This window comes from Mytilus galloprovincialis, chromosome 11 (genome assembly GCF_965363235.1).
Source record: "Mytilus galloprovincialis chromosome 11, xbMytGall1.hap1.1, whole genome shotgun sequence".
Classification (NCBI taxonomy): Eukaryota; Metazoa; Mollusca; class Bivalvia; order Mytilida; family Mytilidae; genus Mytilus; species Mytilus galloprovincialis.
The window spans coordinates 69,786,011-69,930,189 of record NC_134848.1 but is presented as its reverse complement, the minus strand read 5'-3'; the positions used below and the strand labels follow the sequence as shown (position 1 = coordinate 69,930,189).

The 144,179-nt window shown below is 32.8% G+C and overlaps 3 protein-coding genes across 13 annotated transcripts; 1 reads left to right on the top strand and 2 right to left on the bottom strand.

Moving 5' to 3' along the window:
• Positions 1–24,464: 24,464 nt before the first annotated feature.
• LOC143052716 (cathepsin K-like) lies at positions 24,465–34,290 on the bottom strand. 2 transcript variants are annotated; one of them, XM_076225814.1, is made up of 9 exons: positions 34,167–34,290; positions 32,306–32,439; positions 29,792–29,897; positions 28,901–29,053; positions 28,395–28,518; positions 27,657–27,757; positions 26,342–26,613; positions 24,685–24,766; positions 24,465–24,638 (listed from the first exon to the last, which is right to left on the bottom strand). In XM_076225814.1, the coding sequence occupies exons 2-9, from the start codon at positions 32,437–32,439 to the stop codon at positions 24,621–24,623; spliced, it is 990 nt and encodes a 329-aa protein (XP_076081929.1). In that variant the 5' UTR covers positions 34,167–34,290; the 3' UTR covers positions 24,465–24,620. The 2 variants fall into 2 exon arrangements, with proteins under 2 accessions (XP_076081929.1, XP_076081928.1); XM_076225813.1 differs by having other exon boundaries at positions 24,465–24,766.
• A 7,008-nt stretch (positions 34,291–41,298) lies between these two features.
• Positions 41,299–55,125, top strand: LOC143052714 (uncharacterized). Its single transcript, XM_076225811.1, has 4 exons — positions 41,299–41,634; positions 44,908–45,280; positions 49,428–51,116; positions 52,041–55,125. The coding sequence occupies exons 1-4, from the start codon at positions 41,431–41,433 to the stop codon at positions 53,144–53,146; spliced, it is 3,372 nt and encodes a 1,123-aa protein (XP_076081926.1). The 5' UTR covers positions 41,299–41,430; the 3' UTR covers positions 53,147–55,125.
• A 6,928-nt stretch (positions 55,126–62,053) lies between these two features.
• Positions 62,054–127,012, bottom strand: LOC143052712 (hydroxysteroid 11-beta-dehydrogenase 1-like protein). Of its 10 annotated transcripts, XM_076225801.1 has the most exons (12): positions 126,998–127,012; positions 122,621–122,707; positions 121,868–122,030; positions 103,221–103,296; positions 102,188–102,256; positions 97,984–98,077; positions 71,718–71,797; positions 69,563–69,693; positions 68,913–69,011; positions 65,811–66,024; positions 63,265–63,402; positions 62,054–62,656 (listed from the first exon to the last, which is right to left on the bottom strand). In XM_076225801.1, exons 6-12 carry the CDS (start codon positions 98,007–98,009, stop codon positions 62,427–62,429), a joined length of 918 nt encoding a protein of 305 aa, XP_076081916.1. In that variant the 5' UTR covers positions 98,010–98,077; positions 102,188–102,256; positions 103,221–103,296; positions 121,868–122,030; positions 122,621–122,707; positions 126,998–127,012; the 3' UTR covers positions 62,054–62,426. The 10 variants fall into 10 exon arrangements, with proteins under 10 accessions (XP_076081916.1, XP_076081917.1, XP_076081918.1 ...); XM_076225802.1 differs by lacking the exons at positions 121,868–122,030; positions 122,621–122,707; positions 126,998–127,012 and adding an exon at positions 110,810–110,828; XM_076225803.1 differs by lacking the exons at positions 121,868–122,030; positions 122,621–122,707; positions 126,998–127,012 and adding an exon at positions 108,161–108,180.
• Between the last annotated feature and the right edge of the window lie 17,167 nt (positions 127,013–144,179).

The following is a 144,179-nucleotide window of genomic DNA, read 5'->3' as shown; positions in this document are numbered from 1 at the left end:
ATAAACCTTATACCTCATTCGAAAGCTGATTACAAGAGGAACAACATGTATATAGTCAATATGTTCCGTAACGAAAATTAGAAGAGCTAAATGCCAAAATACGCGTGAAAATTAAGAAATCGCCAATTTTGAATAATGAAATGGATATTTTGAACAATGGAATGGACTGTGGCGACCCTTTAGCCCCTAATTATAGATAAACCTTATACCTCATTCAAAAGCTGATTACAAGAGGAACAACATGCTTATAATCAATATGTTCCGCAACGAATATTAGAAGACATAATTGCAAACTACGCGTGAAAACTAAGAAATAGCCAATTTTGAATAATGAAATGGATATTTTGAATAATGAAATGGATATTTTGAATAATGGAATGGACTGCAGCGACCCTTTAGCCCCTAATTTTAGATAAACCTTATACCTCATTCGAAAGCTGATTACAAGACGAACAAAATGTGTATAGTCAATATGTTCCGCAACGAATATCAGAAGACCTAATTGCCAAAATACGCGTGCAAATTAAGAAAAAGTCAATTTTGAATAATGAAATGGATATTTTGAATAATGGAATAGAGTGCGGCGACCCTTTAGCCCTTATTATAGATAAATCTTATACCTCATGCGAAAGGTGATTACAAGAGGAACAAAATGTATATAGTCAATATGTTCCGCAACGAATATTAGAAGGCCTAATTGCCAAAATACGCGTGAAAATTAAGAAAAAGTCAATTTTGAATAATGAAATGGACTGCGGCGACCCTTTAGCCCCTAATTATAGAGAAATCTTATACCTCATTAAAAAGCCGATTACAAGAAGAACAAAATGTATATTGTCAATATGTTCCGCAACGAATATTAGAAGACCTAATTGACAAAATACGGGTGAAAATTAAGATTAAGTCAATTTTGAATAATGAAATGGATATTTTGAATAATGGAATGGACTGCAGCGACCCTTTAGCCCCTATTATAGATAAATATTATACCTCATTCGAAAGCTGATTACAAGAGAAACAAAATGTATATAGTCAATATGTTCTGCAACGAATATTAGAAGACTTGATTGCTAAAATGCGCGTGAAAATTATGAAAAAGTCTATTTTGAATAATGAAATGGATATTTTGAATAATGGAATGGACTGCGAAGACCCTTAAGCCCCTATAATGGATAAACTTTATACTTCATTCGAAAGCTGATTACAAGAGGAACAACATGTATATAGTCAATATGTTCCGCAACAAATATTAGAAGATATAAATGTCAAAATACGCGTGAAAATTAAAAAATAGCCAATTTTGAATAATGAAATGGATATTTTGAATAATGGAATGGAGTGCAGCGACCCTTTAGCCCCTAATTATAGATAAATCTTATACCTCATGCGAAAGGTGATTACAAGAGGAACAAAATGTATATAATCAATATGTTCCGCAACGAATATTAGAAGGCCTAATTGCCAAAATACGCGTGAAAATTAAGAAAAAGTCAATTTTGAATAATGAAATGGACTGCGACGACTCTTTAGCCCCTAATTATAGAGAAATCTTATACCTCATTAGAAAGCCGATTACAAGAAGAACAAAATGTATATTGTCAATATGTTCCGCAACGAATATTAGAAGACCTAATTGACAAAATACGGGTGAAAATTAAGATTAAGTCAATTTTGAATAATGAAATGGATATTTTGAATAATGGAATGGACTGCAGCGACCCTTTAGCCCCTATTATAGATAAATATTATACCTCATTCGAAAGCTGATTACAAGAGAAACAAAATGTATATAGTCAATATGTTCTGCAACGAATATTAGAAGACCTGATTGCCAAAATACACGTGAAAATTAAGAAATAGCCAATTTTGAATAATGAAATGAATATTTTGAATAATGGAATGGACTGCTGCGACCCTTTAGCCCCTTATTATAGATAAACCTTATACCTCATTCGAAAGCTGATTACTAGAGGAACAAAATGTATATAGTCAATATGTTCCGCAACGAATATAAGAAGATCTAAATGCCAAAATACACGTGAAAATTAAGGAATAGCCAATTTTGAATAATGAAATGGATATTTTGGATAATGGAATGGAGTGCGGCGACCGTTTAGCCCCTAATTATAGATAAACCTTATACCTCATTCGAAAGCTGATTACAAGAGGAACAAAATATATATAGTCAATATGTTCCGCAACGAATATTAGAAGACCTATTAGCCAAAAAACGCGTAAAAATGAAGAAAAAGACAATTTTGAATAATGAAATGGATATTTTGAATAATGGAATGGAGTGCGGTGACCCTTTAGCCCCTAATTATAGATAAACCTTATATCTCATTCTAAAGCTGATTACAAGAGGAACAAAATGTATAAAGTCAATATGTTCACGAAAATTAGAAGAGCTAACTGCCAAAATACGCGTGAAAATTAAGAAAAAGCCAATTTTGAATAATGAAATTGATATTTTGAATAATGGAATGGACTGCGGCGACCCTTTAGTCCCTAATTATAGATAAACCTTATACCTCATTCGAAAGCTGATTACAAGAGGAACAACATGCTTATAGTCAATATGTTCTGCAACGAATATTAGAAGAGCTAAATACCAAAATACGCGTGAAAATTAAGAAATAGCCAATTTTGAATAATGAAATGGATATTTTGAAATATATATTTTGAATATTGGAATGGACTTCAGCCCCTAATTACAGATATATATATTATACCTCAATCGAAAGCTTATCAACAGAGGAACAAAAGGTATATAGTCAATATGTCCCGCAACGCATATTAGAGAAGTAACGAAGGACTTAAAGATTGAATTACGCATGAACATTAAGAAATAGGCAATTTTGAATAATGAAATAGATATTTTGAATAATGGAATGGACTAGCAGGACCCTTCAGGCCCTAATTACAGATATATAGTATACCTCAATCAAAAGCTTCTTCAGAAAGGAACAAAAGGTATATAGTCAATATGTTCCGCAACGCATATTAGAGGAGTAACGAAGGACTTAAATATCGAAATACACCTGAACATTAAGAAATAGCCAATTTTGAATAATGAAATGGGTATTTTGAATAATGGAATGGACTGGCAGGACCCTTCAACCCGTAATAACAGATATATATTATACCTCAATCGAAACCTTATTAAAAGAGGAACAAAAGGTATATAGTCAATTTGTTCCGCAACGCATATTAGAGGAGTAACGAAGGACTTAAAGATCAAATTACGCGTGAACATTGAGAAATAGCCAATTTTGAATAATGAAATGGATATTTTGAATAATGGAATGGACTGCTGCAACCCGTCGCCTCTTATTCAGGATTTTTTTTACACCAAATCAAAGCTTATTAATAGAAGAATAAACTGAGAATAAACATTATGTGCCGCAATGACCATTACAGGGATTACAGAGGACCTAAATGCCAAATTACGCTTGAAAATTAAGAAATAGCTAATTTTGAATAATGATTGGGTAGTTTGAATAATGGAATGGAATGCTGCGACCATTTATTCCCTAATTATAGATATACTTTATACCTCATTCGAAAGCTTATTACGAGAGGAACAAAAGGTATATAGTCAATATGTTTGGCAACGCATATTAGAGGAGTAACGACGGACTTAAATGTCGAAATAATACGTGAATAAATTGAGAAAAAAAACAATATGTACCGCAATGATCATTTTAGGGGTTACGGGGGACTAAAATGCCAAAATACGCGTGAAAATTAAGAAATAGCCAATTTGCATAATGAAATGGATATTTTGAATAATGGAATGGAATACTGTGACCCTTCAGCCCTTTATTACAGATCTACCTTATACCTCATTCGGAAGCTTATAAAAAGAGGAACACATGGTATATAGTCAATTTATTCCGCGGAGTAACGAAGGACTTAAATATCGAAATATGCGTGAACATTTTGAGGGGAGTTCTGCTGGGACCGGACTGAAAAATTCGAAAATCTTGCACGCTCGTTGACGAGGTTAAGAGGAGAAAAAGTGGGGGCTGGGGTCGTGGGAAAATGTATCTTTGTGGAAGAAAGAAAACACACCAAGAAAAATCCTTAGATAATAAACACAATGGATTGTGAGATTACAAATATGTCTGATCAGAGAGAGAATATGGCGCAAGAGGTCAAAATTTTGGAAAATACTGCTGAGGAAACCCTCAAATGGCGAGAAGTTAGTCAGTACTCACCCTGGATTGTCAAAGACATTAAAGATGTTGACACGAAGTTGACACGAAATGTGGGTTCGCAAAAATCATAACCTTGTGCTGGAAAGGGAAAAATATCCGGGGATGTGAAAGACTAAATAATCAGCTGACCACCGTCGGGGCAAAGAGAGAGACCGATGGAGCAGTGCAAATCGTGAGCTATGGGATGGGAAAAAAAACCAGGCGCACCGGCTATGATTACCACGGCTTTTATATTTTTGATAAGGACGGTATAATTGGAAGTGTTAGGATATGTTGTTAAAGCCTGAAAATCGGGTATAAAACCATTGAATTGAGTTTTTGAGGCAGGTGACGACTTTCCCAAACTCGGCATCATAGATCAGTTCATCATTAGCTAAATCAGATCTGATACATTGCTCAACCAAGGACTCTTTTGACTGGGGCAATCGCAAGGTATCGTGGTGTTTTTTTGGTTTTGTTTTTGTTACATGCCTAGAAATTAGTGTGAGATCCATTACGGTGGTAGCATTCAAGCAAGCTAGAAACCTCAGAGGAAGGGTGGCTATAAGACCTGTACCGGTCAAAGCTGAACCCAGGGTAATGCTGGTTAACATCAAACTAACCACAGAACAAGCACCCAGTGCTACAGATACAGCTTTGTCCAGACGTTTATAGGCATTCAAGGTAGTTTGATACCTTCAAATTTCTGCATCGAGTTGATTCGACACACATTGTCGGTACCAAGAATCTAAATCGTTCATTTATTTTATAGGAGCATACCGAGGAGGGCAATGTTTTTGAAGGGACTGTAAGCATCTAAATATAAGATCAGAACGGCTCCGTCATGGAATTGCTGACCACGCTCCAAGTAGAGTCCATACCCATAGGTAATCCGGGCGTTTGGGGATTTGAGGTAGAGACCGTTGCCACTGGGATTCACTGTGTAAACGCAAGAAGATGAAAACGGATAGTGAGATGTTCACCTCTGAGATCGATGAGCCTACCGTCTTGATCGTTGATATATGTTTGCATGCGATTGCTGGTTCGCAAGATCACTAGCAAGTATACTACCAAAAGGTGCTTGGGGGTTTGAATGATTTTCATACCAGGACCGTCTGCGGGAAAAAAAGCTGTAGATTGAAGACTGTTGTGTACCATTTACATAACTTCATGGTTGATATCACCATTCACCAGAATGCTGTTGATTCTGAGGATATTTACAATGTGCTCCCCTTCTGTATAACCGTTTGTGATCATACCGAACGTGTAAATCTGCCACTTGGATCCCAAGACGGTGTTGATGTTATTGACAACTTTGAAGTCTACTTGATAGAGTTTGGCGAGGGTCAGCGTTGCTTTAGGGTCGCTTGGTTGGCATCGATGATGATCTTCGTTTTGTGTTTGTTGAGCCGTAGCTGTCGCTGGATTTCATTGTTGATGTCTTCGATGTCATAGGAACCTGTGCTCAGTGCGATGGAAAACCAGTGGGCACCATCATCATGAGAGTAGCAGATTGAATGGTTTCCTGCATACATATGAATGTTAGGGGTGGAATTATTGGTTTTCAGATTTACCAATGCCATCTCGTAGGTCTTTGATTCCTTGAGTTGCAGTGGAGGTTGAACCGGGAAAGAATTTGGCTATCGTTTCCAGAAACGATGAAGGAAAACCCATGCTTGGGGTTGGTGATTTTAGCAATTGCTGAAACCATGTGTTATCCATTTATTTATGGTACACCATTATCACATATTTTTACTTCCACTCTTCGATACCGTCATACTTCTCAGTTGTTGATCACAACGATCGCATAGACTTCGGCAGGGCGGCTGGCAAAGAGGAGTTACTTGTAGGTGAATTTTATCCATTTTTGTACTTTTTGTACACGACGTTCATCTTCTGACTATCGGATTCAAATGGACTGGTGACTCACATCAATGACAAACAGTAGATACAGATCGTTGAAATCGGAGGGGTTAATGTTGCAGTTGCTGATAAAACGGTCAATGTTGAAGTAGTTAGAACTCTGCGACATTCTTGTACTCTCTGGCGATCTTGGTTTGTGTGAAACTGGCATTGAAGTCTAACGCCAGGTAGCGTTCTGCCTTGAGGGTGACGTAGATAGTTCGCAACCGGCAGTGGTCGAACACGGCTTCATTTTAAGTCCGATCGTACTTTTACCGGTCTGAAAGGCTACGATGATGTATCTCAGTTTCTCCCGACCGCTCTTGGCAGACAAATGCCAGTGGAAGTGTAAGGTTTCGGTAGCACTTGTAGAATCACACTGTCGTATTCGGAACCAAAATCGATCTTACTCTTGCTTTGGATGGTCTTTTACAACCGCAGTTTTTTTTTATCGAAAGGAAGGAAGGACGTGAGGAACAAACCAAGAGATCTTACTCAGGATGATTTTCGCCACGTCGTTGACGGCAGCAGCAGGATGGCATTGTCGTCCGAGTCGCGCACGAGTGACAATTCGTGCTTGAATCCATACACAATCTTGTTGTAATCGTCTGCAAAGCCGAAAATATGTCTCAGGGGTGTGGTGAATGAAAACGATCCTTTTATTGGCGGGCTTGGTGATAATATACCCATGACGTGCTGCAAAGCCTGTGTTTTCGGCCTCGGCTTCGGTAGATGAATCTTTGTACCACAGCTAGTTAAGGCCTTGGGATTTGGAGAAATTGTTGGGATAAATCAACATTCCCAGCATAGTGATATCAACGACTGGGTCGTTGATATGTTCGATCAGCTGGCATGAGAGCTTGCATTAATTGTAACTGATAGTCTTGAAGAGAAACATGATTCCATTGTGAATGAGAGACACTAGATCTGCATTAGCATATGAACTACCGTGGTTCTTTTACAGTCGCCCCTTTACCAAGAGATAACTTTCAGCGGGATGGAGGAACAAGTCTTGGGTTTCGATGTTGATTCGGATCTCACCTGAATTATTCAGGTTGGCACCAGCTTGAGGTTCGTATTCGTGAACCTTATATTTATGGAGACTTACGTCGTAGATCAACCCTTCGGTGATTATAAGGATGTTGGACATTATGTATTTATTTATAGCGCTGCACAAAGTCGTGGCTGGTAGCAATGCCAGAACCGGAGATCAGGTTGTTCAACTGGATTTGCTGCGGTTTGCTGGTTGACCATTGGACTGTTGAGTGGACATTCTGCATTTTCGGGGGCGGGTCACTTTATCAACCACATGGTCGACGGCTTTGGGGCCCCTTTTTCAACACCTCTCAAGGCTTCATTGGTGTTTGCACTATGGTTTTGGTGGCAGAGGAAGTAAACATGCGTCCAGCCAAACTGTTAATTGTGCCAAACAGTCCTCTACCACTGTATGCCTACTTTCAGGCGTAACCTTTCTTGATTTGCAACATTTGTTATAGGATACTATGATGAAGCGCCATATATTCTTCGATGCTGATATATCTACCCTTTTTCATAGCATGGACAATCGACACAATTTCGTTGCGCACACCATTATTTCCTGCTCGGTATGCTGCAGCACACAGTTCCAAGCGATCTAGAAGCTGCTTGAAGTTGGAAAAAAACACGGTTTGCAGCTCACTGCCAAACTTATATTTCTGGTAGATGTGGGACACGATTCCCATCCACTTGTAATTCTTACTCGCTTTCGGGGTTCTTGAAAAGATGGAATTGCCTTTATACTAGGGATGTCAAAAGATCTGAAATTTAATACTCGGATACTCGGTCAAGATACTCGAGTACTCGGATGAATCTTAAACGTCTATTGAAAAGTTGAGATTTAAGGTGGGATGCAGTGTTTTGTTACATATAAAACTAACGTACTATAAACATTGCTCCTCTGTTTTTGCAGGGGCGTAGCTACCCGGAGGCACGACAGCACGTGCATCCACGTCGTTTTCACAAAAACAAAACAAAAAAACTAACAGAAGAGATGAGTTGGTCAATCGGAATCGGTCAGCGTGATGCATTTAACAGTATAATAAATTTATCTTAGACTATTATGATATTTGTTTAACGTTCTTCGACACAAACTTCGTGTAGATAAGATTGAAACAACAGCAGGGTCCAGTTTATTTGACAACCTAGTTACAAGTGAATGTTAAAGGAACACCTATGTTGTCACTTTGTTGATTGATGAAATATCATTGAATAAGGACATTTGGTTTCAAAATAAAAACATATTGGAGATTATGACAAAATCGTTAGGTAACTTGTATCTTTTACAAGAATTGAATTTGTAATGCTCAGTCTAAGATATGTAGTTTTGGAGCACATTTTACAGTGTACAGTTCATCAGTTTGGAATGAGATGTACCAATCGGCATTAGAATTATCAGATCCCTTCGATATCGTTGAAAATATGCCTAGGCGATGTGGTCGACAGACTACCGGAGCCAATCACCCTGCAACCACGCCAACACAGTATTTGAAAGTCTCATTATTTTTTGCGTTCATAGACCATATGATAAGGGTACTGGAGAATGGAGTCGCGTCCAGCATATTACCAGAAAATCGCTTCTTTTCGCTGTATCTGCTTCATCGTGTTGTAGGAAATATCACAAACGAACAAATCTCAATATTGTCTGAGAGTCACACATACGAAACTGACCTGGCATGTAATTTTGACGAATTCAATTGGGAGGTCGCTCGATGCCGAACACGTACGCTGGTTTTTAACATCTCGCGAGTGCTACCATGCCATGATGGAGATCTTTCAGTCACGGTACTACGTATGTAATTGAAAACAAATGTACGATCAACAATGAAAATCGACAGTTACATCGCATTACTGCATATTCATCGGGATTTCAGTGTGAATTTTGACAAAGTAATAGAGAAGTTTGTTTCTGTCCAGACCCGAAGAGCAGATTTTTGACAATTTTGAGTAAATTCTGTATCAAAAATATGTGTTGCATCAATTTTTATCTGCATATAACTCCTATTTTAACCGTTCTATGACATGTATGATTGAAAACCGAAAAAAAAACATTTTTCTGCAAAATAGGGTCCAAAACATTTTTCGCCTCGCTCCGCTCGGCGGTAGTTGCTTCCACATCGTTTCATTCTACCTACGCCCCTGTTTTGTGTCAATTAAGCAATGAATTACCGACTGCCGTTTTCTACAAATAACCTATCATAATAGCAGTTTGTGTACGTGTTCATGAACCAAATTACAATAAAAAAAAAAAAAAATATTTGCATATAAAGTCCGACAAAGTGGCCAATATATGTATCATCTATTCATGAGGAGTTGGTATCTTTTATGATAGGACTTGTCCATTAATTTGGCAACAATAATATTGGACTTCAAATAACTGTTTTGTGTTGCTTAGTCTTCCCTTTTTGCACCATCGTTTATCTGATTTTCTTTTTTTTTTAAAGCCATGACGTTGTCAGTTTATTTTCGACTTTTGTTTTTTTTTAATATTAAACAATTATAGTTAAGTTTAAAATACAGAGTGATTAAATTAATTTAATTGTACATCTCATACCAATAACGTTTACATAGAAGTCTTGATTAACAAACAAAGGTGAGTTTTATGGCTTGTGACGAGTTAATTATTAATCCATGAATGTGTTGATCCGTATACAAACACCGTTAAAAATGTCCCTAATCTGTTGCGTAGGGTTCACTGCCGGTCACTTTGATTTTGTTCTTATTTAGAAATATGATCTGGTCAACAATTTCAGACGAAAGACTGTTTGACTTTCTATTTTTTGTTACAAGTAGTGCACATGAAAACATTCCCTCGGAAGGAAAGGACGTTGCTGATACTACTTTAACAAATAGTAGCCTCAGGATAATCATATCTATAATCTTAATTGATTTTATTTAATATTACGAAGGGGATATTTCAACGAAACTAAAGTGAGTGGAAATGTGAAGAGAAAATATCTCAAAATGTATAACAGGCAAACGAGTATCCGAGTACTAAAACTGTACTCGAGTACTCGGCCTTCCGAGCGAGTACCCGAGTACTCGAGTACTCGTTGCCATCCCTACTTTATACATATCACCAGAACTTTTCAGGATCTCTGCATAGTCGTCAAGGTCGTCGTGCTCGAACGATTCTGGTTTCTTTTTCACCATAACTTCCCAGAGGCCAAGGGTACCTTTGTACTTTACACTATCCATGAACAAATTATCGCCGTCAAAAGTAACTGGTCAGCTTCTGATGAAGATACCATCGTTTTCAGATCGCAATCAAAAGGTGTGGTCGGCGGATGTAGTCATACTGAGCTGCAAATGCTGCTGTGCTCGAGCTCCAAGGACTGTTTCTGTAGGTGGTGCAATTAGTAGTGGGTCGGCAAACTTGGGCGGTGGAGGAGGGAGTACTGGCACTGTTGCAGGAAGGTCTGCAATCTTTTTGGTGGTCTGTGAAGCTGCCTCTCGCTAAGCCTCAATTCATCATCATTTTAAAATCGTTAAGGCTATTGATCTATTTGGTACATATTCTATTATATTATTCAAACTTAGGTTCTACCGGGATGAAAAACATCAGTTGAGAAGTTGACAAGAAATAACATTACCTGTTACCTGTTAAACTTGTTTATACTGTTAAAGGACGTTGCTGATACTACTTTAACAAATAGTAGCCTCAGGATAATCATATCTATAATCTTAATTGATTTTATTTAATATTACGAAGGGGATATTTCAACGGAACTAAAGTGAGTGGAAATGTGAAGAGAAAATATCTCAAAATGTATAACAGGCAAACGAGTATCCGAGTACTAAAACTGTACTCGAGTACTCGGCCTTCCGAGCGAGTACCCGAGTACTCGAGTACTCGTTGCCATCCCTACTTTATACATATCACCAGAACTTTTCAGGATCTCTGCATAGTCGTCAAGGTCGTCGTGCTCGAACGATTCTGGTTTCTTTTTCACCATAACTTCCCAGAGGCCAAGGGTACCTTTGTACTTTACACTATCCATGAACAAATTATCGCCGTCAAAAGTAACTGGTCAGCTTCTGATGAAGATACCATCGTTTTCAGATCGCAATCAAAAGGTGTGGTCGGCGGATGTAGTCATACTGAGCTGCAAATGCTGCTGTGCTCGAGCTCCAAGGACTGTTTCTGTAGGTGGTGCAATTAGTAGTGGGTCGGCAAACTTGGGCGGTGGAGGAGGGAGTACTGGCACTGTTGCAGGAAGGTCTGCAATCTTTTTGGTGGTCTGTGAAGCTGCCTCTCGCTAAGCCTCAACCACAGGCTTGAACACCTTGTAAAGGTCCCGGCTAAGTTCAATCTTGTAGAAGCGATGTTGCATATTACTGGCTTGAATCTTCCGTTTGGTGTCTTGCAACTCCCTGGCAAGTGCCTGACGCTGCTTAGGGTCGATAATCTTGATAAATGTCATTTATCTAATAGGATCGAATGCTGTTGAACGCCCCTAAGCGTTGGTGTGAACGCCCCTAATCAATGAGTTGCGCATGAAGGTATTACACAGCTGATACGGATCCCTTTTCTTCTAGGTGTTTATTACAGAAAGGAGGCTTTAACCTCAGATCATGGAACTCTAATTCTAACAGACTACGAGAACTTGATGAAACAGAAAACGTACTAGATTCCAGTAACGAGGTCAACATAATTGGAATGCGCTGGAATGTTGCGGACGACAAACTTTTATTTGCCGAAGTAGACATAGATTCAACCATGGTAGATGTAACCAAAAGAGAAATATTACGACAGTCGTCTAAAATCTTTGATCCGCTTGGAATACTTAGTCCCGTGACAGTGAAAGCTAAGATACTAATGCAGTCACTATGGAAACGTAATTTTGGATGGGACGAACGCTTACCTGAAGATGTAACTACGCAATGGACTACTTTATCTACAGATCTTAAAAATACAAAATCAGTTGAATTTACCAGACTACTTAACAACGATGGATTATCGCCACAAACAGCAAGATTACACATTTTTACCGATGCTAGCAAACAAGCTTATGGAGCATGCGCCTACATTGTACAAGGAAAACATTCGCAATTAGTTATGGCTAAAAACAGAGTTGCACCGCTTAAAGTAATTACTTTGCCGCGATTGGAGTTGATGGGCGCCGTAGTTGGAGCGAAATTAGCTAAACATGTGTCAAATATTTTAGGAATTACAGAAATTACATTTTGGTGTGATAGCCAAATCGTTTTGAGTTGGTTGTATTCGTCAAAAATACAAAAAACATTTATAGCTAATAGAATTACACCCCCCACTGGACCGAGGAAGTATTCACCATTTCCCTAGTTTTGTCAGAGGTCAACCGGGCAATCTTTTCTACGATCTTTTCATCTATCTTCTCAAGGGTTTCAACCAAGTCCTTGGCCGCGGTGAAAATCTAGTTTCCAGAGTGAAAGTATCTCTCGTTCTCATCATCCGCCTTACCTGTTGGATTAATCTTTTCAAAGGTACAGTGCATGATCACATTGGTTTGCCCCTTACAATGCCCATATTCTATAAGTTCCCCACGTGACACCCGAGAGACCTCAAGGGGGCTCTGCACATCCATGCCATGATGGGGTCATATTCCAGGTAGTAAATACATCTTTAAATGCTTTCTACGGCAAATGTACCTCAATGTTATCCCCAGTGGCCTTCCTATCTTCCCAAATCTTTTCCTGCACCTTCTTTAGCAGTCGATCTATCGACAGCCTGCTAACCCCTTTCAACCCAAGTTGTTTTGTCTGGGTGATAATCTCCTTCCTCGTGTGGGGTTTGGGACGACGATGAAATTTAAGATTTGTCTTCGTTTCTATCACCTCTCAACCAACTGATCTTTCCTTAACCGGGAATACCCTCGAAGGTGGTTCATTTTGACTATACCTCTCAGGGCTTTCACGTTTTCAACTACTAACTCCATGTTCACTATTGGATTCTTTATCCTAACAATAAAAAAATCAATTTAGGTCACCCCAAAAACACCATCCCCAGTTCACTGTTTTTCAGACCCAGTTTTGGGACCTACAAAACCTATCCTAACACTCTCGATCCTACATCCTTATGAAAAATCAGAAAGTCGTGAAACGTACCCGGTGTGTCTGGATTTTTTAATCCCATAGCTCAAAAATTGCACAGCTCCATCGGTCTCTCTCTTTGCCAAGACGGTAGAAAGCTGCTTGTTTAATCTCTCACATTCCCATGTGCGAATAGTTTCCCCTTTCGAGCACAAGGTTACAATTTTGCAGACTTTTACTTCGTGTCAACATCTTTAATGTCTTTGACAATCCATGTTGAGTCCGGCCTTAATCCTTGCCATTTGAGAATTTCCTCGTCATTGCAGCGCTGTTCTCGATTGGCCTTAACAGCGTCCACTTTTTTTTCAGAATTTATACCTCTTTCGCCGTATTCTATCTCTGATCAGACATATTTTTAATCGTAAAATCCATTGTGTTTATTCTATTTTGAATTTTTATTGTCGAACCTGCATCTTTTGTTGCAGAAAGCTCGACATAGGGATAGTGATCCGGCGGCGGCGGCGGCGGCGGTGTTAGATTACTTTTTAAAAACTTTATATTTTAGAAGGTAGAAGATCTGGATGCTTCAAACTTTATATATAGATGCCTCATGTTACGAACTTTCCGTCAGCCACATGTCCAATGTCATTGACCTCATTTTCATGGTTCAGTGACTACTTGAAAAAAAGTTAAGATTTTTTGTAATGTTAAATTCTCTCTTATTATTAGTAATAAGATAACTATATTTGGTATGTGCATACCTTGCAAGGTCCTCATGTCCGTCAGACAGTTTTCACTTGACCTCGACCTTATTTCATGGATTGGTGAACAAGGTTTAAGTTTTGGTGTTCAAGTCTATATCTCAGATACTATAAGCAATAGGTCTAGTATATTTCGTGTATGGAAGGACTGTAAGGTGTACATGTCCAACTGGCAGGTGTCATCTGACCTTGACCTCATTTTCATGGTTCAGTGGTTATAGTTAAGTTTTTTGTGTTTTGGTCTGTTTTTCTTATACTATATACAAAAGGTCTACTATATTTGGTGAATGGAATAATTGTAAGGTGTACATATCTAGCTGACAGGTGTCATCTGACCTTGACCTCATTTTCATGGTTCAGTGGTCAAAGTTAAGTTTTTGAATTTTGGTCTATTTTTCTCATACTATATGCAATATGTTTACTATATTTGGTGTATGGATTGATTATTAGGTGTACATGTCTAGCTGACAGGTGTCATCTGACCCTGACCTCATTTTCATGGTTCAGTGGTCAAAGTTAAGTTTTTGAGTTTTGGTCTATTTTCTAATACTATATGCATTTAGTCAACTATATTTGGTGTATGGAAATTATTTACATACTTATCTATAATAAAATTATGTCAGTCGCGCAGGTTTTATTTGATTGACCTCATATTCACGGTTCATTGCTAAGTGCTATGTGTTTGTGTTTTGGTCGGTTTTTCTTAATTTATAAGCAATAGGTCAACTATATTTGTTGTATTGAAGAATTGTTAGATGTACATGTCTACCTGGCATAGTTCATTGACCTTGACCTTATTTTCATGGTTAATTGATCAATGTTTCATTTTCTTGGTTTATGTTGAGTTTATGTGACAGTTGTAATAAAGCTTTATATTTAAGACTATCAAAATAATATCAATGATTAGTAAAGAAGGCGAGACATTTCAGCGTGTGCACTCTTGTTTTTTTTTTGTGTGTGTGTGTGTTTCTTTCTTCCACAAAGAATGTCTTGATTAGGGATCGAATGGTTGCAGCAGTCCACTCCATTATTCAAAATAAGCTATTTCTTAATGTTCAAGCGTATTTTAATATTTAGGTCCTTCGTTACTCCTCTAATATGTGTTGCTGAACATGTTGACTATATACATTTTGTTCCTCTCGTAATAAGCTTTCTAATGAGGTGTAAGGTTTATCTATTATTAAGGGCTAAAGGGTCACAGCATTCCATTACATTATTCAAAATATCTATTTCATTATTCAAAATTGGCTATTTCTTAATTTTCACGCGTATTTTGGCATCTGATCCTCCGTAAACCCTCTAATGGTCATTGCGGCACATATCGTTTATACTCAGTTTATTCCTCTATCAATAAGCTTTAATTTAGTGTATAAATTTTGCCTTGATTAGGGACTGAAGGGTTGCAGCAGTCCATTACATTATTCAAAATAAGTTATTTTTCAATGTTCACGCGTATTTCGAAATTTAAGTCCTTTGTTACTCCTGTAAAATTCGTTGCGGAACATATTGACTATATACCTTTTGTTCCTCTCTTGATAAGCTTTCGATTGAGGTATAATATATATCTGTAATTAGGGGCTAAAGGGTCATAGCAGTCCATTCCATTATTCAAAATAACCATTTCATTATTCAAAATATCCATTTCATTATTCAAAATTGGCTATTTCTCGATGTTCACGCGTAGTTCGATATTTAAGTCCTTCGTTACTCCTCTAATATGCGTTGCAGAACATATTGACTATATACATTGTGTTCCTCTATTAATAAGCTTTCGATCTAGTTATAATATATATCTGTAATTAGGGGTTGAAGGGTCCTGTCAGTCCATTCCATTATTCAAAATTTCCATTTCATTATTCAAATTTTGCTATTTCTCAATGCTCACGAGTATTTCGATATTTAAGTCCTTCATTTCTCCTCTAATATGCGTTACGGAACATATTGACTATATACCGTTTGTTCCTTTCTTGATAAGCTTTCGATTGAGGTATAATATATATCTATAATTAGGGGCTGAAGGGTCCTGCCAGTCCATTCCATTATTCAAAATTTCCATATCATTATTCAAAATTGGCTGTTTCTCAATGTTGACGCGTATTTCGATATTTAAGTCATTCGTTTCTCCTCTAATAGGGCGGAACATATTGACTATATACATTTTGTTCCTCTATTAATAAGCTTTCGATCGAGGTATAATATATATTTGTAATTAAGAGCTGAAGGGTCCTGCCAGTCCATTCCATTATTCAAAATTTCCATTTCATTATTCCAAATTGCCGATTTCTCAATGTTCACGCGTATTTCGATATTTAAGTCCTTCGTTACTCCTCTAATATGCGTTGCGGAACATATTGACTTGATACATTTTGTTCCTCTTTTGATAAGCTTTCGATTGAGGTATATTATATATCTGTAATTAGGGGCTGAAGGGTCCTGCCAGTCCCTTCCATTATTCAAAATTGGCTATTTCTCGATGTTCACGCGTAGTTCGATATTTAAGTCCTTCGTTACTTCTCTAATATGCGTTGCAGAACATATTGACTATATACATTCTGTTCCTCTATTAATAAGCTTTCGATCGAGTTATAATATATATCTGTAATTAGGGGCTGAAGGGTCCTGCCAGTCCATTCCATTATTCAAAATTTCCATTTCATTATTCAAATTTGGCTATTTCTCAATGCTCACGCGTATTTCGATATTTAAGTCCTTCATTTCTCCTCTAATATGCGTTACGGAACATATTGACTATATACCGTTGTTCCTTTCTTGATAAGCTTTCGATTGAGGTATAATATATATCTATAATTAGGGGCTGAAGGGTCCTGCCAGTCCATTCCATTATTCAAAATTTCTATTTCATTATTCAAAATTGACTATTTCTTAATTTTCACGCGTAATCAGGCATTTAGGTCTTCTAATATTCGTTGCGGAACATATTGACTATATACATTTTGTTCGTCTTGTAATCAGCTTTCGAATGAGGTATAAGGTTTATCTATAATTAGGGTCTAAAGGGTCGCCGCACTCCATTCCATTATTCAAAATATCTATTTCATTATTCAAAATTGACTATTTCTTAATTTTCACGCGTAATTAGGCATTTGGGTCTTCTAATATTCGTTGCGGAACATATTGACTATATACATTTTGTTCGTTTTGTAATCACCTTTCGAATGAGGTATAAGGTTTATCTATAATTAGGGTCTAAAGGGTCGCCGCACTCCATTCCATTATTCAAAATATCTATTTCATTATTCAAAATTGACTATTTCTTAATTTTCACGCGTAATTAGGCATTTGGGTCTTCTAATATTCGTTGCGGAACATATTGACTATAAAAATTTTGTTCGTCTTGTAATCAGCTTTCGAATGAGGTATAAGGTTTATCTATAATTAGGGTCTAAAGGGTCGCCGCACTCCATTCCATTATTCAAAATATCCATTTCATTATTCAAAATTGGCTATTTCTTAATTTTCACGCGTATTTTGGCATTAAGGTCTTCTAATATTCGTTGCGGAACATATTCACAATATATTCATTTTGTTCGTCTTGTAATCACCTTTCGAATGAGGTATAAGGTTTATCTATAATTAGGGTCTAAAGGGTCGCCGCACTCCATTCCATTATTCAAAATATCCATTTCATTATTCAAAATTGGCTATTTCTTAATTTTCACGCGTATTTCGGCATTTAGGTCTTCAAATATTCGTTGCGGAGCATGTTGACTAGATACATTTTGTTCGTTTTGTAATCACCTTTCGAATGAGGTATAAGGTTTATCTATAATTAGGGTCTAAAGGGTCGCCGCACTCCATTCCATTATTCAAAATATCTATTTCATTATTCAAAATTGACTATTTCTTAATTTTCACGCGTAATTAGGCATTTAGGTCTTCTAATATTCGTTGCGGAACATATTGACTATATACATTTTGTTCGTCTTGTAATCAGCTTTCGAATGAGGTATAAGGTTTATCTATAATTAGGGTCTAAAGGGTCGCCGCACTCCATTCCATTATTCAAAATATCCATTTCATTATTCAAAATTGGCTATTTCTTAATTTTCACGCGTATTTTGGCATTAAGGTCTTCTAGTATTCATTGCGGAACATATTGACTATAAACATTTTGTTCGCCTTGTAATCACCTTTCGAATGAGGTATAAGGTTTATCTATAATTAGGGTCTAAAGGGTCGCCGCACTCCATTCCATTATTCAAAATATCCATTTCATTATTCAAAATTGGCTATTTCTTAATTTTCACGCGTATTTAGGTCTTCAAATATTCGTTGCGGAGCATGTTGACTATATACATTTTGTTCGTCTTGTAATCAGCTTTCGAATGAGATAGACGATTTATCTATAATTAGGGGCTAAAGGGTCGCCGCAGTCCATTCCATTATTCGAAATATCCATTTCATTATTCAAAATTGGCTGTTTCTTAATCTTCACGCGTATTTTGGCATTTAGGTCTTCTAATATTCGTTGCGGAACATATTGACTATATACATTTTGTTCGTCTTGTAATCACCTTTCGAATGAGGTATAAGGTTTATCTATAATTAGGGGCGAAAGGGTCGCCACAGTCCATTCCATTATTCAAAATATCCATTTCATTATTCAAAATTGACTATTTCTTAATTTTGACGCGTAATTAGGCATTTAGGTCTTCTAATATTCGTTGCGGAACATATTGACTATATACATTTTGTTCGTCTTGTAATCAGCTTTCGAATGAGGTATAAGGTTTATCTATAATTGGGGGCTAAAGGGTCGCCACAGTCCATTCCATTATTCAAAATATCCATTATTCAAAATTGGCTGTTTCTTAATCTTCACGCGTATTTTGGCATTTAGGTCTTCTAATATTCGTTGCGGAACATATTGACTATATACATTTTGTTCGTCTTGTAATCAGCTTTCGAATGAGTTATAAGGTTTATCTATAATTAGGGTCTAAAGTGTCGCTGCACTCCATTCCATTATTCAAAATATCCATTTCATTATTCAAAATTGGCTATTTCTTAATTTTCACGCGTATTTTGGCATTTAGGTCTTCTAATATTCGTTGCGGAACATATTGACTATATACATTTTGTTCGTCTTGTAATCAGCTTTCGATGAGGTATAAGATTTATCTATAATTAGGGGCTAAAGGGTCGCCGCAGTCCATTCCATTATTCGAAATATCCATTTCATTATTCAAAATTGACTATTTCTTAATTTTCACGCGTAATCAGGCATTTAGGTCTTCTAATATTCGTTGCGGAACATATTGACTATATACATTTTGTTCGCCTTGTAATCAGCTTTCGAATGAGGTATAAGGTTTATCTATAATTAGGGGCTAAAGGGTCGCCACAGTCCATTCCATTATTCAAAATATCCATTTCATTATTCAAAATTGACTATTTCTTAATTTTGACGCGTAATTAGGCATTTAGATCTTCTAATATTCGTTGCGGAACATATTGACTATATACATTTTGTTCGTCTTGTAATCAGCTTTCGAAAGAGGTATAAGGTTTATCTATAATTGGGGTCTAAAGGGTCGCCGCACTCCATTCCATTATTCAAAATATCCATTTCATTATTCAAAATTGACTATTTCTTAATTTTCACGCGTAATTAGGCATTTAGGTCTTCTAATATTCGTTGCGGAACACATTGACTATATACATTTTGTTCGTCTTGTAATCAGCTTTCGAATGAGGTATAAGGTTTATCTATAATAGGGGCTAAAGGGTCGCCACAGTCCATTCCATTATTCAAAATATCCATTTCATTATTCAAAATTGGCTGTTTCTTAATCTTCACGCGTATTTTGGCATTTAGGTCTTCTAATATTCGTTGCGGAACATATTGACTATATACATTTTGTTTGTCTTGTAATCAGCTTTCGAATGAGTTATAAGGTTTATCTATAATTAGGGTCTAAAGTGTCGCTGCACTCCATTCCATTATTCAAAATATCCATTTCATTATTCAAAATTGGCTATTTCTTAATTTTCACGCGTATTTTGGCATTTAGGTCTTCAAATATTCGTTGCGGAACATGTTGACTATATACATTTTGTTCGTCTTGTAATCAGCTTTCGAATGAGGTATAAGATTTATCTATAATTAGGGGCTAAAGGGTCGCCGCAGTCCATTCCATTATTCGAAATATCCATTTCATTATTCAAAATTGATTATTTCTTAATTTTCACGCGTAATCAGGCATTTAGGTCTTCTAATATTCGTTGCGGAACATATTGACTATATACATTTTGTTCGCTTTGTAACCACTTTTCGAATGAGGTATAAGGTTTATCTATAATTAGGGTCTAAAGGGTCGCCGCACTCCATTCCATTATTCAAAATATCCATTTCATTATTCAAAATTGGCTATTTCTTAATTTTCACGCGTATTTAGGTCTTCAAATATTCGTTGCGGAGCATGTTGACTATATACATTTTGTTCGTCTTGTAATCAGCTTTCGAATGAGATATAAGATTTATCTATAATTAGGGGCTAAAGGGTCGCCGCAGTCCATTCCATTATTCGAAATATCCATTTCATTATTCAAAATTGGCCATTTCTTAATTTTCATGCGTATTTCGGCATTTAGGTCTTCAAATATTCGTTGCGGAACATATTGACTATATACATTTTGTTCGTCTTGTAATCAGCTTTCGAATGAGGTATAAGGTTTATCTATTATAGGGGCTAAAGGGTCGCCACAGTCCATTCCATTATTCAAAATATCCATTTCATTATTCAAAATTGGCTGTTTCTTAATCTTCACGCGTATTTTGGCATTTAGGTCTTCTAATATTCGTTGCGGAACATATTGACTATATACATTTTGTTCGTCTTGTAATCACCTTTCGAATGAGGTATAAGGTTTATCTGTAATTAGGTGCTAAAGGGTCGCCACAGTCCATTCCATTATTCAAAATATCCATTTCATTATTCAAAATTGACTATTTCTTAATTTTGACGCGTAATTAGGCATTTAGGTCTTCTAATATTCGTTGCGGAACATATTGACTATATACATTTTGTTCGTCTTGTAATCAGCTTTCGAATGAGGTATAAGGTTTATCTATAATTGGGGTCTAAAGGGTCGCCGCACTCCATTCCATTATTCAAAATATCCATTTCATTATTCAAAATTGACTATTTCTTAATTTTCACGCGTAATTAGGCATTTAGGTCTTCTAATATTCGTTGCGGAACATATTGACTATATACATTTTGTTCGTCTTGTAATCAGCTTTCGAATGAGGTATAAGGTTTATCAATAATAGGGGCTAAAGGGTCGCCACAGTCCATTCCATTATTCAAAATATCCATTTCATTATTCAAAATTGGCTGTTTCTTAATCTTCACGCGTATTTTGGCATTTAGGTCTTCTAATATTCGTTGCGGAACATATTGACTATATACATTTTGTTCGTCTTGTAATCAGCTTTCGAATGAGTTATAAGGTTTATCTATAATTAGGGTCTAAAGTGTCGCTGCACTCCATTCCATTATTCAAAATATCCATTTCATTATTCAAAATTGGCTATTTCTTAATTTTCACGCGTATTTTGGCATTTAGGTCTTCAAATATTCGTTGCGGAACATGTTGACTATATACATTTTGTTCGTCTTGTAATCAGCTTTCGAATGAGGTATAAGATTTATCTATAATTAGGGGCTAAAGGGTCGCCGCAGTCCATTCCATTATTCGAAATATCCATTTCATTATTCAAAATTGATTATTTCTTAATTTTCACGCGTAATCAGGCATTTAGGTCTTCTAATATTCGTTGCGGAACATATTGACTATATACATTTTGTTCGCTTTGTAACCACTTTTCGAATGAGGTATAAGGTTTATCTATAATTAGGGTCTAAAGGGTCGCCGCACTCCATTCCATTATTCAAAATATCCATTTCATTATTCAAAATTGGCTATTTCTTAATTTTCACGCGTATTTAGGTCTTCAAATATTCGTTGCGGAGCATGTTGACTATATACATTTTGTTCGTCTTGTAATCAGCTTTCGAATGAGATATAAGATTTATCTATAATTAGGGGCTAAAGGGTCGCCGCAGTCCATTCTATTATTCGAAATATCCATTTCATTATTCAAAATTGGCCATTTCTTAATTTTCATGCGTATTTCGGCATTTAGGTCTTCAAATATTCGTTGCGGAACATATTGACTATATACATTTTGTTCGTCTTGTAATCAGCTTTCGAATGAGGTATAAGGTTTATCTATTATAGGGGCTAAAGGGTCGCCACAGTCCATTCCATTATTCAAAATATCCATTTCATTATTCAAAATTGGCTGTTTCTTAATCTTCACGCGTATTTTGGCATTTAGGTCTTCTAATATTCGTTGCGGAACATATTGACTATATACATTTTGTTCGTCTTGTAATCAGCTTTCGAATGAGGTATAAGGTTTATCTATAATTGGGGTCTAAAGGGTCGCCGCACTCCATTCCATTATTCAAAAGATCCATTTCATTATTCAAAATTGACTATTTCTTAATTTTCACGCGTAATTAGGCATTTAGGTCTTCTAATATTCGTTGCGGAACATATTGACTATATACATTTTGTTCGTCTTGTAATCAGCTTTCGAATGAGGTATAAGGTTTATCAATAATAGGGGCTAAAGGGTCGCCACAGTCCATTCCATTATTCAAAATATCCATTTCATTATTCAAAATTGGCTGTTTCTTAATCTTCACGCGTATTTTGGCATTTAGGTCTTCTAATATTCGTTGCGGAACATATTGACTATATACATTTTGTTCGTCTTGTAATCAGCTTTCGAATGAGTTATAAGGTTTATCTATAATTAGGGTCTAAAGTGTCGCTGCACTCCATTCCTTTATTCAAAATATCCATTTCATTATTCAAAATTGGCTATTTCTTAATTTTCACGCGTATTTTGGCATTTAGGTCTTCAAATATTCGTTGCGGAACATGTTGACTATATACATTTTGTTCGTCTTGTAATCAGCTTTCGAATGAGGTATAAGATTTATCTATAATTAGGGGCTAAAGGGTCGCCGCAGTCCATTCCATTTTTCGAAATATCCATTTCATTATTCAAAATTGGCTATTTCTTAATTTTCATGCGTATTTCGGCATTTAGGTCTTCAAATATTCGTTGCGGAACATATTGACTATATACATTTTGTTCGTCTTGTAATCAGCTTTCGAATGAGGTATAAGGTTTATCTATAATTGGGGGCTAAAGGGTGGCCGCACTACATTCCATTATTCAAAATATCCATTTCATTATTCAAAATTGGCTATTTCTTGATTTTCACGCGTATTTCGGCATTTAGGACTTCTAATATTCGTTGCGGAACCTTTAATAACTGACTATGCGGTATGGGCTTTGCTCACTGTTGAAGGCTGTACGGTGAGCTATAGTTGTTAATGTCTGTGTCATTGTGGTCTTTCTGGATATTTGTCTCATTGGCAATCATACCACATCTTCTTTTTTAAATTTCCTCATTTTTATGCATTTTGTGGCATTTAGGTCCTCCGTAAACCCTCTTACGGTCATTTCGAATCAAAATATAGCTATTGTGTCACAGTCAATTTTTTTCTATATTTTTTTCACTATTCACCGCTTCAATTTGAATAATGAAACATAAACCATTTCATTATTCATTATTCATTTTTCAATAGTGAATAGTGAATAGTGAACTATTTCATTATTCATTATTGAATAATGAATATTGAACTATGAATAATGGACGTACTTCAGCGCGGTAAATGTTTTGTTCTTCCCTCACCGGGATTCAAACCCATGCTACTGAGATATCGTGACTCCGAATCGACTGCACTGTATCCGGAGCGCTAGACCATACGACCACTTTGGCTTCACTATATATATACAGAATGTATCATAGGGAACATGTGTATATACTAAGTTTTCAATTGATCAGATTTTAATTTCATCAAAAACTACCTTGACCAAACAAATGAACCAGAAACGGGATAGACGGCCGAACAGTCACACGGACCGAAAAACATGTCTCTAGGTTGGACATCAAAATTCAAGATGTCGCATTACTATTTGATTCCACTTTCATTTTGTTTCAATTCGGAAAATCAAATGACTCAAGATCTGAAAGGGTTATAACTATGGATATTTCAGAAGATTTCCATGACTATCAACCCACTTATCTAATTAAAACAATGATCTTGTCAATCACGATTTTCCTCTAAAACTGCGTACTAGTATATCATAGTTGATTCAAATTCAAATATGAAAAACATATAGCGTAGGTAGAAGATGTGGTATGAGTGCCAATAAAACATCTCTCCATCCAAGTCACAATTTATAAAAGTAAACCATTATAGGTCAAGGTACTGCCCACACGGAACAGCAAGCTATAAAAATTCACAAAAATGACTAGTGTGAAACCATCCAAAACAGGAAATCAGGGGCATTATCTATAAGTAAAAAAAAAAACGAAAAAAAAAAAAAAAAAAAAAAAATACTTATGAACCACATCAACAAACGACAACCACTGAACACCAGTTTTCTTTTTGGTAATATAAGTTTATTATGTTGTAGTTTGTTTTTATTCAGTTCTAGTTTGTTTGTTTGTCAGTTCTGATCTACAAGTGTTGAGAATCTTTTGAAAGTCACTAAACCATGGGATAACTAGCTAAGCTTGCTATACCACGCTGATCATTAAACCATTGGATAACTAGCTAAGCTTGCTATACCACGCTGATCATTAAACCATTGGATAACTGGCCAGGTTTGCTATACCACACTGATTTTTCTTATTTCTTGACATCATAATATAACCATTCATTCCCCAGGAGGTGCCCCAACTGAAAAACAAAAATAGAAATGTTGTAATAACATTTGGTATTTGCTGTGTCTCTTTTTTTTCATTTTTTCTTAATAAGTCTACTTCCATTAATTCAAAAATAATCGCGAGTTATAAAACACATTTCGAATGAGTTACCTGGGACTATATTATACTAGTATAATATTCCCAGGTGTTACAAGACTTGATGTCAGAAGTTACAGTCCTCTTTATATCCTCTATTACTTTTATTAAATTCTGTCTGAAACATAGGCAAAGCAAGGGGGCTCGCTGGTCTAAAGTATTGTTTTTTTTTATTTAATATAGGATTTTTCTATGTTTTTCTTTAAATGAACTTTATCGTATACTAAATAGAAAAATGAAATAAAAAAAATGGGGTCACCGTTCATTTACGCTCACAATTTGCCTTCGAAAGAAGCATACATTTTTGTTAATGTCCTTTTATTCTGTTGAACTAATAGGAGAAATAGCGGTAATATCGAAATAAAAAAGAACTAAATTACAGAAGTCGCTTAAATTTTACAATTATTTAGTTCATGTACAGCTTATTCGAAAACAACAATAAAAAATATAGGTCACAGATGAGTTGAAAAAGATATTTCAATTTTAATGCCAAAAACGGCATTTTTGCACCAAAGGGAGATAATTTGGAGCTTTTTCAATGACATCTACATTTCAAAAATCCCCTGGGACCAACACGAATTAATTTTTTGGAATGATTTTTGTACCATTTGATAAAGTAACAACTACATTGTACTAAAGGTAATAAATAAATTTTGTAATGAAAACTTAATGTTTAATTTTTTTCTGAAAATCTTATACCCGCGAGCCTCCTTAACAAAGACGGTGGTAAAGGGTTATTTTCGTCTAACGTGTTTTGCCATTTTTATTTCATGTGCAGCCGTGAAAAAGGTTCGTTATACACCGTATTTCGTGAAATTAGTAACAAGATCAACGTGCAAGAACATTTTAATTTTTCGTTCATCGAAAAATGGCAATTTAATGTTGCGTTTTTTCGTGCTGATACCCCCCCCCCCCCTTTTACGACCCTCAACAAACTACAACCCTACCTGTTTTTGGCTAACCAATATAACAAACCACAACCCTACCTGGTTTTAGCTAATATAACAGACTACAACTCTACCTGTTTTAGCTAACCAATTTAACAGACTACATCCCTATACCTATGTTTAGCTAACCAATATAACAGACTACAACCCTACCTGGTTTTAGCTAACCAATATAACAGACTACTACCCTACTTGTTTTAGCTAACCAATTTAAGAGACTACATCCCTATACCTATGTTTAGCTAACCAATATAACAGACTACAACCCTACCTGTGTTTAGCTAACCAATATAACAGACTACAACCCTACCTGTTTTTTAGCTAACCAATATAACAGACTAAAACCCTACTTGTTTTTAGCTAACCAATATTACAGACTACAACCCTACCTGTTTTTAGCTAACCAATATAACAGACTACAAGCCTACCTGTGTTTAGCTAACTAATATAACAGACTCCAACCCTACCCGTGTTTAGCTAACCAATATTACAGACTACAACCCTACCTGTTTTTAGCTAACCAATATTGTTTCCCTTTGTATGTTCCGTAACCAGTGACCAGTAAAGTATGAGAAAGTATTGTTGACGAACATTGAGGTTCATCATACACTCCACTCTTATACATCCCAAATGAGGCTTGGTTACCATCTATAGCGACAGCCACTGGACCAATTGACCCAACAGCAACGTATAGGTCATCTTCGTTACCCTTTTTAATGTCGGTATAACCCCGGCAAGTTGCTCCAATCGTGGCATTATTAAAACGACATTTTTCGTTCTGAGAAAAAAATAAAATAGTATTATATTCACTCACAGATTGGCTTAACTAGAACTATATATAAGGATTGAAAAAAGTATTATATATTTATCAAATTCTTATATCCCTGGCAAGTTGCTAAAACCGTGTCGTTATTAAAACGACATTTTTCGTTCTGAGAAACAAAATAGAATAATATTATATTCACTCATGGATTGGCATACCTGGAACTGTAAGAATCGAAAGAAAAAATGACATAAGTTGCTCCTTCAGTTTCGTTATTAAAAAACGGCATGTTTTGTTCTGAGAAAAAAATTAACTAAATTGTTATAACGATATTTTTCAGTGTAAATGTATGCACAATCTAGAGGACTATGTACTCGATAATATCTATCAGAATTTCGTGTGTATTTTAGATTAGTAAATTATCGCAATCTTATTTAATTGCGAAATGACCACTGGAGACTGTAGTTTTGTCACGGATTAGAAGTTCCTTCATAATATAAGTTCCAAAAGGAAAACATATTCTGGAATATTACTTCCACAGGAATAAATATTACAGTATATGTTCCTAACGAAATAAATGGTATAAGATATTTGTTCCAACAGTAATAGACAGTGTTAGCTGTTTATGTCAGACTTATTGTAATTTGTAATTTTAGTATGTATTAAGGTGGTACCTAACACTACAGGGAGATAACTCTGTAAAGTCAGCTAAACGTTTTAATTACGTTGTGTTGTATAGGGAATATTAAGCTTCCTAATGATCGAAATTGGTGTTTGTCAAACTGCTATATAACCAGTGTATTTTTCTGACAAAACGGTTGGTTCAAAATTTTGGAAATTTTTATATTTTTGTTAAAGGATCAAAGTACATACTTTGTCAAAATTGAATTAAAATTAAACGAGCCAAATTAATTTTAGTGAAAGTGTAGGTACCACCTTAAATATGAGAATTTGAGTCAAATTAGTGAACATAAATTTGACATTTAGTTGTCCTTTATAAATATGAATGACTCTTAAAACCTTTAATTAATTTGTGTTTTGATCAAAGAGAGATATACCTTGCCAACATATGGATAGGATTTCCACGTATCAATTCCATGATGTTTACGTATAAATTCGTAGCTTTTATCTATTAATCCACCTTCACAGCCTTGATTACCTAAAACAAAAACCATAATTTATTTCCGATGTTTTCTTTCTTCATTTCTCGTGTCAAAAATTCAAAATACATTTAGGTTTTTAAAAACTATTTATTTTCGTGAATACCAATTTTTGTGGTTTAAGGAAAACTTGCATATTCGTGGGTATTTAATTTTGTGGTTTTTGAAAAGTCGGTACACATTCCATTACTATGAGACACCTGTCCATCATAATTCAAATATGTGGATAAAAGCGTACGGTCTTCCTCGATGATAAAAAGAATTACAGTATTCACATTTAAAATGCAAAATGTTTGAAGTTTAATCATCATTCAACTTTAAAAATTATCCCATTAGCCGTACCAAAGATATTTTGAATCGTGGCGACTTGTTGAAAGTTTTACGGAAGCCATCATTTCATTAATTATAAATGAATCCACAGTATCAAGGATGTTGTGTAACCGCCAATGAGACAACTCTTCACAAGAGACAAAATAACACAGAAATTAACAATCATTGGTCACCGTACGCCCATCAACATAAGCAACGCTTGTACCGCACAGTCATATATAAAAGCCCCCCCCCCCCTAAAAAAAATAATAATAAAACAAATTGTATGCCTAATCAAATAAAATTATTTAAAACACTGTGACCTACCGACAGATGTTGAGCAGTCCATTAAATCCTGTACAGACAATGGGACTAATTTCTGGTGAGCTCTAAACCACTGGCCTTCTAATGCTCCTATCACAGAGAAGGCCCAGCACGATCCACATGGACCCTTAAAAATTTATAAAGTGATGATTAATATAAAACGGTGTATAAAAAGAAAATCAGAAGAAAAAAATCCAGAATTTCTGACATTTTTCGTTTAGTTAATTCACCACTGTAGACCTGAGACAATTCAAACCTTAGTCTACATTTTACAGTTTGAAATAGAAATACAATCCTTTTATGTGACACAGTTCATTTTTAACACGCAGTTTTCTATGCATTGGAATCTTTAGATACATGTATTTGCACATATTTCGAATGACTTTAAACGATATTAAATTAAATACCAAAAAATTCGATCATCTTTTCGATTTTGACGCTGTGAGTGAGAAACATGTTCACAATGACCGGCCATCTTTCCTTTGTTTTAGTTTTGGACATGTAAATACCTGGTTTCCAACTTCTGTAACATATCCTAATGCTGTCCAATTCATTGTGTCAGGTAGTCGTCCAGCCTCCACTGTTGGTACAAACGGTTTCCCCGGTGTTGGGTTGGCCGATATTTTTAAACCCGTCATTGTTTTCACAAATTCCTCATGTTTCTGTAAAGTGATAAACCTACTTTAAAATCCTATAAACTATAATTTGTGATTATAAGCAACGAATAATTTGAATATTGAAAAAAAGAACGTACTTTATATACTCTCAAAATTTATCCACTTACGTGCATGCATACACATTATTATCGTTTCGTCAGACTTCATCAATTTGAATCTTAGGCAGCTACCATTTGATTTTTAGGGGGGGGAGGGTAGGATGAAGTTTGAAAAATATAGGCAAGATAGGAGTTTTGAGTAAAAAAAAGGCAGGATGAGTAACTTGGTAAAAAAAAGGCAGGATGACAATTTGTGTAAAAAAAGCCAGGATAAACTACAATGTAGTAAAAAAAAAGGCAAGACCGAATAGAGTAAAAAATAAAAAGGCAGGACAGAGATTACAACTAAAAAAAAAGCAGGACAAAATTTTTCATCCTAGCCCCCCCATAAAAATCAAATGGTAGCTCCCTTATTTGTATATTCATATATCAGTTCTTTCGGGCAAACAAGTATTTGTGTTAGGGATGAATGATATGTTATTTGTATTAAACGAAAACAGTTCTTATAGAGAATATAGTTCTTCAAACGTTTAAACATCACAGAAATAAAAAGAGGTTGGAAATTCAATCTGTTCAAATACTACCATCTGTATTAAAATATAAAAAAGAAATAAGACAACAAACGCAGAAATTCGTTTTCATAAAGTTCATATAGTTACTTTGTTTTCCAAAAATATGTCCTTACCATATCACTGTAGCTATTTAATCCCATGGTATAGGTATGGAGACCTGCTGCAGCCTCAGCATTGTGTTTTTCTGCGTATATTTTATTTTCTTTCCAAATGATGCGTCTGAAATTTATCGAATTTGCAGTTAACCATTCTACAGTACGCTATATTGTATTCACTTGTGCTGTAAAACTGGGGCCTGTTTATTGAAACTTTCCCAAATTCGGTCCTAAGAATTTCTTAGGACAGAAGTTATGATAAAGTTAAGACCGACTTACGGCTAAGACGTCTAACCGCTGTCCTAAATATTGGCGGAAAAGAAAATGGCAAATTAAAAATTAAACAATAATAATATATTTTATCAAATTTAACCAATTACTATAATTTGAAAAAAGATTAATAATTATAGAATGATGAAATTTAACAAAGGCTGGACAGGAGTCTGGAATAAAACAGTATGGACAACTTTGCAAAAACTAAAGGCAGATAACAATTTATGTAAAAAAAAAGTCAAAATATACTAATACATGAAAAAAAGGTTATCAAGGTAAAATGAAGGACAGAGATGAGGGTGGTAAAGGGGGGGGGGGGGGTGCTTGCACGAAAAGAACGTGAAATAAGACATAATTTCACGTTGAACGTGAAATAATTTCTGTAATGAACGTTGCACGGAAAATAAATATTTTTATTTGAACCTTTTGTGACTGAGTCACTGTCTTCTTGTATATATTAACTCTTTGTTGTACTTGATATTCCCGATTTAGTATACATATTTATGATATAATTGGTTTACAGCTTTTAAAGAAGTATTTCTTGATGATACCTGCCAAGTGTTTAAATTTTATTTGAAAAATACCGAGCACGCAATATAAGACTTTAAAAAACACGATGCACGTAAAATTAAATAAGCAGAACACGTTGAACGAAGCACCCGTCTTGCACGACTGAATGTCAAATAAAAAAAGTAAAAACACGTTGAACGTGAAATAAAAAACGGCGATCACGTTGCACCAAAATAACCCTTTACCACCCTCAGAGATTACCAATCTCCGGCGCAGAGTTCATATCCGTTCCATACATGCTCCGCAATACTGCACTCAATATTGAGTGTAGTGTTACAAAGTATTGAACGGAACGAATATGTGATCTCTGCGCCGGAGATTGAGAGATTACAACCAAAAGAAAGCAGAGCATTATTTTTCATCCTAGATCCCCCTCCCCCTTTCAACCCGCCATAAAAATAAAATAAAACCTATACAAATCATATTTGTTTATAAAATAACCATCCTAAATATATCCTAAAGTTAAGACCATCCTAAGACCATCTTAAGACACCTAAATGGGCATTATAAAATTACTAGGATTTTCCTAAGTTGCGACATGTTTGACAACCCCCCTTAGGACTAAAATATGTCCTAAATTGGTCTTAGGACACCTCCTAGTCATAAGAGAGCTTCGATAAACAGGCCCCTGGTCCGCCATTCTATCTTAATTTCCGCACCGAAGTAATCAAAAAGTAATATAATATCCCGTCAAAATTATTTGGAACACATCTAGATCTGAAAACAGATGCATGAGATTCAAACATTTACCAGTATCAAGAACAAAACAACAGTACGATTTTACCAATACAGTATATTGTTTATTCTAAACACTAAAAGACTTGGCTTGATACACTTAAAAATAGTATGGTATTGTTAGGATTCAATTTGTCCCAAATAACAATGAATAAGTATTATTTTCAAGAGTTATAGTTTAGCCCTCTTGCACGTAAAAGACACCCTCGTTGATTTCCAAAAATAGAAGACTATTACCACAACAAGGCAGCACACGCACCCACAAAGTGGAAATGGAGTAATATAAGTTGCAATACCTTGTTTCCCAATCCCGTATAATTGATATGTGTAAACTAAACTAGTCCTATTTCAGTCCTTTCGGAACCTATGAAGTAGGATTTGTTTTAAGCGTATCCAGTCATTTAATTCACAGCTTGTTGTCCTGAATATGCATGAGTGAATATTTGCCACTGGACGTTAAGCAACCAACAATCAATCAATCAATTCACAGCTTGTCTGGACTATCTCGGGGTCCTTTTGTTATGCTTACTTACTATCCATGATACGGTTTGCTCTTTAGTTCTACGGTGACATATACAGATTTAATTATCCTAGTCCTTTGGTCTCAAATTATCTGGCGACTGTCATTGTCAATCGTCCTGAACATGCATGAAATGTTTGTCACTAAACATTTAGCAGCCAACAATCAATCAATCTTATTAGCAATCATACCATATCTCCTTATTCTATATTGATATGATTTAGTTCCCTTTCCCCCACACGTTGTACATGTTGTAGTCATCCAATTTGAATTAACTTTTCCTTTCGTTTTTTTTATGTCTTTTAATCTAAGACAATAGTCTTTCATTAGTCTCTGTTTAATATATATAATATTTCAATGCTTTACCTTCTTATATCGTGTGCGTTGCTTTGACTAACAATAATGATAACATTTCAATTACTTGGTGTACGTACCTGTATTTGTCTTCTATTGGATTATAGTTTTTGGTGTACTGTTGTTTGAATAATTGCCATTCAGTGTCTGTTGTTGGTTTAGATGTGACCTGACATATCCAATATAATAATACGGTAAATATTATCAACTGCATCTGCAAAAAATAGGCGGTTAAAGTCATCTAGTTATAATGGCTTCGGACAAGTGGCAATCTAATTAAAAACTGATCTCTCATCGCTCCTGTGTCAAGTGTATAGCTCGAATCAATCAGACATACATCTACTTTGACAAGATTTGAATTATATAATTCATCGATTGTTGAAAATGGAAAAACGATATGAAGGGATAAACTCTAGTGTAACACTATTATTTTTCTATTTTTTTTTTCTAAATCTCCACGAAAATATCTATTCAGCGATACATATATATTACGTCACATGCATGTTTATATTCTCATTTTGATAACGTTTGTCATGGATTTTTCTCAGTACAAACATTTACTAAATTTTATCATCGGTATAAGGACATCATTCGTAAATATAGCTCAACATGCCTCGACTTCTTATACGTTCAGGTATTTCACATCCAATTTTTTATGGAAATATTCTTTATAAAGCACAAAGGTGTCAGTATTCACCTCAAAAACTAACAAAACCTTTGAATAGAATTATTAAGAAGGGATATAGTTACGATACTGTTGTCAGGTCATTAAAGATTGCATATTTTGGCGTTAATATTGATTCACTTATAGGGTCTTTGCATCGGAACTAAACACATTTATTCAAAAACCAGTTGTTGGCATGACACGGGTTATGTTCTTCTCATATATGTTATGATGATATGGTACTAAACCCCTAACGGGAAGGATTGTGACTGATGTTCATATGATGAAATCATAATCTTTCAGTCAGTTTAATTGAAGTCTGGAGCTGATATGTCAGTTAACTGCTAGTAGTCTGTTGTTATTTATGTATTACTGTCATTTTGTTTATTTTCTTTGGTTACATCTTCTGACATCAGACTCGGACTTCTCTTGGACTGAATTTTAATCTCACAAACATGTTTAACCCCGCCGGGTTGTTGTCTCTTTGGCACATTCCCCATTTCCATTCTCAATTGTACCTATAAGGAGTTTATCAGATTAGATTTAAGATAATAAGATATCACAAAATATAGTATGATCATAAATGTTTTCTCTGTGGTACATGTAGGTTGTCACAGGCGGAGTAAGGGGGGCCGCCCCCCCTTTTTTTCAGAGAAAATTTGGTTGTTTTGATAGGGAATAACTGAAGCATGACCGGAGCGGGTCCTCTCTTAGGAGGTCAGTTGGCTTATGAAAATTTCTGGATCCGCCACTGGCTGTTGTTATTAAATATGAAGTAAGGGAGCTACCATTTGATTTTTATGAGGGAGCTAGGATGTACATGTATATGAATAAATAGGCAGGATGAGCACCTTAGCAAAACAAGGCAGTATAACAATTTATGTGTGAAAAAGACAGGACTTAATATAGCGAAAAATAAAAATCATGACAGACTGAGAGATTTCAACTAAAAATCATACGAATTCAGGACAAAATTTTTCATCATAGCCCCTAAAATCCAAATGATAGCTCCCTAATTGTTGATTACAAAACAATGTGAATGCTGTTCCCGCACTCTATAAAAAGATTGACTTCATAATTGATAACAGAAGCGGATCGAAGGCAGCGAACAATATGCATTTTTTGTATAAAATTATCCATTTTTTTCGCCTGCATGTTAGCAGCTCCCCTTGGCAATATTCAATACCCGTGTATTACATTCTTTTTTTCATACATGTATATCCTGGATCTGCTCGAGGGTAGATAGACGTTCTTAACATATTTGTGAATTCGCTTACCTTTGTAAATGTATATAAAAGCAAGCCTGCAGTTTAGATTTGTGTTTAAATCAGACTCATCGAAGTGCTGATATACACTAAAGATTAGATATAATAATTCTTAAATATATAATTTTTGTTATCACATAAAGTGTGTCATATGAACAAAATCATATGATAAAGTCAATGTACGTGACGTTGGTTATGTCTTTTTTTTTGTACGCTCGCTTTGGGTCAGATGCACTTTTTTCTAATATTGCTAGCTCACCGTTTTTTTATACATTTTTATCTCAACATGTGTGTCATATGAACAAAATCATATATCAATTAAGGATATTTGCTTGTCATCATGATGTTTTGGATTTTTTGTCAGACTTTCGAAATCCTCAGGTTTTATCCATTCGAATGACTTTAAAAAATTTGCCCATGAACCCCCATTTTTCTTTTTATAAATCTTTTACGGGTATAATGATTAGCCATCTGTAAAAATCTTATAAAATTTTATTTATCTTTTAATAGTTTTTGAGAACTTTACTGGTCAATGATAAAGCTATAAAAAATCAAGAGAGAACATGTTGCCGCCAAAATTCCAATGGCTAAAAATTAATATCTCGAAAACAAGCACATTGACCCCTATATTTTTTTTTCTCGCTTTTTTGATTCCCCAATTAATCCCCTATCAATATATATCTATATATATTGTGTTATGGAAAGTTATCTATTTTAATATTTATTTTATTAAACTGAGCAGCGAACATCCTTAAGTCAATGTACGTCACGTTGATTAGATCTTTTTATTTTGTAGGCTAGAGATAGGTCAGATGAACTTTTATTAATTTTGCTCTCTCACCTTTTTTTCACGTTTTTATTCTACCATAATATTTGATATATTTTCCACACACACCCTTTGGCCCATTATGGTGGTATAAACTGTTTTCCTTCGTGTATATATAGCAAAAATTAAAGTACAACTGTTACAATAAACGGACATTATTGTATGTTGCAGTCTCTCCTGTGTAGTAATAAATTATAAATAAATTTGGTGTATTTACTGTCTTCTGATTGGTTAAAAGAATTAGCTTTATTTTCAATGTTATCAATTTTTATGGCGACACGCCCACTCTAACACTATCCTTTTCTATGTTTAGTGGACCGTGCAATTGGGATAAAAACTCAAATTTGGCATTGAAATTAAAAATATCATATCAAAGGGAACATGTATATTTTAAGTTTCAAGTTGATTGGACTTCAACTTCATCAAAAACTACCTTGACCAAAAACTTTAACCTGAAATTTGCTCTATCTTATTCTATGTTTAATGAACCATGAAATTGGGGTCAAAACTCTTATTTGGCATGAAAATTAGAAAGATCATACCATACAGCACATGTGTACTAAGTTTCAAGTTGATTGGACCTCAACTTCATCAAAAACTACCTTGACCAAACACTTTAACCTGAAGCGGGACAGGCGGACGGAAGGACGGACGAACGAACAAACGAACGGACGTACTGATCAGAAACACTATCGTAGGTGGGTCAAAAAAAGGTGAATAAGCCATCCACCTAGTAGCCAGTTGTGATACTGTCATGGTTTATTCAACGCTGGAGTACTGTCAACAAGGCTTAGCTAGTGTTGTAGTATTGTTCTAGTTTAGCCATGGATTTGAGCATTGTCGTTGTTTAGCTAGCGCTGGAATACTGCCATGGTTAATCCGGGACTGTTTAGCCAGTGTTGTAGTATTGTTCTAGTTTAGCCATGGATTGAGCATTGTCGTTGTTTAGCTAGCGCTGGAATACTGCCATGGTTAATCCGGGACTGTTTAGCCAGTGTTGTAGTATTGTTCTAGTTTAGCCATGGATTGAACATTGTCGTTGTTTAGCTAGCGCTGGAATACTGCCATGGTTAATCCGGGACTGTTTAGCCAGTGTTGTAGTATTGTTCTAGATTAGCCATGGATTGAGCATTGTCGTTGTTCAGCTAGCGCTGGAATACTGCCATGGTTAATCCGGGACTGTTTAGCCAGTGTTGTAGTATTGTTCTAGTTTAGCCATGGATTGAGCATTGTCGTTGTTTAGCTAGCGTTGGAATACTGCCATGGTTAATCCGGGACTGTTAAGCCAGTGTTGTAGTATTGTTCTAGTTTAGCCATGGATTGAGCATTGTCGTTGTTTAGCTAGCGCTGGAATACTGCCATGGTTAATCCGGGACTGTTTAGCCAGTGTTGTAGTATTGTTCTAGTTTAACCATGGATTGAGCATTGTCGTTGTTTAGCTAGCGCTGGAATACTGCCATGGTTAATCCGGGACTGTTTAGTCAAGGATGTGATATTGTCTAATAGGCAATTATATTACATCTTTGTATGTATTCTATACTTATTGACGTTGTAAAATACCAATTACTTATATGGTTTACGGTTAACCATAGCAAAACAAAGACTTATTTTTTTTTATATTTATAGGACTTGGGAAGGTTGTAATTGTTTCCATGGATCTGCAACTATTATTTTGTTCCTTTGACGGGTTTCAAAATATCCTTTCATTCATCTTTTATTTTTTTGCAACCCTTTTTAGCTCACCTGGCCCGAAGGGCCAAGTGAGCTTTTCTCATCACTTGGCGTCCGTCGTCGTCGTCGTCGTTAACTTTTTACATTTTAAACTACTTCTAGAGAACCACTGAATGGAATGAAACAAAACATGGCATGAATTATCCTTATGAGGTGCTGACCAAGTGTTGTTACTTTGTAGCCGATCCATTATCCAAGATGGCCGCCAGCAGGGGGACTTAGTTTAACATAGGACCCTAGGGGAAATGCATACAAATGACTTCTTTTAGAGAACCACTGAATGGAATGATACAAAACATATTATGAATGTTCCTTATGAGGTGCTGACTAAGTGTTGTTACTTTGTAGCCGATCCATCATCCAAGATGGCCGTCAGCGATGGACTTAGTTTAACATAGGACATTACGGGAAATATATACAAATGTTTTCTTTTAGTGAAATACTGAATGGAATGAAACCAAACATAGCATGAATGATCCTATTGAGATACTGACCAAGTGTTGTTACTTTGTCGCCATTCCAACGTCCAAGATGGCCGCCAGTGGGGGACTTAGTTTAACATAGCACTCTATAGGAAATACATACAAGTTTCTTCTTATAGAGAAGCACTGAATGGAATGAAACCAAACATAGCATAAATGTTCCTTATGAGATGCTGACCAAGTGTTGTTACTTTGTAGCCGATCCATCATCCAAAATGGCCGCCAGTGGAGGACTTAGTTTAACATAGGACCCTATGGGAAATACATACAAATGTCTTCATTTAGTGAACTACTGAATGGAATGAAACTAAAGATAGCATGAATGTTCCTAAGGAGATGCTGACCAAGTGTTGTTACTTTGTTGTCATTGCAACATCCAAGATGGCCACTAGTGGGGGGACTTAGTTTAACATAGGACCCTATGGGAAATGCATACAAGTCTTTTTTTAGAGAACCACTGAATGGAATGAAACCAAACATGGCATGAATGTTCCTTATGAGGTGCTGGCCAAGTGTTGTTACTTTGTCACCGATCCATCATCCAAGATGGCCACCAGTGGGGGGGACTTAGTTTAACATAGGACTTTATGGGAAATATATACAAATGTCTTCTTTTAGAGAACCACTGAATGGAATGAAACCAAACATGGCATGAATGTTCCTTTTGAGGTGCTGGCCAAGTGTTGTTACTTTGTCACCGATCCATCATCCAAGATGGCCACCAGTGGGGGGGACTTAGTTTACCATAGGACCCTATGGGAAATGCATACACACGTCTTCTTCTAAAGAACCACTCAAATGAATGAAATCAAACATTATGTATTAAGCATGAATGTTCCTTTCCTTATGAGGTGCTGGCTAAGTGTTGTTACTTTTAGCCAAATTTTATATTTTTTTTATATTTCAAAACCCAAGTAGAATCAGGTGAGCAATACAGGCTCTTGAGAGCCTCTAGTTTTATTACATTTTGCCTTCAAATATTATATTTATGTATCGTTATCTTCCGGTTAGTTAACCTCTTCAAAATGATGTTACTAATTACTACAATGGCAAACGACAGTATGTTTTATGCGCTTGTTGGTTTATACCTCTTCAACGTTTTCGGTCATTATTTTCAAATATTTCGCTCTGAGCGTTTCTAATGTACGTACATCTAGAAAAGCGCTACGTACGCATAAAGGTTATATCGTGTTGTTTTCATTTTTTATGTTGATACTATCGTCAATACATGGCACTTGTTTCCCTTATAAATATAAACCAATTTACAAACACTTTGAAAAGGCAAATACACAAAATCCATATAATGTACTTCAAAAGCATAATTCGCGATTTTTTTTTTAGATCAAATGTTATAAGAGGCGGACATTTTTTCAATGGAATGCATTAACGAACTAACTTAAACATTTAATAGAAAAGTTTTTTAAAACTTTGTAAGCGGATTAAAAAAAAAGTGTGTTTCGCTAACACTATCTATCTTTCTAGTAATGCCTACCCGAAAGATTTAATGTATTTGTTGAATTTTGTCACTAGAAAATTCAGACTGTTTCAAAATTACTTACGTACCTATCAACCCTATTTTTAACTCACCTGGTTCGAAGGGCCAAGTTAGCTTTTCTCATCACTTGGCGTCCGTCGTCCATCGTCTGTAGTCCGTCGTCGTCCGTCGTCGTTTACTTTTACAACAATCTTCTCCTCTGAAACTACTGGGCCAAACTTAACCAAACTTGGCCACAATCACCATTGGGGTATTTTGTTTTAAAAATGTGTCCAGTGTCGCGGCCAACCAACCAAGATGGCCGCCATGTCTAAAAATAGAACATATGGGTAAAATGTAGATTTTGGCTTATAACTTTGAAACCAAAGCATTGAGAGCAAATCTGTCAGCATGTAAAATTGTTAATCGAGTCAAGCTCTATCTTCCCTAGAAATTTCAAATGAATCGGACAACCAGTTGATAGGTTGCTGCCGCTGAATTGGTAATTTTAAGGAAATTTTGCCGTTTTTTGTTATTATCGTGAATATTATTATAGATAGAGATAAACTGTAATCAGCAATAATGTTCAGCAAAAGCAAAATCTACAAATAAATCAACATAACCAAAATGGTCAGTTGAACCCTTAAGGAGTTATTGCCCTTTATAGCCATTTTTTACCAATTTTTCGTAAATTTGTGTAATCTTCTACAAAAATGTTCTCTGAAACTACGGGGCCAATTTAATCAAACTTAGCCAAAATCATTTTAAGGGTATCTAGTTTTAAAAAATGTGTGTGGTGACCCAGCCAACCAACCAAAAGGGGCGCAATGGCTAAAAACAGAACATAGGGGTAAACTGTAGATTTTGGCTGATAACTCTGAAACCAAAGTATTTAGAGCAAATCTTACAAGTGGTTAAATTGTTTATCAAGTCAATATTTATCTGACCTAAAATTTTCAGATGAATTGGACAACTTGTTGTGTTGCTGCCCCCAATTGGTAATTTTTAAAGAACTTTTGCCATTTTTGGGTATTATCTTAAATAATATTATACATGTAGATAGAGATAAACTGTAAACACCAATACTGTTCAGCAAAGTAAGATCTACAAATAAGTCTTCATGACCAAAATGGTCAGTTGACCCCTTAAATAGTTATTGCCCTTTAAAGTAAATTTTTAACAATTTTCATTAATTTGGTACTTTTTTGTAAATTTTTACAAAATATTTTCCTCTGTAACGAAAGGACCAAGTTTATTAATATAGATAGATAAAATTGTAAGTAGCAAGAACGTTCAGTAAAGTAAGATCTACAAACACATCACCACCACCAAAACATAATTTTGTCATGAATCCATCTGTGTAATTTGATTAATATGCACATAGGCCAAGGTGAGCCAAACAGGCTCTTTAGAGCCTCTAGTTTCAGCATCTAAGCGGAAATGTGGTATCTTTGTATTATGCATTATTTTAACTAGGGCTGACAACTTCCAAAACACAAAAGAAAGTCTGTCACATGCATCCATGTACATTTATAAGTATAACTTGTATTACATTGTCTTTTATAATGCACAAAGGTGTTGCGGCGTATTTATTTACCATAAAACAAATAGTGCCTCTGGCAATGTTGATCATACAATTGTTTAGCTTTTTTGTAATTGATATTATTATTATCAATTAGTACAAAGAGGTACAACGTGTGGGGAGATATAATATTGAAATAGATTTATACTAAGGCTCTTTAAGATTGTCTTAAGTTCGTTTCGACAACATCTCAATATTGTACTATCTCAAGTGTACAATAAAAATAGTGTATTTAGTACTGACACGGAGGAAATTCGAAACTTATAAATTTCTCTGACGCATTTACTCATTTCAATAAACGGGACACATATATAACTTAGGTTTTTTCTATCATAATTGATTAATGCATTTCTTGTAATTGCAAAGCAACAAAGTGATTATTAATAATTAATATATAATGTGGTTATTTTCGACCACAGAAAATAAAATCAAACATTTCAAAACCACAGGTGGCTAGAATTTTAAGTCGTGAATATCCGTTCTTCATATTAGTGCAGTATGGTGGTCTGTCATTTTTGAAAGCTTTCAATTTTTAAAACAAAGTATCGTAAATTCTAATGAACTAAATACTGTCTTAAAAAACACAATACGTTACCTTCAAATATACAATTATACATGATAATTTACTTTGGGAAGACGTTTTGTATTTTTTTCCCCTTGTTTTTTCAGATTTTCTTGAAAATTTAAGTTCCTCTTAAAGAACATAAAGAGAGACTGAACGAGTCGCCATTTCATTTTTTTAAAGGAGTTAATGTACTATAATGACAGAATGACCAAGTGAAAATAGAAAATGACAAGTGATTTAACAAAGAATTTACATTTCAATTGTCGATAACAAGACATAAACAGAAATTACTGTCAATCAAATATTAAATTTAAAATGATTCATTTTGATTGTTATGATTTAAATCTAAAAATGAAAACATACAAAAGTTTGACATGGGAACATGCGTGTTGATGTCCCTACCTATTGGTGCCTCAATTCTAATATTATATATTAATTGCTATTAAGTAACCATTTAGTATGTGTATGTATGTTCCTCTAACACGAAGTCCTGATAGATACTCAGAAACATTAGTAAATGGATAGTCCCAAAATATAAACATGAACTGTCCATTAGTGTCCATATCAAAGGTCACCTAATGAGTGGAATACATCTTTAGGAACTCTATAATAAAATATGGATTTAACACTGAAATTTATAAATTTTACATTAATCTTGAACTTTTTACATTTAATGTTTTCTATTAAACACGTTGAAAGTCGAGGAACAATGCTCGAACCTCCTCAGAGATCTAGTTTGTGGCGTGTTCGACCTTGGAAAAAGGATAAAACGATTCCTAAAAATTTAGAGGATTATGGTTTGAATTGTGGCGGATTCTGGGTATGTATTTTTCTATTAATAATTTATCATCATTTTCAATGTTTACATTTATTTCTGTTTCATTTTTTTTCAATTGATAGACTCGTAAAGTATTGTTTGTTTTCATGCTCATATAAATATTGTATTGTAAATTATTGTTATTTGGAGCGGACTTTATAAGTATGTCTGTTAGTATGGCTTACTTGTGTCCATCCATTTTACTTTGAGTAAATGAAATATGTTTAAACTAAATCAATAATTTATGTGAAGTTCTTTAAGTTGCTATATCCATCTGCCAGGTGGTACATATAACTCTGTAAAAATCAGTTGAACGTATAAAGCTTCTCAATGATAAAACAAATAAGTGTTTGTCAAACTTCTATATATTCTAATAATTCTATTCCGATAAAGTGTGTGGGTCAATCCATTTAAAATTGTCATATTGGTACATATAACTCTGTAAAAATCAGTTGAACGTATAAAGCTTCTCAATGATAAAAAAAATAAGTGTTTGTCAAACTTCTATATATATTCTGATAATTCTATTCCGATAAAGTGTGTGGGTCAATCCATTTAAAATTGTCATATTTTTGCAAAAGGGTCATAGTTAACATTTGTTTCTTGTTTTGAACATAAGTCACCACATTGTTTTTTCTCATTTAAAATGTTTTGCATTTTGTTATGTCGCGTAAGGCTTTTGCTCATTGTTGAAGCCGTATGTGCTAACATCTACGCCATTTGGTATTTACATGTATATGCTAATATCTTTGGTCTCTATTGTATAGTTGTCTCATTGTCAATCAAATCACATCTAATTTTATTTAAATAATAACACGATGATATAAAGTTTGATTTAGGTTGGAGTGGGAAATGTCCTGCTGTAATGAAAAATGCGAACTTTGTGTGTTGTTGGGTTAATGTCTTATAGACCTGGAGTCGATTTCACAAAAAAAAACAAAAAAAAAACAAAAATCGACTCCTGTATCCCACATCCCAATGTCTGAAATTAAATCAGACCGGCCTGTAAATTCATTACCATTTATGAAGAAGTAATTACAAAGAAAAAAGACAAAATAGTAATATTCAAAGCATATACATGTATTGTCATAATTTTCAAATATTATGGGTTCTTACAAGAATATTTTACTTGAAATGTTTTTCATGACAATTATTGTCATTTAACATATATATATAAACAAATTAATAATATAATTTATATAGAAAGTGTGCATTAAAACTAAAAGGTAGTAATGTTCAATAATATGACTTTTATAGTGTTAACTATGAAGGAAGTACATTTTGTAGGAATCTGATTGACACGAGTCATTTAGTTCGACAAAAAAATCCCACCTCCACATAATGATATGAAATGGTGAAACTAAAATTTCAACAAAATGGTCAATGTTGTAGGAAGTCTGGAGTTTGAATCTCGAATAGCTAGCAAGCTATAAAGGGCCCAAAAATAACTAGTGTTAAACCATTCAAAAAGGAAAACCAACGGTCTAATCTATATTAAAAACGAGAAACGAGAAACACTTATGAACCACATCAACAATACAGTATATGCTTTAATTAAATAAATAAAATAAAAATAAAAATACAACCACTGAACATCAGGTTCCTGACTTCGGACAGATGCAAGCAAATGCAGCAGATTTAAGTGTTTGCTAATAAGCGACAACCTACACCCTAGAAGAGAACAACAAGAAGAGCGAACATTCTTTTTAATATATTGCAAGGGCGAATGCTATAAAATAAGGATATGTGCTATCATCTACAAAAAAACACTCCAAAATACACAACAACTACCAACCGCAACCTAAGCCCACTATGAGCCAAATCAATACCATATCAGTTCATAAAAGGTCCTACAGGACAGATATGAAACAACCAAACGAAAAACAACAACGAACAAACTCAGCAGTTTGATTTATGCACCAATAAAAGAAAAACAACAGACAACTCTTGAATTACAGGTTACTGACAAAGGGTACGTAGTATGTGGTGGTGTTTAACATGTGTGCGAGGGTCTGACCTGCATCAGTAACAGAACAACATTCATTAAACCGATTGTTGAATTTTAAGATTGGTTATAGACGCAAAGGGTCAGTCATTTCATTTGACATGAGATGGATTTATAGACATCACGTTACAAGTCATGTGATACAATTCAAAGACTTATTCATTTCGAATTCTGAGATATTATAACCCCGTGAATTTCCGGTATAATGTCACTTTTCTTCCGGTTATATTCTCCACTACTTCCCCGATGTGCTCGTCACGAGCACGAATTGCTACATTTGTATTTGGGTTTGTAATGTTTATTTCATCTATGGGTAATTCGTCCTTGGGTAAATCGTCTTTGGGTAAATCGTATTTGGGTAATTCGTCTATGGGTAATTCATCGTTCTGGTTGTTGAAAGTGTGTACATACTGAAAAAATCACGAACATAGAAAATGCACATATATTGGACCTTTTCATTAATATACAAAGGGGGTATGAGGAAGGGGACATAAAAATACTTTGATTCTCTGAGGAGAAGGACTATCATAAATACACTAAAATATTCTGAAGATGGTGACTACTGACATGAATTAACTAATAATCTGAGGAGGGGGGACTACTGACATAAATTAACTATACTCTAAGGAGGGGGACTACTGACATAAGAATACTAACACTGAGGAGGGGGACTACTGAAATAAGTATACTATACTCTGAGGAGGGGAACTACTGACATAAGTATACTAACTCTGAGGAGGGGGACTACTGACATAAGTATATTCCAAACCATAATGTAATTACTTGATGATCCCGTAGAAAGTTTGCGTAGAACCGAACACAGTTAGTCTTCGATAAGCTATAGCTAGTTGCAAGTTAGACAGTCACCAATTTACCATTTCAACTATATTCAAGCTGTGCTAACTACTTCTTTCAGAGCCTGTGTTAAGAGCAGCTCTGAATCCATCTGTTGGGGCAGTCGGAGTAATTTCAATCCCTGCGATGATGGTTGTCTTTTGTAAGAATGATTGTCAAAAGGTTATTCTTTCTTAATAGAAACGATCGTTGCCTCTGGTCCGGCAATTATTTGGAACTAAATGTTGTTGTATACAAATTATATTCTTCTATCCGAAATAGCATACATATATATACATATATTGAAGATTCGTCGAAGGCCTGTCCCAATCAAAACACTTAGTTGATATGATGTAAATCTTTTTAACTATAACTATTCTATCCTTATCAATCTGAAATGAATATCATTTGTTACATCAAACATTTTGTTATTGTAGCGACTGCATGGAATCAATAAAGGCCAGTGTGGCGTTTGCGGAGATCCGCATGATGCTGTTTCCCGCCAAAATGAGCCTGGTGGAAAATATGCAAATGGCCTAATAGTGCGCAGATACAGACAACACCGGAAGTTTATAAATGTGACACTCGATATTACTTCAAATATTGGTGGTCATTTTGAATTTCGATTATGTCCGCATAATAATGTGACTAAAGTCGTTACTCAAGAATGTTTAGATAGGAATAGATTAACAATAGAAGGTCACGGACTTGAGTTTATCCCAACAGATGAAAGAAAGTACAAGTTAGCGTTAGTAATGCCAGATAACATTACGTGCAAGCAGTGTGTGCTACAATGGAAATGGCGCGGAGGTTAGTAGTTGTACTTATAATATTTAAAAAAAAAAGTATTTCTAGCTCGACTAGTACGTTAAAAGAACAAAAATACAAATAACACTGAACTCCAAGGAAAATTCAAAACGGAAAGTCCCTAATCGAATGGCAAAATCAAATGATAAAACACATCAAACGAATGGACAACAACTGTCATATTCCTGACTTTGTACAGGCATTTTCAAATGTAGAAAATGAAATTCACTCAAATCAATTACACGTGAATCTCATGAGATTGATAATTTCACCTCAAACGAGCTTACACGTGAAACTCACGTGAAACCAGTTCATGCGAGCATTAGCCAAACGTAGGAAATTTATACATGCACATGCCACTGATAGGCACATTTGGACCTCTTATAACTTATTATGCGGTATGAATTTTGCTCACTGTCGAAGGTCGTACGATGACGTATAGAAGCTACTTTCTACGTCATTTGGTCTTTGGTGGGGAGTTGTCTCATTAATATTCAAGCATACCACATCTTCATAATGTAATACTATTGCAGTGTTTTTTTTTTATGTCACATGTTGGTAGAACTTTGTTACATATGGGAGATATCAAGGGGACAACTCTTAAGTCAAGTTTAACAGTTAAACTTAACTTTGAAAAACATTATTCTAAATGATATAGGTTCTAGATTTCTTTTAATCATGTTAATTTATTATTATATATATATATATATATATCTCAAAGTGTAGTCATCAGATATTTACAAATTTAATAAATTTAAAAAAACAAATAATGTAACAAAAAATTACTCTGATTGATGATAATTGACATCTCGACAGTTATTGTGTAAGTCGCGTAGATTAAAAACTGAATTTAAAATGTGATAGTTTTCATTTACGTAGACAACTGTCAATGATATAGCTATGACTTATAAATTCATCTAGTTATTGCTAATAACAAGACGCCGAGGTACTCAAACTACCACAAGAAGTAACCTCATAATAGATAACGAAAAAAATATTGTCTTTGAAGACTCGGTTAATATAAAGCAGCATTTGGTTATATTATAATGTGTTTGCAGTCTCCAGCCCTTTCGAATTTTTTAATCAAAGTTAACGACCAGATAAAAATAAGCCGGTCAACTAAAAAGGCTTTAAATTTGTTATTTAGCCATTTAGTGTTTTCTACGTATCAAAGACTTATCAAAGACGAAATCTCAAAATGACTGCATCAAGTCACCATTTTATGTCAAAGAGATAGTATTAACACAACGGCACAGACAAAAAAAGATAACATTATAATACATCGGCAATCTATACCTGGAGGTGGAAACACTTTGGGCGTTGTCGATGAAGCTGTGGTGTGATCGTTGTTTAAGAGCTCATTTAAGGACATGGATACTTAAAAGATATGGACAGCAATAAACACATTTCCAAATAATACTTTTGTTTAATTTAACTCTTTTCCCTATCAAAATACACTGGTCAAGTTTATTATATACATGTAGTAATGCTGAAAGTCCTGAACAAACATCTGGAAGGCGGTTATTCAGAAGGGCTCATTCGATTTTTATCAATCCCCCCGTTAAAGTCCCATTGTATTTAGTTAAGAACCATTCTTCCTATATTGGAGAAAAAAAAATAATGTCGAATTTTCAGTTTAACTATTATTGAAACATAAAAACATTATTTTTAATGCAAAATGAAGTTGAAAACGTCAAACTACAAGTCTGTATGATTTATGAGTCTATAAATCAATAAAAAAAGCACTATTTAGATCTAGTTTCATAGAATTATAATAAATGTTTTCGTAATTTCTGTGCGTACAAACACCTATCATCTTTTTGTTTTTGTTTTATATAAATTAAGCTGCTAGTTTCCTCGTTTGAATTGTGTCGCATTTTTATGATGAGGCCTTTTATAGCCAACTATACGGTGTGTGTTCTTCTGATTGATGATGCCATACGGTTGTATATATTGCTAACATCCTCCTCGTGTTAACTCTGTCTGATAATTGTCTCATTGGCAACCTCCTTATTTTCATAAGTAAATATATGCTTTAAGGTGTAATACCACCAAATCATGGTACGTCACATCCGGTTGTATACGAAAGTAGGTCTAACAAAATATTCCCTTGAATTTGACAGTTATAGGTAATTAATCCTACATTTTATTTCAGTAAAAAATTTCAGTGTCATAAACATATGTCTTGGGTATTTCAAAACACCATTATTTTTTATTTGGGATTTCTATAGAAAATTTTGTAATCTTGAGGTTACATGGTGACTAAATCTTGTACACAGATAAAATAAGGGGAGAAATTTGATTGGTTAACTTCCAATAATGGTTATTTTTTTATATGCAAAGAAATGTTATGTGAAATTTTTCTATAGTACTGGACAGTATAAAACTTTACTCATGCCAAATATTTCTTTATTTGAAACAAAGATAAATTCTGCAATTTTTTTGAAAAGTGCAAATTTAACACAGACTAATAGGGGAAAAACAATGGTGATATTACACCTTAAGGTATATAAACGGGAAATGTAGAACTTTAAAAAAATATGAAGATACGATGAGATATCTTTCCACCAGAGACCATTGAAAAAAAGAAGTAAACAACAAAAGGTCACAGTACAACCTTTAACAATGAGCAAATTCCTTACCCCGGCCCATAGTCACGCTATAATATAAAGACCCCGAAATGACTAACAAAAAACGGTTCAAACGAAGTAAAGTAACGGACTGATTTATGTACCAAGAATAATAAAAAAAAAATAAAAAAAAAACAATTAACGAAATACAAAATATGATATATCAAAAGTGACAAACAACAATTATCACTCAAACTAAATAAAAAGATTACGCTCCTGACTTGGAAAAGGTACATACAGAATGTGACGGGGATAACCAAGTTAGCGGCCCCCTAACACGGCACAGTACTTAGTGTAACCGTACTTATTTTACTATAAAAAAAAATATAACAGCTATTTCGTATCTCTGGAATGTCATGCCGAAATTGTAAAAAAGTAAGTTAAAGAGATTGTATATATCAATTATACATTCCTTAATGAGAATGGAATAGTCCATAATGATACAAATAACATGTATTACTGATTAACAAGATCATTAGTATATAAACAGTGAATGATTGATAGATTTGTGGTATGAATGGCGTTGTCAAAACAAACAAAAAACTGCCTTTTACGCGTATGTGATTGACGAAGATTACTTCAATTTGAAATCCTCCAATGCTGTTATTACAAATTGCGGTTCGGAAGTGTTTTTACATATAAAACGTCACTATTCGTAATTTTTAACATCTTTAATACATTTTTTTTTCTCTATCGAATGCAATATACAAGAATAAAAAAAAAACATGTAACAAGATGAAAATATAGAATACATTAAGAAACAGCAGTACAATTCATCAATTAAGTCAACAAACTCATATTATATAGTAGAATTTCAAAATTAAAAAACGAATGAATCGAGTTTTTAATTTTATTTCTTGGAGATCGAATAATAATTTTATTTTGTTGTTTTCAGAACTTCCACTGTCGAATTTTTAATTGCATAACAACTGAAAATTGTTTTTAAATGAAAAAAAAATAAACATGGTTGGCAGTATATAGTCTTAGATGCATGATTTTTTTCAAGTAGTTGTTAGTGGGTTTGAACTTGCTGTCAGTATCTGCGAGTTCTCTCAGATATGTACCTAGTGTCTTTTTGTTGTTGGGATATACAAGTACCCGGCCTCGTCCACTCTGTGTAGTATTTCTATTTGTATCAATCTGATCAGTTAATTTCTTTTCAACTGATTTTTATAGTTCGATCTTATGTTGTACTGTTACGCCACTGTTCCAGGATAGGGGAGGGTTGGAATATCGCTTACATGTTTAATCCCACCACATTATGTATGTATGTGCCTGTCCCAAGTTAGGACCCAGTAATTCAGTTGTTGTCGTTTGTTGATGTGTTAAATATTTGTTTGTTTTTTTTGTTTATTTTGTACATAAATTAGGCCATGAGTTTTCTCGTTTGAATTGTTTTACATTTGTCAAATTGAGGCCTTTTCAAGATGCCTACAAGGATTGGATTTGCTCATTATTGAAGGCCGTACGTGTTACATCTTATCACGGTTATTGAATTCTCTTATCTATTTATTTTATAGCCTACAACTGGGGAAGATGCGATGATGGATATCAAGATGTCGGATGTGGAAATCAAGAAGAATATTACAACTGTGCTGATATAGCAATTCTGCCATCAAAGAGAGGAAAACCTCCGAAAATACCGAAACCTATAAAAAATGTAAAAATAATCGATGGACCGACTGAACACTGGAATACCATTATAAATAAAGATATTGTAAGGAATGAAACAAAAACTATACAGCCTTCTAGAGATGTCAAAACAATAACAATGAGCAAAGATGTCAATGACATTAAAACTATAGATAACATTCTCGACCAATCAAATATCGTTACTTCCAAAAATACAGATGCTGTAACATCAGGAATTCCTGTATACTTGTACAAACCGGAAGTTAACACCATTCTCCCACCAATAGATGTAACAATGATTTCCACTACGGTTCCCATAGATACAATTCTTACCGATTTAGGAAAAGCAGACCCTACCCTTCCGCCAATTGTCGTAGGCAACTTGAATGATTTTACTAAAGGTGTTATATCTGAGCCACTTTTACAGGATATTAAGAGCAATATATTTGACCTCACATCCCCAAATGGAATATCTGGTGTGAGACAAGACTTGGTTCAGTCCCCTGGTAATACCATCTTCAACAGAGCACAATGGATAGCAGGTACTTTATCGCCACCTCCTTCCGGCTTAGGAGCTTTGAATGCTTCCGGTGGTGGGAAAGCGACGCTTATAAACACTGCTAATACTAACCAATCAATGCTTACAGTGCATAATAAAACTGTGATAAATGCTACAGAAAGCCCCCTTGGAATTCCCGTGACTATGGAAGATACTACACTTGACCCTGTAAGTATCAACAGAAACATGAATATGCTGCGAGACATGTTTTATGGTGCTATGGCTGCTAGTGCAGATGTTGATTTAGATACTCTGTTGCCGCTACAATTTTTCCCTTTTGATGTATTTTCACGCAATACACAGTCCTTTGGAGATTTAACCGACCAGTTCCTACAAAGCGTGTATGCTCTTAATAGTCAGAAACAAGCTAATGCTTCTAATGAGATTAGAAATAACGAATTAAACATGAAGCAAACAAATGTTAACTCTGATACTTCTACAGTCAGAATTGAAAACGGTAATGTAAAGGCAAAACCATCATCTACAATGGTAAATATTTCTGAAACATTAACCGACAAGCCAAACAACAATAATGTCTCTGTACCACAATCAAAAGACATTACTTTGCCAAAAGAAACCACGACTGCTAGTACTCCAGTCTTGAACCAGCAGGTGATTGACCCTCCGACCACCAACTATAGGAGCATAAATGTTATGCCTTCAACAACAGCAAGTCCTATGATAAACCAACAGCTGACTGACCCTCCAACGACTGCTGGTCAGATGATAGATTTCATGCCACAAACGACCACTAATGCATGGCATGAAGCTCTGTTAAGAATGAACACTTTACTAAACAACCTTAACAGTCAATTAGACACAATGGCATACGATCCAAATGGACAAGGTGGAACTCAACAAATCAATAATTTGATGAACGATTTGCACCATAAAACATCTGTTGGGGTAACCGGAGATATAATCAACCATTCTAATAGAGGACCCGGACGTCCAATAGCATTACCACTTGTTAGCGGTAATAGGCAAGGTTTGGTGGCTCAAAATGCTTTTCAAAAAGGTATACCTTCGTTAGAGCATGTAAAGAAAGGTTAAGTAAAAATGGTTATGATAGATAAAGTGATAAAGGATATCATTTGAATGCTTCATTTAACTCATCTGCACAAACACCACGATTACTATTTGACACTATTTAACGATTGCACACATTTTCCTATTGAGTGAAACATTCAAAGGGTGTTCCTTTGACATATTCTCCATTTCTATTCACAATTTAAAAAATGAGAATAAAGCACAACATATAGTATTTGAATGAATAATGTGCAAGTAAATATCATGTAGACAATCTTGCAAAGAATGGTCAACGTTGCTAGTAATAATGTGTTATTATATTAAATGCCTGCTTACTAATACGTAAATTATTTTGTCAAGTTAAGAGCTGATTCTAGCATTTTGTTTCTACAAATAAAAACCTCCTTTACTGCTGTTAGAAATTGTAATTTCTTTTTATAAAAGCAAAAGAACCCATCAAGCCTGAATATGTCATTCAGTCAACCTGGTGCGAAAACAAACCCCTTGTAGCTTTTACATTGTAAGATAACGCTTTCAGTATAGTTTATATATAGGAAACATAATGTGTACATCAAAATGATTAGGTCTGAAGACCACCAACACCAAGTTTTTTTATTTGCTTGGAAGACAATAAACTCAATTGAACGGGTTTTTAATGATACTTAATAATGCATTTGCCTCTGCTATAGAAGAGATACAATAATTCCAAATGAATAACTGAAAACTCCTAGCTGTTTGATCTTATAACGAATTCTTGGTTTAATCGAACTTCTATGTGATATTGACACACTACAAATAGTTCAGCTGTAGTATTATGTAAAGTTTGAAGGTTAGTTTCGTATTATTTTGCGGTAAAATTTGAATGGCAACATTAAAAAAATGTAAATACAATGTACATGTTTTCTCGTTTCAGATGGCATTGTAGTGTCTGATGTAGGTAGTTTACGTATGCAAAACCCTGGAGTCCTATATGTTGAACGTCCTTCAAAAGATATTGCATCGTCTTGGGATAAATTGTCACAAGTGCCATTAGGATTTGTAGATAATACAATAAATCAGAACATAAATGTTGAACTAGAAAAATTGCCGGGAGGTCACGGAAATAAACCAATAGTTATTTCAGATCCGAAAACAAACTTTTCGTTTAAGAAATTAGATGCTAGAAATGTAGATGTTCTAGGAATAGCAGTTGATGCTCCAACGGTTGCCAATGAAAATTCTATTATGAGCCAACCTAAGATTAACGTATTGAATTCACCAGAATTATTTCGAAAACAGAATTTCGTTGTCAGTGAACCAAGGAATCAACCCATATCAGATGTTGCTTTGCCTAAATTAAACAAAAGAGACGCAGAAGAACCTAATCATAACTCAAATAATATCCCAGTAGATATTAAGATAGTCGGAGGCAAAGGTTCTCAAGATCAAATTGTAAATGCACGAATTCTTGACCGATTGTTAAATGGATTGAACAGTGGTATTGGTATTTCTGACACAGTGCATGCGCAGAATAGACAAGAAGTTAATAAGAGTGCACCGCCTGCCATCAAAACTTCATTCAAATCTGAGAACAATATTAAATCAATCGGAACTGGATCTAGACCTTTGGAATTGATGTCTATAAAGAAGCAATCGAACAAATCAAACAACGTAAATGTCTGGAAACAATTTGCCAAAAGTTTAATTCCAACTGAAATATCGAATTCCATAAATTCAGTTTTAAATCCAACAAAGAATAATGGCAAGTCAAAACAGTCAAAACAGTTCAATGTTTGGAATCTGGTCAAGAAAGAAAAGCAACAAATAGCACCTACTGCATCAACTTATTCTAGGGATTCAACTTTTGGTACCATTATTAATAATGGTTTATGGGTTTATCCTAAAACGATTCCGGAAAAAAGAACAATTCAAGGGCCAATTTTAGGAGGGGTGACGAACAGTATGTTGGACCTCATGTCAGGTTTATGGAACTCTCAAACCACCGCTTATCCTTTGTTTCAAGGAAATACAATTGTTTGAATTGGTATACCCTCAGAAAAAACGAAGTACTTTTTTCTAACTCATTTTACATAAAAATTTCTTTCGGTTGTTATATTTCTCTCCTTATTAACTTTATAAAAATAGTTTAAATTCATATAGCAAAATTTCGTTTTTCTCTTTTAAATTAATACGATGTTAGTAATCTTGAATTAAATTGGTGAACGCAGATATTTATTTGAAAAGAAAGAAAAAATGTAAATCCATACAATATTGAAATTATTAAGACAAAAAATTTGACATAAACACAAAACCAATAATATTTATAACGTATAAAAGTTTGTACTGACGATATATGACTTATTATGTATTCAAATACTTGCTAAACATTTTTTATATTAAAAGATGACTTTAATTTATTTGTCTAAATATACTCTAATAATTTGAGCATTTGTTTCTATGGTATTGTTTTTCTCTAAAATGATGTTTAAAATACTTTTTGTTTTCGATCTTCATCTTGGTTTCTCGCACCTAGACTTGTACGCAGCAGCTCTCAGAAAATTCATGTTTAATCTATTTAAGAACATTAGGACAGACTAGCCCAATGTCCGTAGTTTAATTATGAAGATGAAAATTATAGATTAGTAGTTGAAACGGATACATTGAGAGGATCAAGTTGTATCGTCTACAATAGAACATATGGGTATATTTTTTCATCTTTCAAATTAAAACCACTTGTGAGCGATTAGTGACCAAGAAACGGGGTCTTTACTCATTTAGTAATGATCATGTGACCATATGAGTTTCAGAAGCGTCAAAAGTCAATGGTTACAATTGTAAGCTTAATTGTTCTTGTCTAACATGTCAAGATGCATTAATTGAATAACATTTAGGGTGAGTTTCGCCGTAGTAATTCCAAATCCTATCATTTGAAAATATTCAGATACTACGTAAAATGATGAGATCCTTACCACTTATTGAATTGTTTGTAATGTTAAGATGAATTGAATGAATGTCTTGGAAGTGATTGAGATCTTCAGCACCAAACTATTCATTTCCCTATATATGTCCTTGTTGGTCATGTTAAGATGAATTGAATGAAAAAAAAAAGAATGACTCCCCATTGGTTACTTCTATTCCCTGTCGTTTGCATATGGTATTACATATTTGCGTTGCCAGTTCATATTTGACGTATGAGTTTGATTGTCCCGAGGGTATCTTACGCCTCTATTATGGAAATAATTTACTTCCCTACCCCTGAACCATATATCTTGTTTGACATGTTTATATGATTTGAATTAAATAGAGGATAAATTCCCGTTGGTCATCCCCTCCCCTTCCATTTACTTATGTTATAATGTCTTGAAAATGATCAACTCAAAAACTGAACCATATATATTTTTTGGTCTATTATTTAAAGATTATTGAATGAAATATAGGATATCTCCCAATTGGTCATTCATATCCCTTATCATCGGCTAGTCTCAAATTATATACTTATAAAAATGATTAAGATCACTATAAACGAGACGTCATCCTCATCCTTTGCCATTTACAAATGGTACAATATCATGTATGTATTTCGTGTTTGTCATTTCAAGAGTGATTAAGTACAGGACAAGTCCCCATGAGTAATTCCTTTCTCCAATAATAAAGGTTTAAATATTTATGAAAATGATTGAGATCAATTACACTAGACCAGAAATTGTATTGTTTGTCATGTAAACGATGAGTTGAATGAATTCTTGAAATAGTCCCCATTGGTCATCTTCAATCTCCTGCCATTTAAATATCGTATATCTTCGAATGATTGGGATCCCCAAACCCTTAACCACATATTTTGTTAGTTGTCATGTCAAAATAAGTTGAATGAAATATTTGACAAATCTTTATTGGTAATCTCCAATCCCCAGCCATTTACAAATCTTATAATATCATGAAAAGGATTAAGATTACCATCATTAAACCATACATTTTATTGCTTGACATGTTCAGATGTATTGAATAAAACATAGAATTAGTCCCCATTGGTCATTTCTTATCCCCAGCCATTTACAAATCATAATATTTTGGAAATAATTGAGATCCTCACCTCTAAACCACATATTCTATTGTTTGTCATGCCAAAACGGATAAGACGCCAATGGTCAACCATCCCTGTTATTTACAAATGGGATAATATATACTGTATCTTAGAAATGAAAGAAATCCCAACACTTAAACCATACATTTTATTGTTGTTTTTTTTATGAAAGATGAATCGAATAAAATACTAGTATAGGATAAGTCCCCAGTTGTCATCACCATCCCTAGCTATTTAGATATTTTATAAAATATTGAAAATGATTGAGATCACAAACACTTAACTATATATTGAATACCCCCGCAAATTTTAGTATATATGTTACCCCAGTCAGTCTGTCCGTCCCATTATGGGTATATGGTTAGTCTCATAACGCCTACAGTTTGAATCATAGGATGTTTACACTTTGCTGTCTGTTTGTTCATAATTATATATGGTGTGGATGTGTTCAGGGTTTTGATTTTGATAAATACTTGCATTTTCGGGAGATAGTTGAACTTTGTCATTTTTGGGAGTATTTATTTGCATAAGAGGAGCGTGCTCCAATGCTCAACTTTGTGTGTTTTAAAATAACACTTTGGAGTGGAGTGCGGGGACACCACTTTGTCTAGTCTTGTTTGTATTTTCAAGATGAATTGAATGAATTTATGTCCCCTTTTGAAATCTATTTAAAATTTGACAATTTTGCACCTCTAAATGCGAAGTCATACAAATAAATTTTGTGCAGTTCAGCTAGAGGTTTGAAAATTGAAAACCAGAACTTTTAGACAAATGTTGTAGAACGATAGAGTCAAAATGGACCAAATGGCATAATCAAACTCGGCCAAAGAGTCATCGCTACAAATACATGAAACAAACAAACAAAAATCTGCATGTACCTGCTATTGGATATTCCTGGTTTGTTTTTACGTTTCAATCTGTTTTAGAAAAAGAGGATAAAGATGCAAAAATATATATATATATTTAAACCCATCACTCGAACACGAACTGACAATAACATGCAAACAAACACCAAAGGTAAAACAATATCATATGAACACAACATAGAAAACGAAAGATTCGATTGGTTCATTTGATGTCGCTCTTGAGAGTTGATGCGATACACGAGTCAGTTGCTTGTTTGTGTTTTTCCTGGATTGAAATCCATTTAATACATTTATGAGATTTGATTGAACGTAAACTATCCTACTCCTTACTTGCAGCATAGAACTAGTCACGTTGTTTCAAATGTAAGTGGGTTCACGTCAACAATGTCATAGACTAAACAAGATGGTGCCTACCATTGTAGTACATAATTCTTTTTGTCCTTTAACAATATTAACATTTCCTCTTGTGACGTTAGTTCTACTTGTGTGAAATACATGATGAAAGGCATTATATATTTGCAACTTAATATTTTAAACATTTTTGAGTTGCTCTAGAGTTTCGTTTTCTATTTTGTTTCTTGTCATAACATTGTCAGTTTATTTTCAAATTATGGGTTGAATATAATTCTATCTTCGGTTTTTGTCGCGCCTTTTTTTTTGTGATATATTTATTATTTATGCATTATAAAGAGTCATAAACAAACTCATCATAAATACCAGGATTGAAATTTTGCGCGTTTTGTCCATATGATGGCTCTAACTAGACCTCATATGCCTATATATACTAGTATACTAGTTTCTCCGAGATACGCAGGAGTCTTTATCATCATAAGCATTGTACAGTATCTTGAATATTTTTATTCTCACCATACAAGGATCTTTTATTTACCAAATGTATGCATTTAAATAAGCTGGGGAAAAATACATTATCTATTAGTGAAGGAAACAAGTTTTATAATTTTGTACATTTTGTATAAATATTACCAGTTGTTAATTTCTGTATTTGGAATTATAAAGTTTATATTGAATTTGAGATTCAAATTCCAAAAATGTTTGATCCATTATGTGTTCAGGAAACTAAGAGGCAATGTAAATTTCTGCATTCAAATGAAATCCCTTTATAGCCTGATCGATGAGCAATAAGATCATTCCAGAATCTTGAATCGTTAATCCTGATTGTGCCATTTTTTCTTTCAGGAGAAACAATCAAAGAATATATTTGTAACAAATCAACCAATTTTTACATTGGTTTTTAAGAAAACGATCGTTGAACGTAAACAATCAACACCTCAAAGCTTATAACACTTTCATTAGTACCTACTAAGTAATATTTCGGCTTGGTTTATCTTCATTTTACACTTTCCGTTCTTAAAAAGAGTCAATTTCAAGTTTTACATTCAACTTTGACTTGAATCAAGGGTATTTATTTTTTGACAAAAAATTAGTTGCTCCTTCCGAAGACCGAGCATGGGTATACATTTGTATATGTGTAGAGTTTAGCGGGCTACAAATTCAGGTTTAATCCACCATTTAATTCTTATAATAAGAAAATTCCTCTGCCAAGTCCATTTTTGACATTTGTTTTCCATTCGTATGATGTGTTTGAGATTTTGATTTTGCATTTGATAAGGTACTGTCACATGTGAGTTTTTCTCGGATTGCAGTATTTTTGTGTATTCAATTTTTATATATAACATAGAAAACGTATTAGAAGAATACAACATAATTTTACCTTAAAAATTCAAAATTGTCAAACAATTATGTTACAGCATTTGAGATGAGTGTTTAACCTTACTGTCAGCACTCTGTAATATCTTATCGAAGTGTGCAGTTTATAGTGTTGAAGCCAGAATGACCAGAGTAAACAAATGACATTTGGCAGGAAAACTAGACTTTTAAGGTCAAAGTTAAATCTCACCAAAGATAAGGTTCCAACTCACTACAGTATACGTAGCAAAAGATTCGATATTGGCCCAGGTTAAACGAAAACATATTATGAGTATTTTATTTTTATAAAAAATGTTTAACAATGATATAAATAGGAGGTAGTCATGCAAACATTAAAACAAAGAAACATATTATACAGTATACTTGGCGATTTTCCCCAAGTTGTTACTTTTACACATTCCATGCATCAATCTTTTTGCATGGGCTTGAATTTTCTGCATGAAATGATAAATGCACCCTTCTCAGCAATATTGTAATTTTGCAAAAGCTAATGTAAATTCAGAAATTATGCATTCATTTAAAATTGTAAACCACAATATGTGAGATCTATTTAATTAATGTTATTTCAAAATATTAGTGAAGGATATGATCTAATGAAATTGTGAATTCTAGTTTGCATTTATTTCTGAATTTACAGTATACTGATTGGGTATATTTCATGCGAATAAAAATTCAGTGAAAATTCCTACTAATATGGGTCTTTATTGTAAGGATTTCGTAATCTAACATCATCTTAAGGTATCAGTATCATGGTCAAAATAGTGGTTATTTGTTTTCTTTTCTTTTTTGAAATCAATCAAATTTGAGATATAATGAATGTTTCCGATAAAGTAAAGCCATAAAAAGGTTTTAAAACTTCCAATTGTATTTTCTTTGAAGAGTTTAATATTTTTTTTATTTTTAGTCACGTTTGTGTATTGTATGGTTAAACAAAATAGTTATCCAAACGGTTTCGATACCCTAAGATTTGTTATCCTATTGTCAAACTAATCTAGGAGATCCATATTCAACAAACATAAGGGACAACATCAAAAAATCAATGAAGATAAAAAACTTAATTCAAATAGTTTGGGGGATGGGGGGGGGGGGGGGGGTTAACATTGCTGCAAGTTTTGTTTAATTGAAATCTATTTTATATATATCCTTATTGGTCAATCAATTTTTCCCAAATTAAGTTAAGAGGGGGTAGGGGGTCAGTGAAAAAACCGTATGAATTAAGTTTTGTATTTTACATTGAACTTTTGATGTGGTCCCTAAAGCAATCTTAATTTAAATAAAAACACTTCCACTAAGATTTTGTTATTAGACATTACTTTATGGTTGTTTTCAACTGCTTGTTTCTATACCAGATTCAAATTATAGCAATTAACAAAATGAACAGCACCGATTTATCTCATAAAAACTTACTTAAAACTCAACGTATTTCATTTTGTGGTATAAAAAATAAACCACTTTAGATACTATTACACAAGATAAAATGTAATTAAAAAAATATAATTCTGTTCTTTGAACTGGTGTCAACCATATCTGAATCAAATCAAAATAATTAACATTAAAATCATGCACCCAGCAAAATAAGAAATCCAGGCCTCACGGACATAAAACTTTCTAGCATGATTTTTGTACTTATACTCGAAAATCAACCAATCAAATTGCTGGATTTCATGTTTCGAGCACGATTTTTGTGCTCCAAGCACTGAGCAAAGTTTTATGCCTTGAAGGACAGAACAATCTGTAGAACTGAACATACAATAAAATGCTGAACATATCTTAAGCATACTAAATAACAAGGAACAAAATAACATTTGTTGAGGACTAGCAGACATTGGGTTTACTCTAAATTTAAACAAAAGAATATTATAACTGGTACATTAATCAGTGAAAAGAATATTATAACTGGTACATTAATCAGTCAAAAAAATATTATAACTGGTACATTAATCAGTTCAAAAAATCACTAATTTGTCTTTGATTTCATACAGATAGATCTTGAAGAGAGGGATACTTTATTTCTTTATTCTTTAATTTTTTTATATTCTTTAGTTATTTCATACATCATTCTGTATTATTTTTTATTTGTGGGCCTAGTTTTCTCTCTTCTACATTTTTGGGTCTCATTTTCCTTTATTCTTCTTTATATTAGCAATATAATTTGCACTTTTTGTCCATTATTAATATGATGTCAACCCCATCCAAAGCCTTGTACATACAATAAATCAACAATACAATGATGGAGGACAAGTCTATTATCTTTTTTTTTCCATAGAATTGATATTAATTCTCAAAAATATCATCCATAAACATTACTTCGTAGATTTACCTAGACTTTGCTTAAATACCCTGTAGTTTGAACAAGCTTTAAAATGCCCCTCAAAAATAATTCTTTTTAAGAGGTAAACTACTTCATTGATAAAATCTAACAGGGAGAAATTCTAATTTTTTCTATTGTCTTTCACTTTCCTGGACAGTCAATTTGCCATTTCAAAGGAATTTAATTTTGTGCATTTCTTCATAGCAAGATTTAAGGACTACTGATGCAATTTATAAATTTGTATGGGGTAACCACAGTTATGAAATTAGATAAGCAATATCATGAGTAAGAAAATAACACATTAGCTATGCTATATTGTTCTTTGTGTGATTTTTAAAACCCCACCAAATACATAACTTTACTTAAACACAGAACAGCCATTCCAATAATACACAAAACATATTGAATGTATAACAGTTGCATAGCATAAAAAAGCTGTAATTAACATAACTACATATTATTTTGTATCTTTTCAGTATACAAATTTCAATTTAATTTTACAATAGAAAAGTCCTTTTATTATTTAAAGTTGCTGATTATAATGTTGTTCCTACTTAACATGTGATTTCAAAGATTCAATAGTTGGCTAAATAAACTGATCATAGATACCAGGAATAAGGCCTTAGGGACAACAAAATAAGTGACTGAAGACAAGACAAGAGGCTGTCACAACGACAGCAAACCGGATTTATTTACATTTATTTGTGTCCTGGTAATATCACAAGAGCTATTACTGATGAATGGTGAAAGTGAAAATCATCAATATCAAATTTGACCTCCATTTTGTCATCAGTATCAACATTTTGAAATAATAATATTTGAAAAGCTTAGATTGAATGGTTCATGAGTAAATGCAACAACGTAAATGGAAACGCCATTTTACGATCTTTCAAGAACCATAACTCCTGATCAGTAAAAGTCAAAATCGACATTATGGAACTTGACCTCTATTTTGTCATCAGTAACAACATATTAAAATTTCAAAAGCTTTGGTTGAATGGTTCATGAGAAAATGCACGGACACGACGGGAAACACCATTTTTTAATCTTTCAAGAACCATAACTCCTGAACGGTAAAAGTCAAAATCGTCATTATTGAACTTGACCTCCATTTTGTCATCAGTAACAGCATATTAAAATTTCAGAAAGCTTTGGTAGAACAGTTCATGCATAAATGCACGGACACGACTGGAAACTCCATTTTTCAATCTTTCAAGAACCATAACTCCTGAACGGTAAAAGTCAAAATCGTCATTATTGAACTTGACCTCTATTCTGTCATCAGTAACAACATATTAAAATTTGGGAAGCTTTGGTGGAACAGTTCATGAGTAAATGCACGGACATGACTGAAAACTCCATTTTTCAATCTTTCAAGAACCATAACTCCTGAACGGTAAAAGTCAAAATCGCCATTATTGAACTTGACCTCCGTATAGTTGTCAGTAATAACATATTAAAATTTTAAAAGCTTTGGTTGAACGGTTCACGAGTTAATGCACGGACAACATTTGATTGCCGCCTTTCAAGAACCATAACTCCTCAACGGTAAAAGTCAAAATCGCCATTATTGAACTTGACCTTCGTATAGTTGTCAGTAATAACATATTAAAATTTTAAAAGCTTTGGTTGAACGGTTCATGAGTTAATGCACGGACAACATTTGATTGCCGCCCGCCCGCCCGACCGCTCGCCCAGCCGCCCGGCCGCCCGCCGTACATCTCCAAATCAATAACCGACATTTTTGTCACAAAAATCCGGTTAAAAATATTTAAAAAAACAGTGCACTATTTTTTCATTTACCCCTTTATAAAAATATCTGGATTTCAGATCTAATTATTTTTGAAACCCAGAAATTTATCAATAGAATATGAGCTTTTGTATTATTTTTTTTAAATATGATCACCTGAGTAAAACTAGAATTTCATTTGAAAAACATGAAAATTTTCCAAATCTTGTGGCCTGTGTAAGAAACCAAACACATAGCTCTACTGACTAAAAGCTAGCATATTAAACAGTCACCACATGGCAACATAGTCAAGGGGGATAATTTACTCAAAGGAGTTAACTGAGTCAAGGAAGATAATTTACTCAAGGGAGTTAACTGAGTCAAGGGAGATAATTTAAGTGAGGGAGTTAATTTAGTCAAGGGGGATAATTTAGTCAAGGGAGATAATCAAATATCAAATTTTCTCTATAACTCTATTTTCTATTGCTATGAGTTTAGAGGATTTCTTTGGACTGGACTCTTTACTGCAGTGATGAACAATAATTCACATTACAAGCTTTAACAAGTACATTTGACTAGAAAATATTTCGTTACAGAACACATTTTCAACTTGTCGTGTAGACCCATCTGTTTATGTAGTCCACCGTTCTTGGCAATAAATCTCGTAACAATGTCAATACTCTAGTTTCCATGTAAGGAAAATATATCTCTCTCGCTCGTAAAGCTCCGCCTCTTATTATTGCATAGGCAGCATCTGGAGGTTCAGCTGCTTTTATGTATTTAAGTAAAAAATGTTGTCCAAAATTTCTCAATTCTGATATAGCACTTTCTGTACCTGAAAATAAGAATTTAAACACCACATTAAAAATAGACAAAAATTAAAACAATAAATAAATTGTAAGTTCTTATATTCCTACTTTTGAACAACACCTTAAAACATTTGATACACCACATAAAAGTGAACTGTTTTCAAAAAACTGGTCCAACGTTGCGTTTAACTGGTCATTATTCTTCATGCTAAATATAGTTGTGCTATTGCTCAAAAAAAGACAATTTGGTTAAATAGCATAACTGAACCATGAAAATGAGATTAAGGATAAAGAACATATGCTAGAATGAACTTTTAGGCAGTAAAACTTTGGTATACCAGATATGAACTATTTAGCTGTTCTTGCTACAGAAATATAAAGCTACTCAAATTATACAATCCTCTGGCGTGAGAGAGTGAAGACATAACCTTTTTTCAAAATATTATTTTGTGAATACCAATTTCTGTTAAAATACTGAACCATATTTTGTCATATAAACCTACAGAAAATGTGCTTTTGCTGAATCAGTTGTTAACATTGAACTAAAGTATCCTTGGAAAATTCATACACCACATATTAAAATAAATAATATATTTATTTAGCGCCATAAAGAATAGAGACATATTTGACTTACCTACTAAGCCAATAACACATAATGTAATTGACACATCGCAGTTTCTTAAAGCAAATTCTTGTCGAATACTTCCAAAAAATCCATCTAACGCAAACTTTGTAGAGGAATAAACCCCAGAAAATGGCTGAGCAACTTTACCTGTAAAGAAAATAATTCAAACATTGTGACAAGGGAGATAATATAATCTTTGTAGAGGAATAGACATCTGAAAATGACTGAGCAATTTTACCTGTAAATAAAATAATTCAAACATTGTGGCAAGGGAGATAATGCAATCTTTGTAGAGAAATAAACACCAGAAAATGGCTGAGCTACTTTAACTGTAAATAAAATAATTCCAACATTGTGACAAGGGAGACAATACAATCTTTGCAGAGGAATAAAATGGCTTCAGCTACTTTTTCTGTAAATAAAATAATTCACACATTGTGACAAGGGAGATAATAAAGTCTTTGAAGAAGAATAAACATCAGAAAATGGCTTGAGCTACTTTATCTGTAAATAAAATAATTCACACATTTTGACAAGGGAGATAATATAATCTTTGTAGAGGAATAGACATAAGAAAATGGCTGAGCAACTTTACCTGTAAAGAAAATAATTCAAACATTGTGACAAGGGAGATAATATAATCTTTGTAGAGGAATAGACATCTGAAAATGACTGAGCAATTTTACCTGTAAATAAAATAATTCAAACATTGTGGCAAGGGAGATAATGCAATCTTTGTAGAGAAATAAACACCAGAAAATGGCTGCACTACTTTACCTGTAAATTAAATAATTCAAAATTGTGACAAGGGAGATAATACAGTCTTTGTAGAGGAATAAACACAAGAAAATGGCTGAGCTACTTTACCTGTAAAGAAAATAATTCAAAATTGTGACAAGGGAGATAATACAGTCTTTGTAGAGGAATAAACACAAGAAAATGGCTGAGCTACTTTACCTGTAAATTAAATAATTCAAAATTGTGACAAGGGAGATAATACAGTCTTTGTAGAGGAATAAACACCAGAAAATGGCTGAGCTACTTTACCTGTAAATAAAATAATTCAAACATTGTGACAAGGGAGATAATATAATCTTTGTAGAGGAATAGACATCTGAAAATGACTGAGCAATTTTACCTGTAAATAAAATAATTCAAACATTGTGGCAAGGGAGATAATGCAATCTTTGTAGAGAAATAAACACCAGAAAATGGCTGCACTACTTTACCTGTAAATTAAATAATTCAAAATTGTGACAAGGGAGATAATACAGTCTTTGTAGAGGAATAAACACAAGAAAATGGCTGAGCTACTTTACCTGTAAAGAAAATAATTCAAAATTGTGACAAGGGAGATAATACAGTCTTTGTAGAGGAATAAACACAAGAAAATGGCTGAGCTACTTTACCTGTAAATTAAATAATTCAAAATTGTGACAAGGGAGATAATACAGTCTTTGTAGAGGAATAAACACCAGAAAATGGCTGAGCTACTTTAACTGTAAATAAAATAATTCCAAAATTGTGACAAGGGAGACAATACCATCTTTGCAGAGGAATAAAATGGCTTCAGCTACTTTTTCTGTAAATAAAATAATTCACACATTGTGACAAGGGAGATAATAAAGTCTTTATAGAGGAATAAAACCAGAAAATGGCTTGAGCTACTTTACCAGTAAATAAATAATTCACACATTGTGACAAGGGAGATAATTGTAGAGGAATAAAAATCAGAAAATGCCTGAGCTACTTTACCTGCAAATAAAATAACTCAAACATTGTGACAAGGAAGATAATAGTCTTTGTAGAGGAATAAAATGGCTTCAGCTACTTTCTGTAAATAATAATTCACACCTTGTGACAAGAGAGATAATCAATCTTTGAACAGGAATAAACACCAGAAAATGACCGAACCACTTTACCTACAAATAAAATAATTTAACATTGTGACAAGGGAGATAATACAATCTTTGTAGAGAAATAAACACCAGAAAATGGCTGAGCTACTTTACCTGTAGATAAAATAATTCAAACATTGTGACAAGGGAGATAATACAGTCTTAGTAAAGAAATAAGCACCAGAAAATGGCTGAGCTACTTTACCTGTGAATAAAATAATTCAAACAGTGTGACAAGGGAGATAATTTAAACCAAGAAATGTTACATGAAAATTTAGAAAGTATGTAAATTATGTACAATTTCAATAGTAAAAAAATACCACTCATGCATAAAATAATGTGAGACTTGTTTTAACTGACAAGCCCCTCAAAGGTGTTGGATGATTTTTCAATATTCATCATAGATTTCTATTATCAGATATACAAATATGAGAAATAGTATGCTCTTTTGAGTTTTAGTAAAAATCCTGAAAAAGCTGAATACTGGATAGAAGTTTTCCATCATATTGTTGAAGCTTTTTTTTTAACATTATACTGGAATGACACTGTAGGTCAAGATCTACCCTTCTAAAATATAACATTAATCAATGTATTGTGCATTTAGCCGTTTCATGAGGTGTTTTCTGTACAGAGAAGTACTTAAGATTTATAATTTACCTGCTAATGAAGACACAACTACAATGCTACCCTGAGATTCTTCCAATAAAGGTAATGCATGAGATGTGAGATGTACATAAGATTTATAATTTACATCCACAATTTTATCCATCCGCGTTAGATTATCCACTGTTCCTCTCCACATGCCTAACGGAATCACAATGATATGATTTAATACTAAGTAATCAATTCCTCCCAATTTGGCATGGGCTTCCTAAAATAGGCAGAAATAAGTTCAAGAACACTAATTACTTGTTTGGTAGAATTTATGCTATCTATCAGATGACTCTAAGCATGTGTACTTATCATCAGTAACAAAAGCTACACACAAGCAACATAATGCTAGTACTCTTTCAGAACACAGGAGTTCAACCTTTTATGTGGGTTCCTCAGTCTTTTAGTTTTCTATCAAGTATTTTGTATACTGCTGTCTTTTTCTCCCTTCAATTTTAAATTTTGATTTTATAGAAGGTGGTAAACATTGTTATTTTTTGTACAACATATTTGTAAGTGTTTATCATCTAATTCTTTTTGAAGCTTATTTATTCATCATGATCTGTACAAATTGGTGAAAATCCTTGTGCAATTTATCGTTCATTGTGAAATGAGTATTATGATGATGTCACACTAGCTTGACAACAAATAATAATATTATCAACTTTATATGTACTATCAACTGTTTAGAGTTATCTCCCCCTACTACTGAAACAATTCAAGTGGGGGTGTACAGATTGAAATAAACAATTAATTTCCCCATAGGCGACAATGGTAGCCTTTTTCGAGATACAGACTTTAGAAAGTTGATTTTCTTAACGAAACCTTGTTAGAATCAAAGAAAAGATATTAAGACAGTATTTTTTGGTCCAAAAAATATAGGTTCGCGTTGCTTTTCTTAGCGTATTTTGTACTTATCTCCCATGCCTATCAATTTTGCCCTTAAAAATACGCGTCTTGTCCTAGCGTTGAAAAGTCATCTCAGTGACTTTAGGGCTACGGAATAATTTTTATTTTGCCTTTTGTATAAAGCAGAGTGCACGAAGTCTCTAATAATAAAAAATAACGGGCGCACATATCGACCAATCAGGATTAGCCATACTCTTAATTCTGAATACCATGTTATGCTCATAAAATGGCTGCGCCCATAAAATCTAATGGTGTATTGTAACCTATACGGTATTTAATACTTTCTTGTATCGTGCAATTCATAGTGCGTTAGATGCACAAATATATATGCCACAAATCAATCATCTTTAAAATGTTCTGGCAATCCTCTCTGAATTTTCACAATTTTTTATCGGAGGTGACCCCAGTCGAAAAATGTGAAGAAAAAAAATCTGTTTTTTTCAGTAAATGCGGTACTGCTAAAAAGGGCCTGAAGATAATGGCCACTTTCTCCAATGATTCTTTATATATCGTCAAGTACTGATTATATTGATACCAAAACCAATTCAATATGTAACTACTACGGTGAATTTCGAACAACAGTTTTAAATGAAACCATTTTCGTAAAAAAGTACATTTTTGAAACAGACTATAACATTTCAAAATATAGAATATGTGTAAAAATTTGTGTTTTAACATCGATAACTGTTTGTTAACTACAAAATGGCATGCCTATTCTTATTCTTTTATTTGTTATTCGTGTGAACATTTCAATGTTCGAAGGGGATCATTTGCGTACATTTTCGCTGAATTTGGTAATTTCGATAACAGCATTTGGGTCCAGATTGTTATGTTTAAAAATCGATTTATATTCACAAACTCTAGATGTGTACTTGCTCTTTTCGAACAAATCAACAGAACTTCAGAAAATGACATATTCGCTCCACAGTAAGTCAAAAGTCGAGCCCACCCTTGTTTCTAAGGTAAAACGCAATACAAATATGAAACAGACTATAGCTTAAAAACTAGATAATCAATATTTCATTTGTCACCAAAAAATACGGTTTCACATCAAATGTCAAGTAAAATGGCTGTTTTTGACACTTTTTGAGCACTATGATAAAGAAATGTCGCTACTGTATAGATTGAAATAAACAATTAATTTCCCCATAGGCGACAATGGTAGCCTTTTTCGAGATACAGACTTTAGAAAGTTGATTTTCTTAACGAAACCTTGTTAGAATCAAAGAAAAGATATTAAGACAGTATTTTTTGGTCCAAAAAATATAGGTTCGCGTTGCTTTTCTTAGCGTATTTTGTACTTATCTCCCATGCCTATCAATTTTGCCCTTAAAAATACGCGTCTTGTCCTAGCGTTGAAAAGTCATCTCAGTGACTTTAGGGCTACGGAATAATTTTTATTTTGCCTTTTGTATAAAGCAGAGTGCACGAAGTCTCTAATAATAAAAAATAACGGGCGCACATATCGACCAATCAGGATTAGCCATACTCTTAATTCTGAATACCATGTTCATAAAATGGCTGCGCCCATAAAATCTAATGGTGTATTGTAACCTACAATTTTAAGATATCAGTTCTGTGTCCAATTTTAAGATATCAGTTCTGTGTCCAATTGTAAGATATAAGTTCTGTGTACAATTTTAAGATATCAGTTCTGTGTACAATTTTAAGATATCAGTTCTGTGTACAATTTTAAGATATCAGTTCTGTGTTCAATTGTAAGATATCAGTTCTGTGTACAATTGTAAGATATCAGTTCTGTGTACAATTGTAAGGTATCAGTTCTGTGTACAATTGTAAGGTATCAGTTCTGTGTACAATTTTAAGGTATCAGTTCTGTGTTCAATTTTAAGATATCAGTTCTGTGTACAATTGTAAGATATCAGTTCTGTGTACAATTTTAAGATATCAGTTCTGTGTACAATTTTAAGATATCAGTTCTGTGTACAATTTTAAGATATCAGTTCTGTGTACAATTTTAAGATATCAGTTCTGTGTCCAATTTTAAGATATCAGTTCTGTGTCCAATTTTAAGATATCAGTTCTGTGTCCAATTTTAAGATATCAGTTCTGTGTCCAATTTTAAGATATCAGTTCTGTGTCCAATTTTAAGATATCAGTTCTGTGTCCAATTTTAAGATATCAGTTCTGTGTACAATTTTAAGATATCAATATAGAGTTTTTAGAACTATACTATACCCTAATGACTAGTTCTGTAGAAGTTAGGTTACTCATATCAGCTGATATATAATGGTAAATTCCATCTGGTCGGCCCAGCTCTTTACATCGTGCAACAACCTGAAAAATATACATTTTGAATTTAAGGGTATATTTTGAATGAAAAAGCAATTACTATACAACTATAATGAACTCTTACATCTGTGTTAAAATAAACTATTATGCTCATTCAGCCTCAACTTCTTCAGACTCATAAAAACCTTATTTCCCTGTACTAAAGTTTTTTTTTATTGTTTTCTATATTTTGTAAATTTAGCATTTACAGTTGCAATTGTTGAGTAATAAACATAAATGTGAGATTAATTATTGTAAATTCAGTAAATGGAGATTGCATACAAAAAATACTACCAAATAATTTTTTTTTTTTAATTCTACAGCAAATGAAAATATTGCTTGCACCCTACATCTGAACTCTTTTAACATGCCGACTAGATATACAATATTTCCCTCTAACAGTATTTGGGAAAACTTAAACAACAGTTTTTTACCAAATGAATTTCAAACAGACGGAGTCTAGCAGTCATAAGGCTAGCTTTTGCTTTTGGTGATGCAAATCAAAATAAGGAGGTCGCAAGATTTGTACAATCAGAACTGAAATGAACAAGTAATACCTCTTGTAATTTTTGTTCTCTCCTCGCTGTTACAATTACATTGGCTCCCATCTTTGCATAATGATAAGCCATCTGTTCTCCTATACCTGCTGATGCTCCAGTTATAAGAACTCTCTTTCCTTTCAACAGATCTGGAAGAAAAAATTACAAAAAGTTGAATCAATACCATAGGATAGCTAACAAGACACCAAATATGTAACCTTCAGTATTTTTCTAAACAAAGTATTTAATCCTTACTTTTACCTGTTGTTTCCAATTTAAACACAAAAAAAAAAAATAAAATGCACATCCACATATGAAGATCAACCTTTTTTACAAACAAAATTCTGAACTTTGACATCTTGTTATTGTTCCACAATTTCATTATTAATGTAAGATAAGCCTAGGGTATTGAATGATGTAAACTCCACCTCCTATTTTATGCAAATTATTTGTTTACTCCATTTTAATACTGGAGCATTACTTTAGTATCCTTCAGTCAAACATGAATGGTCACAGCCCAAGTTCATTTCAATACACTACCAGAATGTTGATAAAATCCCACAGCCATATTTTGTTCTTAATGTGGAAGTTTTTAGCTTCACAGGTTTTGGTATTTTAGATCTAACTAGGTGACTTAATAATCAGAAACACCACTTTTTGCTTTTATGCAAAACATCATAATTTGTGAATAAACCCCCCTAAAACCAACACCTTTCTGAACGATGATGTATTTACCATATAAGGTTATGGTATTTTCACACCTGATGTGGTCATTATCAGCTTTTCACATCAATTAATTCCATTGTCTGCTTATTTTTATTTACTTTAAATGTAATAATGAAACCCCCAAAACCCAAAACCCACATCTTCCTAAATGTTGAGGTTTAGCTTCTTTCACAGTTGCCTAATGACTAAAACCAGGTTTTATATAAACAAATTCAAGGGCAAAAGTAGCCATTGGGATGTAAACATCTGCTTTTTTTTATATAATTGTATGCTTATAAGAAAGGTGTCATATATATGTTAAATGGGGTACACTAATTTAGAAAAAACTTCCATTGACAACATTCATATCAATAATTATCACTTGTAATAAAAACCCTCAAATTCTTCAGTCTAAATAAGTATGTAAACATTGGCTTAGACCAAATAAGGATATAAATATTGGCTTTGTCATCTGAAAATTATGAATGATGTTATCTTCATTCAAGTTGAAAATAGATGGAAGGATGAACTAATGCACAGTCCAAAAAACATAATTACCCTAGGTGGGACATAAAAAGTACCAATATTGATATAAATTTGTTAATACCACTAATCAAGGTCTCCCATTAATAAAAAGTACTGATTTATTCTGAGTCAGCATATCTTAAGCATTGCCCTAGATGCAACACAGAGTTCAGTTAGTAATACGACTCAGTAAGACTGCCCTAGATGCCATACAGAGTTATAAGACTCAGTACTAGATATCATACCAAGGTATTCTCTACTTACACTGATTGCGTTTCCTCTTAACAATAATCAGAATAAATTGCCTTACAGACTTTCTCATTTCATATAGATAGAAGTACAATACTGATTGATATAATATCATACAACTGAAATTTTAAACAAATGATTTCTAATTACTTAAACTAATAACAATGCATCTGAAGACCAGCTATTTGACAATGGAATGCTACCAAACTTCAAAGTCAATATTACAGGAACAATGATTTGCAAATTTAGGATGAGTTTTTACATTATTGGTTTCTATAGCGACTAATATGACAAAATGATACGTTACAACATACTCTTGTTTACTTCCAGTGTAATGATTATAATAAGGAGCTTTTATCGAGCAAGCTCACATACCAGGGATCCTCATCTAAAGGGGAAAGCTTATATAAGTCTCAAGGCAGTTTAATCTGTGTACTTTAAAATGATTCTTTAATTGGTTATGATTTCAGGCAGTAAAAAGTGACTTAAATAGAGAGTTGTCTCATTGGGACTCATACCACATCTTCTTATATCTAAATTCTTGGATAAGGCAGAGTACAAGGAAAAAAAACATTCATGCTTCCATTTGAATGCCTACGGCGAAATAACTTGATGAAGAAACAAAGTCAATGCATGTATGCATAGATGACATAACAACATCCACAGTTAGAACGGGGCTGTTAAGTGTACTAACCTGGATCAAAATCATCTATTAACCAATATCCCACCAGAATACCTAACACAGCAGCTAATATTTTCTTCCACATGGTAAAACTGCAAGTATAAATATGCAAAACTGTATATAAAGAAGAGTATTTATGGAGAATGATGCCCCATCTTGAACAAGATTTTAAGTAGAGGTCTTAAGAGAATGTGTTGCTCACCTTGGTCTATGTGCATACATGTATTAAACAAAGGACACAGTTATAGATTCATGACAAAATTGTGTTTTGATGATGGTGATGTGCTTGAAGATCTTACTTTACTGAACATTCTTGCTACTTACAATTTTCTCTATCTATAATATTTACTTGGCACTTAAGTTACACAGAGGAAAATATTTTGTAAAAATTTACAAAAATTTATAAAATTAATGAAAAACTGACCATTTAGGTCATGTTGACTTATTTGTAGATCTTACTTTGCTGAACGCATTATTGCTGTTGACAGTTTATCTCTATCTATACTAATATTCAAGATAGTAACAAAAAACAGCAAAATTTCTTTAAAAATTACCAATTGTGGGGCAGCAACCCAACAACCCATTGTCCAATTCATCTGAAAATTTTAGAGCAGATAAGTATTGACTAGATAAACAAATTTTACCCTTATTCAGATTTGCTCTAAATGCTTCGGTTTCAGAGTTATAAGCCAAAATCTACATTTTACCCCTATGTTCTATTTTTAGCCATGGCGGCAATCTTGGTTGGTTGGCCGGGTCACTGGACACATTTTTTAAACAAAATACTCCAATGATGATTGTAGCTAAATTCAGTAAAATTTGGCCTAGTAGTTTCAGGAGAAGATTTTTGTAAAAGACTACAAAATTAACAAAAAATTGGTAAATTGACTATAAAGGGCAATAACTCCTTAAGGGGTCAACTTACCATTTTGATCGTGTTGACCTATTTGTAGATCCTACTTTGCTGAACATTATTGCTGTTTACAGTTTATCTCTATCTATAATAGTATTCAAGATAATAACCAAAAATGGCAAAATTTCCTTAAAATTACCAATTCATGGGCAGCAACCAAACAACGGGTTGTCCGATTTATCTGAACATTTCAGGGCAAATAGATCTTGACCTGATGAACAATTTAACCCCATGTCAGATTTGCTCTAAATGCTTTGGCTTTAGAGTTATAAGCCAAAATCTACATTTTACCCCTATGTTCTATTTTTAGCCATGGCTGCCATCTTGGTTGGTTGGCCAGGTCACCGGACACATTGTTTAAACTAGATACTCCAATGATGATTGTGGCTAAGTTTGGTGAAATTTGGCTAAGTAGTTTCAGAGAAAAAGATTTTTGTAAAAGTTAACAGACGACGCCTGACAACAAAGATGGACGACGGATGCAAAGTGATGAGAAAAGCTCACTTGGCCTTTGGGGCCAGGTGAGCTAAAAAGGGACATATTACAAGAATAGTAAAAGTCACACCACTCAAATTCATTCCTGTTCTGAGTTTTGTTGTTATAAGCATTGTGTATTTGTTTTATAACATTTGGTAGAGGCAAACGAAAGTTCGAGGATGTCAGCTAGTTTTCAAATGTACGATGGAGAAATTGGGGAAGCATGCACATGATTAGACAGCAAACTGACAATACAACTCACTGTCAAGACAATATATCAATGTCAAGGTTTTACTTGTTCCAATTCAACTGTCAAGACAATATATCAATGTCAAGGTTTTACATGTTCCAATCCAACAGCCAAGACCATATGTCAATGTCAAGGTTTTACTTGTTCCAATTCAACTGTCAAGACCATATGTCAATGTCAAGGTTTTACTTGTTCCATTCAACTGTCAAGACCATATGTCAATGTCAAGGTTTTACTTGTTCCAATTCAACAGTCAAGACCATATGTCAATGTCAAGGTTTTACTTGTTCCAATTCAACTGTCAAGACCATATGTCAATGTCAAGGGTTTACTTGTTCCAATTCAACTGTCAAGACCATATGTCAATGTCAAGGTTTTACTTGTTCCAATTCAACTGTCAAGACCATATGTCAATGTCAAGGTTTTACTTGTTCCAATTCAACTGTCAAGACCATATGTCAATGTCAAGGTTTTACTTGTTCCAATTCAATGTGTATAAAGTGATTGATTGATCCTAAATGATCAGCCTTTTACATATTAAAATTACTTATAACAAAGAAGATGTAGTATGATTGCCAATGAGACAACTGTCCACAAGAGACCAAAATGACACAAACATTAACAACTATAGGTCACCGTACAGCCTTCAACAATGAGCAAAGCCCATACCGCTTAGTCAGCTATAAAAGGCCCCGATATGACAATGTAAAACAATTCAAACAAGAAAACTAACGGCCTTATTTATATAAAAAATTGAACGAAAAACAAATATGTTACACATAAACAAACGACAACCACTGAATTACAGGCTCCTTACATGCTTAATGGACAAATATATATTAACAAGAAGAGATGGCAACCCAATGGCAGTTTTTGAAGGATTTTTGGACCTCAGTCGACAGGTTATAATTTTAGTCTAGTAATTGTTCAAGCATAACTGGTCCAGTCAGTGTTATAGAAATCGCTTACACTATGAGTATTATAATCCTTTTACATCTACACTGGTCATCAGGTCTGGTAATTGATATAATTTCACTGGACCAAACCATATATTACTGGACATTCCCACATGTCTGATTGACCTTGGGAATGACTGAACCAAATGAGAAGTTAGTACTGTAAATTCAGTTTTATTTGTTTAATACCAATTTTTCAAGATTTTTGTGGGTACATGTACAGTTGAAATTCAAATTCAAATGTTCACAATTCACAATTTTTCTCTGATTTTTTTTTTTATCTTTTATTTGTTTAAGTCAGGATTTTACAATACCCAGGGTTTCCGCTGGCGGTCGCCATTTTCGCAATTTGCGAAAAAATAATAATTGTGGCGATAAAAAATCGTCATTTGCGAAAGAATTTGGCGAAAGAAATATATAGAACGATTTATTTTCCTCCATCTTGTTTATTTACTTTTTTCGAGTTTCTCGGACTTTACCTGATCAGACAATACTCGGAATTCACCTTGACCTCATTAAGGTTTGGACAGAAAATCAATAATCAGTTGATTGCATTTTATAGCTATCGACAACAAAGGACTATATTAACAAAGGTGTTGATTGAATTGTTTGACAAAATGATATGGTTAAATGGCTTCTGCTAAATGTCACATACAGAATTTATTTACCACTTTGAGACGCACGTGTTTGAAGCAAACTTTTGACGTCTCCTCCGCTTTTAAAGATAGTTTAGAAAAGAAAGCTGTTGTTGTGACGAAAAATGTCCAAAAGCAAGAAAATTCTCGGATTTAAAACTTTAATTATCCTTTGACTTAAATATCGGTAATTAAATAGGAAGAAGTTTTTAAAGTCGTTTGAGTGACACACGTGTTTCAAGCCTAGTTTTACGTGTCAACTTTTTCATTTACGATGGCTAAGAAAAGAAAACTGTCGTTATGAAGAAATCTATCCAAAAGGTTGGCTCGAATGAGAGTAGCCCTTCAATGTATTGACTTCACATGAAACGAGGGATCAATTTCATGTGATAAAAGCTTTTGTTTAGACAAAAATGTAAATTTTAAACGAAAAATACAGTTATGTTATTTGGCGAAAAAAATAATAAAGTGGCGAAAAATATATTGTTCTGGCGAAAGAGGTGGCGAAAAAAATAATTGACCCAGGGGAAACCCTGAATACCCCTACAATCACCACCTGACAATGGTTTTCGGGGTAAATATTGAAAGTTATATATACAAGACTATCCATTTTTTTTTTAATTTTATATTCATAATACAAGAATAAAGTTATTTAAGAAAAAAAGAATATAGCTGCTCTAGAATTTATATGTAGATTGGCAAAATCAAGAAATCAAATACCAAATAAATGAAAGTCTTCTTCAATTCACGAAAATTATTACCAATGAAAAATAAAAGAATTCTCAATGTTTTAAATGAAACTTCCTTTCTGTTTGACAGACCACCATACAAGTTTTATGAATGAAACTTAATGTCATACCTATGTACATCATATTGACAACTATTTGATAAACTATCAAAATCAATTGATCTATTACCTTACAGAAATCAATTATTTATGTATGTACAAGTTTTCTCACAGTTTAAATCTACTTTATTCACATAAGCATTAACAGGTTGGAAAGAAATCACTAAATGGGAGAAAATTTCTTCAAAAATATTTTTTTTAGGAAAGTCTTTTATATTTCAAATTGGCAAATATTTAGAGAAAACCAAACAAGTAATTATATATGTATATCAAATAAAATTAATGTTCTAAATGAAGTCTTTGGTTAAGGTGGTACCCAACATTTTCACTAAAATTAATTTGGCTCGTTTAATTTTCATAAAATTTTGACAAAGTATTTACTTTGACCCTTTGACAAAAATATAAAAAATTCAAAAAATTTGAACCAACCATTTTGTCAGAAATATTACACTGGTTATATAGCAATTTGACAAACACTGATTTTGATCATTGAGAAGCTTAATTCCCTTAACAATATAACATAATTAAAACGTTTAGCCAATTTTACAGAGTTATCTCCCTGTAGTGTTAGGTACTACCTTAAATGTAAAGTTCGGTTAATTTAACAGTACTTACTATAAATTATAAAAAAAGAAGATGAGGTATGATTGCCAATGAGACAACTCTCACAAGAGACCAAAATAACACAGAAATTAACATCTATAGGTCTTCAACAATGAGCAAAGCCCATACTGCATAGTCAGCTATAAAAAAATATTTTTGTGAATAACATCTTTGAAGCTATATGAATTATTGTATTTTCCTGGATATTTGATAGCATGGCATTGCCAAAGTCTTCCTTCGTACCTATGGTAAATCTGTTCCTTGTTGACCATTTCATTTGTGATTCATTATCTCTATGACCACTATATATGCAAAATTGGAATTGGAACCAAATGAACAATGGTTATTCCATAGTAGTTTTTCATCCTTTATTTACTGTAAACCACCATATTTTTCTTGAGCAATTTATTTTCTTCAGTAGAAAAATAACGCAAATATGTATAACTTGAATTTTTCCTTTTTTATTTTGATTAAATGCAGACGTCAGTATAATGGTATAATCTTTAAGTTTTATAGCAGTAAAATTATACAAGGGGCAAAATTGAAAAACTAAATAAGGAAGGGGCATGTAGTAAGTCTACTCACTTTGAATCATCAGTTCAATGTAAAATAATTATAATATTTGATTGTAATATGACTGGACATGACCTCCTGTTCTGTTTTATTGATTTAGGGTAGGTAGGGTTTGTTGTTCAAATTATTTTATTACTTTTAAAGTATTGATGACTGACAAGTTATTACAATTTTGCCCCCAGGGAGTAATAAAAACTTATTTAACATGACTAGCCATATCAAAAACACACGTTTCGTAAATTATTATATTTTTTCAAAAAAAATTTTTTTCAATAAAGTCCACCAATATAATAAGTTAGTATAATGTGTTTTTTTGCATTTCAAAAAGCAATATCCATATTAGTTTAAACATCAATTAAGTTTTCTTCTTCTAAAAGTTCTATTTAGGACAAAGATATAACACAAAGTGTAAAAATGACAAATATTTTATGAACGGAAATCAAGAGATTCAAAAACCAGAGAAATAAAGATTCTAGCACTGCATCGAGTGTGATACGATATTTATTGACTCGAGACTTAAATTTTCAAATTTAAAACGTGAGGCTCGCCAAGCTTTTTAAATATTCAAAATTTAACTGTCGAGAGTGGATAAATATCGTATTACACGAGATTTTGTGGTGGAATCTGTTTCCCTAATGATTTTCAAGCAATACGCAGGCAAACTTATTGCTTCTTTGCGACTGATCAGCAAAAAGATGTGTTCTTTCTAGGTGACGTCATCAGACATGGTCGCCTTTTTTCATGCCGTCACAATAGGAAATTCAGAGGAAAACAAGAATATTCGACGTCATAATCCGATTTTAACCAATGAAGAACTGAGATCGAATACAATGGGTGCAGAAAGGGATAAATTGAAGAAGAATTAGAGAAACTTATATAAATATGTGGATCACCCTTAAAACCCATCTTTAATCAGTCCACACTTCTATTTGGGAAACAGAATATCCTGTTCCTCATTTTCCTGAATTCATGCTGTAATATAACAGAAGATATGTAATTATAACAAGATCAACAACCTATAAACTGATACTCTGAGAATTTGATTACAGTAAATCACAAATCACATATATTTGAGCCATTACAATGCACTATTTCAGATACAATATAATAATAGGAAGAGTTCAAAGGTTCACAATATTGTACATATCTACCCATGGGCAATAACTCAAAATAATTTTATTTTTGTTCTTCAAAACTTTTATAAATATTTAAGGAAAATCCTTGTTAATATAACACTTATACAATGTAATTTTCCAGACCGTTAATTTTTTTTAAGGGGAATAACTCATTTTTAAAGTTGATCAGCACTGACTATGTTTTTTTTCTTCAAGAAAATCATATACAGCTAGGTCAATTTCATATTTTTTATTAAATTAATTAAACTGGAAAGATTTGTACACATGAAAGTGCTTACAATGCAAACTGATAGTGTACTTTTTCATATGATTAATATTTCAAAGGGACATAACTCTTTAAAATATTTTATTGACACTGTTTTAAGAATTTCTATTTAGACATTGATGATATATGAACCTGACATAAATTTAATAAAAATCTGGTATAGAAGTGCACATGCAAGACCTCTTTAATAGCATTTAGAAATAAATAAATTTTCAGGATTTAAATTTCATACACTAGAAGAATTATTTACTTGATAAAATTTATACAATAAGCAATAAAAAATATAAATATATCATACTTAGACTTTGAACTTAATCCAACATGCAATTTAAAGATAATATATCATTTAGAAATTAATAAAATATCCAATGCTTGAACTTTGACCTGTCAACTTGAAAATTAATTATCTTGTATTTGTGAGACAGATGGCATGACACAGTGTATACACTGTTTATGCAGAAAGATATACTTTGTACAAAGTGGTTCTCTAAATCATACAAAGTTATTTAGAGTCAGGCAATTTGTGGCACAGTGAAAGCTTTTGTATACTTTTAATTTACAAGGTGGAAAACGTGGCATTTTGTGGTACAGTGAAAGCTTTTGTATCCTTTTAATTTACAAAGTGGAAAAGTAATATATTTTAAGGTGGACACTTTTTTAACCATTTAAGATAAAATAAAGTAATTTCTGTTTTCACTATGAAAGGGTTCAATGTTATACAACTAGGTTATTTGGGATTTCTTATTTTCAGTGATTTATTATAGAATAACGACTTTTTCTTTATTATGATATTAGATTTTTTTTTGGCTTTGTGTCAATTATGAAATTTTTCATTTAAATTATTTGTTGAGTAAATAATGATATATACTTTGTAAGATAGAGGAAGTTTTCTTTATTTACTTAGTATTACATAAATAAAAGTAGTTCAAAAACTAGTCATAGATACATATCTTTAAACTTTTGTACGTCAGAACATTACATTTTGTCTACAAAAAAATAACTTAACAAAAATACTGAGGAACATTCAAAACAGAAAGTCTGTAATCAAATGTCAAAATCAAAAGCTCAAACACATCAAACAAATTGACACAATAGACACTGGAATAATATAAAGTATAATAGTTGAAGAGAAATGAAGACCCAAAATCAGAAAGGTTCTTGTACAAGGTTTACAGAGACACATTTCATCTAAAAATCAGGACATAACAGAATATCAACCAAATAAACCCTTCCCCTACAAAACCATCATGCCTTTCAAAAGTTTAAATACAATATTCCCTAAAACGTATATGGTATAATATTATGAATTGTTACTTTTTACACCAGGGGGACTCTTTTTACATAAAGGTATTAGACATGCCATCATGTATTGGCAACTTTTAGGGAGCATTAAATATTTCCATGTAGTGCAATTTCAGAGATTATATAACAATGCCAGGGTACAAATTTATATGTCTATCATGGTCATAAATGTTTATTTACTATTAACATGTTTGTACACAATTGTGTACTGGTCTTTTTATGTAATTAATATGAATGATCCTGTGGTTATAAACATCTAATCAAGATGTCATGTACAAATGGTATGATAGCTGTGTTATGATTTACCAATGAAATATATATATACATATATGGGTAGGGATTTATGCAATAATAATTACATTAGATGTATGTTTCATTATAATACGTTATTCTGATTGGCTAACTGCACATCATTTGCTATTCCTGAAACAATTGCATTAGACAATAAAATTTATCATTCATAATGACACGAGGTCCCACAATAAAGTGCACAGGTGAATTAAATGAAAACTTGATAAAAATCGCGTTTTCATGATTCTAGCTTAAAAAATGTAATTATAAGTATTGATAGCTTCTTTTTGTAACTTTATAGGGTTGTAAAAGCGTTGACTGTGCGCACATTTTTAGTATGAAGCGCTTCCACGCTTCATACAAAATGTATTTCGGTCAACATTTTTACACCCCAATAAATTTTAAATTTACAAAAAGCAGCATTCAATTCTTAAATAAAAAAAAAAAAAATTGAGGTAGTTTTTAAACCTGAGCATGATGTCGTTTTCCAAATTGGTATGTTGAGCTATCCCCCCCCCCCCTTTTTGGTGATTTTTTTTTATCATTTGAAAAATTATTTTACTGATCAATTACATGAAATTCATAATTTTCAATTATCTACTGTGAAACAAATGAAGTAAATTTAATGAAAAATTATAAAAAGAGTAAAATGTGTAATTAATTTAAAGCAAAAGTATGTTTAATATACTTACTATGACATAATAGGTCATTTATAGTCAATTCAAGAAGTAGTATATGTAACAATACAACATCATAAATACTTCAAAGCAAGTACCTGCTTAATAATTTACAGGTAAAAATCCAGGTGTTCGGCTATCAATATCTATATACTTCCTATATGGTAATGTATATAACTTATTGTTGATCAATATCAATTGTAAGAAACCAAAAACAAGTGTTTCAAATCTTACTGTAACATTCTAAAGAATTATATAACGATACAATTTGTCTGTCAGAAAAAGAGCCTGTTATTTAATGAATGTCATTTGTTTGTTGCAGTCTGTCATATTTGTTCAAAATATTACTCCGGCGCCTGTTGTTTTTTTTTGTAAAAAGTTTCCCATTTTTTTATGTCAGGACCTTTTGAAAATAGAATGACTATTGACTATTGGTTTTGCTCATTGTTGAAGGCTGTACTGTAACCTATATATGCGTACTTCTATTGTATTCTATTGGAACCTTGAACCATCATGAAATCGTAAATTTTAATTCTACCAAATAAATAATTTTACATACATGTACCTACTGTACAAGAAAACCGCCAATACTTTTTGGGGGATTGAGAAATAATAAGTCTGATTCCACTAATTAATGTTTTTACAAAATGCTGAGGCCATATGTTAGATTTTTCAAAAATGTGTCCCACCAGTGTGAAAGACAGTTTAAGTCATCTTTCAAGTTGTAAGATTTACTCAAACAACTTAATTAAGTTAAAGAAATTTCACTTTTACAGGGCCATTAATTAGGGTTATTGTACTCTGCTCCTTTATCTGAAACACCCTTATAACAAGCACTTCCAGATGAGTTATTTCATACCAGTTCTTTTTACGGTACTAAATGCTGCATTAAATTTTGAAATATTCGAATACAGTCATTTATGATTATGATTTTATTTGTATATTTACTTTTAATATTTATTCTAAGTAATTTTATTCAATTGCCTACTATCACGACTGTTACCATAACATTTTACTCAAATCGTTGTACTCAAATCGGGAGCCTAAAACAATACGAGAAAAATTAACTGAATCCAAAAAGCTTAAGATCCTTGTTTTTACAAAATATAATGAGGCCATCTATCATATTTTCCGAAAGTTGTCCCTAAAAAGGCAAAATGCATTATTACATAAATTTAATTTAAATATTAAACCTGATGAAAACAATTACAATGAATTAAAGGAAAGTTCCAAAAGTTTGAAAAACCTTCATCAAATATTGACACATTTTGATTTCTTTGATAAATACATGTGCATGCTTTAGACTAGGACAGTAATACGATACCTTACTCTCCAACAAGAATCTATCCACTTAATTAAACCTTGAACAAACAAAACTTTATCTACATATATAAATATGTAAATATAGGCTCTGGTATCTCAAGCCAGGGTCAAGGTTTAAGTCTTAAATGTTTTGGATGTCGTCCTAAAAACTTACTTTACACCACAAGTTTCTGGACTAAGTTTTTCCATCATGCCATTTACTATGATCTCACCATGATCACAGGGAAAGGAATTTATAGAATACAATCTTTTTTTCTAAAAGAGGGAGGAAAGATACCAGAGGGACAGTCAAACTCATAAATCTAAAATGAACTTACAATGCCATGGCTAAAAATGAAAAAGACAAACAAACAGCAGCACACATGACACAACATAGAAAACTAAAGAATAAACAACACGAACCCCACCAAAAAACTAGGGGTGATCTCAGGTGCTCCGAAAGGGTAAGCAGATCCTGCTCCACATGTGGCACCCGTCGTGTTGGTTATGTGATAACAAATCATGTAAATATTCGAATTCGGTAGGTCACATTCATGAAAGGGACTAACAAAAATTCAAACATTCTTAAACATGGGACCTTCTAACATTTCTTAAACACAAGGCTTTCTAAAGTCTCCATATCATTTGAGTTCACGACTTCAAATTCAGACAGAGTGAGTGAGCATGTTTCCTGTTAAAGTTGGTCCAAAGATTATCAGACTTCATTTCAAAAGTGGACCACTGAAGTACACATTCACTAAAACTGGCCTGTAATTAAAGCACTGTTATTGTGTTGAAATAATCTCATATTTAATGTCTGTTTTCTATTTTTGTCAAGTCTGAGATTTTTGTCACAAAAGCAAACATAACAATCCTACATTGCATCAACATCCACAAATATTCACTCTGTAGTTACAGTTTTTGAAACTTAAATAACTTTCTTCAAATATCTTGGATTTCTACCAAACTTGGACAGAAGCTTGTTAATGATCATAAGATATAGAATCCAGAAGTAAATTTAGAAAAAAAACAAGCATGTTTATCCTTATTTTACTTATAAATTGACTTAATTTTTCTGCCAGTTAACATTAATTTCACTCTGTGGTTTAAGTTTTAAAAGTTTTAACCTTCTTAAAATATCATGGATTTCTAAAAAAAACAAAAAAAATGAACAGAAGCTTGTTTATGATCCTTAAGGATGGTATCCACAAATGATGAATTTTGTAAAAAAAAAAGAAATCCTGTTTATCTGTATTTCACTTATAGATGGACCTTAACATGTCAAATATAAATATTGATACTCAACATTAACGTTTAATAATGTTACTCGAATTAAGTTCTAGTCTAAAAATAATATTTTAAAACACATTATACTCTTTGGATTCTAATCTGTGCATTGACTTAAGGAAGGTTGCTACTGAGTTTCAAAATAAATAACTTTTCATAAAACTAGTATATATTTATAGGGAATTATTTAAGGAATCAAAATAGCATAAAAATTATATAGAGGTCAATGTGCTTAATTTGTTTTCGAGATATTAGCCATTGAAATTTTGGCGGGAAAAAGTTCTCTCTTGATTTTTCATAGCTTTATCATTGACAAGTTAATTAAAGTTCTCAAAAACTATTAAAAAATAATTAAGATTTAATAAGACTTTTACAAATGGCTTATCATTATATATGCAAAAGATTTATAAAAAGAAAATTGGGGGTCAATGGGCAAAAAATTTAAGGCATTCAAATTGATAAAACCAGAGGATTCTGAAAATCTGACAAAAATTCTAAAACATGACAAGCAAACATCCTTAATCTGAATAATGAAGTTGTATATTCCGATGCTCTATGATGGTTACATTTAGAAGCATGAAGGCCTAGTCAAGAGAAAATCATCATTTAAATACTCTGATAAAGCTCTGCATTTACATATCTGGATAAAACTATGCTATCAGCTGATTGGGTCTTTCCCCTAGGGAGCACCAATCAAAATGTCTGGTTCAGAAGACCTGTTTATCATATAAAGAATTCAGGACCTCTCCAGTGGAAAAGTCGATCACAAGGACGGACTTAATTATTTGCTATTAACTACAAAAGTCTTATCCTTTTAGAGTTTAGAAAAAAAATCATCTGACATTTACCATGCTTCAACAGCAAAAAAAAAACACCCAACATATCCTAAAATATAAAAACACTGAAGGAGATATGATATTATTTCCCAATGAGACAACATCAGACCATGGAAGTAATATTATATTACTTCCATGATCAGACCAATGGACAGAAATATTAATTTAACATGTCATTGTATCACCTTCTACATGTTTTTATAATATTAGCACCTCTTTGTGAAATCTGAAAGCAAAAGTTCAATTATCTTTGCACATTCTTATTTTGGACAAAAAGGCCTTTAATTAGAAGATAAATAATAATCACCTATCCTAGGCATTTTTATCATAAAAACACTTTTAGTGACATTTTGCTAAACTTTGGACGAAAGCATTATAAAAGTGAACAGAGAATTACAGTTATAAATGTAAAATTTATTAAAATTAACAGGAACTAAAATTTGCATATGATATTCAGTGATTTTCTTTTTTATCTAAACTCAAAAGTATAAGCCATACCTCTTGATAATTACTGTACACATACATGAATTGCTGTCAATTTAATCCGATCTAAACTTTAAAGGGTCTTCATTAAGCCTGTATTTAACACACTGTGTTTTCACAAACAATATACTTGTATCAGATATGAAGATCTTTTAAAGGTTTAAACTGGCTCACTTATATTATCACTAGATACGACATGTCACTGTATCATCACCCCATCCTCTCATTAGCGTTTGCGCAAGTCAATGATTTGCTTAGAAAATCCAAAAAATATAGTAGATAAAAAACAAAGCATGAGCTTCACAAAATATGGTATTGATTCCCAGAAAGGTCCTGCAGTGATATTGTTGTCTTTTTTAAAAACTACCTCTACCATTTTTTATTGGGAAAAATGCATATTTTTTTATTGAAATTGGGAAATTTGTATTTTTTATTCTTAACACATCTCCGATTTTTTGCTGACCTTTGCTGTCTTTTTTGCACTGTTTTTCATGTATATTTTGGTTGTCAGACATTTTCAACCTGAAAGGTACTTTTCGGAGGGGGGAAAGAAATCAAAACAATGATGGTACTTAATGCATTGAAAACCACATGTGTTACAAAATGATCAGAAAATTGGATCTCAAAAGTGTTTTCTAATATTAAAATGATAACATGAATACGAAATTTACAAACATTACTACCAATGCCATCACTGTTTTGGGAAAATGTAAAACTTTTTGGGAGGAATTTTAAGCCATTTTTTTTAATAATTGGGAATTTTCTCTAGGGGAAAAGGCAGAATTTCTGCTGTAATTTGAGGCAAACAATATCACTGTCCTGTGTTAACTTGTCAGATGTAGTGGATAAAAATATTCATCGCTTCCATTGAAATTTCCTTTCTCAGCACAGTAGAGTAATACAAAATAATTGTTAAAAACGGCTCAAGCGAGAAAATCAATCACATTGAGATGACCAACAACAATAATTTTTAATTACTGTAGCATTGTGGATATGACTAAAACCAATGACCACATATGTCAAACAAAAATAACCATAGACTAAAAAACATAGAACGAAAAGAAATACAAACATTAAATCATTAGAGTAAAATCAGCAGATATATTCACAAAACTATGTCAAAGGTTTGGAAGCGCAGAAATAAAATTCAGAAAGAAGGACCAACAGAGGAACATTCTATTTAACAGCCCCCTGAGGTATAAACAGTAAATCATTGAATCTGCAAGGAAAAAACCAAATCTGTCACCGAACTTGAACAATTAATCAGTGCTGAAACTGTACGTCAACAAAAAACATAAGGCAGCAACCATTTGATTTTCTGGGGGGGGGGGGGGGGGGGGGGGGCTATGGTTTTTTTTGGAAAAAAAAGTTTGTTTCTAGTTTTTGGAGAAAAAAATAATTTGTTTTTGATTCTGAGAAAACAAAATTGTTTGTTTCACCCTCAGCTGCCACTATATGTAATGCTTAAATTGAAAGAAAAAAATTGTTTTCGACTTGTCGCGAAAAAAATAGATTGTTTTTCGCCGCAGGCGAAAAAAAAAAATTGTCCAGAAAAAAAAACCATAGCCCCCCCCCCCCGAAAATCAAATGGTTGCTGCCTAAGTTTGATATGAATGAATTGAATAGAAAGGTGCTTGTCAAACTGAAAACTAGATAAATACAGAATTTTTGAAACATGGTCACAAGGCCAAAGGTCCTGAACACCAAAATTTTTCAAATGGTACACAATTTTGGTGTTTTAATATGTTAAATAATATAAGTGATGACTAGCAGTTTTTTCACGAGTTCCACCAGGGGAAAAAAAATTTGAAGAACTTGGTTCATAATGAATATAAAAAGATAAAAGGCCGGCCATTCATAAATGACACAAAAAAACTCTTTATTAATATTTCAGTCTATTTTATCAAGAAGTCATAAAATAAGTCTTAGTTTAGAATTAAGCAAATGTGAGTCACGAACACCCCTCTATAGCATGCATTCAGAAAACAAAGCAAAGAGCATCTGATAAGTTAACATGTACATTTAAAACATAGCTTGTGTAAGACGATAGGCCTTAAGTTTAATCATCCTGATAGGACAGGGTCAAAGGTTATTTGGTAAATGCTTTGACATAACTATTGTAACAGATAAAGACATTCAGGTACAAATTGTACAAATGTAAACAAATAAATATATCAACGTCAATAACAATGCTAAATAGTCAGGCCTGAACATTGTTTTAAGGACACATTTAAATAGTCAAAATGTGTTTTGTCATTTAGAGAATTTGGTGTTAATATTGATATCCTGAGCAGTATACATTATACTGAATACTTTTAATTCGACTGTGGATTCATAGACCACATTGTCAGTTTTTTCTTGGAAAACTAAACAATTTTTCCAATTTTTCTTTATTTCGTGGGCAAACATTCACTGTTGTGCAAAATTTGTAAAATCTTATAAATAATTAATTAATAACAAGAAAGAATTTAAAAAATAATTATGTACCGTAGTGTTTACGGATATGATGAAAGTCAATGTCATGACAACTTAAATCATAAAATATTTTAGGATGAAGAAAAAAACTAATTTAAATCACTATAGAAACAGTGAAAAAAAAACCAAAACAAGAGTGCACACACCGAAACATCTCGCCTTCTTTACTAATCATTGATATTATGTTAACAATCCTATATATAAAGTTTTATTACAACTGTTACATAAACTTAATTAACATTAACCAAGATAGCTAAACATTGACCAATGCAATGAAGCATGAAAATGAGATCAAGGTCAGATGAACAATGCCAGGCAGACATTAACAGCTAACAATTCCTCCATACAACAAATATAGTTGACCTAAGGTTTATATAGTTTAAGAAAAACAGACCAAAACACAAAAACTTAATACTGAGCAATGATCTGTGAAAATGTATAAAACCTGTGCAACTGACATATAGATCATACAATATTTACATGTACACCTAATATAGTTTACCTATGGCATATTGTATTAGATAAAAAGACCAAAACTCAAAAACTTAAGTTTGACCACTGAACCATTAAAATGAGGTCACGGTCAAATGACATCTGCCCGTTAGACATGTACACCTTACAATCATTCCATACAACAAATATAGTAGACCTATTGCATAAAGAACGAGAAAAACAGACCAAAACAAAAACTTAACTATAACCACTGGACCATGAAAATGAGGTCAAGGTCAGATGACACCTGCCAGTTGGACATGTACACCTTACAGTCCTTCCATTCACCGAATATACTAGACCTATTGCTTATAGTATCCAAGATATGAACTTCACCAAAACTTAACCTTTTTAACTGATCTATCAAATGAGGTCGAGGTCAAGTGAAATCTGTCTGACAGGCAAGAGGACCTTGCAAGGTTCGCACATACCAAATATAGTTATCCTATTACTTATAATAAAGAGAGAATTTAACATAACAAAAAATCTGAACTTTTTTTTCAAGTCATCATTGAACCATAAAAATGAGGTCAAGGACATTGGACATGTGACTGACAGAAACTTCGTAACATGAGGCATCTATATACAAAGTATGAAGCATCCAGGTCTGCCACCTTCTAAAATATACAACTTTTAAGATGTTAGCTAACGCCGCCGCCGGATCACTATCCCTATGTCTACCTTTCTGCAAGTGTTTAATCATCAACAGATGTTTGAGCATGGTCACATGTTTAAGCATCAACAGATGTTTGAGCATGGTCACATGTTTAAGCATCAACAGATGTTTGAGCATGGTCACATGTTTGAGCATGGTCACATGTTTAAGCATCAACAGATGTTTGAGCATGGTCACATGTTTAAGCATCAACAGATGTTTGAGCATGGTCACATGTTTAAGCATCAACAGATGTTTGAGCATGGTCACATGTTTAAGCATCAACAGATGTTTGAGCATGGTCACATGTTTAAGCATCAAATATACATTTGATTCCAAAATAACTGGTCTCTTAGATTTTGATTAGTTAAAACTTATTGCCAAATACTATCTAATCATGTCTGTTCTCCATTGAAGAAATATATATTTCTAGATAAGGAGAGTAATAATTGTACTATTAACACATCCAATTTGTAAGTATAATTAATGTGTATATCTAATAATTATCTATACAGATCACCTTGCATAGTAAGTATAATTATACATCCAAGTTATGAGGCTATTATTTCAAACTAACCTTCCATTTATAACAAAAGTTCATGGGGAACAGGTGTACTAAGTTTCAAGTTGATTGGACTTCAACTTCTTCAAAAACTACCTTGACCAAAAACTTTAACCTGAAGCGGACGGACGAACGGAGGCACAGACGGAAGGACGGACGGACGAACGGAGGCACAGACCAGAAAACATAATGCCCCTCTGCTATCGTAGGTGGGGCATATAAACTTTAAAGGCACTATTGATAAGATTTAAAATGTCACAAACCATTTGCAATAAATACATATAATCGTTATTTTACGAAAATTTCCTTTCAAGGTAGAGCAGCATGAAAAATTATAGGTAGAAACTAAGGGTGCATGTGCCCTTGTCAATGTTAACATCAACGTTGTCATAGGTAAAATTATAATTGATTGGACTTCAACTTCTTCAAAAACTACCTTGACCAAAAACTTTAACCTGAAGCGGACGGACGAACGGAGGCACAGACGGAAGGACGGACGGACGAACGGAGGCACAGACCAGAAAACATAATGCCCCTCTGCTATCGTAGGTGGGGCATAAAAACTTTAAAGGCACTATTGATAAGATTTAAAATGTCACAAACCATTTGCAATAAATACATATAATCGTTATTTTACGAAAATTTCCTTTCAAGGTAGAGCAGCATGAAAAATTATAGGTAGAAACTAAGGGTGCATGTGCCCTTGTCAATGTTAACATCAACGTTGTCATAGGTAAAATTATAATTGATTGGACTTCAACTTCTTCAAAAACTACCTTGACCAAAAACTTTAACCTGAAGCGGACGGACGAACGGAGGCACAGACCAGAAAACATAATGCCCCTCTGCTATCGTAGGTGGGGCATAAAAACTTTAAAGGCACTATGGATAAGATTTAAAATGTCACAAACCATTTGCAATAAATACATATAATCGTTATTTTACGAAAATTTCCTTTCAAGGTAGAGCAGCATGAAAAATTATAGGTAGAAACTAAGGGTGCATGTGCCCTTGTCAATGTTAACATCAACGTTGTCATAGGTAAAATTATAATTGATTGGACTTCAACTTCTTCAAAAACTACCTTGACCAAAAACTTTAACCTGAAGCGGACGGACGAACGGAGGCACAGACGGAAGGACGGACGGACGAACGGAGGCACAGACCAGAAAACATAATGCCCCTCTGCTATCGTAGGTGGGGCATAAAAACTTTAAAGGCACTATTGATAAGATTTAAAATGTCACAAACCATTTGCAATAAATACATATAATCGTTATTTTACGAAAATTTCCTTTCAAGGTAGAGCAGCATGAAAAATTATAGGTAGAAACTAAGGGTGCATGTGCCCTTGTCAATGTTAACATCAACGTTGTCATAGGTAAAATTATAATCGATAAACAGATTATCATTAGTCAACTCAACTTGAATGTTTTCCTCAGATTTGCCTACTGTACCAGCTCAAGCAAGAAAACCAATATTGTTAAGATGACCATTGATATTCTATAACTATAAGTCACCTTAAATAATATAAACATTTCAAGTATCAAAATTAATATCATGCAAATAACAAATGTTTTGTGAATTTTAATAACTATAAATAAAACTTAATATTTGAAGAAATATGATTTGTAAATATAATAACTGTTTTGGATTATGCTGCAAAATGTATTGGATCTGTTTTCTACATGATTTACAATTTAGAGTTTAAATTTATGAGAGGAAGACTTAGTTGTCAATTGTTCATCAAACAAATATATTGAAGTGAATATTATTGTCTATTTATCTGAAGCTTAACACCTTTTATTTCATCTTAAATATAAAGACATATATAACACTTAAGACAAGGTTTTAAAAATCTATTTAAAAAAGTATCAAATGAAAATTCCAGACCAAATTTCTCTCTTATGCCTATTAGATTAATCTATTCAAAGCTTCTCATTGGTTATAATGATCATATTAACAGTTTAACTCAAGGTGTTAATATATGTTTAAAAGAAGAAAGAAAAAAAAAATGAAAAAGAAATTTGACAGAAAATTTGTTTTTTCTATATCTGTGTATTAAAATATACAAAAAACATTAAACAGCTAGACTAACCTGGAGCGTGGGTTATTATTTTTGGTCCAAGAATTTTATATGTGGTATATTTGTTTAAATGTAAATAAAAAGAGATGAGTAAATAGGAAATGTTGGAAGGGTTTGGTAGGAAATAAGGCAACTACTTAACAACAATATAGTTATAAACATTTACAGTAAAACCTGCTTAACTAGAGGCTGCCCTATAACTAAGCAAAAAAACATGACTTCAAATTGAATCAGTCAGGTCACCCAACCTGGGGTCAAAATGCTAAGTTTTTTTTTCTTCCAGCATTTTGAACCTTAATTCAATGGCAGTTTTCTCTGGTCTGGTCCCTTTATAGGCCTTTATAGCTTGTTGTTCGGTGTGAGCCAAGGCTCCGTGTCGAAGGCCTTACATTGACCTATAATGGTTTACTTTTTTTTTAAATTGTTATTTGGATGGAGAGTTGTCTCATTGGCACTCGCACCACATCTTTTTATATTTACTTCATAAAAATATTTGACTAAACATTTTTATTCTAAGATGCACAGTTAATTATTTAGGGATGGAAAATTCTAAATTGCAATTTATATCTTTATTCACGAAAAAGGCTAAATGGCCCAAGAATCAAAATATTTAGCAAATTAAAGACTAAATTTTACATAAAAATGTGTGTCCGTGTCATTAGTTGGGTGTAAAATCAGATTAAACCTAATGTCAGCATGCAAACTCTTAAAAAGAATGTACGAACAATCTTTATTTGAAATTAATCTTTTAACTACAAAAAATATCCTACCTTTTTCTCTTATTCAAAATCAGTAAAAATTTAAATCCTTGATATACACCACACAGAACATTTAAGACTGGTCAGTTACTAGTACGTCCATCAATAGACACCATAAAGTTGTCATATACTATGTTTTTATGTAGACATAAGTGGTCATCACTTTGTTTACCTGACATTCTACCTAGTAAATAAACAATCTAACTAATCACTGACAAACCATCTGGGTAAAGATATCTATACTTAAGACACTACCTTTAAATTGATAATACCAAATATGGTAAATCATAAACTCCTACCTTCTGATACATTTGAAATTTAGAAGATAAGATTTGAACAAATACATTTTTTTTATGTTTAAAGTTTATGTGTACAAGAAAATACAGTTTTCATTACATGAAATTCATGAAGATTTTTAACTATACTTTCTGTTAAAAGTTTTCATGTCAAAGAATGTTTAATTCTTGTAAAAACAAACCGCTTGCAAATCTTATGTAAATACGAGATAATAACTAAATAATGGTATTTGTTATTGATGTTCAGTGGCAAATATCTACCTTGACTTGGAAAATTTATCTAATTTTTGACAACCCACATTATGAACAATCACAGTTTAATATTAAAAAAAAAAAATTAAAAAATTCATACTTAAAATTTAAATTAAATTAAAAGATTAAGCAGCTGGTATTGTAAATTTATAAAATATGTACCCTCCCCCCCTCATTTTTATTCCCACACACACACTTCTTGAACCCTTATCTGTATTATTCATTTAATATAGTCATGATCTACTAAAGGAATATTATGCAGTAAGGAAGTTAGCAGACAATCTGTTAATTTCTAATAATACATTTTCCATATCTAAATGATATATGGAATTGTAACCCTTTTATTCTATTTTTATCTAAGTTTTGTTTTCCAAAACAAATCAAAGACTTTGATGTATCTTAGTAACACACATGGACGAAATTAACAGGGTTTGATTTCCAAAGCAGAGGGTCAGTTTAATATTCAATAAAATAAACTTGGTTTGTTGATTAGAAAATCTTTAACATCTATAATACTAAAATTACGAGGTCCAATTTGTCAGCCGTCATCACGTAAAAACGACGAATCAAAAAATTCAACTTTATATATAACTAATATAGTACAAAGGTGTAGATTAAAAATTACACCACTCCAGGCCCTTTTGTTTTCCATGTAATCAAAATTACCAATAATTAAGAAGTTCCGGGTCGAGTGCGATACCGATACCAATAGTATATTCACCTGTTACCGATTACCTTATCTGTACGTTCCGCATCTGACAGGCGCACCACCAAACGGTGTAATATATTTAGGATTAATATGCTATATAGTATTACACGGGTCATAATCACAGGGTTGACACTACTTAATTGTCAAATTGTTACCTATTGTAGTATTTTAATCAGTTAGACTTTCTAAGATAACAATACGAATACTAAAATCTGGACTAAAATAAGGCGTATAGGTACAGTTTTCAATTTGTTAGCGGGCATGACGTAAAACAGCGAATCAAAGAATTCAACTTTATTTATAACTAATATAGGACAATGCTGTTGATTAAAAAGTACTCCATTCCAGGACCTTTTGTTTTCCAAATAATTAATATTATCAATAATTGATAAGTTCCAGTTCGACGGGTTCAAACAGAAAGATTTGAAAGCAGAGAAAACTGTGTATCTTATAATCGGCATGACTTTATCAGATGACAATACTAATACTAAATAAGGCTTGCGCATAGTTATATACTTTAATTCAGTCACGGACCCGCGATATCACGGGTGTGTTCTAGTTATTCAAAACACTATATGGAAATAAATCTTCTTAGTGATTTTGCCTTTTCCATCAGCAAAACAATAATTACAATACTGTGGATTCTAATCTTTAGTTGGATACCAATTTTCGTGGATTTTATGGGTACTAGCTAAACCACGATTTTAAATGTTCAATGAATTACAAATTTTCCATATAGGCTTGTATGCAGAGTTTGGCAAAACCACGAAAGTGTAAGTTTTGTTCAAGCCTCGAAAATTGGTACCCATGAAGATAAACAAATCCATAGTAACATATAGTAAGGCAACTACATCAATATTTACAATTTCAAATGTTTATAAGCAAATGTTATAAATTTTACGAATTCCTTTTACAATTCTTACCTAAATTATCTTGAACTGACATCCCGAGACGACATATTAACTTCCATTTAAACCTGTACAAATTTACTTCTAACAATCGCTTCTAATACAAAACATTTAACTTTCTAAACATTTAAACATATCATTGAATTACGGTAAATGGTTGAACTTTCACCTTTAAATCTTTCCCCGTCTAATTATCTACGTAAAGCTGTAAATAAATGCTGAATGAATAAAGTAACAATCAAATAAGTTTTTCCACTTCGATAAATTTTACCGAAGTTCGATATTAAATTATGTCTAAGTCAATTGAAAGGCCAGTCAAATACCACTTTCACACATACACACGCAAATGATCTTAACATTAAGATAAAATATATTCAATAACGTGTTGCTAATTTGTTGTAATTATCATTTTTTATTTCTTATCAGACTGGTAAGTTTTAAAGAAATTTTCTTTCTTTTTTATTCATGTACTCAATACTTTTTTAAAAAGCAAAAATCAATTTTGCTTAGTTTTAACATTTAATTAATAAAAAATAAAAGGTAAATGTATATTTGAATGAATTGTTTCAATATTTCATATTAATAGTGTTAAATTATTGATAAATATGTGTTAATAAATAGCAAGTAGATGTATTCTCTTAAAATGTTTCATTTGTTAATTTCTGACCGAAATCATTTATTAATAAATGTTTAACCTTAAAATGCCACATGTCATTCTATATTCTATTAATATTTCATATTAATTGTGTTAAATTATCGATAAATATTGTATGTTAATAAATAGCAAAGTAGATGTATTCACTTAAAATGTTTCATTTGTTAATTTCTGACCGAAATCATTTATTAATAAATGTTTTAACACTAAAATGCCACATGTCATTCTATATTCTACTATTTAAAATTAATAACATAGGGGGACATCCACTTTTTAGTGAATTAAAATAAATTCAGTACTTAGGCATTGATAAATTTGGAAGCAAGGCAATCTCTTTCCAGGAAAAAGGCAGTATCTGTTTAAATATTTATAATGATACAAAATAAGTAGATGTATGATTAATAATGAGACAACTATTAATCTTAGACATTCAGGCATGTGAATCAGCATTAGATTCAAACATGTGAATCAACATTAGATTCAGACTTGTCAATCAACATTAGATTAAGACATGTGAATCAACATTAGATTAAGACATGTGAATCGACATTAGATTATGACATGTGAATGAGCATTAGATTCAGACATGTGAATCAGCATTAAATTCAAACATGTGAATCAACATTAGATTAAGACATGTGAATCAACATTAGATTAAGACATGTGAATCAACATTAGATTATGACATGTGAATCAACATTATATTATGACATGTGAATGAGCATTAGATTCAGACATGTGAATCAGCATTAGATTCAGATATGTGAATCAGCATTAGATTCAGACATGTGAATCAGCATTAGATTCAGATATGTAAATCAGCATAATGTTCAGCAATATATTCAGACATGTGAATCAGCATTAAATTCAGATATGTGAATCAGCATTAAATTCAAATATGTGAATCAGCATTATATTCAGCAATAGATTCAGACATGTGAATCAGCATTAGATTTAGACTTGTGAATTGGCATCAGATTATGCCATTTAAATCACCATTAGATTCAGCAATATATTTAGACATGTGAATCAGCATTAGACTCAGACATATGAATCAGCATTTAAATCAGACATGTGAATCAGCAGTATATTTAGACTTTTGAATCAGCATCATATTCTGACATGTGAATATGCATTAAATTCAGATCTGTGAATCAGCATTAGATTCAGACATGTGAATCTGCATTTGATTAACAAGTGAATCATCATTGGATTTGTACATATGAATTAGATTTAGATAAGTGAATCAGCTTTTAATTCAGACAGTAAATCATTGTTAAATTTAGACATGTGAATCAACTTTATTTTCAGACATATGAATCAACATAAGATTTAAACATGTGAATCAGTAATAGATTCAGACATGTGAACCAGCATTAGATTCAGTCAATTAAATGGTGAATCAGCCTGCTGTTGGTCATCACTCTCTTTGTGGTTTTAGTAATAAAATCATAAAATGAATCAGAGTATAAAAACTTTATAGCCATAAAGCTGTTACATGGAAAGCAACACACCTCATGTTATTAAAATAATATATCACATTCACAAATTTCATTATATTAATCAATGATATCCCATGTCTGCAGTGCTATGATGTGTATAACAAATATTAACATTGTTCCCCAGTCAACATCATAATTGTTACCCTCGGCTATATAGTGAACAAGGTTTCTCTACTAACAGTGTCTGTTGTCATAGGATTTCAGGGAGCATCAAGTTCATGAAAACTTAAAAGCTTAATTAAGGTTTACATTGGTAGTAATGGCTTTAGTAAGAAATGTCAATGAATACACAAAGATAAGGTATCCCTTATTGCGACAGCAATCCAACAACAAAAGTCAAATGATATCTTTAGGTCAACATACATTCTAGAGAATGTTAAGTCACATTAATGGATTAGTTTTGTGTTAGAACTGATCTGATAACAAGAATAAGTGTTTGAGAAGATAACTCTTACAAAGACAAGTGTTCAGTAGGGCTGTTTGGCTTATTGGTCTTTTTCTTTTTTCACCACTGCAATGTCAGTTTATAAAGAACTTGAATTCACCTCTGGTAACTTTCGCATTGCTTTTAAAGGTTTAAAGGAAAATATATCAATGAAAATAAGGATTGTAAATCTCTCTAAAACTTTGGATCAAATTACTAGGTTTTGAATATTTAGGATAAGTTCATGCATCATGTTTTGGTCTAATATTTTAGTCTTAAAATATCCCATGGACAATTTATAGTTTGTTAGCAGTGCACATTCTAGATAGAGATACATTCCTCACTCATGTTTAGGCCCAATTTATTTCATGGACAAATTGCCATTTGTTCACATACAAAACAAATAAGTGGAAGAAGCCTTCAAATGCCTGCCATATTTCAATCTTAAATCAATCTACAAATTATTGATAAGGTATTCTATAACTTTCTTTTTTCTATACTCATATACTAATAGGTATGTGACAGATAGTATCTTTATTCACCTACAAATCTCTCTTTAATTATTATTTTTCACTGCCTTTCTAAGATAGAAATCTGATTTTGATTAATATCTGTGATAGGGCAATCGATCACCATTTTTTTCCACAATGGGGAAGATTAAACATCCCGTTACTAAATGACTGATTGATGGAAGATCAAGCTGTCAAATGCCAAATTTACTGAATTATGGCCAAACCCTTTTCGTGACAATTTTCAATTTCACTTTTTATTACATTTTTTTAGTTTTAGTTACTAAAATTCTTTCTCAGTTGTTTAGAATTTTTGTCTAAATATTTAGTTTGCAAGTACGCATTATTTTTTCTTATATATAATAGAAGTATTTAAATTGTTTTTCTAACATGGAAATAAGGAAGTAATTTGTTGCTTAAATTCTAAACAACAATATTTATATGAACTTTGTCTTTTTGAAATAGTAAACTTACTATACAATAAAATTATGAAAAATATGATAGGTCTGTTTGAAATAAAAGCATATGAAAAACTATTATGTTAGGAAGGAAATACTTAATCTCGTCAATTTTCAAAAAACAAAATGAAATAATTATGTACAATATGATCTGTGTTGTTGGAATCACAATATTTTGTCAAAAGTCCATTTGAGGTAAAAGCTTTTTGAATAATATTGATAAATATAAGCAAGGCAATTATTTTAATGTTTTGCCAAAGAAAAAAACATAAGTCCTTACATACTTTTTAAGAAATGTGAATTTGAAGTCGTGAGCACCCCGGATGACTCTTGCTATCTTCTGTTGTCTGTGGCCAAAATTATTACCCTTGTCATAATGTTGTTGATAAAAAAAAATCAATTTTCTTTATTAGCTAATATTACTTTAACTTCCTAATTCGTTACACATATTTTGTATTTTCAGTTTTGCCTTAAAATACATGGTGAGGAAAAATAATTTTGTATGCCATGTCCCAATTAAAATAAATGATGAGTGACTATTACAAAACATTTCCCTAAAAATAAGTCCATTGAAGAGAAAAAATGTTTAAAATATGACTGAAAATGATCATCACAAAATATTTTTTTTCAAATCTTGGCAGTCTTCAGGCAATATTCCTAAACTTTATACGATTATTACTGAGCTATAATAAAAGTGAACTGACCTGTTGAACATTGACTTGAACATCATATTGTTGTAACTTCTATATAATATACAATCCGTTCTAACATCTGTTTCACATGTCCAACATTCGTAGCCTATAGAATAAAAAAAACGATAAAATTTCTATTCTCTAACAAAATATTTGATACAGGATGTTTAATGGAATAAACTGCTTTTCATTGTCAACTTTCTCAGTCCACTCTTTCTGATTCTTAAATGTCAATATTAAAAAAAATCTAATTTTCACTCAAGAACAACGACAAATGAGTCTTAAAATGAATCCTAATTTGTTCTTGATAGTTTTTTAAGTGCTATTGAAATAACGCCCATTTTGGGATAAAACCTATTATTGGATAAAGTTCCTTTTATTTAACCGTACAGAAAACAAACACAAGAGTTCGCATTAATTTTCGCTGGACACATTTTATGCCGATTTAATATGACTATAACACAGTGGCGGTACGCCTAGTGCACTTGTTGACCTGGCTATGGAATGAGGTTGTCATGTCAAAACAATAATCGTACACGACAGGATATTTACACAGGTTAATTGAATTGTGACAAGACCTCAGAATGACCATTGTTTACGGCAGAATGAAAGTTAAGTCAGGTAAAAGTTGTTTTTTATCAAGAAATAGATTGACAAGGCCAAACATTGAATTTTCTGTGTTTATCGGTTGCAGATACTCTATTTCAAAGTTAATAATAAATAACAATCAGTGATAGCGTATTTCTATAAATTGAAAATATTGATATGAGTAAAAGAAGCATTGGTGTATTCTTCAATCAGACGGTAACCAAATGACAAGAACAAGACATTTATCATACCAAGCTAGCTTCAATATCCTTATATTATATAATCAGTCAATCTGTAAGCTGTGAGTGTTGTTAAACTTGTGAATAAATTGAACTACAATTATAAGAGATCTAAAAAATCATAAAAGACAAAAAAAGAAAGAGCATCTGAGCCTTGTTTTCAATGAACTAGTTGACAAGATAACAGACTGCAGAATATGAAACTTTTTGTCTAGTGGGCATAATCCTCATTTTCTTTCTTTTTTAACCATTTTATAAATGCAAACACATACAATATATAATTAATTGTGTTCCTCCGTGGACAGCACAGCACGTACTGGTTGCACATTGTGATGTGCACTATAATATATAATAATTCTATAATTAATCTAAAAAGAATGAAATGTAGTGCATTTAAATTAACCCAGAGTGAACCTTTCTCTCAAAATGTGATATATTCTGTCAAAATCATATTTTTTAAAGTATTTATGTGTCTGAAAATAATTATAATGGGCTACTTAAGCAGTAAGTGGGTTAACGGCATGTTGTTTTGAATTTCATTAACATAAATTACATGTAAATAAATAGATCAAGAAAAATGAATACTTTTTTTTCTTGAAAGTATAATAATGCAAAAACATAATATTTCAATATAAAACATACTGTAGATTAGTCCAATAATAACTTTAAAATCAGTATGCAAAATATAATTTAAAACATAAAGATTCTGGAATACAGATTTCTATTTCAGTATATATGTACATCAAATATCGTAAGTCTGTCTCATAAAATATCCCAACAACAACAGGTCTTTTATTCGTCATTAGAAAATGATCCATAGAACACCATACCCCAATCCCACTAATATGTTTCTTTTCAACTGAAATCTTGATCAAATCTCTAGTTGGCATATAATTGAAATAGTACACTTTGTAACGAACATGTGTACCAAGTTTCAAGTTGACATGACCACAAACTACCTTAAAACAAAAATTTTATAAATATTTAACCAAAACTTTAATCTGTATCAAGTTTACATAATTTCATTCAGTGATCTGTGAAATCAGGGTCAAATCCCTAATTTGTCATATATACATAATATATTTCATTTTGTTATGAAAATGTGCACTTAGATTGAGGTTGATGCTAGCACAAACTATCTAAAACCAAAACGTAAGCCTGATTTTGAAAAAACAGACCCAAAGACTCACAGTTTTCTTCTTCTTAACTTAACTATATTTCTGGACAAAGACTTTATTCTTCCAATGTGGACAACTGTTATATTCTACTCAGGACAAATCTAATAGAACTCTTATCAATATATGTAATTACCCAAACCAAATGAAGTTAAGCTACATAGAATAGATTTGAACCACAATCGATATTATATCTTACAAAACTGATACCTAAAGTACAAATGTTCACGATTGCTGTCAATCTAGATCAGTGCTTTAGCCGTGTTATGCAAATGAGTCGGAAGTAATTCAAACTATCGTAAAAAGGCTACGAAAGGGTATTAATCAATGTGACAAGGACACGTAAAAATAAGACATCTAGAGGTTAACGTCCAGTCTTCATCAACAGACAGCATGATCTTTCAGTTAACTGAAGTGTGATCACAATTGCTTTTTTATGAAGAGCAACTATATGACTTTCAAATACATGTATATGAATCAAACAGTTACATTTAAATAGGATTTCTTGAAGTTTTCTTGGCAAAATTTAAACAATGTACAAATTAAGTCCAAATACAACTTTTGGTAGATTTTTCCACTGTATATGGAAATGTTTTAATAATGGATGTATCATGTCTTTTAATCACCTGAACGTTTTTTGTCTATCAGCTCATAGACATACATTTGTTATGTGACCATATGATGTCATCAACCTTTTTCCATGATTTACATCTTAAAAAACGGAATTTAGAATTAAACTATATGGAAAAACTAAAATATTTTTTCTTTCTATTTGAAATAACATTGAAAGTGTGGTGCAAACTTTTAAACAACACCTGCTACACGGTTATTCAGTGTGCACCACATTTTTGACATTATTTCTTCATAGACAGAAAAATATTACAGTCATTTCTTTAACAAATCCCTGCTGTTTACAAGTCAATTATTCAAATCCGAAATATCATACTTTAAGATATCAATTGTTTTTATTGTACAGATCTCCATGGAATATGGAATATGAAAAGGTTTATTAAGTCTGACTTTCTAATATTCATTAATAAACTTTTCATTCAAGACAGACAATTAGAAAGGTCTGGTTTTTAATATCTCCCCCTCCCTCCTTCACTACTATATGTTATTTAAGTATGACATATAATATATGGTTATCAAAAATAATATATTTGGTAATCTGATAGTTTATTAAGAAAGTTATTCAGCAATAAGCATTGGAACTCCGTTCATAATTTGATTTTAATTTAAAACCATAACATAGATATAGGAAGATGTAGTGTGAGTGCCAATGAGACAACTCTCCATACAAATAACAATTTAAAAAGTAAACCATTATAGGTTAAAGTACGGCCTTCAACACGGAGCCTTGGCTCACACCGAACAACAAGCTATAAAGGGCCCCAAAATTACTAGTGTAAAACCATTCAAACGGGAAAACCAACGGTCTAATAGACTGTTTGTAAACAATAAGTTGGCATTAAAAAGACTACTTTGACATTCTTACATTTTCCTGTATATTTCTGACGCCACCATGCCACAGTTAAGACTACTTTGACATTCTTATGTTTTTCTGTATATTTCTGACGTCACCATGCCACAGTTAGTCTATTATTCAATGACATCATTTGATGAGTTTAATCTGATCCAATAAAATTGAGAATGGAAATAGAGAATATGCGAAAGAGACAACAACAGGACCAAAGAGCAGATAACAGCAAGACTTTTATAAATAAATGGAAAATGTGTTCAAAGAACCAAATGATGACCATCAGCTTGCATATAACGTTATAAAAGGACATAACTTAGTAAAAGTGAAGCCACCAAAAATTAATACTTGATCTGTGTTTTATCATGTTTATGGTAATAAGCGTTGTGTATAAGTTTCATAACATTTGGTTGAGGCGAACTAACGTTAGAGAACAGAACAAATTTTTGGACTGTTTGAACATACTGACAAGGGTAACACTGAATGGCAACTTTGCATAGAGTCCATAACAAATGAGGCTCTAGAGGGGTACATCTATAGGGTGCCTTGAATCCAGGTAACTTTTAAGCAAATAATAAAGTTCTAAACTTTCCGGTTTTGAGTTTAAAAATGTTTAAGGAAACAATTTCTTTTTAAATGAGAAAACAGTGCCAAAACCCCAAATTCATAGGTTGGAGCTAACCATGTTAAAGCCTCACGAAGTCGTTAAGTTCAAAATATCAGTATTCAATTCTTACCTTGGAATTACACCTATAATTCTCAGTCTGTCTGTATATAAACTTGTCTTTGTACTGTTGGGTTATTTTCTACATATATGACAGATCATCATAAGTAATCACATTTATAAAGTAATTCATTATTTTACAGAAAAAGTAAAAAATATTTATCAATGGAGGTAACAAAAGGATAAATATTTCAATAATTCTTTTGTGCGTCTACCTTTTTTATATATGTATTCATTTTTATATTTTACTGTTCTGTTTCTGTAATATATATTTTACAGACATTATAAAGCCAGATTTTCGCATTTTTAATCAGGTACTGTGAAACCATATTTAAATATGAAATAAGTTTCCCATTGCAGTGCATATATGTTACCTCATTAACTTATGCAATAACAACTTTACCCAGGCTAGCTGGAGATTTCTTATATTATAGCGTCAGTGCATCTATAAATTAACAAGACCAATATTTTCAAGTCTCTCTATCTGCTTACTGGTATATATTTGATTGAAATTTAAAACAATTGAGTCTTCTCTTGTGAATTTTTTACATTTGTCTTGTCAGTCTTTTAAAGCTTGTTATGCAGTATGGGTTTTTCTCATTGTTGAAGATCGTATGTTGACCAACAGTTGCTAATTTCTATGTAATAAATAGTCTCTATGAAAAATTGTCTGATTGCCCATGCTATGTGGTATGGGTTTTGCTCATTGTTTAACAAATGTTAAAGGTTGCAGGTTGACATACAATCAACTTCAACATCATTTGTTCTCTGATAGAGATGTCTCACTGGCAATCATAACACATCTTTTTTTTTTGAATAATGACAATATTTCAATGTTTACTGCACACAACTTAAAAAGGTTTAAAATTTCTTTGAGCTTTATCTAATTTCAACTCGGCTGTCAATCACAGATTAGTTGACTAGACTAAATACATGTATACTGCCAATAAAACTGCAATAAAACATAAATAATTCTAGTAAAACAAAATGTTCAATGTATAGATACTTGTTCCTTCTCACCTGAAAAAGATCAAAGATATTTTTACCTCTAAAACAGATCTGTCAAACGATATGACCTGGTGTCTTTTACATCATAGACTCGCACCTTATTCTTTTGTTTATCTGAAAAACAAAACATTTTACATTAAAATGCTTATCGCATCACTGCATTTTTGTCCTTGTTTGTTAAACACAAAAAGCTTAATGAAATTAAAGGCCAAGTGCATAGAAATTATGTCTTTTAGTCAGTTTAAAACCTGTACCTATAAATGAACTTAAGTAATAAACTGCTATTTGTACATGCCCTAAACAATGGAATTGGTACTTAAACAAGAGCTCAAGTATTAAGCTCATACTAGAAAGTAAGCTGAAGGATAAACATGGTAGTAGTACATGTGGTCTAATACTTAGCTTGTGCTTGTACAGGAGCTTTTGCACTAAATTAGTAAATGTACATAAGCTAGAATGTTAAACTGGTACTTGTACATGTATATATGCTCTAAAGCTTTAAACTGCAGTTAGCTTATTGTTCATGTCAGAGCTAAAACATTGAACTGATACATGTTCCAGAGCTAAGGTATTAAACTGGTACCTGTTCATGAGATAGATCATTAAACTGGTACTTGTAATTGTCAGAGCTAGAACATGAACTGAAGAATTAAACTGGTACTAGTACATGAGCTAGAACTTTAAACTGGTTCATGCACACAAGCTAGCTAGAGTATGACATTAGTACTTGTATATCAGCTGGAGAATTGGAGCCTTGAATTGATACTTGTACAGGAGCTAGAAAATTAAACTGGTACTTGTACATGAGCTAGAGAATTAAACGGGTACTTGTACAGCAGTTAGAGAATTAAACTTGTACGTGTACAGTAGCTAGAGAATTAAACTTGTTCTTGTACAGGAGCTAGAGAATTAAACTGGTTCTTGTACAGGAGCTAGATAATTAAACTGGTTCTTGTACAGGAGCTAGATAATTAAACTGGTTCTTGTACAGGAGCTAGAGAATTCAACTGGTACTTGTATATGAGCTAGATAATTCAACTGGTACTTGTACATGAGCTAGAAAATTCAACTGGTTCTTGTACATCAGCTAAAAAAATCAACTGGTTTGTGTATACACAGGGTAGAGAATTTAACTGGTACTTAACCATAAGCTAGAGCTTTAAACAAGACTTGTACAGGAGCTAGAGAATTAAACTTGTGCTTGTACATGAATGTTCAAACATTTAACTGATACTTTTATATAAGCTAAAAAATTAAACTTGTTCCTTCACATGAGTTAAAACATCAAACTTGAATGTGTTCATTTAATGACTCAAATGCATTTCAAGTTATCTAGGGTCAAATTTCCATCTTCAACTTATTTATTTAATTTGTTAAGTACAAGTAACACTGTCCTATCTCTGCAGTCATGTTTAATTGTTAATCAGGACATGCATATACTTTTATTTTGAGCTGTATCTTTCAAATAGATCATATTTTGTTGAAAATTCAGATGTATGGCTGAATGTTTTTTATTTATCAGATTATGTAGGATTACATATTAAAATAATTATATGAACCTTTAATATCATATCCAATTTGTGTAAAAGCTGATCAAATAAAATTTGAAACCGTTCCTTTAATAAAACCAAAACTGTTATATCTAACCTTAACATGAGCGGAATAAATTTTCTGGCTGATATTAGAAATATTATCAAGGCCAGATTAATTTCTTGTTAGCATGAAAGGTTAAATTAAAAACTAAATGAAATTTTTGCACCTCCATAGACCTACTTCAGGTGGGGGTTTAATAAGCCATGAAAATTAGATTAACATTTCTAAAACAGTTGATGACCTTCAGGTGGGGTATGATACTGTTAATATGTTATATTTTGGTCCTGTCCCCAGCTTAGTTGTGAATAGCTATTTATAATCATCCGTTATTCGGAAACAAAGTCCCAAAATAAAGGATTACGTTGTTGATTAAATGATGGATGCCTAATGTCTAGTAGCAAAGATAAATAGCATACTTTAAACATGAACATGTTAACCATTTGTAACTAATATCCACTGGCTTACCCAGTGTTTTAACTAAAATAGATTTGTCTTGTTTAATTAGAATATTTATAAAATTTTCAAAAATATAAATATTTCATGAAATTTTATGTTAACATTTCGATAGCCTAACTTAAACAATTTTTGTTCTGAAATTTAATCACTTTATCATGCTTTCTGTACTGGGAACACTCCTTAATGTTAACATACCTTCTTGGAAGATAGCTTGTGAGATTTGGTCTAATACATTCTTGATTATCAGATGTTTGGTATCTAAATTACCTGATTCAAGTAAATTCAGAAAAACATTCAAAACAGCAAATTATTCCATTTCTAGTTAATGAAGGATTAGGTGGGCAGGTTTGAAGACTGAGTGCTATATTAAAACTCGGTTAAAGTGACATCACATATTGAAAATATTTTATGTCAGTTTTATAGCAAACCATTGGCAAAAGAAAAATTTTATATCAATGTGAATTTTGATTGGACCTTTTAAATAAATTTTATCATTTTCCTGCTTTTTGATTACATTCCATTTTCATATAAAATAAAACATTGTCCTGATCCTTTAAGAATGTTAAGAGTAACTTGATATTACACTTTTTATATATATAAAAGATATGAAAACTTTCTGTATCAATGTATTTCCTGTTCATTGGCCAATATATACTACTGCTCTATCATATATATTTTCATTTATCAAGTTTATAGAATTTAAATCTTTAAAATCTAGATTAAATTACAGAAAATATGATCAACAGAATAAAAATACTTCTTCATAAAGTGCACAACAATTCTATATAATGTCAAGATTACAAATATACTGCCAAATATGTTTTCATTTAATGTATTTGTTAAAGTTGAGAAACATAAAGTTTAAATTTATTTTAATGTTCAATTTTTAACCGAAATTGTTGGGTGTATAAGACACACACATGAGATACAAGTTTGTGATAATTTAATATTGCTGGAAGTAAACTCTTGAAAGATTGGACACTGAATCACCAACCCTGTACATAAAAGGCTACCAGAATGCATAGGCGGATCCAGGGAAAAATTTGGTGTTTATATAGGGAATCACTTCAACATAACTGGAGCTGGTCCCCCTGGATCCACCACCTGCCACTGGAATAAAGAGTGCACTAACAAATCATTAAATGAAAATGACATTAAGGTGGTATGGGAGTCTAAAATAAAAATGATAGAATTTGTTCATACTTTGCCAAAACGTTGTATCTATTGATACATGTTGAAAAATATAATAAAAATGATAGGTCACCGCACATTTTCTCAAGCTACAGGACGGGACAAAATGAGACATTTTGTATGGATTATACAGGAAAATACACCATTTTGTGATTAGAAACTAAACAAAATGATAGAATTGTTATTAATAAATACTTCAGGAAAAGATAGCTTTCAGACACTGCTTTGAGAATATCAAAAGAAAAGATAGGGTCACCGTACGTTTTTTCCAGCTAAAATACAAAATAGGAAAATTCCATACAGAATCCTTCAGAAAATGCACTTTTTTTAGAGTTACCTCCCCTTAAAATGCCAAATTAAAAAAAAAATAAAAACAACCAAAAATAATTAACATTTTAAAAAATATCAATGTTTAGAAGTTATATTCTTATAAATTGGTACTTTTAAATGAAAATGTACATTAAACATCTGCATTCCTGCATCAAATTTTGCTAACTTGATGGAAAATCTGGACCTTTAATTCTCTGTTTTTTACAATCTAAGAAGATGGAGGAAGACATCCATAGAACCTTTAGCAGTCCTTTCTTAATTTCTCTCTATGCCTCTTTCCAATCTACCCAAGACTTCTAGCCTTTCTATAAGGTATAAGCACTGATGACTGATAGCTAATTTACCTTCTTAAAAAATCTCTGCTTTCAATCATGACAGATATTTAGAAACAAGAGGCTCACAAGAGCCTAAATCGCTCACCTTGGCATTCATCTTTTGTTTAAGATTTTTAGTTTAAGTCTCCAATTTCATTGTAGTTTCTTTTTTTGTTTGTTTAATGTTTATTAATATTAAGTGCTTGAAAATGCAGTTTTTGGAATTGGTTCAGTAGTTTTAGAGGAAAAGATTTTTTAAAGTTAGAAAACATATGATAAACAAATTGTGTAAAACTGTCCTAATAGGGCAATAACTCTTTAAGGGGTCAATTGACAATTTTGGTCATATAAACTTATTTGTACTCATTGTAGATCTTACTTTGCTGAACAAATTTGCGGTTTAGAACTTATATTTATCATTAATGCTATTCAAGATATTAACCAAAAACTGCAAAATTTCCTTTAAAATTACCAATTTAGTGGCAGCAACCCAACAATGGGTTATAAGATTCATCTGAAAGTTTCAGGGCTGATAGAACTTTACCTTATGAACACTTATACCCCATGTCAGATTTGCTCTAACTGCTTTGGTTTTTGAAATATAAGCCATGGCAAAAACTGCATTTTAACCCTATGTTCTATTTTTAGCCATGGTGGCCATGTTTTTTGAAGAAACAGAAAATAAAACACAAACTTTATTCTAGATATCGTACCTAAGGATCATTCAGCTTAAGTTTGGTTGGAATTGGTTCAGTGGTTTCAGAGGAGAAGATGTTTGAAATAGTTTACACCAGATGGACAACGACGGATGCCAAGTGATGGCTAAAGCTCACAGTTCCTTTGGATCGGTGAGCTAAAAAAAAAGAAGACTTCCTTAAATAAATAATCCTTTTTGGAGTATAAAACCAACCTCTTGACAACAACTCCCCTTTTTTTCTGTCAGATGACAACCTTTAACCTTTGTTAAAATGTTTCTTTTTTCTTTTTTTTTTCTTCTTCTAATAACACATTCATTAAACAAGTCATTTTTTTAATTTGCCATTTGAGAAATTAAAACAATTTCCCCTTTCTATAAGCCTTAGCGACTACCCTACCTTATTTAAACAAAATTCGTTTTTTCTTCTGATGACACAACACTGTCTATGATAATTAAGTCAATAAAATAATAAATAAAATAGTGTTAATCTTTTATCTTAATATGCTACCTATTACATTGTCTGACAAGAATTTCAATTATCCAATTTTAACAGACAACTTGTTATCATTATCCGGAGTGTGTCATTAACACAAGCAATAAATTTCCTGTTTCCGTTTATTAAAGGGCTACCAGTGCTATAACAGTGAACACACACTTTTGATTTTTATCTGTATAAACAATTTCATGACATTTGACTTGATCAAATAATAGAAGGTATAAGCGCCTGCGGCTTTTGGTATTTACTCATGCAGAACATCTTTCTATATTATATAGTAAAGCCCTCAATGACCCAGTGCACCTTTAATAGGTGAAAAGGCAAGTTAATAAAGAAGATCTTCAATGTAGCAGAAAATAGTCTTATAATTGCCCCATATTACACTGGAGTGTTCATTGATCGACAGAGCTTAGGATTTATAAGCCTGGATTTTATATCTAAATATTACCAGATGATTTTTACACAGTATTATAATGTTTGATTCAAATCATAACAATGAGCTACAACTTGGGATTTTGAAAATAATCAGATGTCTACAGCTAATAATTTCTTTCTTTTGATTTAATTTTTTCTCAAATGCATATCTTGAATTATTGACTTGAAAATGTTACATAAGGAATGACTGTAATATTTTTTCTATCTATTCGAAATAACATAAAAAATTTGGTGCACACTGAATAAGGTGCGTAGCATTTTTTATGTTATTTCGTATAGACAGAAAAAATATTACAGTCATTTCTTATAATTTAATTCTAAATCCCATTTTAAACCGTAGAAAACCATGAAAAAACGTTGATGACGTCACGGTCACATGACTAAATGATCTCTATGGGCTCATAACAAAACGTCAGCCAATCAGAAGACGTGTTACATCCAAAATTAAATTATATAACAATAAGCTAAACTTTTAAAGAAAAAAAATCAGATAGAGATAAAAGTCCACTACTTTAAATTTACTTTTAAATCTCGTTGAATTATTCAGTTAAAAAATAAATTAAGGTTGTATTTGAATTACACACATTTGATGATTGTTTTTGTTCTCCATTCATTCCATGCCTGCACATAACCTGAGGGGTCAATACAAGATATAAACAAGAATGTGTCCTCAGTACACGAATGCCCCACTCGCACTATCATTTTCTATGTTCAGTGGACTGTGAAATTGGGGTCAAAACTTTAATTTGGAATTAAAATTAGAAAGATCATATCATAAGGAACATGTGTACTAAGTTTCAAGTTGATGTAACTTTAACTTCATCAAAAACTACCTTGACCAAAAACTTTAACCTGAACTTCGCACTATCATTTTCTATGTTCAGTGGACCATGAAATTGGGGTCAAAACTATAATTTGGCATTTAAATTAGAAAGATCATATCATGGGGAACAAGTGTACTAAGTTTCAAGTTGATTGGACTTCAACTTCTTCAAAAACTACCTCGACCAAAAACTTTAACCTGAAGCGGACGGACGAACGGATGCACAGACGGACGGACGGACGGACGGACAAAGGGAGGCACAGACCAGAAAACATAATCCCCCTCTACTATCGTAGGTGGGGCATAAAAACTATTTTTTCAAACTAAAATTCCAAGTTCAACTGTCAAAGCAAGACAATATGTTAATTCATAAACAAAGTTAAAGTTTAGGAAAATGTCACCGTCACTAGACAGGTTTACAGATTTTAAGATGTATCATTCATCTACTTGGCTAAGCTAAGTTAAAAACGCTACTGAACTCATGACACTTACTTTTAACATATATTCTTTTATTAAATACATCAGAGCCTATATTTTTTTGCTATATCAAAGTCAATATAAACATTACACAACGTCAAGTCAGGAATTTCTATGTGACTCTAATGTTTAACAAAGTTCTCTTTGATTTCAATAGAAGACAGAAATTAATGGCAGGGAGAGAAGCATATAGACTGTTTGATATTTAGTTAATATTACCCTAAAAAAATAATGACTGTTTGATCTTTAGTTGATGTTGATACCCTCTATAATACTTATATGATCTTATATTAAACAGAATTTTATAAAAAAAATATTTCATATCTATGTAGTTAATATACTAATTATAGTAATGTCGTTAAAAACATATCAATCATGAATATTATTTTTTCTATTTATTGGTTTTCAATCAATTGCTTCTTTTCTAAATCATTTTAATTTGATGAAAAGATAATAATTTTTTAAAGAAACTCAGCTTTATATAAATCTTACTGTGAGTGAGGAATTCCATGCATAATAAATTCTAATGCATTTACTATGTTGATCATAAAATTTTCTGGTTAATTTTTTTGTTTTATATATATTCAGGGTTAACAGCTTTTAAGTCAAGAAATAATATTAAATACTTATAAGTTATACAAATGTATCTACATTTTTTATAACCTAAAATTCCACTTAAAGATATGGCCATAAATAATTCTTTAGATAATATTTCACATTTGTTATATGACTAACTTATAAATAAAGATTGCAAACTGCTTTTATGTTTCTATACTTCAGTTAATAGATAAATAATAATAAAGAAATGACCATACCTTTAAGTTTAAACTTCCTATATCATATGCTTGTAAATAAATAAACAAACTCAAGTTAGTCTGTTACTTTTAAATTTAAGGCCACACCAATTCAATTTTTAGTTTTTGGTTTAAAAAAACTCATCATACGAATCATAGATACCAGGATGGAAATTTTAAATTTACACCAGATACGCATTTCATCTACAAAAGACCAATGACGCTCAAATCAAATAAAGTTAAAAAGGCCAAGTATGAAGCTGAAGAGCTTTGAAGACCAAACATTCCTAAAAGTTTTGCCAAATATAGCTTAAAGGCAATCTATTCCTGAGGAAGACACAAAATGGGTGTGATCGAGCACAAAATAATAATCAAAGCACTGTAAGCGCTGAAGGCAGTTAACCAAAAACCAAGGCAACCGTAATAATGAAAACTGTGGCAATGTTGCCTCAACATTAAACATTCATATATAGTTCATATTTATGTAATGATTTATTTATTAAGGCAAATAATTTATATGTTATCAAGGTTTCAAAAGCAATTCATATATCAATGTATATTTTTTTATGGTGAGTCTGCAGTGGTACAAGTTCCCAATGATTGCAGTTGTTCTACTTGGTAGTTAACTTTGGTTTTATTTGACTGCTAGAAGTTCAAGTTGACTTAGTATGAACATGTAATTGTATGAACGGACTGGTTTCCCTGGAAAGAAAACTGAGTTTTTGTTCTATAGTACAAAAGTTATGAGACACGAATCAGACAAATGTTCACTACAACAGGGATCAAAGGTGAGGTCTGACTGACCTGCCCAAAGTAAATGTAAATGATTTGTTATTTTGTCCTATACATATGAATATATATAATTTAGGTGTGGAGATCTCAACGGTTTTCAAGTTCTCAAACAGGTAGGGGTAGGCAGAGGATTGAGGGGGGCCGCCCCCCCCCCCCTTTTTGGGAAAAAATTGGTTGCTTAAATAGGGAATCACTGAAGCGTGACTGGAGCAGGCCCCCTCTTAGGTCAGTCAGTGGGCCCCCACTTATGAAAATTTCTGGATCCGCCACTGGGGATAGGGTGACCCTAGGGACTTCCCCTACATTTCATTTTATTTGTTATATTGTCCCATGCATGAATATATATGGTTTAGGGGTGGGGATCTCATTGGTTTCAAAGTTCTCAAACAGGAGGGGTAGGGTGACCCCAGGGACTCCATCTATATTTCATTTAATTAGTTATAGTTATTTTATTTGATTTGTTATATTGTCCCATACATGAGTATATATGGTGTAGGGGTAAGGATCTTGACCATTTCCAAGTTCTCAAACAGGAGGGTGTACAGTGATCTCAGGGACTCCCCTATCTTTCATTTGAATTGTTATATTGTCCCGTACATGAATATATGATTAAGGGGTGGCGATCTCAACAGGTTTCAAATTCTCAAACAGGAGGGGGTGGGGTGACCCAAGGGACTCCCCTATATTTCATCTGATTTGTTATATTGTCCCATACATGAATATATATGGTTTAGGGGTGGGGATCTGGACCATTTTTAAATTCTAAAACAGGAAGGGTGGGTGACCCCCCAGCGACTCTTTCTATATTTCATATGATTTTTCATATTGTCACAAACATGAATATATATGGTTGCACCCCCCCCCCCCCCTTAAATTTGCAAAGCATGGGTTGTTCTCAGCTTAATAAAGAGTATTCCGATAATTTTACCTCAAATTTTTTTTAGCCTCACTCTGCTCGGCGAAAATTTAAGTTTGTGCCCTTCCTAACCTAAAATCCTGGATCTGCCCCTCATATGGTTTAGGGGTGGGGAGCTCGACCGTTTCCAAGTTATCAAACAGGAGGGGGTAGAGTGGCCCAAAGAATGCCACCTATATATCATATGATTTACTTACATTTAGGTATATATAATATAGTTGCATTATTTGTGAAAATAAAGAAAGACACTTTCAGCTACTTTAATTGACCCTTCAAAATTGAGAAAAACAAATAACCCTTCAAAATTGCAGTAATATGTTTACACTTTAAAAGCATCTCACATGCATTATCATCATTTATCACTGATAAAGAAAATTTAGACTGTGACCATGAATATGTATATTTTTAGATATACTGTTCCCAGCTGTCACGTTGTATTGGATTTTTAAATTAAAATTTGTCAAAAGGTAATTTTGAGTTTCTGTACAGAGGCAGATTTAGGGGGGCAGGGGGCCCGGGCCCCCCCTTTTTGGGAAAAAATTTGGTTACTTATATAGGGAATCATTGAAGCGTGACTGAAGCGAGCCCCCTCTTAGGTCAGTCAGTGGGCCCTCACTTATGTAAATTTCTGGATCCACCACTGCTGTATAAAATATTTTTCTGCTTTTTCTTTCTTTTACATATAACTTCTAGTGTTTATATTCATTTACCATGCATAGATTTATTTTTTCATCTGCTTTGATTTATTTAGTAATTGATCGCCAAACCCGGAATTATCCTTATCCGCTTCCGGAATCGTATCCGATATTGTAAAATTTTGTCTTCACGGCCGCCATTGTTATGTGTTTACAATGTTGTTTTTGTCAATCAGATACGATTTTACTCGAATTTATACAATATTTGTCGGCGATTTTCTGTATAAAGCTAGCGGTTGAACAAAATGAATATCGCTGTCATAAATAATAATGATGAAAATAAGTTTTTAGCTCGTTTAATTGGAGACTTTGGTGAACATGGTGAAAAGGTTTGCAAAGTAATTTCTTATTTTCTTTCAAGTGGAAGGTAACTACGTCGGGCGTAGCTAGAAACCAACTATCCTATTCGAAATTCCGCTTGCAAAAGTGGAAGGTCGAGGACCTCGGACCACCGCTAATTTACACACATGCCTCTAAATTGAAAAGCTACGAAAATTTCTTTTTCTAATTTGAAATTGCTGCCATCAGCATGAACAGTTGAACTTATATAATAAACTACTGACGTAGTTGTACTACGTTTTGATGACAAACAATATCCCTACGACTTTTGCCATTTGGGAAATCTAAACTACTTGTCTTAAGAGATTTTCGGCAATTAAATAGTTCATACAATTGTTCTTTGACATCTTGGCTAAAAGCACAAGTCATAATGAACTGCACAATGATTCTTAATAAGCACTACTTCCTATGTGTAACTTCAAAACTTTTGGATAAATCGACGATCATTTAAGGTTTTTCTGGTCATATTTTTTGTAATCCAGAATAAAAAGTATTAAAAAAGTGTTCAATTAGTTATATATAACATAGTAGCGAGCTAGGTAATAACAATGGCAAGTATTTCAGCATTTATTGCGTAGAACACAAATCTAGGGTGCTCGCATAATGCAGCTTAACTGCATAAAAATCTTTACCCAGAGAATTCAATGATATGTAATGTAGCCAGTTATTGTTAATTGATATAGGAAGATGTGGTGTGAGTGCCAATGAGACAACTCTCCATCCAAATAACAATTTAAAAATAGTAAACCATTATAGGTCAATGTACGGCCTTCAACACAGAGCCTTATAATTATGAAGCCTTTAATTTTTGTTTATACAGTAAATTCAAAAATTATTGTGTCCATTTATTATTGTGATTTTGTCATTTTAGACGGAAATGTGATTTTATTTTTTACGATTTTGAGAAAAATCCTGTTTAATTCATATAAAATATTTCAAAATGAGAGTTTAAATTATCGCATTTTTCGTAATAATCTCGGGACTAAATGGCCGGTACAAAAAATGCACTTTTTTCACTCAGACTTCTATCTTCTATGATAGACAAACGGTTGTCCCTTCAAAAACAAATATACATATACAAGAACATTTGTTGAAACTTCTCAAATACACTTATGTGTTTCAATAGTTTCAAGCAATGCATTACATTAGAAAACATAAAACAGTGTATAAGAATGACACCAGGCCTCACGGTCATAAAACTTTCGAGCATGATTTTTGTACTCAGACTCGAAAATCAACCAATCAAATTGCTGGATTTCAGGTTTCGAGCATGATTTTTGTGCTCCGAGCACTGAGCAAAGTTTTATGCCTTCAAGGCCAGGAATCTGCTAAATAATACTCAGATTGGCTTAATATGGGAGGAGATTCTGATCTGAGTCACAAAGATGGCCAATATGCCATGGCATAAAAGCAATTGCCTAAAAAATCAACTTACTGATTATGGCGTATAATGGGTCCTCTAATAGGAAAATAATACAATTTATCTGATCATATCTTCTGTATACTTGACAGACTGATAAATGCTGCCTCAAATGTTTTAAGTAGATTTCCCTCATTAAATCTGTCACAAGTTGTCACAAGAAAAACATTTAATTCATCATTTTTAATTCTATTGTGACATTAATGGTACAAAATCATAATACTCCTGTGTAAACTAAACCTTGTGTAAACCCTCTTGTGTAAACTAAACCATGAGTTAACCCTGTGTAAACTAAGCTCAGTGTTAACCCTTCAATGTAAACTAAGCTTGTGTAAATTTAGACTCTCATGTGTAAACTAAGCCTTATAAGAACCCTCCTGTGTAAGCTAAGCCTAGTGTACATTTAAACCCTCATGTGTAAACTAAGCCTAATGTATGAACCATACTGTGTAAGCTTAGCCTTGTGTAAACCCTCCTGTGTAAAATAAACCGTGTATAAACTAAGCCCTGTGTAAACCATTCTGTGTAATCTCAATCCTGTGTAAATTATAAACCTGTGTTAACTGAGCTCCCTGTACAAATGGTGTAATGTATAAACTGGTGTACAGCCAAGTGTAAAGTAGAAACCAGTGTAATTAGAACTCCGTGTAAATTAAACCTTGTGTTAAAGATAAAAAGTGTTAACTCAAGAATCTCTGTGTTAAGTCGCTACCACAATTTATTTAATCTTCATGAAGCTGTACACCACAGTAAGAGAAAAAATTATGTTCTAAATGAAGAAACTACTGCATATTGTTTAACTGATATAAAACTGCAATTTGCTTTTTCCACAAATAAAATTAATGTGAATGGATCATTGTTATACAGAAATATAAATCTGAAATATTGAAAAACAGCTTCACACAATATGATATATAAGAACTTCCAGAAATAGTTAAGTATATGTCAGATTTTTGACATTTCAATATGCATATTACAATTCATTTTTTTCTTCTTCCTATGACGTTAAATATATTCAAAGTGGCAAAATAATTACCGGTATAATTAGCCCACGTCATAAATTTTAAAAAATAAGTTTTTCTTGACATACTGCCTACTAAGGTAAGTTGATTTGACCACATTTTTATGGTTAACAAACATAAACCAAAACTAAATATTTTTTGCTAAATCTAACTGCAATCGAAGGCAATCTATACATGCCTGTGATAGAAAAAACCTAATTGCTTTAAACATGTTAAATAATTCAACATTGATAAAATAAGGAAAACTATGATAAAATGACAATATATACTTTGATCTTTGACTTTGGGTAACAATTTTGTGGTTTAAAGAAAAGTTTGTGGATTAGGGAGCTACCATTTGATTTTTAAAGGGGGGCTAGGATGAAAAATTTTGTCCTGCATTTTTTTTTAGCTGTAATCTCTGTCCTGCCTTTTTATTTTTCACTCTGTTCGGTCCTGCCTATTTTTTTTTAGTTTATCCTGACTTTTTTTTACCTAAATTGTCGTCCTGACTTTTTTTTTTGCAAGTGTCTCATCCTGCCTTTTTTTTTTACTCAAAACTCCTGTCCTGCCTATTTTTTTCAAATTTCATCCTAGCCCCCCCATAAAAATCAAATGGTAGCTCCCTTAGTAAATTTGTGGATTTCAGTTTCCTGAACAAAACAAAACTGAATGAATATTTTGAACAACAGTCATTAGAAACAAACACAAATTGTATGAATAAAATGCATTTGATTTTGAGAGCATGTTTACCATGTTTACTAAGGATTTACAGTTTATTAAAGGTCAACAAAGGTGTTAATTGCAACATAAACATGATAAACATGTCACTTAACAAACATGTTAAAATCTAAAGTTGCTACTTTAAATCGAAGTATTGATTCTAAAAGTATGTAAAAAACATAGCTTATTTCAAAATTTATTCTCATCGAGTCAGTAGAATTATGAGAAAAAAATTTACACTTTAAAAAGCATAACAATTGATCACAAATCTGCACCACTCCAGGTCTTGTGGTCATATAATTTTATTGTCTCTGACTCAAGATATCAACCAATCAAACTACTAAGGCCTAAAATAAAATATAGTTTGTTTGCTGTTCACCGACCCAGAAAAATTGGCCCTACCCAAATAATTTTATTGCTGTTTTGAAATGAAAATTATTTTTATTGTCTGAATAGTCAGATGCGCCGCAGTTTTTAAAAGGTTTTTCCTTCTATTCGCTTTTAAAATTTTAAATCGATAAAATAAAATAATTTTCCAACCTACCAACCCATATTTAAATATGCGAGTCGGGGAACAGCAAACAAACAATTTTTTAAGGGTGGCCTAATTTGGTGTGAAACTTTCACACTCCCAGTACAGAGTTAAGTTTAAAACTGAGAGTCAGAGAGTACATGTACCACTTTCTAACATGTTTAAAGAACAAAATACTTCCTTCATAGAATAAACAAATATTCGGACATTCATTCATTTAAGATTTGATAGATGGGTAAAGTCTTATCTGCAGTTGAAAAGTACAAAGCACATGTGCTTGTATGAAATGTGTTATCTCGGTGATTTCATGGACATCTTTCCATGGGTGGACTTGGAAAGTACCCAGTTGTTTTTCTTCATTGGCCACATAAATTCAAGGATAGAGCCATGAAAATTGGTACCCCTGGGAGATAAAAGAACTTTCACAGTAGAAAACTGACAAGAAGAAGAAACTGAACTTTTTTTATGCAAAGGAGTAGGTCCAGTAAGACCCCATTTTGGCCCCAAATTTATATAGTTTTACAAAATTGTTAAAATGTAAACTTTTACGAGCATCACTGAAGAGACATGTATTGTCGAAATGCGCATCTGGTGCAACAAAATTGGTACCGTTGATTTTATTAGTTACTTATTTGAAAGTAGAATGTTTCTGCTGCATAAACATGGGATGTTTTTGACAATACAAAATGCACATATACATCAGGTACTGGCATCATTAAGTCATGCTGAATTACTGAAATCTTCACAATTCTAGCATTTAAGTTAAATTTTAGACGGTTTCCGTCTTAAATGAAAGTGGTCGCATTTGTGTTCATTCTTAATATTGTAATGTAAGTTGTATTTGATGATAATACATAACATATATAAAGGTTGAGGATGAACATGGATGCGGCCACTTTCATTTTTGACAAAAAACATCTGAAAAGTTACATGTTTTGGCATATTTGATAGATTTTTATATTTAAGCTTGAATCCGAGCATGTAAAAAAAGTTTCCAAAATCTTTCGTCAGATGAACCTGAAATTTGAGGCCAAAACCGGCCCTTTCCAGACCTACTCCTTTATTTAACTTTTTGCTTTCAAAATATGCTAGGCCAAAAATGAAATTTCATCATCAAAAAGTTAGAAAACTGCATATCCTCATCATCTCTTAACATTCCTATGCAGGCTCTTGTAATAATATTGTAAACATTGTGAAGAATCTCTGATGTAGGTCTGTATAAAAATTGATTTATACAAAGCTGTGTATAACAGCTACATTTATCATGCAAGTGCATGTCTTCTTAAATAAGTCAAGAGGGATTCCAGAAGGCATACTGTAAAACAAGGTATGGTATGATGACATGGTTAACACATCATTATACCATGGTATGCATAAATTACCATTCCACTGAGCCATACCATGTTTTACAATATGTCATTCCAGAATTATGCAGTAACCTTGGAATCTAACTACTTTTATCATATTCTACCAGCAGACACTTAACCTAAGCTGTAAGAACTCTTATATCTTTGCTGTAAGCATGGTATCTCTACTTAATCATTTTTCATATCATAAAACAAGTTATATCATAGAGATGCCATAGCACATTTAGTGAAAAATTATTTTTTGATGTAACCAAGTAAAAACATTTGTAAATGGAAGGGTGGAAGATTTAACAGACCTACATTAGTCTTTACTGGATTATTCCAAACTTACAAATGGTCTACACCTTACCATTTTTAAAATTTAAAACAGTATCTTATTTTTAATAACTTCTCTATCTTTAGACCATGCCACAAAGTTTCCTAGACCCCCCTTTTATTCATCCATTTGATCACTTTGGTGACTTTGGTTACATCCTTAGAAAATTGATGTGCACATGCAAAATTGTTGATGCTTCATGATGAAATTGCAACAACCTTTGATTTACATTAATAGTTTCTGATGCCTAAAAGATGAATTTTCAGCGATATTGTTTGCCTTAAATTACCGGAGAATAAAGGCTTTTTCCCCTAGAGAAGAATCCCAATTTGAAAAAAAATGGCTAAAAATTATTCCCAAAAAGACATCTTTTTTCCCAAACAGTGCAATCTCAGTAGTAATTGTGCCTGAATTCAAACTGAAACACTCATTTATACATTTTTCATGTCTAAAATGATTATATGAGTGTGCACATTTGAGGGTCTATCTATGTATCATCACTGACAATAAGTGGTCTTATTTCAAAGCAGGGTTTTACTCTTGAAAAGGGGTCTGCAAATTGAAGTTTCAGTCAAATTCCTGGTTTATTCTAAATTTCCCAATTTGATAAAAATGACCCATATTTTCCCAATAAGAAAGGGTAGAGGTAGTTTTGAAAAAAACTGATTTTATGGGAGACAGGGGGAGTCACCACTTAACTAAGTTAAAAGCAGTGCATAATTACTTTTATCACCTTAATTTAGTTTAACATAAACAGCATGATAGTGTGTCTAATCATTTTATAGTCTTAGCTAAGTTCTAAACAAATGTTAAATCAAATAAGGTGCTTGTTTTATGGATGTTTCAAGAATAAGTCTTAGAGATCTACGTTAAGTAAAATCAGATTAAAGTGCTCATAACCTTGAAATATGCTTAATTCCAATCTTTATCTTTCCGTCAAAATAATTTGGTTAAAGTCAAAGTTATATTACATCATTTGTGCACTTGTAAATATGATAAATGATAAAATTAATATATTTATGTAGATATGGTTAAATTATCTACATAATAGGGAGGGGTGCTTAAAAAATGTTAAACTGGTACAATGACCTTCTTGTCAGTCTAAAGATGCAGGGATCCAGTTTTCCAATTAATATGATTGGATGTACAAAACCAGTGGAAAGTAAAAGTTTTATTGTAAGGCCAAACAAAAATATATGCTTGTTTCCAGATCAATGCTGACTTTCCTGCATCCCTCTGACTAAGTTTGTCTATAACGGACCCTAAAACATTTTATTGCCTTTCAAAGAAATTAAGACATGATAGTATTTCTATCAATGAAATAAGGATTTTTCATTGGAACGATTTTTGGTAGAGACGAATTCAAGGAGACAGAAATATAACATTTTTTCATAATTTAAAAATTTTTAGAAGTTCTTGAGTTTCAAAATCAAACATTTCATAGAAAAGGAAAAATAAACTGGCTAATATTTAATCATCTGCGATAAAATATAAATCAAACTTAATAGTGAACATATCTGAACTATTCATTATTGAACAAATGAAATACTTTACTTTGAACTTTGATCAGACACGTGGGTCCACTTACATGTACATGGTATAAAGTATATGTTATAACAATACTTTCATATCACTACATAATTTGATCATCACATCCTTAGTACCCTTCGGTTAAGTACCACTTAGCACTGAATGAGCATATCAAATTCTATCGGATGTCGTAAGCATGTTTTACATCTGTAAAATTTATAACAATATATCCTAGACTCCCAATATTTCAATGTAGGATGGCATCAAAAATAGGGTGCAGGGCATTTTAGTCATAGTTTTTGAACTACTTTAAGACATTTTTATTAATGCTGAAATTGCAGCCCATTGAATCACTATATTATTTATCTGTTTAACTGTATAAATTGGTTAAAAAGATTTTATTTAAAAATGTCCACTATGACTTTTTTGTGACTTTCAGTCCTATGTATATATGCTTTAAATCATAATAATCTCAGTATTGTAAATTTAGAAATTATTGCGATGGTTTTATTATTGCTTAAAATGCAAGAGAGTTATAATTTTTGCACATATTTACTCACATTTTGAAATTTTCATGTGAATTAAACAGGATTTTTCTTAAAATTGAAAAAATCATATTCAAAAGGACAAAATTGTAATAATGAATGCACACAATAATTTCTGAATAATTTACAGTAACACTTACTATACCAATGAAAGATGAGGGGTTCAGCCCCATTTCAACATCTATCAAAATGTACGGAGAGAATGTTAATTTTACAACATTAATATTAATTTATTCACACACATTTTTGCTTTTTGGAAATCTGTCCTGCTTGAACTTTTCAGGTCATACAACAATTACTTTTCCATTGTGCCATCAGATATTTTCTATTATGACATCAACATTTTCTTGAACTTTTGTGATTTCCAGTAATAATACATAAATAGCGATAAGGTGTATTGCATTGTTTAAAACAATTTATTTATGTGTGTCTTTGTGAGTTGGTGTGTATTCTGTAGACTTGATTGTTGGTGTTGACTATGCACTTTTTACCTTTTCCCTTTTAGTAAATGTTAATTAAGGTGGTACCTAACACTACAGGGAGATAACTCTGTAAAGTCAGCTACACATTTTAATTACGTTGTGTTGTATTGGGAATATGAAACTTCTTAATAGGTTTCATTCATTGTCGAAGGTCATACAGTGACCTATAGTTGTTATCTTCTACGAGTTCTATGTCATTTGATCTCTGACGGAGAGTTAACTTATTGTCAATTATTTCACATCTTCTTATTTTCATATTGCAAATTGAATACATCTTGTACATATGAAAATATTTCAAAAAATATATTATACAAATTAAATAAATGTTTATTGATATTTGATTTTCTGTCAAATATTTTGGTGATTTTTTTTTACAATTAAAAAAGCTATTTTGTTTAAAAATAAGCTTGACAAAACTTACTTGCTATAGACTCCAAATAATCCACTAACTGTAGTACTTATGCAATGTACTGTATACAGGAGCCAAGAAGCTGCAAATTTCCTGCCACTCAAGATAAATTAAATAGACAAGTTTTTACATAGCTGATGAGGACAGCTGAAGTCAGTTCTCCCTAGGACAGCATCTGTAACATTGAGATAACAAGTGCAAGTTCATACAGTGGAAAATATAAATATTTACTTACATTAACAAAAATATTTATGTAAGATCTTAAACATGGTGTAACTGGAGCAACTTAAATCATTGATTTTTTGTTCACTACTTTTGCTTGAATTTTCCTCTCAGAATTATGTTGGGTTTCACTGTCCATTGGCATGACCTTGTGGCATTAAGATTTTTTTATCTACTGCTTAATTGTGTATTAAATGTGGAAGAGGTCATACATAAACATCAAATACAATAATATCATCAATATGTACAATGATGTAGGAACAAGATGTCTTTAATGTAAAGTTCAGGAATATTTTTACAATTTATTACTCGGACAATTTCAGGTATATTTCAACAATTGAAAAATAAAATCAAATCAACATTATGTACATAAATTGTAGTGTAAAAGTTGGAGTTTTCCTGATGACAGTAAATCTACAAAAGCTCTTTGGACAATGAATCTAGTGTTATTCTAGTTTAATTCTTTCAAAAGGAAGAAAACACACTTTTCTAAATATTGTCCTAAAGTGTCAGTTGCCAATAAAAAGCCTTAAATAATATTACCTGCCCTGCTGTAAAACAACTGGAATACTAGGAATACGATCTTCCTTTATCTCTAATCACACGGAGGCTCACAGCTTCTTTATGCACCTGCAAAACAATATCAACTGACATTATTATTATTAACAAGGTGTTTTCATCTTCATATTAACAACTTGTAATATATTTCAAGTACATATAGTTCATGAATGTGAAGATGCTCAAGTAATTAAAATGACCTATAAAGTAATTAAAATGACCTATAAATCAACTTCATGAATATTGAACAGAACATCAAAACTGCTGTTGTATTTTCTAATGAGTGGAAATTGTTTCTTGTTTTAGCCAATAAACCTCAACTATATTCATGATAAATCATAGGCTTGCCCCTCCCCAACCCCTTTTATGGAAAACATTTGGTTTATAACTATAGAGTTCTCGATAAGTGGTGGTCCTATGGATTTAACCACCACACTTTTAGAAAGGACCAACACAATTTTGGTAATTTGCAATAGAAATGATAGTGAGGACCTGCATATATTCTTCAAGGACCACCAGGGAAACAAAGATTTTGACTACTCTGTAATAATAAATAATTTAGGGAATCACTGAAGCATAGCTAGAAAGGCCCCTTCTATGGAAGTCAGTGGACCCTCTTTTAAAAAAAAATTCTTGATAGATCTGCAAATGCATATAGCTTAAAATGGGAGGTTACCCTCAGTGTACATAAATAATGAAGCCTCGTACAAGATTGCTTCCCCTTGTTACTTCATGAGCTTTTAATTACCATAAAATTGAGAATGTGTGTTTTCAGCATGAGAGCATGTTCCAGCCCCATTTTATTATGCAATAGATTTTTTAATGTTGTTGATTTTTTTAAGCACTTTTTCTATTACCCATTTTGGGGTTCAGATGCTTCATATCGACTCTTTGTTTATTATACCTTATTGATACCATCAACAGCCTGTTTGTATGTATGACTGCATGATAATAAAGCACCTTTTGCCAGATACTTTCAGTTGTCAAAATGGGAGGCAACTATTTAATAATTTTTTTATCACTCAACATGCTCAAGGAGTGAACACTTTTGATTACTTTTTCAATGCTATCTTTTTTTGTGTCTGTTCCAAGTCAGAAGCCTCTGGCCTTTGTTATTCTTGAATGATTTTTTATTATGGTTTCTTTAATATATATTTCTGAGTCAAGTATGACATCATTATCACTGAACTGGTATGCATTTTTGTTTAAAGGCCAGCAGAAGCACACCTCCAGGTTTCAGGATTTTCATGCTGCTATCTTTTTAAAATTGTGGAGCCTCTGTCCTTTGTCATCTTTGTAAGTCTTATATGATTTTTAATTTTATTTCCGAGTCAAGTATGACGTCATTATCACTGAACTAGTATACATTTTTTTACGACTGCAAAAATTTTAATTTTTCGTCGTATATTGCTATCACGTTGGCGTCGTCGTCTTGCGTCTTGCGTCGTCGTCCGAATACTTTTAGTTTTCGCACTCTAACTTTAGTAAAAGTGAATAGAAATCAATGAAATTTTAACACAAGGTTTATGACCACAAAAGGAAGGTTGGGATTGATTTTGGGAGTTTTGGTCCCAACATTTTAGGAATTAGGGGCCAAAAAGGGCCCAAATAAGCATTTTCTTGGTTTTCGCACTATAACTTTAGTTTAAGTGAATAGAAATCTATGAAATTTTGACACAAGGTTTATGACCACAAAAGGAAGGTTGGGATTGATTTTGGGAGTTTTGGTTCCTACAGTTTCGGAATTAGGGGCCAAAAAAGGGCCCAAATAGCATTATTCTTGGTTTTCGCACAATAACTTTAGTATAAGTAAATAGAAATCTATGAAATTTAAACACAAGGTTTATGACCATAAAGGGAAGGTTGGGTTTGATTTTGGGAGTTTTGGTCCCAACAGTTTAGGAATAAGGAGCCCAAATGGTCCAAAATTGAACTTTGTTTGATTTCATCAAAAATTGAATAATTGGGGTTCTTTGATATGCCAAATCTAACTGTGTATGTAGATTCTTAATTTTTGGTCCCATTTTCAAATTGGTCTACATTAAAGTCCAAAGGGTCCAAAATTAAACTTAGTTTGATTTTAACAAAAATTGAATCCTTGGGGTTCTTTGATATGCTGAATCTAAAAATGTACTCAGATTTTTTATTATTGGCCCAGTTTTCAAGTTGGTCCAAATCGGGGTCCAAAATTAAACTTTGTTTGATTTCATCAAAAATTGAATAATAGAGGTTCTTTGATATGCCAAATCTAACTGTGTAGGTAGATTCTTAATTTTTGGTCCCTTTATCAAATTGGTCTACATTAAAGTCCAAAGGGTCCAAAATTAAACTAAGTTTGATTTTAACAAAAATTGAATTCTTGGGCTTTTTTGATATGCTGAATCTAAACATGTACTTAGATTTTTGATTATGGGCCCAGTTTTCAAGTTGGTTCAAATCAGAATCCAAAATTATTATATTAAGTTTTGTGCAATAGCAAGAAATTTTCAATTGCACAGTATACACCAATAGCAAGAAATCTTCAATTGCACAGTATTGTGCAATAGCAAGAAATTTTCAATTGCACAGTATTGCGCAATAGCAAGAAATCTTCAATTGCACAGTATTGTGCAATAGCAAATATTTTCAATTACTCAGTATTGTGCAATAGCAAGAAATATCTAATTGTAATTCCAATTGGAGTTATCTTTCTTTGTCCAGAATAGTAGTTGAATTAACTTAAATCTTTGTTTTATACAATACAGATATATAATTAATATTTCAATTGGAGTTATCTTTCTTTGTCCAGAATAGTAGTTGAATCAACTTAAATCATTGTTTTATACAATATACAATGTATAGCAAGAAATTTTCAATTGCACAGTATACACTAATAGCAAGAAATCTTCAATTGCACAGTATTGTGCAATAGCAAGAAATTTTCAATTGCACAGTATTGCGCAATAGCAAGAAATCTTCAATTGCACAGTATTGTGCAATAGCAAATATTTTCAATTACTCAGTATTGCGCAATAGCAAGAAATATCTAATTGTAATTCCAATTGGAGTTATCTTTCTTTGTCCAGAATAGTAGTTGAATCAACTTAAATCATTGTTTTATACAATATACAATGTATATTCACTTTTTCTACCAACTGATAAATTAAAACAATCTTTACCATTCAGTGATAACAAGCACTTTATTTTACATTTTAATATTTTATGATGTATTTAAATGAGTAGTTATTGTTGCAAACTCCATTAGAAATTTGAATTGAGATCAGTTTTGGAAAAAGGGAAAGGGGGATGTGAAAACAAATGGGGGTGGGGGGTTATTTTTTTCTTATTTCAGATTTCATAAATAAAAAGAAAATTTCTTCAAACATTTTTTTGAGAGGATTAATATTCAACAGCATAGTGAATTGCTCAAAGACAAAAAAAATATTTTAAGTTCATTAGACCACATTCATTCTGTGTCAGAAACCTATGCTGTGTCAACTATTTAATCACAATCCAAACTTAGAGCTGAATCCAGCTTAAATATTGTGTCCATAATTGCCCCAACCGTTCAGGGTTCAACCTCTGCAGTCGTATAAAGCTGCGTCCTGCGGAGCATCTGGTTGTTTGGGGCCAGCAGAAGCACGCCTCTGGGTTTTTGGATTTTCACGCTTCATTGAATACCCATTGGTGGCCTTTGGCTGTTATATATCTGCTCTTTGGGTTGTTGTTTCTCTGACACATTCCCTTTTTCCATTCTCAATTCTATTTATCAAACTAATTTATTCAAACTTTAATGCTATAAAGTATGGGAAAATCTGGATTCAGAATTTTATATTTCTTCAATGCAAGATTAATATTTCTTTTAGAAAAAAAAGAACATTAATTAACCCACTAAAATTGAATGGTTGTTCCCTAATTCACCTCAGTAGCAGATCCAGAAATGTGTACAAGGGGGCTTGACTGATTTAATAAGGTCTGCTCTATTCATGCTCTGATCTGCCTATATGCACTTTTATCTTAAGAATAGCACAAACAAATATGTGGATCCAGGGGGGGGGGGGGGGCTTTAGTCGGGGATACAGGACTTTTCATAAGGGTGGGGACGCTTCGGTCAGACTTCAGTAATTCTTATATATTCAACCAGAGACATATAATAATTGAATTAAATGTCTCTGATTCAACCAATTGTTTTCCACAAAGGGGCTCCCTACCCCTGAATCCAGCTGCTATGAGCATGTCGTATTGAATTTAAAGTAATATTTCAGCAAGGGTATTTTCCTGAATATGTTGCTATGAGTTGCTTGTATATTAGATTTCTTATTAATGATAATTGATAGTGATAGTCTAAGACACTTGAATAAATATAACCCTTTTTGGCTTTACCACTCTCGTTGCACATGCAGAATCAAAACAGCAAGTCTTTTTGGCGGGTATAATATAATTGTAAAACAGTGTCGGAATCGTGCGATTTTCCGTTTCTTGCTTGTATTACCTTTATTTCCCATGTTAATTTCTATTCCATAGGCGGATCCAGGGGGGGGCCTGGGGGCCCGGGCCCCCCTTTCGTGGGAAAAATTTGGTTGATTATATAGGGAATCACTGAAGCATGACTGGAGAGGCCCCCCCCCTTAGGTCAGTCAGCGGCCCCCCCCCTTAGGAATAGTTCTGGATCCGCCACTGTATTCCATCTTGGGACTATTATGATAGTCCCAACTGCGGAGCTCTAATTGGCATTGAGAATATAAACTGTATCAATAAATCAGTAAGATGAAATTATCTTTTTGAGGCAAAGAGGCTGAGCTCAAGTTATATCAATGTTCGCCGGCCAATTCAAACGATTTATCTCAACCTTATGTTTTTCAGAAAATGTACCTGCAGTTTTTGTAAATAAATTTACTCCGTGTTGCCTCATGACTAAACCTTGAAGACTGGTGTTGATTGTGGTTTTTTTTTTTTGCATTTTTTTTTTATTATTATTATTATTTCTCTATGATGAGTTTATTTACATGTGCTGTAGCTGCTAAGTTGCATTCTTTTGATTGTGCTATTTGCATTCTTTTGCTTGTGTTTTATATTGGTTTTAAATTATAAACTGATATTTGACATTTGTTTTAATATATATTTTGCTTAGCTTTTATTTTGCATAAGGCAGCAACCATTTGATTTTCTGGGGGGGGGGGGGGGGGTGGGGGGGGGGGGGGCTATGTTTTTTTTTGGAAAAAAAAGTTTGTTTCCAGTTTTTGGAGAAAAAAATAATTTGTTTTTGATTCTGAGAAAAAAAAATTGTTTGTTTCACCCTCAGCTGCCACTATATGTAATGCTAAAATTGAAAGAAAAAAATTGTTTTCGACTTGTCGCGAAAAAAATAGATTGTTTTTCGCCACAGTCGCAATTTGTCCAGAAAAAAAAACCATAGCACCCCCCCCCCCCCCCTCCCCAGAAATTCAAATGGTTGCTGCCTAAGAAACAATATTTTGCTCAGCTTTTATTTTGCATGACACGGCCGCTACAACATGTATATGTGAAAGTATATAAATACATGCATGAGCAGTCTATGTGCATGTGTGTTGTATACAATTTATATGTATCTGAAGTTATTACATGCATTTTTTTTTTATAATATCTGTATGTTAAAGCAAGGATTTGTATAGTCTTACTATACAAATCCTTGGTTAAAGTTTAAGAGCTCTTTAGAGTTTATGTTCCTTGGTATAATGTGTATATGTAACCCGACTTTAAATAAAGACCTACCGTATTAGACTATTTACCGGGTTTGTAATAAAATGAGCAACACGACGGGTACCACATGTGGAGCAGGATCTATTCTACTTACCCTTTCAGAACACCTGAGGTCACCCACAGTTTTCGTTGGGGTTCGTGTTGGTTAGTCTTTAGTTTATTTATGTTGTGTATTGTGTTCTATTAATTACCTGTTCGTCTCTTTCTTTTTTAGCCATGGCGTTGTCAGTTTATTTCCGATCTATGAGTTTGACTGTAGCTCTGGTATCTACCTTACTTACTTACTTACTTACTTACCCGGCTTTTATTGGGTAGTTTGTGTTGCTTAAAGGGAAACTTCGCAAAAAAATCAAAAATTGATATTATGTTCATTCTGTATAAAAATGTTCAAATTCATAGATATTAAAGTTTTATTCCGCTAGATAAGCGATCACCATCGATTTTAAATTTAGAGTATCAATTCTCCGAGATCCGCCATCTTGTCTTCTTTCCCGATGAATAAAAACGATATGTCTATAAACCACAAAGAAACAAAACTACAGTAACCGATGTAGTCGTAATTGCGTGTCGATATCTTGTCAATCGTACGGTTGTTTAATACGACTAACTAACTTGATACGGAAAATATTCTTACTTTTTTTAAATTACCATGGTCTGTTGTTTTTAAACTGTTGATATTGGAATTAGGTGAAAAGTCAAAGTTGAAATCATAAATAAGTGTTCCGTGAAAATTGTTTTCGAAAATCTAATTTGTTCACAATTCTTTAAAGTAATAAACTTTTTTCAAATATATTTTGATCTTCCCTTATCTGATCACCAGCATGGCTAAAGGTATTACTTCCAAAGGTATTGTGAGGGGTGTGAGGTGACACGTCCAGGTATTCAAGCGATTTCCTGTCGGGCTTGCAAGTTCATGCATCGTTTCACTTCTGCAGGTATTGATCAGTGTACACGGCTGATAACTTATAACTTATAACTTTCCATTTTGAACTATCAGATGTATAATATACAACTCTGTCTTACTTGTCATTACTAAACTCATACGCTTGTTTATAAATAACATTTCTGGTGTAAAGAATAGAATTCATAATATATAAATAATACCCAAAAAATAAGATTTGATGAAATTAAAATCTATTTAAATATTTTTTCCAAGGGTGAATTTGGGAAAATGTAATATATAGTCATTGTCAATAGTGAAGGACAGATTGGAACAGACCAGAAATATTGATTTAAAAAAATGTACGCACTTGCCGACGATTCGTTTATACGACTGGATATAAAGTTACGGAACTATAGCGCAATTTAAAATATATACGTGTATACATTGAACATAAGAAAAAAACATATATTTTGAATAAATAGAGGTAAAAGTGTTGTAAATAGACTAGCCAACGTATGCCAACAGTATGTAATCATCGAATGTCGATAGACTACAGTTGTATACCAAAAGAAGAAGAGAACCAATTTGATTTAAATACAGGTCGATGTATAACTTTTGCTTTGGTTCATTGAAGCTGTGGACCTAGGAAAATCACAGATTTATATTTCAATAAGATTGTTCTCAAACAAAGGAAGGAATTCGTCATCACAATTGTTATATATGCCACTGGACGAACACTAATTATCCCCAGGGGATGTGAATATTTTGCTGGGAAACTTTTGAGTATCAAAGTTTCAAATTAATTTCGGGATTTATTTTCTTTCTTGGTATTCAATAACCGAAAAAAGAATAAATTACTTGTTCGCTAAATAGGGATATTCTTGTCAGATAAAAGAATTTTAGTTATATTTAAAAAATAGGGAAATATGACATTAAATTGGTTCTGTCTTTTTTTAAACATCGTTAAAACGATGTGTGTCTAAGGTGAACGCCACAAGAACCCTGTAATACTAGTACGAGAGTATAGCATGTAAACATTCCTTCTCAATAATATGGTTGTATTGGAAAACTTTTCATACAGATTGACAACTCATTGTCCGATATGCATGTAATATTTGCCACATGACGCCCATAGTTCTTTCTACCATCATCACCTTATTCCTTGATATTGCTGTAAACATCGATGGTTCACACCCAAACAAAATGGGAGTAATGAACCTTCAGAGCTTCTCCGTGTTATACACTTGTGAAATATATAGACGAAATTTCTGTATTGAAATGAATCTACATCTCACAAACAGGATTTTCAAATAACGATTTTGAGTAATCACCTTACAAACCAATATAAACGTATGGCAAGATATAACCATGAAGGAATTTAGTTTTTGTCAGAACTCATCACTATATCATAAACGTATACGTATATATATGCATACAGTTTCAAATATCAAGAACAAGCGTTCGATGTCGATAGTCTGTTCTCTAACTGTTCAGAGTTAGACATGTCACTTGTTCATTCTTGGAAGCCTTCATATTCCCCGTCTAACGATGGGAACTCTTTCTGATTGTGTTGACTATAAATGCTTGTATGGTAATTCTGTCGTTTATCTGTACAAGCGGTTGCATTTCCTCTCCTTTCCCAACAAACAAACGAACGAAACGCAACTAGTCTGATTTCTCTGGAGCTCATCCTCAATGGCTCTTTTATCATAGAATTTTTAAAAAAATCCTCAAAAATCCTCAAAAGATATAATGCATTAGCTTAGATAATTAGTATTCTTTTCACAAAAAGTTCGTGTAAATGATTGTCAAATGAATTTAATTATGTAAGAATAAAATGTTAAAAAGAAACTAAAAAAAAATTATGCATGTTGTATGTTGTATTTTTTGTCAATTAAAAACTTTAAAATTGCAATAGTTTTATTAGCATTTAAACACAGCCAGATTTGAATACAAGTTAAGAAATTCCGGTAAAGTCAATGATATCAAACAGATGTACAATGGTATATCAAATTGGGTAATATTGCATTTAGTTTTTATTAAAGATTAAAACTACTATTTTTTGCTTCATATTTGAATCTTTACGCCAATTGCCGCTAAGAAAGTAATCAAAAATTGTTTCCTTTTATTTTTATACACTTTCGGAATTACGAATCTGAATTTTATTTTCAATTAATTTACACAATTTAATTATTGTATCTTTATTCTCATCGTGTATTTAATCTTAGTGTATTAACATCATGACAGCATATACTCTAATCCTTTCTATTTATCCTTTCCAAATAACAACATTTATACCTGTGTACGCTTGAACTCACACCTGCGGCTAAATAGCTACAAGGTAAACGAATTGACCTCAAGCTGAGAAATATACAGTGACCTTTACAAAATAATATACACACTCTGCTCACACATTAGTTGCATTGAAATGATTATCAAAACAATAACGGTAAATAGAACTGAAATATTTTCAATTCAATATCAGTAAAAATGTTCAATAAATATTTTATGAAAAAAATCTCAACAATAATTAATTAAATTTATTCAAAAACATTTACTAGAGATAATTTTATAGGAGTTTAATTCAATCAATACAAAACGGTATATATAATTTTATGCATATTCACTTTCGTTCATTCTTATATTGTGGTTTATAACTTCGACCATTCGTCAGCTGTGCGCTTTTAATTACGTATATTGTCGATAAGCTATAAGAGTTAAACAGATTTTATTTTTTCCCAGAATTCAATAAATCGGGCTAATACGTCACGACCCACTCGAGAATTCAACCAAAAAAGTTACAAATACTTGATTTTCTCCGTTATTAGAAGGAATATAAATTTAAAACTTTGCAAATGTGTTTTTTATGTTAAGATGAACATAATTAGATGATAAGTAAAAAATCGCGGAATTTCCCTTTAATCTTTATCTTTCTGGTACTTTCTGGTTAATATAATTCTTTGTTTATTCCGCGTCAGTTTTTTTTTTTAAATTCTACCAATTCCAAAAACGTTTAAGGTGGTATGGGTGTCTTCCTCCATCTTAGATTGTAAAAAACAGAGAACCAAAGGTCCATATTTACTATCAAGTTAGCAAAATGAGATGCAGGAATGTAGATATTTAATGTGAATTTTCATTTAAAAGAACCAATTTATAAGACTATAACTTACAAATATTAATATTTTTGCAAATGTTGATTAGTTTTGGTTGCTTTTAATTTTTTTTTTAAATTGGCATTTCAAGGGGAGGTAACTCTTCAACAGTGCATTTTCTAAAGGATTCTACATGAAATTTTCCTAGTTTGTACATTAGCTGGGAAAAACGAACGGTGACCCTATCTTTTCTTATGATATTCTCAAAGAATTGTCTGAAAGCTATCTTTTCCTTAAGTATTTAAGAATTCTATCATTTTGTTTAGTTTCTAATCACAAAATGGTGTTTTTTCCTGTATAATCCATACAAAATGTGTCATTTTGTCACGTTCTGTAGCTTGAGAAAATGCGCGGTGACCTATCATTTTTATTATATTTTTCAACATAAATCAATAGATACTACGTTTTGGCGAAGTATGAACAAATTATATCATTTTTATTTTAGACTCCCATACCATCTCAAATGTTCAAATGTTAAACGATTCGATTGAAAAAATGTCAAATTTAGAATCATTTTAGAAGATGGTAAATAATTCCATGTCAATGCCAAGTTTTTTTTATAACATAACTTGTAACGTTTAAAAAAAATGTTCTTATTTAGTAACGTGTTTCGTAAGAAAAAAAATGTATGCTCATGTAATCCAGATTAGATGCTCCTCCAAATCAGAGAGACCGCCTAATATCTATAGGTAGTGTGGTTTTATTGTTTTCACCCAATATAAATCAGATATATTGATAATTTATACAGAGCCGGCTGAGGATTGTTTGGCACAACTGTTATATCACCGAAGAGAACAATTCCGAACGATGCAAGCGAGACAACTCGAATCTGCTTTTTGATAACATAAATCAAGAATGTCAGTGAAATACTTATTATATCTGTATAACTGAAAAATAATACCACCAGGCTTTTCGATATCACAAACTAGTAAAAACATTCCCTTTATTGTTTCATCCGGATACAAGAACATCACCAAACCTTAAAACAGACATATGAAAGGATATAGTTACGACACTATTTACAGGTCATTAAGGATGGCATATTTTGGTATTAATATTGATTCACTCATCATAAGGTCTTTGCATAAAAAAAGAAAACACATTTATTCTAAAACTAGTTGTTGGCATGGCACGGGTTATTTTCTTGTCATTTATTTTATGATGGTATGATACTTAACCCCTAACAGGCGAGATGTCCTTTATTTTTCATATGATGAAGACATAATTTTTCAATCAGTTTAATTATATATATATACTTGTGACACTTGAAGAAGGCCATTTGTTGAGCCGAAATATTTGTCAGCACGATTTAATAACAACATTTTCGTATTATAACATCTTATATCAGTACCGTTGTGTAAATCTTTAGACTGATATATATATATATACATATATATACAACTCGTCTAAACATCAACCCAACAATGTTAGATTTTTGGTTCTTCCCTCGCGGGATTCGAACCCATGCTACTGAGATATCGTGACACCAAATCGCCTGCACTGCAGCCGTCCCGCTAGACCACACGACCACCTGGGCTTCATAATAAAGCTTTCGGTGGCCGTGTGTTACCTTTCCTCGTCAGTTTTAATCTAGCGGCGTACTACAATACATGATATATAAGGTATAGAGATGTAATTGTTACAGATCAGCTCAATTATCTATAGTAAAGGATCCTACAAATTAATGCAAGATACAGTCACAGAAAATAATTATATTTATAAGTACGTCTGAGTCAGTGACAACTCTACAACAGATGTATCCATCGGATCACCAGCAATGATGGTGCACAGCCATGTAACACCATCATTGCTGGTGATCCAATGGTACACAGCCATGTATCACCATCATCGCTGGTGATCCGATGGATACATCTGTTGTAGAGTTGTCACTGACTCAGACGTACTTATATATATTATATATATATATATATATATATACAACTCGTCTAAACATCAACCCAACAATGTTAGATCTGAAAATTCGCAAATTTTTGGTTCTTCCCTCGCCGGGATTCGAACCCATGCTACTGTGATATCGTGACACCGAATCGCCTGCACTGCAGCCGTCCCGGTAGACCACACGACCACCTGGGCTCTCAATAAAACAGCTTTCGCTGGCCGTGTGTTACCTTTCCACGTCAGTTTTAATCTAGCGGCGTACTACAGTACATGATATATAAGGCTATATCATGTACTGTCATGATATAAATGGCTATATCATGTACTGTAGTACGCCGCTAGATTAAAACTGACGTGGAAAGGTAACACACGGCCAGCGAAAGCTCTTTTGTTGAGAGCCCAGGTGGTCGTGTGGTCTAGCGGGACGGCTGCAGTGCAGGCGATTTGGTGTCACATTATCACAGTAGCATGGGTTCGAATCCCGGCGAGGGAAGAACCAAAAATTTGCGAAAGCAAATTTACAGATCTAACATTGTTGGGTTGATGTTTAGACGAGTTGTATATACATTATGAACACAGCCATGTATCACCATCATTGATGGCGATCCGATGGATACATCTGTTGTAGTCTAAATTGAAAACTACGTTCAAACTGTAACGTGTAACCGGGCCATCAATGGATCCGTATCTGAATAAATCAGGATTTCAAGTGTTCAACTCAATTTTTCACCACAACCAGTTGTCCTATTCAAAACAATTAACCCATCCTTAAATTGATTCACAACAAAAACTATATACACAGCACAATGCACATAAATCAAAATGCAAGGTGAAGTACCTCATACACAATGCATAAACACTCTGTATCATAACATAATATATATACACAATGTCACTATGCAATCACTATGCAACATGCATCAGACCGATTTATTCACAATGTCACTAGCAGATTATTATGCAACATGCATACGGCCCTTTATTACACCATGTCACCAACAGATTACTTTGCAACATGCATCAAGCAAGTCTCACACAAATCGTATGGACACAAAATCACATATATACAACTTCTATTTACAACCAATATGTAGTATCACCTTGTTAGTCTGCAACTAACCACAATAACACAATGACACAATTACACATGCACAATGTTTCAATTCACAAGGAAAATACATATAAAAACACAGCTGAACTCACGCACTAACTATCCCTTTTAGTTCCCACACAATGAATATTATCCAACTGGTAAGGTTTAACACAGTGCACTTTCACTAATACACTTCCACAATATAACAACTTGCAACACCAGCAAGTAAACACCTTGTATTCTCACTAATACAAATCTATGAAGTATTCACACTTCCACATAGTACAACTTGCAACACCAGCAAGTATACACCTTGTATTCTCATTAATACAATAACCACTTATATATATATATCAGATTCACTTTATACATTGTATCACAATCACTATTGCAATATCCACATATAAATCCGAACACTATTTATATATCCTTTGGAATCACTTAATTCACTCTACTTACCAGTTGGAAAATAATCCCTGATGTTATCACTTCAACGGTCCACATATAACTGACAAAGTTTCTCTGTCTTGAGCTGCCTTATATACTACGATATGGAATGGTCCATTATACGTGAAGGGGTGAGAATCAAGACTATACCAAAATTAGGGGTGTTTTAAGTAATACATGGTGCTCCAACTATGGAGAAACTTATATACATATAGAAACACAATTAACAGGGAAAGACAACTGGTGATTCACATCAAAATAAATAAACTATGACCGATTTTCGTTACACTACCCACGCCTCAAAAATCATGCGTCCTCGCATGACTCCTTGAATATATCTGACATGCTGATAAATCATCTATCAAAGTGGTCATTTTTCATACCCGAACTCTTACCATAGTGCAGTCACTATTTCCATTGGACATATCTGCTGACCACAACGTCAGCCTACCATTTTGTCCATCAGGTCTTAACTGATGACATCACAAAGCACAACCCGTAGAAACAGAGTCTACCCATGTCCTAATTCCTGTCAGCCATATCAAACACATTAAACTTTCTTCTTATGAACAAACACTATTCACAGTATATTTCTCCTTTTGTCCGAATAAAACTTTTCAAAACTTTTCACTTCAAAATATCCCTTTTTCCACACATTAACCACTTTCCTAATAACGTCTGTAATTTACAGTGTCACTGCCAAAGAATATATTTAAACGGTCCTTAACAAATTTTGCCTCTGCAGCGGCCCTAAGGAGCCTACTCTTAACGAAATCTGCAGGAGGGGTCTTTTACATGCACAGGGCGTGACATGTTCCTGTACATGGGGCCTCGGATTTAACGTCCCCATCCGACGGACTCACATTTAACTATGTACACTATATACACTACAAAACTAGAAAACTATCTATATACACATATACATTGATCCTTTACCCCAAAATGCTTCCTCTTTTCAGACTCACGACTACTGTCTTCCAAACACTACAGTATCTCTTATTAATTCAACACCATCTTTAATTCCTGAATCATTTTTCTTTTGTAAAGAATAAGAGGCTGAAATTGCATAAAACAGTGTCTAAAACAATTTTCCAATTTTTCAATTTCACTTGATAAAAGTCAAATTTCCAAATCAAACAGACTTTCTGCCATTTCAATTTCAACGGACAGTCTGACTTACATGTAATATTACTTCTTACTTGACAAAAATGCACAATACTTTGACTACAAACACAATACACAAGTAACTTTGAAAAATTACAACTGGTCCAATCATACATTCATATAAGTATTTACAGTAACAAAATCAACACATGAAATCCCACCGCTGCCACCAAATTTGTAACGTGTAACCGGGCCATCAATGGATCCGTATCTGAATAAATCAGGATTTCAAGTGTTCAACTCAATTTTTCACCACAACCAGTTGTCCTATTCAAAACAATTAACCCATCCTTAAATTGATTCACAACAAAAACTATATACACAGCACAATGCACATAAATCAAAATGCAAGGTGAAGTACCTCATACACAATGCATAAACACTCTGTATCATAACATAATATATATACACAATGTCACTATGCAATCACTATGCAACATGCATCAGACCGATTTATTCACAATGTCACTAGCAGATTATTATGCAACATGCATACGGCCCTTTATTACACCATGTCACCAACAGATTACTTTGCAACATGCATCAAGCAAGTCTCACACAAATCGTATGGACACAAAATCACATATATACAACTTCTATTTACAACCAATATGTAGTATCACCTTGTTAGTCTGCAACTAACCACAATAACACAATGACACAATTACACATGCACAATGTTTCAATTCACAAGGAAAATACATATAAAAACACAGCTGAACTCACGCACTAACTATCCCTTTTAGTTCCCACACAATGAATATTATCCAACTGGTAAGGTTTAACACAGTGCACTTTCACTAATACACTTCCACAATATAACAACTTGCAACACCAGCAAGTAAACACCTTGTATTCTCACTAATACAAATCTATGAAGTATTCACACTTCCACATAGTACAACTTGCAACACCAGCAAGTATACACCTTGTATTCTCATTAATACAATAACCACTTATATATATATATCAGATTCACTTTATACATTGTATCACAATCACTATTGCAATATCCACATATAAATCCGAACACTATTTATATATCCTTTGGAATCACTTAATTCACTCTACTTACCAGTTGGAAAATAATCCCTGATGTTATCACTTCAACGGTCCACATATAACTGACAAAGTTTCTCTGTCTTGAGCTGCCTTATATACTACGATATGGAATGGTCCATTATACGTGAAGGGGTGAGAATCAAGACTATACCAAAATTAGGGGTGTTTTAAGTAATACATGGTGCTCCAACTATGGAGAAACTTATATACATATAGAAACACAATTAACAGGGAAAGACAACTGGTGATTCACATCAAAATAAATAAACTATGACCGATTTTCGTTACAAAACCTATGATTGCGTTGGATAAAAACCGCAATTTTTATACGTGTGCATGTAAAACAAATTTCGTTGTAGAAGGGTCTAAAAACAGCACAAACAACATTTTCCAAAAGACCAAAAAAGTGAAGAAGTATATTTAAACAAAACGCATTTGACTAACAGGTCGAACAACTGATGTTCTTTAAATTAATGTAAGATACATTAATTTGTAGGATCCTTTACTATAGATAATTGAGCTGATATGTAACGATAACATCTCCATGCCTTATATATCATGTACTGTAGTACGTCGCTAGATTAAAACTGACGAGGAAAGGTAACACACGGCCACTGAAAGCTTTATTTTTGTAGAGCCCAGGTGGTCGTGTGGTCTAGCGGGACGGCTGCAGTGCAGGCGATTTGGTGTCACGATATCACAGTAGCATGGGTTCGAATCCCGGCGAGGGAAGAACCAAAAATTTGCGAAAGCAAATTTACAGATCTAACATTGTTGGGTTGATGTTTAGACGAGTTGTATATACATAATGTACACAGCCATGTATCACCATCATTGATGGCGATCCGATGGATACATCTGTTGTAGAGTTGTCACTGACTCAGACGTACTTATATATATGTTACAGTGAATTTGTATAATCAGTGATTATGTAGAATCCCTGAAGAATCACTGGCTAGTTTAGGGATTATATATAATCACAAAAATTTTCAGGGATTATGTATAATCACTAGAAAAAACGTCAGGGATTCTACATAATAACTGAAATGAAGAAATAGTTTTATTTATAAAGAAAATGAATAAAATTGAAATTATTTATTCTATAAAATCAAATAAAAACATCATTATAAAGTAACATAAATTGTAAAATGTTAAGCACAATATATAAAAATGATAACCCAATTTTTTTTAAATGTTAGGCACACTACATGAAAATGTGAAACACAATATATCAAAATAATATGCTTCACATCTGTTTTTACCACAATATCCACATTTTAGAAAACCTTTTCCTGCACATATCGAATCAGATTTTAACGACACGCCTAAGTGAAATAAAGTGTTCAGTAAAACATCTGAAGGTACCCCCAATAAAAGATGGGAATTTGCAACCTTGAACCGGTTCGAGCAAGAAAGATACAATGTTTTGTAGTCAGGCGAAATCCTTTTTTCAGACTTTTTTTAAACAATTGTCATTATGTTTTTCGGGTTTCCCTTTCCTTTTTTACCATGTGGAATTGCTATGAGAATATTACACCAAATGCAAGCTTCCTCTAAAATTTGTTTCTATGTGTCACTCCTAAGTTCTGCCTTTTTTTCCTACATTTAGATGCCTAAGTTCTCACAGTTTGAATGTCTTGTTCATTTTAACAAACAAAAACCACACAAAACAGATGTTCCATAATCTTCTTCAACATTTGCTTTACATGTATCACAAATAACATGCTTTGTGGATTCAAAAATAGAGCATAAATAAGGCCGTTAGTTTTCTCGTTTGAATTGTTTTACATTGTCATTTCGGGGCCTTTTATAGCTGACTATGCGGTATGGGCTTTGCTCATTGTTGAAGGCCGTACGATGACCTATAGATGTTAATTTCTGTGTCATTTTGTCTCTTGTTGACAGTTGTCTCATTGGCAATAACACCACATCTTCTTTTTTACCTGAATATTCATTTGACGCTGGCTTTTAATAAACAAACAATACATGTAAAGCTATTGCTATAAAGGGAATGTTGATATTATTAATTTTGAAGTCTTCAACTTTATCTCGAAACCCTGTGTTGGTTATATCTTTTAGATCATCCTCTGAGTTTAAAAGCAAAATTATTTCATCTGGCAAGGAATTAATGAAAGAAAAAAATATAATTTGTCTATATTATTTTTTTTTATCAAACTTAAATCATTAAATTATTCATATTCCCTGAAATCATATTAGGGAATTTGTAGAATAATTATTAAAATGTTCAGTGATTATGTAAACTCACTGTTCATTTTCAGGGATTATATATAATTACTAATGATTTCAGTGATTCTACATATTCCCTGAAAAATCAGGGATTCTACATAATCCCTGATTATACAAATTCACTGTAACATATATATATAAGGCATATATATATATATATATTAAACGGCCTGGAGCTTGCATGTCAGTACTGCCAATAGTTTTTTGTTAATTGATGTATCATTGCCGTCTTGACTAATTTCTTATGTTGTCTATTCTGACATCTCGCTCTGACTTATTTTAAACTGAGTTTTACTTTGCGTTTTGTTGTGTGTTTCATGGCTGGAGGTATTGTCACGGAATAGAAGTTCCTCCTGAATGTAAGTTCCAAAAGGAAAAAAATAATATTCTGGAATATTATTTCCACAGGAATAAATATTACAGTATATGTTCCGAACGGAAAAAATGGTATATAGAATATTAATTCCAACAGGATTAGATATTATGACAATGTTTATAACAAATTTCCCACTGGAACTTCTGTTAGGCGGAACAAATATACGTTGACAGTATAGGGGGAGTATTGAGTTGTCATTAAACATGTTTTACCCCGCCGCATTTTTTTTGCACCTGTCCCAAGCCAGGAGCCTATAGTCTTTGTTAGTATTAGATGCTGAATACTCATTGGTGGCCTTTGGCTGTTATCTGCTCTTTGGTTGGGTCTGGAAACAGTATACCTAAATATATATGTTCCTGCATGGTTGGGTTGTTGTCTCTTTCACATATTCACAATTTCCAATTATTATTATTCCTTAAGTTGGTTGATTGTCTATCCAAGAAGGCTCAGTAATGACACCCGTATAAAAATCACTCTACAGAGAAGATTTACACCAAAAAGGATGGATATTTGATTAATTTCTATGAAGTTATGGTCACTGTAGACCAAACTCATACCGTGAAGTAAGCAATAATAGGTCCAGTATGTACACTTTTTAGAGGCTGGGACATGAACCATTGAGTTTTTTTTTCAGCTTAATTTCATACAATTTGAGTTGAAAGAAATTGCAACTAGAAAAACACATAAATAATATTGCTTTTAAAGTTTATCTAACCTGATGGTTTGCATAGCAACACAATACATTCACTTTATACATACTTCTAAAAAACACAAATATTAACACAAATATGCAAACTCTTCACCTTTGAAGTAAATAAAAAGCTGAAGCATATATGTTTTAACAAGTATTTTACCTGAATTATTTTTTTTTCAAATCAGATATGCAAGAATTAGAAAGTGAAAAGAAATTGTTGCCACTATTATATTTATCAATTGTTGTTAAAAAGTGTTGCAAAGGTTGCAAAAAAACCTGAAGCAATACATTAAATACAGTTTATAAGAGTGTTGTTTCGTTTTTAACAACACAAACTTAACCAAATTATATCTTCTATATTTCTATCATTCAAACGTCACAACTTTAACCTAATTAATAATGGATGGCGAAAGATAGCAAAGGAATATTCCAATTCAAAGGTCGAATACAAACTGACAATCGACAATGTCATGCCCCCCCTCCCCCCCCCAAAAGACAAATAAAAAGACAAACAATAGTATATAAAACACAACGAAGAAGTGCAGTAATTCACTGCTTGAATTAACATTCATGTTAGTGCATACTTAGATCTCGTTATAATCCGAATCTTTGTTAAATGACACATTATAGTTCTCTGATATGTTATATTCATCTTCTGTAATTCTGTCACAAGATACACCATAATCACCTTCGGGTGTCCTTTGAACGTTCACATGTGACGTATGGTCATACGTCATATCAGAGCTACCAGCATGGTTTATAAGATGTGAATAAGTACTACCTATAGGATTGTCAATATCAAACGATGCCTTTCCTACAGTTCTGTTTCCTTTTACATGCAAGCGTTCATTATAACCGCCAGTATTCTTTACACAAATGGAGTCTGGTTCTGCACTTGTGAACGAATACGCGTACTCTATCGATGAAGGCATCTCATAAGGTGAATTTTCTATGGCGTTGTTCTTGCCTCCATTTTTATTTTCTTTTGGTACTTCGTATTGTTCAGCATTGGAGTCCGGTTCTGCACCCGTCATGTCATACGAGGATTCTATCGTTGAAGCCATCTCATAAGGTGAATTTGGTACGCCGCTGTTCTGGTTTCGATTTTGATGTTCCTTTGTTACTTCGCTCTGGTCAGAGATGATTTCAGGTTCTGATTTAATATTTTTGTTGTGAGCAGTCCGTCGTCTGTAAATACAAAGTTTATGGAATTTAATTTGTGTTTTTACATGTATATAAAAACAGTCAAATGTAATTTTAAAACTTACTTTGAGAGTAATTGTACAGTCTTGAAAAGCCGTGTTTAAGTTTCCTCGTTCACGTTCAAGTAGCAGAAATCATCTAGTACGTCTCTGGTTGAATTCTTTTTGGGTATACTGCTTGTCATGTGGGTAGATAGGAAACATCAAATATTAAAATTGAATGTTTTGCCTTTGCTCTGTTTAATAAATGCTAAACTCTAATATATCTCACAAATCTTATACAGTACCTGAAATGCATACCACCAGCATTCCAACTATTATTAATATTCCAGTAACTACGGCTACAATTACAACACCTATAAGACAACAAAAAAATGTATTTGTAAGAGAGCAAAAAATCATTTTCTCTGTATGAACGGAGGTATGGTACCAACTTATATGAACTATTTTGAAGTTTAGACTAGCATAATATCTGTCCTATTTATGAAGTATTAAGTTTGGTACTCTCAAGAATTTTATCGATTAAATTTGACCGATTTTTGGTTTTAAAAGGTAAGATACTAATCAATTTCAAGACAATCGTGTAATAAAACTTTTTGAATTGCATTTGCAAATATCTTTCACTGTGCCTTTCTTCATTGGCGGGGTTTCAATATAAATATTTTCGACTATATTGTTTCAAATTTATTTTCAGACTTTGTACTGTTAAACCTGTAAACGTAACTGGTTGAGTTGAGTTGCACTTATTCATATAACACAGTTGTTACAAACTATTAAGACCCTTTCGGTCTTCTTCAGAAATTGGTGCTATATTTGTTTTATCCTTTTATTAGTCTCCCTTTAGTAAAGTTGGGCATTGATACCTTGACGTGATATATCCTTCTCCGTATCTATCAAACCGTCTTCACCTGAAATAGCATAAACTTAATAGTTGTAATTTACATAAATCTCCCGGATTTTAAAAGAAAATTCAAATCCATTTGAATTATTACAATTATCGAAAAAAAACCATGAAGACATATTCAGGAAGATAACTTGTTAATGCGAAATGAATATGGACATTGTTTTGTGCTATGATGAAATGATGAGCCGGATTTTGAACGTGCTATTTCACAGTAACAGTCCGCGGGTTAATGACTCTGATCTTATTGCGTTAAGCCGCATACCTAGCAGAGAAGCAGCAAGTACCTATTTCAAAGTCTTTGGTTTTTCCCGGTCAATGTTCGAACCTACGACCTCCTGTACTTGAGTCAAACATGCTTCAACGAGATTACCAAGGCAGTCTGCTATGAACGGAAGAAATGTTTTAACAAGATTCCAACGCACTACTACTATAGTATTAAGTATTAAGTAAATTTTTCGTATATTTAAGATCATCTGTACATGTTTATGTATAATCATATATATCGGTTTGTTTCATGATTAATCGTTCATACATTATTGATAAGAACGATCGATTCTCATGTCCTTTGGTAACATCAAGTATAAAACGGAGGCTATTTGGGTACCTATTCGCTACACAACAAAAACACACAAAAAACAAAGGAACAGCACTTTCACTGCAGCTCCTCATGTCAAAGTCACAGTGAGGCTTTAGGTTACTGTTA

Bases quoted from the DNA above. Each gene is read 5' to 3' on its own strand.
- LOC143052712 (XM_076225801.1), bottom strand. From the start codon at position 98,009: ATGATGTTCAAGTCAATGTTCAACAG. The intron at 71,798-97,983 runs GTCAGTTCACTT...TTATACTTGCAG, and splicing joins TTCAAGTCAATGTTCAACAG to TTTTACCATGTGGAAGAAAA. The intron at 62,657-63,264 runs GTAAGTCAAATA...TCTTATTTTCAG, and splicing joins ATGTGTTATTGGCTTAGTAG to GTACAGAAAGTGCTATATCA.
- LOC143052716 (XM_076225813.1), bottom strand. From the start codon at position 32,439: ATGCAGTTGATAATATTTACCGTATTATTATATTGGATATGTCAGGTC. The intron at 26,614-27,656 runs GTATATCTCTCT...TTTTTTTCTCAG, and splicing joins CCTATCCATATGTTGGCAAG to AACGAAAAATGTCGTTTTAA. The intron at 24,767-26,341 runs GTAGGGTTGTAG...TTTGTTTTTCAG, and splicing joins TATTGGTTAGCTAAAAACAG to TTGGGGCACCTCCTGGGGAA.
- LOC143052714 (XM_076225811.1), top strand. From the start codon at position 41,431: ATGGATTTAACACTGAAATTTATAAATTTTACATTAATCTTGAACTTT. The intron at 41,635-44,907 runs GTATGTATTTTT...TTGTTATTGTAG, and splicing joins TGAATTGTGGCGGATTCTGG to CGACTGCATGGAATCAATAA. The intron at 45,281-49,427 runs GTTAGTAGTTGT...TTTATTTTATAG, and splicing joins ACAATGGAAATGGCGCGGAG to CCTACAACTGGGGAAGATGC.